The following is a 144,179-nucleotide window of genomic DNA, read 5'->3' on the forward strand; positions in this document are numbered from 1 at the left end:
AGGAAAAACTTAACTTAAGGTGTTTTGTGCAACCCATTTTATCTTGGTGTATTGTGCAACCTTTGTTATCTTGAGGAAACCTTAACTAGGACTCTAAGGGAACTCTTAACTTAAGGATATTTTTGTGCAACCAATTTTCTAGTCCTAAACTAGGCCTTTAAGGAAAAACTTAACTTAAGGTGTTTTGTGCAACCCATTTTATCTTGGTGTATTGTGCAACCTTTGTTATCTTGAGGAAACCTTAACTAGGACTTTAAGTAAAATCTTAACTTAAGGTCTTTTGTGCTACTATGTTGTCTTGAGGAAACCTTAACCAGGACTTTGAGGAAAAGCTTTACTCAAGTAGACTTTAAGGAAAATCTTACCTTAAGGTGTTTTGTGCAACCGATGTTATCTTGAGGAAATCTTAACAATGACTTTAAAGAAAACCTTAACTCAAGGTGTTTTGTTCTTAAGTAAGACTTTAAGAAAAATCTTAACTTAAGGTGTTGTGTCCAACAATGTTATCTTGAGGAAACCTTAACTAGGACTTTAAGGGAAAGCTTAACTTAAAGATATTTTGTGCAACCAATTTTCTAGCCCTAAACTAGGGCTTTAAGGAAAATCTTAACCTAAATTGTTTTGTGCAACTGATTGTATCTTGGTCTTTTGTGCTACTGTTGTTATCTTGAGGAAACCCAAACTAGGACTTTAAGGAAAAATCTTAACTTAAGGTCTTTTGTGCAACCGATTTTCTCTCAGTGTCTTGTGCAACTGATTTTATCTCTTTTGTGCTACCGATGTTATCTTGAGGAAACATTAACCTGGACTTTAAGGAAAATCTTAACGTAAGGCGTTTTTGCAACCAATTATATCTTGGTGTTTTGTGCAACCTTTGTTATCTTGAGGAAACTTTAACCAGGACTTTAAGAAAAATCTTCACTTGAGGTCTTTTGGGCAACTGATTTTATTTCGGTGTTTTGTGCAACCTTTATCTTGAGGAAACCTTAACTTCGACTTTAAGAAAAATCTTAACGTAAGGTGTTTTGTGCAAGCAATTTTATTTTGGTATTTTGTGCAGCTTATTTTATCTCGGTGTTTTGCGCAACCTTTGTTATCTTGAGGAAACCTTAACCAGGACTATAAGAAAAATCTTAACATAAGGTGTTTTTTTGCAACCAATTATATCTTAGTATTTTGTGCAACCTTTGTTATCTTGAGGAAACTTTAACCAGGACTTTAAGGAAAGTCTTAACTTAAGTGTTTTGTGCAAACGGCCCCTGTTCATGAGCAGCTGATGAAATATTTCACTTTACCAACTGACTTGTTCCTTCTTATTGAGATACCTCGCGCGCTCGTGCACGCATAACTTATGAGGGCTTCCCCGCGCTGCACGTGCGTGTACAAACTGGAGAGCACGAGAGAGAGAGAGAGAGAGAGAGAGAGAGAGAGAGAGAGAGGAGGCAGTCTTCTTCTTCTTCTTGGTGTCGCTTCCGGCTTCAGACTCACAGACAAACAGCGCTTTACTACGAGCTGAGAGGAGTCGAGCAGCAGCAGCGGCATGACAACACAAACTAACTCTGTGGACTGAGAGCTCACTGTCACAGGAGGAATTCACCGCTCGGTACCAAACCCTCTGAAGTCTCCCTCAAATATCCACAGACAAAACATCTGTAGAGGAGAAAGACATTTTGAAATCTTCTTCTGTGGAGGAGGATTTTTTTGGGGTGAAAAGGTGAAGACCGGCGGCAGCGTCGAATAAGCTCGTCTGTGGAGGAAACCAAAAACACAACACAGGAGGAGTAGAGAAGTTTTGACTGCTGCTGCACAGAGAGCCGTGTCTTTGTGTGAAGAAGAAGAAGGAGAAGAAGAAGAGTCATTCTCGGTTTATAGCTGCTGGGATCTGTCTGTAGTATCAGCCAGACCAATAAAAGTGTCCCGGAGCAGTCTTGGAGAGGACGGTAAGATAACACAGGGCCTGCTGCTGTCAGCTCTCAGCACATTATTCAGGTTATTACACTTTAATAGCAACACCTGTGGTGCAGATGGAGAGGGTACAGTGAAAGCTGACACAATTATAGGCCTAGTAATGTATTCAGTGAGTGGGGAGAGGAGAAAATCAAACTATTTGAGTAGTTTTAAAACAATTTTATGCTTATTCTTAATTAAAATTATATAATTAGAGCTTAAAAGAGTATTTAGTCTTACTGGGTCTTGAGTTTTGTGATTACAGATGCACTCTTTTCAAATTACAGCTGCTTTTCCAGTGATATACAACACTAAATAATACTGTATACTACTTTTTAGCCACATTACATAGAAAAAGGTGGAGTTGGACAGGATTTAATGGCATCTGAATCCTTAATTGAAGCCACTTGTCAAAGCCGGATCACTGAAACACCTTACAGTAAATCAGTTTAGCTTTCAACAACTGTATGTTACAATAGTTACTAACAGTTATTATAAAATATCAACATCCAATTTTTTTTTTTTTTTTTTTTTTACTTATGAAAAGACAGCTGCAGCACACATTTGTCAGACTCTTGTTTGATTTATTAGTTATTTTACCAGCTTGCAACCACATCCAAAATGGGTCCTGCCATAGGAACCAACTGCATGCATCAAATTTGACTGTGGTTTATTTCTGGGGCTGCAACTATTGATTATTTTGCATTAATCGATGCAGTATTTGGCTTATAAAATGTCAGATAATAATGACACATGGTCAGCACATTTTTTAAAATATCTTACACAGAGATATTCAATTAAAGTTGACATCAAATCCTCCAACTGAAAAAGCTGCAACTGTCAATTCAAAAATAAATAAATGAAAAATAATATTTCAATGAATAATTTCTGTCAGTTGACTAATTGTTGATGCTCTAGTTTAATTTTCTACAGGCCCCCCTCAAGTAGAGCTGCAATGATTAAATGATTAGTTGTCAGATATTGAATTAATCACCAATTAATCTGATAACCCATTTAAGCTTCTTAAATGTGAATATTTTGACATTTAAGGACGTCATCTCGGGCTGTGGGAATCACTGATTGACATTTTTCACCATTTTCTGACATTTTATAGACCAAACAACTTGTATATAAAAAATAATTGACAATTAAAGTAATCATTAGTTGCAGCCCACTTGAGGCTCTTTACCTTCTGGGAACCAATAACCTTTAACTGTGGTGTGGTTCTCTGCTTTAAGTATCCCATCTGCTAGTAGTTGGTCTGTGGTGGTATGTTAATTTAACATTGCAGTATTGATTGTGATATAGTAAAGTTTCCAGACATTCCATTGAGCAGATAGGGATTAAATAATACCTACCTGAATGTGTGTTTTTGGCTGGCAACGTTACATCACATTTGTGCAAAAAAATCATTTAAATTTTTAAATTCAATATTATCATAAATTAATCCTGCTCATTGATGTATAACTTTGCCCACAATGATCTAATACACTAATACAGAGATATAAAATGAATGACCGCTCACAAGATAAAGAATATACTGGGGACCCCCTCATAACTGTCCCTTGGAGGAAGTTAACGTTACCTTTTTTTAACACCTCTGCTGTCTGAACAAGGCGAGAGAGATGTATTTGATAGACATTAGACGTGTTGAAATATTCACACCTCCTCAGCACCGAATATTCATAAAACAATGCCATTAACATCAGTTAAGTTACTTGCCAGTAGCGCTGTATCTAAAGAAAATATAAATGGTACGTCAAGAAAAAAAGGGCTAATGTGGAGTGCATTTCAGAACATGACAGCCTGATATAGGTTGGCAGTCTGAAAAGCATCTGAGGCACTTTGATTATAGATAAAAATCCATATCAGTAGAGTTCTTGTGCTTAAAATCAAAGTGCCTCTGATTGTTTTATTCATATATAGGCAAAATAAAACGTATTCAACAATTTGTCAGATTAGAACGTAATCTATGAGCTGCTCAAAATTTAAAAATTGAAATATACCTTGTCAAACTATGAAGCCTTTTGGGGAAATAAAAAATATTTTATATTATGATAATTTAAACTAATATATCTGAAAACTCTTCCCCGACCTCCTTGCAGAGTGTCACTGACCCCACTTTGAGAGTCTCTGTAAACAGTGTGGCAACTTATATGACGGCAGACAAAATAAAAATCATCTCTTTGTGTTATGCTGTCATATTGCCCCGCCATCTGCTTATGTACATGTTAAGAAACAATCAGCATCAGCATCTTTGAAACTTTTTCTCAGCTGAGTTGCTCCGAGCGTACTGTACGTAGGTTTAATGCCCACTTGTGTGGGCGAGTGGACAGTTTGTATACTCATGCAGTCCCACTCAACCTGACATTAGGCTGCGCTCAAACACAGACAGCATTTACATGTGCTGTTATATCAGAAACAACACAACCAGTGTTTGTTGTTTAAATTTTAGATTTATTTATTTTGAATTATCAGTACGGAGTCATGGTCGGAGCTGTGGTTTGCTTCATCATCCTGCTTCATGTCTGTTGTTAATTAGCACTAATGTATCTTAAAGTGTTTGGAGTGTCAACATCATGGATACAGTGCTGACACATGTGTCTGTTTGGACAGTATTATCTGTGAGGGAGATGGAGACATGTGGGTGTCAGAGTGGGATGGAGGAGACAAAATATGCAATGTGGTTCTGCTTTTTGCTGAATGTTTTCTCCCTGCATTTGTTTTTAAGCTGGTTAGAGCACAGTGGACGTCCTCTATGAAAGTATGTTCCTCCTCCTCCTTTTAGCGCATCTGATGGCATTTGCAGATGAGGAAGTTTGTGACCCGACCACCATGTTAAAAACAGTTGAGCTAAAACTAAGCCCACCCACAACTTTCTAATTTTACAGCTAATATTACACAGAAATAGGTTTATGAAAACATTTGAGGAGAGAATGCAGTAACAGAATCTTGTTTCATATTTGAACAGCGCTGCCTGGTTTGACAGTTTGACCACAGGTCACAAGCTGTGATTGACATGATTGACAGCTGCGTTAGAGGCTCCTCTGCATTGATGGGTTGTTTTCCTGAGATGCACTATGAGGTGGAGGAGGCAGAGGAGCATGATTTGTTCACAGACAATCTATCTCATGTATATCAATGGTAGTTTCGGTTAATTTTGCTTTGGATTGACCGACACCCAGAAAGGTGCGGGGATGATGTTTAATTGTTGGCCAGCATGGACGATAGTGTCGCCCTGGTTCCCTCATCGAAAAGCCAACTGGATCTTTCCATTTGATTTTAGGTTATTGCCGAAAATAAGTTCTGTGGCAAACAAACATTTGTCACAGGGCAAGATAATCTTCATAAATGAACACCACTTTTAAGATTTTTGAAGAGTAGATGCAGTCACAATCCAACCACACCACAGTTGTGTGACGTCACCAACGAAACTGTAAATCCGAATTTGGCATGATGACGCTCTGTTGTCTCTTTTAGCCTCTTGTTAGCAACGTTCTTTTTTAGGAAACGTAAAAGCTTCAAAATTCATGAGTGGGGTATTTACTGACATATTTTATGTCATAGAACAAAACGTGAAAATCTCTTAAGGCACCTAACCAAAAATCCATTGACCTCGAGACAAGGGAACCACAAGCGCAAAAAAAGCAAACTTATTTCTGGGTTTTAGGGCACCTGCACTACTCTATTAAAGCAGCTGTGGGGAACTTTACGTTTTCGTTGATTATTGTGCCCCCCTTGGTCGACGCGGTATGACACCCACAGCCTGGTGTCGTAAAAATCTCGACTGCAACCGGCAATTACAGCATGCATTTGTTTTGGAAAGTGAGAGGAAAATCATAAATGTTCTGGTGTAGCTCTGAATTTCTTATAAACTGAGGACAACTGCCTGCTGTATATTTGTGTTCATGGTCACAGTCACAGATAATTTTGTGGCGTTTGTTGTAACGTTACTAGACAAAAGCGGTTCACATCAGCTAACGTTACATTTAGCTTGCTTATAACTTCCATGTCGTCATATATTGAAGTGAAACAACGTCTAACAAGTTGCGGTATATTCTCTAAATAAAAACAAAAATGACATACCTGTCGATTAGGAAAAGGGCCAACTCGGGATCAGTTTTAAAACCGTTCAAATCTCTCAGCTCTCTCCACTTGCTGAATGCCCGACCGAGGTTTACACGTGTTTGGGCTCGAGCTCTATCACTGTTCTGTTTAACCTTCTTCTGTTCTTTTTCTTTTAGATGGTGCTCCTTCTTTATCCGCCATGACATCGAAAGTACAACCAAGTTCTTATAGATACATCTGGTAAAACTGTTATGTGTTCAGCAATGCCCGTTGCGTACCGCTTACTCAAAGAACACTCTCTGTAAACACGGCTCTTCTTCTTCTCTCAATTTATTGGCGTATCGCAACTTCCAGGTGCATACCACCACCTACTGTACAAGAATGTGCAACATCATGTCATTTAGCCTGTTTCTTAAATCCTACTCGTAAACACGGCTCCTTCTTCTTCTGTGGTTTAATGGCTGCGGGCTGCTGCGGGCGTGCAGACTTACTTCCGCCTCCGGGTGCCGTATTCTGGTTTGCTGACTTCCGCTGTGTCTGACCCAAGCGAGGCTACGCTAAATAGCCATATAGAGAAAGGCTTTTTTGTCGCTGTTTGGTTCAAATAAATATGCGGATCTTCAAGGGGGGGGTGATATGAACTAGGGACAGTTTTATAAATGGTAAAAAGTTCCACACAGCTGCTTTAACCAGTAACTAACTGGTTAATTTTAAATCAAAAAACATAAAATGATGTGAAATGCAAGAGGCCTTTCCTTCTATCCTGGTGCTCCACTGACATAGTTAGCTTTAGCGCCACATTTCAAAGCGCCAACCATTTAGAGATAGTGAAAATTTAATGTTCTGTGATGAAACGTCTTGCCTGTTATTTTACTTTCTGTTGGCTTTCCTTACAAAAGGCCTGCTATTTGTGTTGACGTGTGAAAAAGTAGTGCCCACTACCCATCCTTTGGTCTCCACTGGGTAGCTAACATTACTCTATATACAGACTCTACATTCAGTGAATGTAGAGTCTGTATGCAAACCCCGGAGATCTTGCCCCCGGAAGAAGAGTGGAAGAGCCCTGGTTTCCGGTTGTAGGCTGTTTGTAGACCGCGTGATATTGACCAATCACGTTTGAGTCGGCTGCAGTTGTTGCCAGGTTAAACGGTCCGTGCGGTGAACTAACGAGGTGGAACATAATTGGCGTCACTGCAAACTCTGAATCCATCGCAATGGTTCAGCATATTTACTTATATATAAACGGAAGTCGGAAACAGAAATTCGCCTCCTTCGCCCAAATCAGACCGGAATGCCAAAAAATCGGGGGTCTGCCCCCAGAGGCTGTATCGCCGTCTGTCAGAAGTCAGACGCCAAATACAGCCAATGGGTTCCAAGAATGTCTAACATTAGCCTTGGCTGCTCTGCGCATCTCTCAGCAGCTCAGCTTTGCAGCAAGTTTTCCTAGTGGCCACTTGCAGTATTGCAGCAAAAAAAAAAAAAAAATCCCCTGCTGCCCTAAAAACCACTTTCCCTATAGACCACCGTTATAAAAGAGACGTCTATAAAACTGTTGACAGGAAACCTCAAAGTGCAAACAAGGTTAAATATAACTTTCTATTCTGAATTTGAGCTATGGTGGTTTATTCACACATATTCAGTGGGCCGCGCACCACGGAAGTAAACCTGGAAGGTAGAAACTTTTTTGGCGTATGTATAGGTGCCATCTTGGTGTCCCGAATCTAATTATTATTTAATCTATGGATAGTTAGCTGCAACACACATTCAGAGGTTACTGCTGCTGGTAACGCCATCCCGCCACCTGGACACTGTTGCCATCCTCCAATCTCCATCAAGCATTACCACCAGTAGCCGTGCTGACACTGCTAACAGTGCTAAAGGGGGTTTGCTGCTCAAAATGGAATTGCTTACTCATCGGTGTGACATGGGGAAAACCAGATGGTGGGCACACATTAATCAGTTAGCAGATTGACAGAAAATTTTTTGACAATTACTTTTGAAGAACATTTAATTATTTTTTTCTGGTTTTAGGGTGTTTTGGCTGCTTGTTTTATCAAGTTACTTTTACTTTTAATACTTAAAGTCGATATTCCTGATCATACTTCTTACTTACTTTTACTTAAGTGACATTTTCAGTGCAGGATTTTTAGTTGTAATAGTGTTTTCACAGTGTTGCATATGTACTTTTACTTAAGAAGAAGATCTGAATACTTCCTCGAGCTTTGCTACTGTTTCAGGTTTTTACCAACTGTAGCTTCAAGGCCTTTTCTCTTTGTGAAGATATTTAAATGCTCCATCAATGACAGCTAAGAGTCGAATCAGCCGAGGCTTTAAAATGTTCTTTGTTGTACTTTTTCATACTTTCATATGTGATGAAACTTTGATGGTCCCTGTGGGGGAACTGGACATTTTGGCGAGCTCTAAATTCAGACAAGTCGAGCCGGAGCTGTTGTCTAGTGCAGTGAGAGAAGAAAAAAAAAGTCTTTGGATGCAGTTAACCATGCTCAACGGTGTGAAAATGTTTCCCGCTGCCCAGTGCTGCTTCATTACAACAACTGAGCCGTTTCACTGAAAGTAAATCCACTACTTCTGCATGAAGGATTCAGAACAGACCGCTAAACCAAAATAGCCTGTAAACACCTCTCTTTCCCTCCTCGTTCCTCTGTCTCTCACACAGCTCCCTTGGTCCCTGTCCTGTGCTATGTCTCCTTCCTCCCTCTTTATCTGCTCTTGGGGTGAATCGTGCTGTTTTCACTGAAGCTTAGAGAACATTAGCGGATAGATAGAAGTGATTACACAGTGTGAAAAAAAAGCTGCACTGGTGGTTAGTAAACTACCCGAGAGACAAGCCATTAAGTTTGTTTCCTGCCTCACTCGAACTGCGTCACTCCCCAACAAGGAAACCCCATGTTTACCCCGTAGTTCACGACCTGATGTCTTAACTTATCTGGAATCAAAACACATCCCAGGGCAGTTTTGGCAGCTCAGCACATGATAAGAATGCCGGTATGCTTGAATGAGCCCCAGAACTGAACCGAAAAGGATTTGTTTTCTAGATGTTGGAGCTTGAGTTTAGTTTTGCTGGCATCTCTGTGTGACAGAAGTGATAACATGGTGTGAAACAATATACAAAGTGTGTCTGTACTCTGCAGCACACGTCTCAGTGCACTGCCATCGTACTGGCATGTTTTACTGAGAGGAAAAATGACTCGATGTGTACTCTAATTTTTCATTCATTCCTGTGTGAGATGATCACTTGGCATTTTAAATTTCATGAGGATGATTTGCCTGCAGTCCAGACTTGTTATTCACAGCTCTGCACACCAGTAATGACTGTCTTGCTGGTGCTTATCTCACATGCTATACAAAGCAGCCAGCCAACTCCGGATCATCACTCATCTGTCTGAATCAAATACAAGGAGCTGGACATCACTGCTGTTTTCAAAGCTGAAAAACATTTTTGGTCTGTCTAAGCTGAAACTCAATCCAGCATTGGGAAACTGGACGTTTCTGCAAATGTTGCGCAGTTTGACCGCTAAACGTCAAGCACCAGTTGGCATCTCACGCACAGTGAAGCTTATTTGCATAGCTTATTTCAGTTGTCACTGACAGGACTCGATACTACAACCTGTTGCTCTTGTTTAGAGCGTGAACCTAACCACATAAAGCACTTAAACTATTATCGATAAATATCTTCGGCTGTGCTGTGAAGGGAGTGCTGGAAGTCTTAAACGTGTACTCGTGAAAGAACAGTTCCTCCCATAAAAATACTCAAGTAAAAGTGAAAATTAGCATTCGAGAAACCTGCTCAAGTAAAAGCAAAAAAGTACATGGTCAGTAAATTACTCAGAGAACAAGTCGCTTTCTGTTTCAATATTTATAGGTGGTGCAGGCCTGTACAAAATAATGCAAAAAAACTGCACTTGATAAAAATTGATGACACTTTTTATTTAATGGAGCAGGTAGGTCAATCAAACAAATTGGGATAACCTATACAATAGAAATATCTCCCACTCTGCATCTCTTCCTCTCCATGTTTCTCCTCTTTATCATAACATTACATTACACTTTCACCTACAGTGTTTGCAATGACAGTGTGTTTCTGGACATTAGAAGAGGGACTTTCAGGAGGCATAGCGATCACTTCAGAATGAAACTGTTGTCTTTTTTAGATTTTAGTACATAGGGTTGCGGCATGGTGGTGAAGTGGTTAGCATTGGTGCCTCACAGCAAGAGGGTTCCTGATTTTAACCCAGGGTGGGGGAGCCCTTGTGTGTGGAGTTTGCATGTTCTCCCCATGTCAGTGTAGGTTTCCTCCAGGTGCTCCAGCTTCCTCCCACAGTCCAAAGACATGCAGGTTAATTGGTGACTCTAAATTGTTCGTAGGTGTGAATGTGAGCGTGAATGGTTGTCTGCCTCTATGTGTCAGCCCTGTGATAGTCTGGTGACCTGTCCAGGGTGAACCCCGCCTCTCACCCAGTGTCAGCTGGAATAGGCTCCCTAACAGGATAAGTGTTTACAGCTGAAACCCTCTGCAGTGGAGGTGCTCCTCATACACTCTTTTCCCTCAATCTGAAGGTACAAATGGCACATGCAGTGAAATAACAAGTAGATCACAAATTATACTTTTGTGAAGAGCAGAAGTGCAATTTTAAAAAAGGAGTATGCCTCGAACATGACCTTTTTACTCATGTGTGTTGCTTGAAATGAGGTTCTATCCACCGGTGGTAGTGAATGGAGCCCATGTGCGTCCATCTAATGCACCTAAAGAATGGATCAGTTTGCCTTCTGATTGTGAACACTGTGTTCTCTTAAAGCCAACCTAAAGAACCTTTTTACTCAAGCATTCTCTTCAGTGACCACACCGTTCTTGAACATTATGTTTGTTTTTCTATGTCTGTATGTGTGCTGGATGTCTCTGTTTATTTGCACATTTTTGCTGTTTTGTTTATATGTAAAGCACTCTGAGCTGCTTGGTGCTGCACAGATGATTTTGAATTGAATTTCACTGTGCAAATATCTGATTTTAGACTATTTCACCTTGCAGCAGTCTTGATTCAAGAGCTGAAATGAAATGTTTCTAACAAGAGCACCAGATCATTGTAGTATTGTAGTGCTTGAGACGAGTCTCAAGACCACTTTTTGAAGGTCATTTTTACTCGGCCTTCTCTTGGACTCAGACAAAGTGCACTCTGGATTATATCTGAAAACCGATCAAGGCTGAAACTGCATTTATATAACTAAACTGCCTGTGCATCATTGATTCATGTAACATCATTTGATTTGATTTATAATCAACTTGTTAAGTTTGATTTCAGGAAAAGCAGCGCAAGTCCATACTGCAGGACACACTACAGTTACAAGTGTGGAACATGCAGACCATAAGCTCTCCTCAAATTGATCTAAAAGATCCACATTCCCTTAAAAACATCCGCAGAAAACAAATGAAGATTCCTCTTTCTTCTTCTCTTCAGTGGCCATATGCTGTATATATGACCACCTTTAATAGTAACTAAAATTTCCAAATAGAAATGAGTCATGTTATTGGTTACATTTGTAACACTGATGTAAAACATCAACTGGACTTGCGCTGCTTTTCCTGAAATCAGACTTAACAAGTTGATTATAAATCAAATGCACCTAAGAAACAGTCACATTATTTTGACTGCTCTTTTACCTCTCCTTAGTGGCATTTAGTAGAGCGGATCACAGATTGCGACAAGCTGACACCTCTCCCAAGTGTGCCAAGTGTGAACTCCCGGTTAGAATTCCTTCGGTGTTTATTCTTCAGGAGGTTTTTACCAGGAGACGAATTATCCTTGGAGGTCTCTTTCTCTCCAAATAAACTGATTAGGTGATTTAAACCAGTAGAAACACTGACGAAAGCAGTTTCATGTTACGAAATCAGTGATTCTCTGATGCCGTTCAGCTCGTCGTAAATGTGCCGCTAGCCCAGAACCTGCTAATATGCGCTCACCTTTTTTCTTCGATAACTTAAGATCGAGACGTTTGGAAGTAGTCTCTTCCTCTCCAAAACAAATAGACCTGGGCTCTGATTTATAAAACACTGTAGGATCCATACTAGAAATGTACGTACGGACAAATGCCAAAAATAGCGTGTGCCAAAAAATATTCAACAATTTCTACAATCAAGTTTCCACCTTACCGTCTGTGTCGCCAATTTCCTGTCTAAGCAAGTTTTGCGTGGGAAGTGGCCTGCGCTTCTTTTAGGCCTCGTTTTGTGCGTACACAATAGTTATAAATGAGAACCCAGACTGCTCATCATATTGGGACTGCTAGCTGTGGTGACCAAATTGAAAGTGTGAAAATGCAAATGGCCCTGTCCAGAGCCAGTGTTTGGTTTGTCCATTCTGGGCTACTGTAGATAGAAACGGCTCATTGTAAGGTTATGAAAACACGATGATTCTTATTTTCAGGTGATTAAGACATCTGCCTAATTTACAAAATAAAGATATTCAAACATATGAGCATAGCTCTCCTGTGGTTACATTTCTTGAACCAATCTTTATAAATCGTACCACAACACCAAAAAAATAGTAAACAAGCTGCCTGTCTTTGGAGTAAAAGGAGAAGTGCTTATTCAGTGACTCTGCACATCTTTATCTGCTTCGAGGGGCCGTTGTCTTTTCTCCATGTTTTGCCCCAATCTCTACCTTTCCCTCTCCATCTGTGTTTCACTCTGCTGCCGCTTTTTATCTGTATTTGCCTCTCTCTTTATGTACCTCCTGCCCTTTGTCATTCTCCCTCTCGGCATGCTTCTCTGTATCTCCATCTTTTTTGCCCTTTTCCATGTGCCTCCCTCATTTTCTCTTCGAAAGAATGTTACCTTCAAGTTACTTTATTTTTAGACTGAAGCAGATTTCAAACAAACAGTGGGGCGCTGCAGCAGGATCGAGTGGAGCAAAAGTGTTGTCACAGTTTGGTTGGCCTGAACTTTATGTTTCGGGCTCCTTTTAGAACAAAGATGAGGAAAGCAAGAGCATGAAAAGGTTCATACGGTTAAATATGTAAAAGAGGTTTACTGGTGCGGCTTAGTTGGAGAGGAGGGTTGTACTAATGTAGTAAAACAGCTGTTTGATTCAAATAAGCATTGTAAAAATCTCGGCTTCTATGAAACATTATCAGGAGAAAAGGCAAATTATTTCCAGTGAGTGAAACACGTCCCTTCCTAATTTACTTCCAATATTAATCTCCATCTCTTTGTCTGTCTGTCTGTCCTCCTTTCACTTTCTCTTTTTTAATCCCAGTAGGAACAATGATATCTTTTATTTTGAGTTAACCACAGGACTACATGAATAATCTTCTTTGTCCATGACGCAGTTAGGGATGGCTTTCCAGGAACGGAAAATTGATTTTCCAGTGTCTGTCCTTTTTGAAAAAGGGCTGTTATTTAGTTTTCTCTTTGAAAAGAATGTTTCTCATTTTGATAGTCACCCGTGTTAGCACGTAGAGAGGTTAGACACAGCAAAATGAATTTTCTCGACTTTCTTATTTTGTAGTGGCCGAGGCAGATTCTCCAGCAGAGTGGAGCTGCTGACTGAATGCAAAGGAAACACTGAAAGCCGTTCTCCAGACCTCCCTGCAGCTTCAGGGGAGATTGTCAGATGTGTACCCAGCACTCAAAGCCCCTGGCCTGGCCGCGGCGGGGATGGCAGCCTCTGCCCTGAACCTGAACGGCCTTGGAGTCATGAACAGGTGTGTTCTGTTTTTTTACAGTGTGTACCTTACTTTGGCTTTTATTTGTAAAGACTGCACCACTTTCTTGGAGAGTTGTAGAGGAAATGCATACTTCAAACATGTTTGGTCAGCTGAGAACATGTTAGACCGGACGGGGGAGATAACTTTTTATTTAAATCACATTACAGAACAATTTTTAAGCTGCCCTGCTGCCCAACATGTTAACGATTCACATGAAAATATTGTATATATAATCACTTTCCAATCCTAATGCTTAGACGTTGTTTTATTGGGTGATACTAACATTATTTAAAGTTTTTAACATATAACCAACTAACATTATGATATTTTTGTGTGTATTTGTTTCTGTAAAGAGGAAACAAAATGTTGTATTACTGTGAAAGCCTGGAAACACACAAACCAACCTCTCCTCTCCTCTCGTCTTATCTCCTCTCCTCTCCTCTCCTTGCAGCAGTAACCAGTTTCACACCCAGCAAGGCTCCTCTAGTACCACCTCTCGAACTAGAACCAGTCCAGTTGGTCGACCCGTGCTGCCGGTTCCAGATCGGAGCACCTACTGTCAGTTACTTGGTGGGGGAGCACCAGGTGGAGGTCTCTACAGCCCAACCAGCCCTAAGGTAAAAACACTCAAATAACTTGATAAAATAAGAAAAAAAAAAAACCCCGGCAGTATTAAAGGAATAGTTCACCCAAGAAATGATAATTTGTATATCAGTTACTCATTCGGTGTTATGCCGAACTTGTGAAGAAAACTTTGTTTTTCTCGCATGCCTGCGCGGTGAATGAAGAATCCAAAAACAGAGAACATTCTTGATGAATTCAAGTCATTGGGGTCCATGTTAAATAACAGCAAAACTGTATCAAAACGAACTCTCACACAACTCATGCAGTATAATCGAAGTCTCATTTATCCAGTCATATGCTCAGTACTTCCCAAGCAGACAACTCTTTCTGACGGGGAACTGACTAAAAGTGAAACTTATCTATCCTCTCTTCAAAGCCAGACTCCATTGACAAAAACAATAATTCTACCTCACTGAACACAGGGGAGCTGCTGGCCTACCACTGCCTGGATCAGTTTTTTTGTTTGTGTTATTGTGTGACTTCGGTGAATCTGAATGAACCCTTTACAGCACCAAAGTCACACAATGACACAAACAAACTATAGATCAAGGCAGCGATAGACCAGCTCCTGTGTTCAGTGAGGTAGAATTTACTGTTTTCTCAATGGAGTCTGGCTTTGAAGAGAGCGTAGATTAAGTTTCACTTTTAGTTCAGGGCTGTCTGTTTGGAAAGTACTGAGCATACAACTGGATAAATGAGACTTGGATTATAATACGTGTATATGATTCAACTGTTGTTAAACGCGGTTGACCAGGACTTCAGTTCTTGGTTCGTCGTGGAGGAATGCTGTTTTCTTTATGAATTCAACATGCAACACAAAGTGAGTGACTGATTTACAAATGGCTATTTGGGGGGTTAGGTTTTCCTTGAACATAAATTGATACTAATGAGTCCCTTCTGGAGCACCCCTAATCCCGTCTTGTGTGTCTCCCCTCCTAGACGAGCCCCCGAGCCCTGGGTCGGACCTTTGTCTTCCCCTCTTCGTCCTCGCTCTCCCCCAGCCCCACCCCTCGTGCTCGCTCCCCCTCCCCACGAAGCCCGGAGCTCTTGGGAGTCAATGTGGGCCAGCGGGTCCGACGACTGAGCTCTCCCGGCTGTGAGGAGAGAGGGGAAGGAGAAGGGCAGGAGGAGAGGGGAGGAGAGACGGGAGGAGGAGAGAGGCGAGAGGACAGGAGACGCCAGGCGCAGCTGCTGCAGATACACAGAGAGCTGCAGAACGTTGAGGTGATGTTACATGTGTCTCTCTTATTTTTCTATTTAACTTTATCTGTGTCTTCCTCTGTGTCATTTCTGTCTTCTTCGCTACATCTTCCCATCTCTGTCTTTATCTAGGAATGCAGTAGTTGAGCAATATAGAGCCATGTATTCCAACTTAATTTGCTGAGCAAGTCAGAAAAATTTGGGTAAGAACTTCTTTCAGCCTGCTTCAGTAATCCAAAAATACTACATTTACTCAAGCTTTGAAAGCTCAGCAGAACAAAAGAAAAGAGCATCAATCACATGAGTGTTTGGACTAAGGTCTCCACATGATTGGATTTCATTTTGAACGAGGAAATTAGCTATAGAGACCAAAACTTTTTTTTGTACCAGGCTGCAAACATGTTTATTTCTGCTGATAATTTGGGCATTTTAACAAGCCGCAACCTCCCAGGCTGAGTAATGAAGCCCACGCTCAAGTGCCAAAAACTGCAATTCCTCTAATGGCCACTAGAGGCTGGCTCAAAAATAAGCTCAGTCCACATAGACCTGCCGGAGTTGTTTACAGCCTGGTACTAAAAAATGGTTTTGGTCTTTTAAGCTAATTTAAGCATTCATAGCAACTAACAAACCAAGATAGCCGTAATTCCAAACTTGAGGAATTAGAACAAGTGTCCACAAACCAATGGGTGATGTCATGGAAGGTACGTCCATAATATTATACAATCTATGCATTAGCTTCATTGTTCAGCATCGGAGGTTACTGCTTTGATTTTATATTTTGTCTTAAAGAATGTTTCATACTTCCTCCAATTCATTTCCAGTTGGATTTTCCTACTATCATCATCCATCATGCCTTAACTTTTGTTTTTCCCTTGGACTGAATCTTAAGTGGTATATCGTAGGCAGCTAGATTTGCTTGAGAACTCCAGTATGAGTCGAAGGGCATTCTTCCCAAATTGTTTAGCAACATGTTGGTGAAGACTGTCAGTCATCCAGGTCATGGTAATCTTAAGTGCTATATCGTAGGCAACTGGACTCGCTTGAAGCAAGTAAGCAAGTCCAGTTGCCTATGATATAGCACTTAAGATTACCATGACCTGGATGACTGACAGTCTTCACCCTTGGTCTGAGTATGCATTCGTTAAACTAATGATAGATCCAAATGTAATCTTCAGGGTTTAGTATCAATACAAACTGCTTAGAATGTAAATCTGGTGATCGATATATAGTATAGTGTAATGCAATGCTGTGCTATCTCCATAAATTTGAGTAAGATTTTACATAAGCAGTTTATTTGTTTAATTTTAGCTCCATGTTTGTATTCTTTATTGTATTTAGTTGAGAGTCAACCCACATTTGTACTGCAGACTGCAGACAGTCACACATTAAATGTGTAGCCTGCCAACTCATTTTTCAGTTTAGTCTGTTTAATGCCAAATATGGGAAAACTCTAGGAGCTCATTTCTTTTTCATTTTCTTAGTATTGGTTGTACACTATGATGATGAGTTGCTCTTTTTTTGTCTTGTCGGTTAATCTGTCAATAGTGCACCTGTGAAATGATAAGCACCTAACCCAAATAAGAACAAATGCACCCAACGTGTTTTCAGTTAGACCAAGGAAACCAAACTGTAGCTGCATTTAGACTCTCATTTTCTCTGTCTCTTCCAGGTCAGGGGAAAAGTGGGAATTTTCGAGGCCCACATATCCGGAATTCGTGCCCAAGTGCTTAACACTGAGCTCCAACGCAGCCCTCGGTCTCCAAGACGAGCAACTAGCCAAACCCCGTCCTCTCCCAGCCAACAAAACGCAGGCCTTGAATGCCCAATGACCCACCCGCAAGAAAGTAAAGTTCCCTGTGTTGTCCAAAATGGAAGAGAAAGGGAGGAGGACACAATGGAAGAAGAAAGGAGAGAAAGAGGAAAGAAAGACGATGAGGACAGTGATACTAAAACAAACACAGACAAGACACTCATTGGTCAAAATGGTCGGCATACGGAAATAATGCAAACTCCCTGTTTAGATGGACCGTTTGTTGCTCAGGGTTCCCTTGAGACATTAAACCCAGATGCAACAACAGATGGAGAGAAAAAAGAGGGAGAAAGACTGAGAGAAAAAGACAGAGGGGAGGTAGAAAACAAACAAATGTTGGAAGATGAAAGACAACGGACACAGAGGGATGTGAGAGATGAGACAGCAGACTGGTCTTGTCCTGAGATGCTGACAGAGGCAAACAGGTCAGAGGTTAACCCAGAGACCGATGCTTTACCTCGGGCACAAAACAGTGAGAGCACCCTGTGCTTACAGGACATCACCGATCACACCTCCAACCACTCGCCCTCCATCCCTCCCTCCATCCCTGCAGTCATAATAACTGACCACGGTTTGGAAAGCCAGCCTCAAACTTCTGAAGTTCCCGGCTCAGACCAGGGACTAGGCTGCCACCCTAGCCCCAGTTCTAGCCCTATCCCGGGGCCAAACTCCAACCGCTCCCTCAGGAAGCTGTCATCCTCCTCTGCCTCCTCGGCTGGGTTCTCCTCATCTTGGGAAGAGTCGGAGGAGGATATTTCCAGTGACACAGAGAAAGGAGATCAGCTTCTCAACCCTGCAGTCCTCACGTCTCAACAGAGAGCGGTAAGTAGAGTCAAGTGAGGGTGTATCTGCTTGTGTGTGCATGTATCCACAACCTACTTGTAATTCTGTAGACCTTTTGTAGTTTCGAGTGGTGATGACCTTGGAAACTGCATGGGATTGCCAAATATTACTCACATGGGGAAAGTCAGAGAAATAGATTATCCAGCAAAGGAATATCTGAGAATGTTACAAATTTTCAATTTACACGAATACACCAAATGTCTTTGCCATGTGCAATGGCATTGTTGGTCTTTTGGATGGCCCACCACTTTTTTCTAGACTGAATTATCTCAACAACTATCTGATGGATTGCCATAAAGTTTTCTGTAGACATTCATGTTCTCCTGAGGAGGAATTGACTGACTTAAGTGATTCTCTGACTTTTCCTCTTGCGCCACCAGCTGGGCAAACATTTTACTTAACTTTTGAAATACCTCAACATCTACTACATAGATTGGATTGTTGGAGATGATCACAAAAATGGGCACAGTACTAATTAGCCAACGTTAGCATGCTAACATGCTAAACTAAAGCAGGATTTATAGTTATGCAGCAGACCTTACGCCGTAGCCTATGCCGTTGTGAGCATTTATACTTGTGCGGCGGTGTGTCTGTGTCACTCTGCAGTTACACCTCCAAAACACTAGTGGGCGGTGGGTTTTCTGTGAAGTGCTGTAAAGTTTAGTTGATTCAAAACACACATTAAACACACATTAAACATGGCTTAATAGAGACAATTTCAAACACAAGTACACAAGCCAGCTTCACTATATCTCACAGCAGTCACAGACAGACACTTGTCTTTATCTGGACACATTTTCCCCACAAATACAACATGCTAATGTTATTAGCACAAGCCTATGGTATTTTACATTGTATAAATTAGCCTAGCGGCTAATGATCTTTTCCTCTTTTTATTTAAAACCAGGGACAACAGCAACATTTAACAAAGGTAACGGTACATGATTACAAAAGATGATAAACATGGTACTTCATGAACATCAGCATATTGTCACTGTAGGCATGTTAGCATGCTGGTGCTAGCATTTAGCTCAAAGAATAATTTGGCCTAAGTGCAGGCTCACAGCGAAGCTAGCATCTCTATAGAATCTTATGCTGCGTGTCCACCGCGTGGTATGACACAGTTCTGCTCAACTCGACTTGTCCTTTTTTGGTTTTTCATTGGCAAATGTTGTGGATGGTACCTGCTACTTTTTTGGAATAACCTCCGCTGAGGTTCCTAGCGCGCTGAGCCGATTCTAGAAGGTGGAGTTAAAACACTGCAGACCAGTGGTTGGTCAGAGAGAACTGTCACTAGTGCGATACTAGACATAAGCCAAGCTACCATCAATAGAGACTTTACAACAAAGTGCAGATGTTCCTCTGTTTAGTTGCAGATGAAAAGATCTAGCAAGTGTAGAGTTAAAGATGATGTCACGGCAGTTTTATGTGATGTCACTATTTTTAAATTTTATTCAATTATTCTCAGGGATAGTTCACATTGATCATCATCCCTGTGTGTGCCAGTAGTCAAAAAGCAAATTTTCAACTGTTGTCTCTCTGCCTAATGTTGATGGACGATGTTGAATTGGCAGTTGACTGTGACAGTCAGCTAAGAATTCCGCCTACATAGAGCTGGAGCCTATCCCAGCTGACTGTGAGTGAGAGGCAGGGTACACCCCGTACAGGTTGCCAGACTATCACAGGGCTGACACATAGAGACAGACAAGCGCTCACGCTCACATTCACACCTACGGACAATTGAAAGTCATCTATTAGCTAACCTGCATGTCTTTGGACTGTGGGAGGAAGCTGGAGAACCTGGAGAGCATATAAACACCGCACAGATTCTGCAGTAGAAAACAAAATCAAGTACTGGTGCTAAAAATGAGTTGAGTCAAGCTGAACCATGCAGTGGAAATTATGCATCATTCTTGTTTCCTATTGACTGCATCAATTAATTTTATTAGATCATAGTTTTCAGTTGGTGCAATGTGTAGTTTGGTTTTGACCATTTTTCTCGGCAGGATATGGTTGGATAGTTTTCAATAATCTGAGAAGTTTGACAAAGGTCATGTATACTGAAAACCTAACTGGTGCAGAACTGGTGATTTTGCAACTAATCTGGCCAGATCTGGGAAAGAGTTTGTCTCGATGTGGGTCTCTGTTGTGCCTCAGAGTGTGTGTGTGTCAGTGTGTGTTTGAATGTGCCTGTGCATGTTGCTGGGTGCTCCTCTGTCAAATTGGCTGGAGCTCTCTGCCTGAGTAATGGTTGACATTCACAGTAACAAAGCTAGCTCTGTGCCCCGACCTGTGTTTGTGTGTGTGTGTGTGTGTGTGTGTGTGTGTGTGTGTGTTTGTATGTGTGTGTGTAGGGGTGTATTTAGTGTGGGTAATGTGAGGGTGTGTGTGTGTGTGTGTGTGAGAGAGAGAGAGAGAGAGAGAAAGAGCACGGGTGATAGAAAAAGGAAAAGCAAGAGAATTTGCCAGTCACACACACTTAGGCTTTGCCTGCATTTTGGATGCCGCTCAAAGAGGAGGCTGAGGCCTGTTTGGGTCTGTGTGTGTGCGTAGGTGGGTGGGTGGATGTGTTTTTATTTGTAGCCAGGATGAGTTCACGGGGCCATTTCACTTCTGCTTTGAAACACGATTTAAACAAGGATTGTATAACTGATTTTACCAGGGTTTCTTAAACAATGTGCCACTGCCAGTCCCTTAAGTTTCCCTTTTTAGGAGCTCTTTTTGACTTTGTGGCTTGAAGGTCCCATCTAATGCTCATTCCAGCTTCATAGTTGTATTCTGGGTTTCTACTAGTACATGTTTAAACACTTTAATGTTCAAAAACCACCTTATTTTTCTCATGCGGTCTGTCTGAATACACCTGTTATCTGTCTGAAACCCTCAGTTCTTCTCTTTATCGGCTGTTTCACTGTAATTACATTGCAAGGCAACAGCTTGGGTCCATGTTTACTTCCTATTAGCTGATGTCATTCACATACACTGCAAAACATACCAACAAGAAATACAAAAACACCCTTTTATGTTCATGTTTCAAATGGTTTGTGTAGACCAAGTCACCGTGACGTCAAGCTAACAACAGCAATTACTGCCGGGTAGAAAAGTGGGAGATGATTACATTTGCAGAGATATGTAAAATTGGCAAACTTCTTGATTCCTGTTTTTAATTTTTAGCCGGAAAGATAAAGATAAATAGTTAAATACTGTGGTCCGACCTATCTGACGTTTATGCTGTGACTATTTTATGTACTTGTTGCTATGCTATCATCCTTGATAAACCAAATCTACTGGCCCGGAAGCAAAGCCATGTACTAATGTGGACAGAGGCCACAGCAAAGTGTGTTTTAGCCACTTAAAAATCAATATTAGTGTAAGGGTACGCTACATTTCAATATTTGCTTTGCTGTACCTGACACACGAACCAATGGATGCCGCCGTAGATGCAGCAGAACACTGAGTAAATGTGTCTGGTGGTCTGAATATAACAGCTTCAATTCCCTAGGTAAAACAGTGATAATACTCTAAATAAAGTGTACACTTCAGCTGATAGTGATTTTATTTTGGTAGGCCTTTTAGGTGACTATAAACTAACTAAATGAGGCAGCGTCTGCTCAGCAGCATTTGATTTTATGTACATGATGCAAGGACTTTCTACCTAGCTACAAGTTATTAATGATATTAATAATGATAATGCATTTTATTTATAGGCGCCTTTAAAACAGCGATATATCGATAGATCATGAAATTAAACAATTCCGTAATATACAGTAAAATTAATTTAATAAAATGACAGAAATCGTAAATCATTGCAAGTCTCAATATGTGTGTCAGACCAGATATGCTAACTTGAAAAGGTGTTTTTCCAGCCAGGATTTGAAAGTGGAAAGGGAGTCAATATAGTAAATATTATAAATAAATATTGTGATTCTATCTATAGTATAGTTGTGACATCACAAAGTCACAGAAATCCGAACAGCTCGTTTAAAGGCACAGTTTCTACATACGAACTTTGTGCATTTCTCTGTGGACTGAGCATTTTGATACTTTTCCAGTATTTATATAGCACCTATACCTGTTTTATTTTTTAAGAAGATGTGGAAATCTGACATAATATATAATATGGGATCTTTAAGCAGTTGTATATGATGTTGTATATTATCTTTAGCACAAAGCGGTGTCCCTCATGTGAGTGTACAAGACTAATCATACAAGCATTTGAATACTTATCACCCTGCAATCAATACATCTACATGTTTCCATACAAGTTTTTTCCATGTTTGCTTTCATTATGAGAGGCAGCAGCAACAGATTTTTTTTAATATTCTTCTTCTTATGCAGTTTTCTTGCATATTTAATCAAATGACCCCTCCCTAAACCAATGTCCTTGTTGTCCCAGGTGACACGGATTACAAAGCATTTGTTTAAATGGATTTGGCTGATGGATTTGAATACTGTTTGTATTGCTCTTTGCATATTTCCGGTCATTGTTTTTTGCTTAATCCAGTCAAAGAAAGAGACAGAAGCCCCAGCTGGAGGTTAGCAGGCAGCTGACTCAAGGACGACGCTTCATAGCTGCTAGTAAAAGTCTGGGTTTCCCCCCAGCAGCACAGAGATGTCAAACATGCGGGTTATTCTTGTTCTTGTCTGCAGCCTGTCGCAGCTCCTGATCCGTAGTTTTAAGGATGTACGTATGTATGCAGGAGTGCGAATGTGCAGAAACACTTAAAGCGTGTGTGGGAGGTGTGTAGGAAAGAGGAGAGGGACAGAGAGAAGAGGAGTGATACCGAGAGAGGAAGAACAGAGTGAGACTGGCAGAGATAAAAGAAAGAGAGCGTGAGAGGAAAAGTTGTACAATATTTACTGCATATTAGCCATGTCGTCTTGACATGAAGGGAAACATGTCTCTTTTTCTCATGGCTATTTATTGCAGGAGTGAGTTGACTTTATTTGGCATTTAACATTGAGCACAACACTTTGAGGACATTATTCAAACTCTGGGACAGTTAAACATGTTCTGGGAAATGCAAAGATGTATAGCTCTGGTGTATACACGCCAAGGGTGCAGAGAAAGATGGATGCATGCTTGGTGAAAAATATAAAGATAAGACTAGTGCTCTGTGCTGAAGACATTCATCACAGTTATAGGTTTACATCTTGGATTAAAGAGCTCTGCGTTTTTACCCTGACAACTGAGTTCACCCTCCATTCAGTGGTTTTAATTATTGAATGCCCCTTCATGTGATTCTCCCAAGTAAGCATGACATCTTTATTTTTTGTGTAAACATATCTATTAAGCTTCGGTCATCAGCTTTGGATACATCAATTCATTTTCTGAAGAGAGTGCACGCTTAACTGGTAGAGGCTGGAATCTGAACAGAGCCTTATATAGACGCTGCTTGGCTGATCTTTTGACTGTCGGGCATCTCTCCAAGGTTAGAAGGCACATACTGCCAGTGTGTTTTCCTAGTTTGAGTAAATTGGCAGTGAAAGGACACCTGCAAAAGATTGGCATCTGTGGGTTTTGTACAAAATTTCAGTTGAGTTCTGGGGAATGAAAGGAGACGGATCTGCCAGCAGCATCTTGTTTTTTACCTTTAAGCATCAGCTGCACACCCATCAGAGTAGTTTTAAACAAAATGGCCACAGATGAAACCTCAGAGAGATACATGGAAATGCAAAACACTTGGAAATTGGCTTTGGTAATAAGATATTCAATATTTGATTACAAAATGATCATATCCTCAAAACAGCTGGTCAGATGGCATTACAACTGAAGGTTATGTGCGTAAACAGAAGCTGGCCCGACTTAATGTACAAGTGTACTTCCTAATAAAACTGAAATACCTATTTCATTAGTTCAACAATTAGTCAATGAGTCAATCATTATCGACAGATTAAGATTAAAGGGGAACACATCCTAAATTAGGAACTTCAATATGTTATTTCCATGGTCAGGAAAAGTTAAATCAGTATTTGGGAACAAAAGTACTCTCTTTTAAAGCCAGAAACCAGAAAAGTCTCAAATTTGTGATGTCTGGAAGTCTGGAGCTGCTCTATAGACAATGAATGGAGAGAGTGAATGATTTTGTTGACCTATAGATGGTTTGTTTTCTTTATTATATCCAAATGAGCTTTAAGAATTCTCAGTTCTGAAACAGAAAATGTACCCATATACTCGGAACATTTCCCTGGGTGCTCTCAGTATCATCTATAACATCTTTTACCATTCATTGCCTGTGGAGCAGCTCCAGACTTTATACAATATTACATCACAAATTTGAGTTTTAGCACTCTTGTTCTTGGGTTTGGGAGAGTTTCTTATGATTGTTAATATTTTTGGACCGTCTTAGACCATAGGAATAACATCTATAACTTTTGAAAATGGGTGTAGTTCTCCTTCAATCTCCAACTATTTTTTTTTTCATTACCTTAATGATCAACATTTCCAGGCTCCTGCCTCTCAAACAGTGTTGAGTAACTTTACTTTTAATTGTAATTACAAGATTACTGCCATTACAAAGTAACTTGTTAGGTTACAGCTTTACCTAATTAGAGAAGTAACACGTTAGAGTTCTTTTGCAATACCCAAAATGAAACCCTATTTGCAGTACCTAGCAGTTGTTGGTTATATTGTCCAGAGGGCACAAAGCTTAATGAACCTGTGAATGTACTGAAATGTCAAAAAAGGAAATATCTTTACACGTAGTTTCTTTATTAATCAGAAACAAAATAAAACTGAAAAAAAAGTGACTAAGCAAACTTGGTTAGACACCGTTCCAGCAATCATCAACTTTGGTTCGGTTAAAATAAACCTTTAATTCACTGAGTTAGATGTAAAAAATATGTTGGCTCTACTGCTGTTTTCCCGTCTCTGCCTGCTGCGTTCGTTCTTCAGACGTAGACCATTGATTCAGCAAAATAAAATGACAAAATTTGCCTCTGTCTGACAGCAGACATATAGGCACAGCTGACCTCTAAATAACAGATGTATTATTTTTAAATGTAAATAAGTGATAACTTTAAATGCAAAATTAACGTGTTACATTACTTGTTGGAGCAAAGAAGTAATCTGAGTACTCGAACATGTTTCTTTTTAACACATAACTTCTAACACTGCTTTTAAGTATGACGGTTTACAGCTAGTTTCTGCTTTATGTCAAAATAATAAAGTTTTAGTTTTGAAGTCTTCAGCTTTGGCCTTGAGTCATTGTTATTGGCTCCTTGTTTTTTTACATTCTATAGCCGTTAAAAGGGGTGTCAAACAAACAGCCTGTTGGCCAGAACTGGCCCGCCAGTGGGTCCAGTCTGGCGCACTAGATGACTAAGAGGTGCCAGGTTTCAGGAGCAAATTAAACAAGTAGTAATAGTGTTGCCTTCTTCGTGCTTCAGTTCAGAAGAATCTTTATCAGGAAATGTCTGGATAAATGCACGTGTAATGACAGTGAGAAGTCAACTGACTGAAAGTGGATAAACAGAGACATACTGTTGAAGTTGCACTTATTTTTCTTAAGACATCTCAGGCTGTTTGTCTGTTTTGTAAAAGGATGAACATCTACAGAATGTACTTGTAATTCTTTACACAAAAAACGGGAAGATATTGGAGCTGATGGTTATTGTGTGATGGTTTTATTGGTCCGGCCCATCTGAGATCGAATTGGGTTGTATGTGGCCCATGAACTAAAATGAGTTTGACACCACTGGCGATCAGTAGATTAATTGATTGTTGCAAGATCATTTTCTTTACTCCACAACGACAGCTTTGATTGGTAGTTATATATAAATTTGTGGTCAAAACTGAGTGGGAGCTGCACTTAAACCTAAACAGAAAACCCCACAATCATGTTTCAACTTTTCAGAGAGATTGATGACTGAAAGCTAGCGGAGCAGAAGCTACAGTAGAACGGAAGTGGGGCAGGACTCACTATAAATGATGCAGAAGGTGTGGTGTTCCTCGTGCTGTCTGCACTGTAACTAAAGCTTGAGATGCATCACAGTTTTTGACACATCTCGATGCACCTATGGTCCTTCAGAATAAGCATCCATTGTATAAACAGATTTGTCTTTTGGAATGCAGACTGCACCCTTACCATGAATGACATGCTCCCTTACTGTACGCTAACAGCGACACACCCTCTTCACACACTGCATAGTTGAATTCTTAAGAACAACACAACACTGTATACACACAGATACACACTTTCTCTACTGTAACTAATGTCACACTGACTCACATCCCTTTTTTCATGACCGTTTGAAACGCGGCCACACACTGACCCGAACGTTAATCTTCACCTGCACTTGTTTACCCAGCCGTGAGTCTGAGCTCATCTCTAATACCAAAAAAAGAGTTTCTGCGGTGGACTCAACGAAAACTCATTTTTATGTCCTGAACTGTAACTCAAGTGGGTCGGCACAAAATATCAGCACACACACACACACACACACACACACACACTGTGTTTGCACTGCAGTGGAAAATCTTCTCTACCACGGCGGCTGGTCGCCTAGCAACCCTGTGACGTCAAACCGAGTTTCCCTCTCACAGCTGTGTGTGTGTGTGTGGCAGAGAGTCTGTAAGTTTATGGGTGTGTGTCCAACTCTTGTGTGTGCGTGTGTGTGTTGCAGAGTGCCTATTTGGTTTACTGTGAGAGGGGAAACACCGGTCAATTCTCTATTTGGTGTTTCTGTGTGAGAGGGCATGCATGTGTGTGTGTTCATGCCCCCCTAACCCCTCCTTGTCCACGGAGGAGTCGGGTCGGCCTGCAGTTAGTGAATCTGACATTTTGGGTGAAAGAGTATTGAGTCTGGGATCCAGTGCAGAAGTGAAGTGTGGTTTCACATGGTTTCAGGGCTGTCAGAGACGCACTGGGGAAACCCTGCTGAATATATGAATACAAGTGTTTGTGCAGAAAAAGGGATGTAAAGTACGCCTTGCAGACCGAGTGTCATGGCTTTATTAATAGAACTTGTTGAGACTTTTTGGCTAATGTCTGTGCCTTTTTTAAGTATGATTTAAAAGTTGGATATTAAAGCACTCATATTGCTTTAACCTACCATTATGAAGTAAAAGCTGATTGCACGGTGTAATAGCTTTACAGTAATGACACCAGCAGGTTTCAGATTGGTTCCCTGTAAGGTTTGCTTTGACTCTGCAGTTCTGCCTGCTCCAGGCACTGAGTACGATCTCCCATTTTTCCGCCGTTCACCTATCTTTGTTTATTGCTATATATATATATATATATATATATGTATAATTGAAACAGGGGCTGGACCAGACTCAGATTTATGACTGTTAAATCAGATTTGGCTATTCAATATTTGACTAATCGTTCCATCTTTGCATATAGAGTTTGAGAGTTAAGCCCCTTTTACACAGCCTCCCCAAGGTGTGAATGTCACGCTATTACTCTGTTTCACCGCTCTGTATAAAAGGTCGAGTTGTGGAATGGGGGGACAGAGTTGTCTTGCCTTTAAGCCAGCATCGGATGTAGTAACCGTGCTAAAGGGATGTCTGTATAAACAGGACAGCCAGTTGGACGGAATCATGGGTGGCACAGATGTGACGTTTTCATGACGTGTTATGTGTGCGATCCACTGCGGGAGATTTTTAAAGTAGCTGATAGCAGTTAGCAGCTAACTCAAAGAAGAAGGACGAGATCAACCACCATATAATAGAGGCGATAAATGATTGTTAGCATGTTATGCCATTGTTATTGTTTACAAAATGCTGCTGAGGCGTATGTTATATGTCAAACTTGTGTTGCATTCTGTTTATATGAAAAGTGCTATATGAATAAAATTTGATGATTCAGGGTGTCAGCATAAAAAAAGTTAGCCCTCCAGGCTAATGCGTGCTACCTACACTAAGGATGGATCAGAAATGTGCAGCAACAGTTTTTGCCGACGCTAGATATCAAACAAAAGCAAGAGACTGTGCCGTATTAAGTTGATGTGAGCTATAAATACAACGCTTCTAGGCAGAAGGAGGAAGACAATGTTATTCCAGAGCCTGAACAGTCGAAGCCTCTCTTCCTCCAAACAGCTGCCTCAGACTCACCCTGTGTCTGAGTCTACAGCTACCTGTACAGGAGAGCAGCATGAAAGTGAAGAGCGTTCACTCTGCAGCTAAATCTGGGGACCAAAACGTCCCTGGAGGTACACTGTTCACTGACTGACACCCCCCCCTCAAAACAAACAAAAACAAACAAACAAACAAAAAAGACTGCCCAACTTGAATTTCACTTGACTGAGGGGTCCCTGATTGATGGTTTGAATCTTCGACTTCCAGGGGACAACCTTTGTTGAAACCCAGATATTAATGTGATTGTTTGCTGGGCTCTAACGGAAAAAAGAGGGCGATCCCTTTGTCTTGTGAAAGCGGCGACGCCAAAAAAAAAAAAAAAACATTTTGCAGAGTTGAAAAGTTCTTTGTTTCCACTTCAACATGACCATGTTTATGTAGCCAGATCCTGCTTGTTAGTGAGCAAGAGAAGAAACCCCCAAAACAATTCAGTTAATTTAATTTAGAGTGCTCTCAGAGTTGCGGCGAGATCTAAACTCTGATATGCTCTTTAATGTTCCATAGCGACCTCAATTTGGAAACAACTCTCGCTTATCAGACTACAGTATTTAGTTACAACATAACTGAATGGCCACATCACAAACATCTAACCCCTTTTTTCCTTTAGCTGTCCCTTTTCTCGCCTTTAGCCGACGTTTTTGCAAAGCTGTTTTTCCACTGGCCGGCCTTGTTGCTAAGAAATTTATCATGCACTCTCCAAGCATCTTTTGCACGTTGTTTAGACTGCGTCGCGCTCCCTGCAGTGTAATTTTGTCTGCATGTGAATGTGTGTGTGTGTGTGTGCCTCACAAGTCTAAACTTTGCAGACTCAGACAGTTGCAATATTTGTATCTGCAAGGGGACTTTGTGGTGAGCGATATCAGGCTTGTTGTTTCCTCAGCGCTCCTCTGTTGAAAACATCAGCACGCATCAGTGTTTCCCCTGCTTCTTTTACACATTTGTAACCCAGAGTCACCCTTTGCCCCAAGTTTTTTTTAAACCATTCTCACCACTCTGCCTCGTGTCGTTCCTCCGTGCATGCAAATGAGTGGTATCTGGTTGCCCTATTTTACCATTAGTGGAAAGAAAAACATCTTTATCTGTGCATATTGATTGCGGCAACACCCCTTTTCACTACTCCAAGTGATAGTTTCTGAAATAACTTGTCTTGTGCAAAGTGCACGATAAAATGTATCTGCAGATGTTGAAAACCATGATGCACATTTAGAGAAGATAATAATCAAGGGGGCCAAAAGAAACTCTTTGCCTCAGTGCTTCTTTTTTCCTCCGTGCTCTTTCTGTTGTTTACAGAGGGCAAGGCCTTCTTTTTTTTTTTTCTTTCTTTCTTTTGTTTGTAGTCAGCGGCGGATGTGGAAAATACTGTCGCTGAGGCAAGCGGCAACCCCCCCACTTCCTGTCTGCAAGAAGTTCCTTCTCTTACTGTTTCCTCTCTCTCTCTCTCTCTCTCTCTCTCTCTCTCTCTCTCTCTCTCTCTCTCTTTCTCTCTCTCTGTGTCTCTCCTCTCTCAATGGAAACTTTACTGTTTTCCTGCTCCCCTCCTGTCATCCAGCTGGTCTGGGGACAGAGATAGGAGAGACATGGAGACTGCCGGACACCAGTGAGTCAGAAAAAAAAGACTTTGAGGGAGGTCTTGAATTGTTGTTGTTTGCTCATTTAAGCAAAGCAAGCAAAAGGTTATACATCTGCCACATTTCATTCCATGTGGAAACACAATGTGCCGCAAAACGCATTAGCTACCATGGAAGTTGCAGCTATGAACGCTGTGTAGATAGTGTGAAGATAAAAAAAATTAGATGCAAGTAAGCACAGCTGAAACAGACACATGAAATAAATAATGAATGTGAAGAAGTGGGAAAAGAGGTCCCGCACTGTTAATAGCATTGTGAATGACATTGTTAAAATCTGCTTTAAGGTTAAGATTTAAGACAGGACGGGACCGGTTTTTGCAATCAACATATTCTCCAGAAAGTCACAACTATTTTAGCTTCTACTGGACAATTTCTTGCAGGCGAATTTTCTCTGTTGCAGTTGTAACCGGTATTCAAAATCTTTTATTCCTTCTGCTATTCGTCTTTTTAAATTCTCTGTAAATTTTTGTTTTTATAGTTTTTATTTCTTTTTTTTATTTCTTTATTTTATTTTTAAATTTTATTTATTGTATTCTTTTTGTTTTTTATTTTAATTTTTTATTGTTTTTTATCTCTTCTATGATAATCTGTCCATTAACGTTTATTATTTATAGATTCCTTTTTTCCACTGAACTCCCTGGCATATTTTTTTATTCTGTTTTTTTATTTTATTACTCATTTATATTTGTGTTATGTTATAGTAAAAGGCACATACTGTTCAAACAAATTGCCCCTGGTGGGATTTATAAAGTTGTTTGAATCTGAATCTAAATGTCTCATTTATTGCTGAAATTTTTATTTTCATTTTGATCCTTATGCCTGATGGTATGAAGGACTGAAATGTTATGTTAAATAAAATAAATTCAGCAATAGGTGGGGCAGTGTGAGTGAGCTCTTCTCTTTGTCTTAAACATTGCACCTCCTCCGACGCACCTGTCACATGTTCAGGTGTGCAGAGATTTTTTCAAAATAAAAAGAAGACGGAATAAAACTGGATGATAGTGGGGACGATAGTGTTGGAGCACACTTAACCTAATTGGGTTGGTTGGAATAAATCCGTACTTCACACAGTTAGATGTAAAATTAAGCTGGCTTTATACATGCTAAAATTACTGTTAATTTCAATGGGGTCTGGCAGTGGCAGAACAGGCTGTGATATAACCACTCAGGGCATTTGTGCAATGTCAGTATATGTCCACTAACAAGCTTAAAGTGTTTGACAACATTATGGAAAGGATCCCTACAGAGACAGACCTTTTTGTTAAAGAGTAAGATTTAAATAAATAGTAATTTAATCATTGTAAAATACACTTTATTCAAAGTCAACAGAAATGAAATAAAACTCACAGAGGCCATCTTGGTACATCTTTCCACTGTTCCAACAATCAGCTCTGGTTTGGTTGAAATAAACCCTTAATTCACACAGTTAGATGTTAAAATATGCTGGCTCTATACATGCTAAAATTACTGTGTATTTAAATGGAGTCTGGTGGGTATTGTGAAAGCACTTTTGGGGTGGTTTCTAATTAAACACTCTTGAACAGAAAGGTCGACGTGTGTAGGGATCCTTCCTACAAGATTGTCAGATACTTATAATAACAATTTGAGCTTGTTAGTGGCAAAAAAACCCCACTTGTAGTGGACGCACTAATGCCAAAGTGGTTACGATGCAGCCTGTTTTGCAGCTGCTGGATCAGTTCTAAAAAACTGTTTCTCTCATCAGTCACTTAGACACATAAACATGAGGAAATAGGGTCCAGGTTCAAAACACTGAAGTTACCCTTTGACATGCTCTCATTTGTCTTGTTGGATTCGGCTCTAAAGGCAGGGTCAAAAGTTCTTGATTGCTGATATGCGCACATGATTTCCTGCTTTGAATCTGTCCTTGGATATTTATCAATTGCTTTTTTGTCTTCAATATTTTGTGTATCCTGACCTCACTGCTGAAATAATTTGTGCCAAAATAAACCAACTAATTTATGCATCCTTTAAAAGTTTCTACAACTGCAAAATCTTCCCTGTGAACAAACTTTAGAAACTTGACTTTTCACAAGCATTTGTTATCTACATGTCACACATTTAGACACATTCATGCAAATTTTATTTTCACAGGCTCACAAAAGGTGATCTGGCAGCTGCGAAATTATTGTTCCACAAGCCGAGAGTCTCTCTAGAGAAAGTTGAGCCATAGTCGTGTGCATGGCTCGTCTTCACTTTATGAAAAGTCAGATGTCAGAGGCTGACGGTGCATCGTAGTAGCTTTATCAGCTCAGTTTCCTTTTATCTATTTCAGCTCGCGTTGTAACTTCTGTCACAATCATTCTGTTTCTCACACACGCACACACACCGACACGGAGTCCTACTCAAGACAAAAACACACAGGTTTACACACAAACATACGTGCACACTCAAACATATATAAGCAGAAAAACATGTACAAACAATAAATCTTAGTTTGCTTTTGTTCTCGCAGCCTCTACATTTACCCAACACTTAGTGTGCATTCACACTCACACACCCACTCACACACACTTAGCTCCGTCTGTGTCTTTCAAATGCTGTGACCTGTGTGGAGATTTGCATGCCCAGATTATGCTTGTCCTCTGTTTTGCCAATCAAATGATGCACAATTGTTTATCCCTGCACACACACACGCGCGTAAATCTTGTGGGGCGTAGAATGAGGAGTCCGAGGTGCTTGGTTTTTAAAGGCAGAGTTTGGGCATGCTGCAGGAGAGCTGGACACATCATCAGTCTTGTCAGTAGCCATGATGTGGTCTGCATGGCTGTGTTCAGTGTGGAGTGTTGTTGTGTCAGTCGGAGCCATCTTTCTCATTACCATCATCCACCTCCGCACCAGCCATCGTCAGGTACTGTCACCCATACAGCCAGTGTTTGATTCCAGGTTCACAGAATGCTTTTTATCCCAGGATTTAGTCTTTGTTTAGGGATGTTTGACAGCTCTAATGTTGGATTTTATTGAGTGATAATAATCCTGTTAATAGTCGCAGTGATTTTAATTTTTTTTATTGCACACAAACAAAACTCTCCTCCCTCTGATTGCATTTTAGTGTCTCGAGCTCCTAAATCTACATACTGTGACAACGTCTGTTATTACTCACACTTGAGACAGTCCAGACTTTCTCTTTTCTCCCTCTCTGTTGCCCTGCACAGCTCACACACACACACACACACACACACACACACACACACACACACACACACCAGCTGTAAGTGGGCAACATGGGAGATAGATGACAGTCTGAGTTGACAGAGAAAGTGCAGAGCCTGGCTACTTACCAAGCTGTAGCCTGATACTCCTGCGCTCTTGTTAACTGGCTAAAGATGGTGGGAAAAAATGAAAAAGGGAAATACCGTTCACTTTGACTTATCTGTGCCTTTTGGATGGCCTGAAAAGCCTGATCAGTTTTGTATTTTCTGTAACTAGAAGCTAGAAAAAGTGGCTGAAATCTGTCCACTGATGATAATGTGGATCTGTTGACAGTGAGGAGGGCAAACTGTACTCATGACAATTTTGGCCTTTTGTTTCATTTTAACTTACTTATTCAGGGAAAGCTTACAATGCTCATTTCAAGACATACCTACACATTAGGTGCGTTTACGTCGACCCTAAAATTGCACTAATAATCACAACAATTGCCCAATCAGAATATAAATTCCTCTTGTAGCAGAAGAAACCGGTCACATCCAGCCCAATCTAAAGGAAAAAAAAAAAGTTGAGTTGGGTTGAGAATGTGTAAACCCAGGATAGTCCATTCAGCAGGAAAATATTGGCACAAAAAACATCAGCCAAACATTTACTTTAGTCTGGCATTTTTCTGTGTAATATGAACTTAACTGGGCAAGTTGTGTACCAGCATTTTTGCTGAATTTGAGTTAGACTGGCCTTATGTGAATTTTTCCAGTGGAGAGCTATTTTTTCTGATTATTGCAACACCACATAAATGCAGGTTTATTTTTAAAATGTAGGGGGTTCGTGCACTGCAAAAGACAGGCTGCAACAATTGTTACTACGCACCTGCCTAGCTGATTTCGATGGAGAATGGTTCATGAATCTTTTTTTTTAAAGATATTTTTTAGGGCATTTTGCCTTTATTGGACAGGACAGGTAAGCGTGAAGGAGGGACAGAGAGAGGGGATGACATGCAGCAAAGGGCCACGGGCTGGATTCGAACCCGGGCCACTGCGACAACAGCCTTGTACATGGGGCGCCTGCTCTACCACTAAGCCACCGATGCCCCAAGGTTCATGAATCTTTTTAAAGTAGGGATGCACTGAATATTCGGTAACCGAATATATTCGGCAAATATTGCAAAAAAACACACATTCGGTGGAATAAGTGAAAAGCAAGGCCGACTAATAGCGGCGTGTTTTGATAACGCAATCAAACAGCGTGCATTGACGGACGGATTAAAATGTCGGCAGTGTGGCGATATTTTACTCCGTTCGTCAACGCACTCGCATTTGCGACTTTTTGCAGGCAAAATAAATCATTCAGCACGCTGTGTGAGTACAGATTTCAACCAGCAGCAGAAACGAAATGGCGAATCCCGTCGGTTGTGGGTTGAATGGGGGTCACAGACACAGACAGGAATACATATTCCTGTCAAATACGGCGGCGCATTATAACGGCTTACCGGCGATGGAGAAGTCTGGCTTCAGGTGAATAACTTGTTGTCATGACTGCCCAAAGGTACCTGAACAGCCGAGCCGTGGTGGCACACAGGTATGTGACGTGTCAGAGGAGAAAGGAGATGTTCACATTTCTCTCTTTGTGGCAGGTAATGGTCCACAGGCCTCACTGCACTTTAGGGACTGTTCATTACTTATGAAGGGACTTGTCAGGGGAGGAGGGTGGCTGGTTGATTCTTATTTCATTTATTTATTTTATTTTGATCCCCCCTATGTTCATCACTTATTGATGCTGTTTTTGAAGTATGAATAAGTCAATAAGTAATTTATTCCATTGAAATATCATTGATGTATTATCGAAAAGTGATTTATCTTTTTATGAATGACAAAAGGCACATCTGCCTAATTTTCGCTGTGGTATCGTGATACTACTCAGAACCGTGATACTTTCACTAGTATTGTACAGTGGGTCCCAATTTTGGTACCGTGACAACACTAATCTGGAGGGGGTTCATCTGCAAAAACTAATGAAAAACTAAACAACGGCATTCGGTATTCGGTACTTGGTATTCGGTCAAGCGTTTAATATTATTCGGCTTCGGCTTCGGCCACAAATTTTCATTTCGGTGCATCCCTATTTTAAAGATATTTTTGGGGGCATTTTGCCTGTATTTGATAGGACAACTTAGCGTGAAAGGGGGAGCGAGAGGGGGAATGACAGGCAGCAAAGGGCTGTGGGTTGGAACCAAACCCGCAGCAAGGACACAGCCTTTGTACACGGGGTGCTTGCTCTACCAGGTGAACTGGTGGGTGTCGCAAATGGTTCATTAAATAAAAAAAAATATTTAGTGCTCTGATAGTGCTACGTTCGTATGTGAGTGCTTTTTGATTTTGAAACAGTAGCCCTATGCAGCATTGTTGCTACAGGCTGATTTGTAGAGTCCCTGTGCATAATAATTATTTATCGGGAACATTGGTAAATTGTTGAATCTGCTAATAGTCTGCATGTGAGATGTGTACAGGACATCTGTAATTTGTAGCAACATAAAATAAGATGGGTTACACTTGCGTTACGTATTTTTATCAATTAAATGACCAGGTGGAACCACTTCTTCCCCTTCTTACTTTATGTATTGAATGAATTTAATTTTGTCAATAAAGTTGGGGAAAAAACCTTCTTCTGTTATATTTCTGGCAGGTTAGATGCTTCACAGTGGACTAAACCACTTACACAAGTCAAGAAGTTCTATTCTGAATAAATGCTTTAGGGTATATAGAGGCACATCTTATTGGATTGGTTTATTTAGCATCCATGTAGGGTCGCAGGGGCAGCAGGCCAAGCAAAGCACCCCAGACGTCCCTCTCCCCAGCAACACTTTCCAGCTCCTCCTGGGGGACTCCAAGGTGTTCCCAGGCCAGATGAGATATGTAATCCCTCCAGCATGTTGTGGGTCTGCCCCGGGGCCTCCTTCCAGAGGGATGTGTCCGGAACACCTCTAACAGGAGGTGCCCAGGAGGATCCTGATCAGATGCTCAAACCACCTCAACTGACCCCTTTCGACGCGAAGGAGCAGCGGCTCTCCTCCGAGCTCCATCCAGATGTCCGAGCTCCTCACCGTATCTCTAAGGCTGAGCCCAGCCACCCCACGGAGGAAACTCATTTCGACCGCTTGTATCTGCGATACCGCAGTTATTGACACGGGAAGATTCCCAGTACGGCTTCTGCTGGATGACCCCTTTCACCTCCAGGCCACCCTCATCTTATTTTAAACCGTACTGAATCAGCATTCTGTTCTAAAATAAGATTAAGCAAGTAACATCATTTCAAATGATATGTACCCAAGAGATCCTTTCAAGAGACTTCTAGAAATACTGAAGTTTTCAAAGGGCACATACCGAAATCCTCATGACGTCCCAGGTTCAAGCTCCCTCTGAGACCCATCTCAGCTGCCCTGCCCTGCAGTCAGTTTCCACCATGTGATCTGTACACGTGTGTGTGTGTTATACTCTCCGTCAGTGGTGCAGAGAAAAACCCTTCATGTGACTCTTCACTCCCTCGGACAGAGACAGAGTGCGAGGGAGAGTGATGAGAAAGTATGTGTCTGAAAGGTGTGTGTTTGTGTGTGTGTGTGCCTCTAACCATAGATAGTCATGCTATCAGATGATGGATTTTCATCAGGTCCAGATTATGTGACATGGGTTATATATCGCCTTCTATGGTCCTCTCCTCTCTTATCTTATCCGTCCTCTCCTCCTCCTCCTCTTTTTTCTTCTCCTCCCATCGCTCTTCTTCTCTTGGTTATTTGTAGACATAATATTATTTCTCCTGGTATTTGCAGACCAGAGGAAATTGTCTGTGTGTGAGATCACACCATTAACAGATAATTTGCACCTGTGTAGGACAGGGGATTTCAGTATAAATATTATATTACTGAAGATGCACTCACTGACCAGATGTGATCATTTAAAGGTGGATTTTACGTCTGTGATAATGTCAACTTAATTCACACATATAAAAATCTGTTATGAAAGTGTTTGTTGCGTCTTTAAGTAGAAACTCCTCAGAACATTTCAGTTTCCCTCATTTTTAGTGCTGCTGCATCCAGCCGTAGCTCACAACGCTGCACAGCCAAGCATTGTTTAAACCCACAGAACAAGACATCTGGAGTTTTTCCATCTGATGTAATGCAGCAGGCATAAAAACTGTGTCTTTGGTTTGAATATTTCACTCAAAAAGAGTGATAAACTGTAGCTTATCGGAGGTGTTGCAACATGCAGCAAGATAATAAATTCAAATCTACTAACAGGAGAATTTAGGAGAATAAAGAAAAGAAAGTTTTGGCTGGTGTTTTTGCTCATCTCGATATTTCACACTGTATTTTTTAAGACTTGTCACGCACTTGTCCAGTAAACATAACAGGGAACAGACAGTACTTTTAGTTTAACAGTCAATTATTAATATTTCTGTGTGGAAGGAAAAGTCTCTCCATCACAGAGACAGAGAACTGGACTGCAGAGCTGGAGGGAGTGAGAACAGGACTCGAATCAGTCTGAAGTCACTGAGATGAAAACTGTTGATATTGAAAACAACTTGCTGTGTGTGTGTGTGTGTGTGTGTGTGTGTGTGTGTGTGTGTGTGTGCGCGCGCCTGTGTCAGAGACAGCATGTGTCCCTGTTTGTCAGTGAGTTTGTGTGTGCTTGTTTGTGTGTGTGGCAGGAGTCCCGCAGTTCAGTGTTTCCCTGCCAGGGACAGGGAGAACCCTTGGAGAGACTGTGTGTGTGTGTGTGTGTGTGTGTGTGTGTGTTACCAGGGGAAACCCCGACTTGATCCTCCAGAGTTTAGTTAAAATGTTCGAAAACAGTGAAAGAAAATAAAAAGAGAGTGTGGGAGAAGCAGACTGAGAGAGACTGAAGAGAGCTCCCCCCGGGGTCAGGGATGCCCCTCAGTGTGTGTGTGTGTGTGTGTGCGTGCGCATATTTTAAAGACGGTTTTTGCTTATGGCCGTTAAATGAAACAGTGATGAAGTACTGGATAAGCCGAAAGTATTAAAAGAGAATTTAAACTGTCGGAGCTCTATTTCCTGGAGGATTTTAAGCTGACTGCTCACTGTCAGCTGAGGGATTCAGCATTAAGTAGACTGACCTTGAATCCATATTTTAAGGAAGTTTGCATGGAGTTGGTGAACTCATACCATCATCATATATCATGTCTTCAAAAGGGTCGAGAGACAGCTTGCATACCCAGAAAACACATGAGGGTTGGCTGTCGGTACTTGAAGATATCAGCTGAAATAACCCGGTACCAAGTAGTATTGAAACTTCTCCAGTGAAACAATACCTGCATTCGATCCTTTCTGTACCCAGGTCTTGAAAAAATGACAATAGGTATTGGTATGACTTTGCTCGCAGCTATTCACTGCAAGCATTACTGGCACGTGTTACTGGCTCACTACCACAGCAGCCACAACCCACACCCTCTATTGTGTGGTGAAGTCAAGTACCGTATAAGTACTGGTGAAGTTTGTATGGTTATTTAATAAATATTTTAATAATGTAGATACTTTGAAAATGCATTCATGTAAAATGGAGGCAGCATTTTATACAAATGAATGCTTCTATCACATGATGGGCATCGGATGAAGCAGAAGAACAGAGTACTCTGTATTAGTATCACTTTAAGGGCACTGGTATTTGTACTGGTATCATAGTTTTTAACACCCAGCCCTACTGACATCAATTTTAATGGACTTTGGTTGAAACATGTTTATGGATGGTGAATCTTTGACCAGTGGTCATAAATATTTTAACTGAAATAAACAAGGCAGCCTTTTGTGGGATTTATATTTCTGTGTCTAACCGAAGTTGAGCCTTCGCTGTAGCCTAACGTGCACCTCCCCAGAAATGTAACTACACATCATGGCGGCGCAGACCTCCTGTCTATTTTTGTAAGCTGAAAACATTTCCCTCAGTGGAAACAAAGCTTTTATTAACTTTAATTTCACAGATAAGAAGAAGAAGCCTCCACAAAAATAGCATTTTAAGTCTTGTGTGTGATTTATCCTGGCTTCATATGAGCAAAGGAAATCTCTGCTCGTCGCTAGGCTAATTTATGCGATGTAAAATGCCATAGGCTTGTGCTAATAACGTTACCATTTTATATTGGTTTGGAAAATGTGTTCAGAATAAGGTGTTTTGTCAGTGAATGTTGTGAGTTGTAATGAAGTTGAATTTTTTAACATTGCCTTTTTTAAATGTTGCTGTTGTCCCTGGTTTCATATGAGCAGAGGAAAAGTCTGCTAGCCACTAGGCTAATTTATACAATGTAAAATGCCATAGGCTTGTGCTAATAACATTAGCATGTTGTATTTGTGGGGGAAATGTGTCCAGATAAAGACAAGTGCTTGTCTGTGAATGCTGCAAGTTATAGTGAAGCTGATTTGTGTACTTGTGTTTGATATTGTCTCTATTAAGCCATGTTTAATGTGTGTTTAATGTGTGTTTTGAATCAACTAAACTTTGCAGCACTTCACAGAAACCTCCATAGCTGACTAGGGTTTTGGAGGTGTAACTGCAGAGTAACACAGCATACACTTATTAATTTCCTGCTACAAAACTACACTGTAAATGAAACATCACTCTGAATAATCACTGATGTTGTGTTTGTAGCACAAGTCTTGGAAGAAGATCAAAAACATGGTCCACTGGTCACCGTTTGTCATGTCCTTTAAGAAGAAATATCCCTGGATACAACTGGCTGGACATGCAGGTATGTGCACACAAACAGCATCGTTCATAAGACTAACGTGTCCAGGCAAGTTGTTGTGTTGTTTTTTGTTTTTTTTTTAAGAAAATGTGAGTTGCCACATTAGTCTGTCTTTGTTGCAGCTAGTTCTTAAAGGTCAGGGCCCTGAGGGAAAGTGTGTGTGAGGATGGTTAGCAACAGGATTTGGAAACATCAGGTGGTGCCTCTTTTGAATAGGTGTCTTTGGGGTTGGAGGCTCAGCCGCATAAAATTAAGAGCCTGCAGCTCTTCCTTGCTTAAAGGCTAACTTCGAGAGAGCGTCTGTCAACATTATGAGAAGGATCCTACAGACACAGACCTCTTTGTTGGAAAGTGGGAGCTTTTTTGTTGAACCAGAAACAGCCCCCAAATCTCTATCGCCAAACCCTCCAGACTCCATTTAAATAAAAAATAATTTTATCATCATAAAACACGTTTCATTCAAAGTTGACAGAAACAAAATAAAACTCTGAAAACATGTCTTGGTTTGTCTTTCCATTGTTCCGAGTCATTACACTGCAGCCTGTTCAACTGCACTTAGTGGTCTCGGTCAATACAGGACCAGTTTAAAAACATTGGTCACTTAAACACAAACAGGGGAAAATAGGGTCCAGGTTGAATAAAACACAGAATTTACCATTAAACCAGTTCACTTGTGTGAAGATGATTTACTGACAAACAAATGTGACAAACCACAATTGTTGGTTTAAACTTCTCACGTCAGTTTAACTCTGACGAACTGAAGCGAAGCTATTCCTAGTTACTGCATCTAAAGGTTTCCTGCAACTGCTTCACAGTAAAATTGTGTCTTTTTACAGGAAGCTTCAAGGCAGGAGCCAACGGCCGTATATTAAAAGTAAGACACTTTTTCACACCAATCACACCTTCTTTGTTACTGCAGGGAAAGTTGCTGTGGTTTACAGAGTGTTTACACTGAGTCAGTGTGTAAGAGTATAGACTGACAATAACTTATTGATATCCTTTAGAAACACTGTGATTGTGAGCAGCGCTGTTTGTCCCTCCTGATGAGGGATGTACTACGTCCGTATGTCCCTGGTTACCATGGAGACGTAGAGAAGGACGGCCAGAAATATAACCAGATGGAGGATCTGCTGGCTGAGTTTGATTTCCCGTGTGTGATGGACTGCAAGATGGGAGTGAGGTGAGCAGACACGTGACATGGCATTAATCTAAATTTCTGTGTTTCTTTAATCTGCAAGGAGATGGAAAGTTAAAGGTGTATTTAAAGGAGCAGTGCGCAGGATTTAGTGGCACCTAGTGGTGAGGATTGCAGATTACAACGAGCTGAAACTTCTCCTGTGTGCTGAGTGTGAACTCCTGGTTAGAATTCCTTGAGTGTTCATTATTCAGGAGGTTTCTACCAGGAGCCGAATTATTCGTAGAGATCTCTTCCTCTACAAAACTAACAGACCAGGTGATTAAAAGTGGTGAAAACACCAAATGAAGCAGTTTCATGTGACAAATCAGTGTTTCTCCGACGCTGTTTGGCTGCTTGCCCAGCCGTGAAGCCTTGTTAACTGTCATGGCTTCGTATGAGTCTGGACAGACATGGATATAAACTGTAGCTGCAGCTTGACTGGTTACACCGTAAGGCATTAATTCGAGTTTCTCTGATTTAAGATCCAGACATTCAGGAGGTTTGTAGCAGGAGTCGAATTATCCGCAGAGGTCTCTTCTTCTCCTAAACAAACTAGCCTGGTGATTTAAACCAGTAAATCTCTATCAGGAGTTAAAGGCCAAAGTGTGAGCACGGCTAATGTCTGTAATAATTTCTCAATGCACGCAAAAACTGTGACAAGTCCTTTAAGTCAACGTTGAACCAGGAAGTTGCATTTCAGACTGTGACGGGTGTTTTTGTGAAATGATTTTATCATTTCTCCTCCAAAAGAGTCTGGCTTCTTAAAACCCGTCTCACTGCTCACGTTTCTCACCCGGCCAGACTTCTTTTCATCGATGTCGCCTTTTCCTAGATGTTAACACATAACAGCTGTGTCATACTGTTTGGAAAGGGACGTCTTCTTCACACCTTCGCTTTCACCCTCTCTTCTCGTCCTCCTACCTCTCTGTGCTCATGTCTGTCACCCACCCTTTCTTCCTCTCTGTCTTCTTCACCGCCCACCACCTGTTCTTTTTTTTCTCACCCTTTAGGACCTACCTGGAGGAAGAGCTGACCAAGGCTCGTAAGAAACCCTCCCCAAGACCCGACATGTATCAGAAAATGATCGAGGTCGATCCTGACGCGCCGACGCCAGAGGAAAACCTCCAGAAAGCAGTGACCAAACCCAGATACATGCAGTGGAGGGAGACCATCAGCTCAACAGCCACCCTGGGGTTTAGGATAGAAGGAGTCAAGGTAAGAGTCACAGAGAGGAAGGTGTGTGTATGTGTGAGTGTGTGTGTGTATGTGTGTGTGTGTGTGTGCCCTTCCTTCCCTCCTTTCTTCCAGTATTCTGTGTAAGGGGGTGTGTGTGTGTGTCCTTCAAGGGCATGATCTAACTTCCTGTTTTGAAAGGAAACTTCCTCTGAAGTATATGTTTGTGCATGAGATCTTTTGTCGCACACGAGGCCTGTCCGTGGCAGCTCTATATGCCCTGGCATCTGGCACTGACATTGTACACACACATGCACACACACACACACAAATCTCTCTGCTGTCTTTATTTGAGGGTTGTGGCTATATAAGGACATTCACGGCCTCCCGGTGGTCTGTTGCCATGACACTAAGGGTTATCCCCAGGAACACAGATGTGTGTGTGTGTGTGTGTGTGTTTGTGTGTTAATATAAAGTATGGATGTGCAGTTCATGCGGTTCATGTGCAGTTCACCCACTGTTCTTGTACATGTGCATGTGTCTAACTGTGTATTATATAGATTGTATAAGCTCTTATGTATGTGGAAAGCATGTGGTAATTAGGTATGTTGTCTGTGTGTGTGTGTGTGTGTGTGAGAGAAAGCATGAGAGAGAGCTGTAGTCAGACCTGAACCATAAAGGGAAAAATAGTTTTGTCTCCAAACAGTATCTTGTTGCCTGGCAGCCAGCAGAATAAAAACAGCTCATTTATTTCTATTATTCTGAACCAACTGACCAGTTGGCTCTCCCTGCTGGTACTGCGTCTGATGCTAATCTACTGTACTGTTCCCACTACTGTATGTGCACGGCTGATATTAATGCTGCAGCTCCAGTACTGCTACTACTACCACTACTGTTCCTCTGCTTCATTGTGCTTCCACTTTGCTATAACCAGAGGTGGAGAGTAAAATTAATGTTGAAAGGAATACTTCACCCCCAAAATAATCATTTGTATATCAGTTACTGACCCTGTGTTACTTTGAATTCATGAAGAACACTTTGTTTTTCTCACATGCCTCCACAGTGAATGAAGAATACAAACGCTGAGGAAAATTTTTTTAATGAATTGAAGCCGTAACGGTCCACATTTAACAACAGCAAACTCTCACACAACTCGTGCAGTATAATCCAAGTCTCATTTATCCAGTTGTATGTTCAATACTTCCCAAACAGACAGCCCTATCCGTGACAGGGAACTGACTGAAAGTAAAACTTATTCAGCTTTCTTCAAAGCCAGACTCCATTGACAAAAACAGTTTAGGTTTACATGACATCAGAGAAAATCGATTTATTTTAATAGTCCAAATAAAACCAGACTTTTCAAATACAGGTAAACATGTTGCTACGACTGATATCGTACCAAAACGAAATTCTCAAAGTGGGACAACACACCCAGATAATGCAATTTGGAGTCGAATTATTCTGCATGTATACAATGAATTGGACCAGTGCATGTTCCACAGTGTCCGCCCCGGGCTTTGACCTGGAAGTCGAAAGCATTAAATGCGTAACAGAAGAAGAAGAAGAAGCTGACAACATGGTGAAATCTACATCCAGAGCCGTGCATTTTTGGACGTACCAAATGTACAGAGCTGTAAAGTTGTCCACCATGGTACCAGTTAGCTGCTAGCTAACTGTAGCTAACTTGTTTGTTGATTGTTTGGTCTGTGACGTAATAGGTCAGCTGGAAAAAGGTCCGATACTAACTAGCCTAAAGGGCATGTCACCACCTATCGTAGCAGAGTCAGACATACTTCGGTCAATAAATCAATTCCCCTCCTGTGCGTCTATGCTAGGACAAGGACAGTAGTCCAATTAAACGGCCTAGTCGAGCTTGATGTGTTGGCAGAGTCAGAACTGCAGGTCACTTCATGCCCTGAGACCTATGATTAATCATCAGTCGCTCAATAAAAAGTTAATCACCAACTCTTTTGATTAATTAGTTGATAAAGTCATTTTTAAAACTGAATATCAAGACAAAATAAGCAACTCTGGGGAACCATTTTTCAATATTTCCTGAAAATGTCCAGATTAAACGATGAATAAATGAACTGACAATAATTGCTGATTGTTAGTTCCCATATCAGAATTCAGGAAGTGGCCACAGGAATGACGAGTTAGTGCGATTAGACAAAGTGTTCCTGTGTGTGACTCAGGTCAGTAAAACAGTCAGAGACCCTACCCTGCTTTAATTCCCGGCTAAATCTCTAAAAATAACGCTGGCTCCGTCCTTCCTTTCCTCCCCTCATTGTTTGTTCTGCTTTTCTCATCCATCCTCTCCTTTGCTCCCTCTCCTTCCTCCCTTCCCGTCCTTTGCCATGCTCCCGTCCCTCCCATGTCTAAAAGGAGTCTGGAAGTTGTAGTTTATGAGGATGGAGAAAGGAAACAGTTATTTACATCCTAATTATTCCTGAAATTAAAATTTGTGTTACGCTGCCAGGAGAAATAAACCCAAGGGTGAACTCTAATGTAAAGTTAGTTCTCATGCTGATGTTTTTGACTCCTCTCCTCTCCTCTCCTCTCGCAGAAGGAAGACGGGACGGTGAACAGGGATTTTAAGAAAACAAAGACGAGAGAACAAGTCACTGCAGCCTTCAACGACTTTGTCAAAGGAAATAAGGACATACTGGTGAGTGTGTTTGCGGTTTGTGTGTGTTTGCAGCTTATGTGTGTGTGTGTGTGTGTGTGTGTCAACGGCCTTGACCTCTGTATGGGACAAAAAAAACACGAGGAATTTCAAGTTGAACTGTTCTGCACTGTTTTAAGAACACTCACACATATGTACAAGCAGATGCACACATAAACAGTGCGACCTTAAGCTTCCTCGGCCAGAAGAAAAGGGAAGTCCTTGGGAACTCCCTGGGCCTCTTAACACACACAAACACACACACACACACACACACACACACTATTAGTATCTTACAGCACTGACGCATGTATTTTGTCACATGTACACGTGCATGCTTGTGAATGTGTTCATTGTTTGATTTTTTTTTTATTAAAATGCATCAAGACAGGCATTTCATTTTGAAATTAATCCAACACACGTTTTGATTGTAAAAAATATAAAAGCAACATTGTGTAACAGACTCTGCTGAGGATACATCACATGGCTCTGTCAGCAGCCCAGCTCTGATACAGACAACAGAATTTGGTGAATAGAAAATAAAAGCTTATGTTTTATTTTATTCCAGAACGGTTATCTAAACAGGCTGAAGGAAGTCAGAGACACTCTGGAGATCTCCCCGTTCTTCAAAACCCACGAGGTAACGACGGACTGCTGCTCATGCGGTGCAACTCACAGACTGTCATGTATACATTTACCCAAAAAGGCAAAAATGAAACCTTATTCACAAAGAAATTATGTGAAAAATGTGTGTGTATGTATGTAATATCATGTACAGTGGAACTCAACTTCACACTGGTTATTTTTTGTACTTTTAAAGTTAATAAGGTGTCAAAGTGCATAAAAACATCTAAACAGAGCTTGTTTATCAAAGAAAAAAAAGCATAGGGATGTATCTGACTCAGATTTATGTCAGTCGACTTGGATTTGACCATTCAATATGAATATTTGACCATTTTGAGTTTGAAAGTTTGAACTGGGTTCATTGACAGCAACGTTCACCGAAACAAGCCAAGTTGGCGGGGGCTGATTATTTATATCCATCCATTTTTATCCGCTTATCCGGGGCTGGGTCGTGGGGGCAGCAGGCCAAGCAAAGCACCCCAGACATCCCTTTCCCCAGCAATGCTTTCCAGCTCCTCCTGGGGGACCCTGAGGCGTTCCCAGGTCAGATGAGATATGTAATCCCTCCAACGTGTTTTGTGTCTGTCCCGGGGCCTCCTAACTGTTGGACGTGCCCGGTACACAGTGTTTGTTTATTAAAGGTTCTGTATACGACGTTGAGAGCATTAATATAGCGGTGTATATAATGGCGTCCTGATGGAGAATGAAGTCACGCTCCCTCTGGGCGTGTTGTATTTCAAGCTTCTCTCTGTGGTTGTGTTAGACAGTAGACTTGAGTGAATGTTAGTGCATGTCTTTATCCACTGGCGAGCTAATTTCCGCCCCTTTGTACTGCACCTATACGGTGGTTATGGGCAGTTACTGCTGATAATGGCAAGTGCACCCTATGGGCCTCTCTTAGGTGAGCACCTTTAGCTCTGTTAGCACTGTTGCTGCTGTTAGCACCATTAGCTGCTTGTTGCTGGCTCAGCCATCTCCATGTTGAGAATCATGTGCAGACAGCCCTGATTCAGAATCATAGATATGGTCTGTATGTTGTATACAGCTTCTTTAACAGGCCTCATGTCATTTTGCAAGAGTTGAGAGCAAGTTGAGTATCCCCGATGTAGTGTGTGTGTGTGGGTGGGTGGGTGTTTGAGTTATGGCGGATGCAAGATTATTTTCAGCTTTGTTTGTGAGTACACAAAATGCTAGGAAACATGTTTAGGCCTCATAATGTCTGCGTAAAGTCAAACTGTTCAAGTTTCCCATAAATTACTGCCAAATCTCCAATGTGGGAGGATTTTCACAATATTTTTAAAAAATACAGATGTATATTTGGACCTGATAGAGTTTACATGTTTGTGCATTACTGCAAATGCTTTATGACGTCAGACTGGTCTCAGTTCAGGAGGTGTGAATCTCCATCCGCTGTCAGCTGTCTTGAGACATATTCACTGAACAGCGTGTTGCAAATCCTTTAAACTGGTAAATTAGTTTCAGTCCTGGTAAACATGTGTTTTGCGTCACCGTAGGTTCAAATAGTTATATATTGATTTTGTAATTAAGTGTAATCTAGTGGCACTAAATCACTTGAGCAGACACACCAGTGCACACACACAAACACAACAGCTCTCATCATGGAAACTGGACAGCAGCTGCGCTGACCACACATGAACACATTTAGTTTCACACTTACACACACAAACACACCAGCAGACGTAAATGTAAGAAGTTGGTGTAACAAAACAGGAAGTGAGATCATATTTTTGAGAGACACAAACTAACACGTAATGTTGAGTAAAAAGCAAAGAAAGAAAACTATTTTAGTTGTTCCTTTCCTGTTTTCTTATTCATCCCATTGTCTCGCTGTGTCTCTGCAGGTGATTGGCAGCTCCTTGTTATTTGTTCACGACAGTAAGGGACGGGCCAAGGTCTGGATGATCGACTTTGGGAAAACCACACCTCTTCCTGAAGGACAAGAGCTAACCCACCGAGCAGCGTGGGTGGAGGGCAACAGAGAAGACGGTTACCTTTCTGGACTTGATAGTTTGGTGGACATCATTTTATCCATGGTGAATTCTGAGACTTGAAGTCTGAGGGTTTGAAAAAAAATCCAAGTGAACATTTGGACACACAACAACCACTTCCATTCATTCTTCCTTTCTCTCGGGAACACTTTGGACTTCCTCAAGGATTCCTTCACAGACGTTTGTCGTCATGTTAGAAACCACATCATCCTGTAACAATGCGTGGTCAAATCCATTCATAGATGCAACCTTCCTGTTCATGTCCAGTGGATTTCAGGATCTTGCTCTTTCCCATCCATAGAACTTTTGATGTGATCCTTAAACCCTGAAAACCAACAGGCCTTTTCACAGCAGACATTTTAACTTTAAACATTAAAGATGGCTTAGTTCCATTAAGTGTCTCAGTAAGCCATCCCTGTAAACCAGCATTAACAGAACCTTTAATGTTATTTGTTACAACCGTGTTTTTTCTGCGAGGATGTCGAAATGTCTGCTGTGAAAAAGGTTCTTTTTTTAAAATGCATTTTACCTGCAAGACAACATTTTCACTAAAGGAATTCTCTTTAAAAGCAAAAAAAAATGTAATTCAAATTGAAGGCTAAGGCTGGTGATATTTTTATACTTTATTTATTGTAAACAAATCCCACAAAAAGACCGAAAACAATGTGTTTGTCTTCCAATACCTGTCTGTGGCTCTCAGCCCCAAGCCCATCAGATCCTGCTGAAGACATAATATTTTTGAATTTTATTATTTTTTTAAAACTAAAATGGTACTCAGAGAGCGCAATCCTCTGTCAAGACCAAATGCCCTATCTCACAATGTTGAAGGTGCAATATACAACATTCAGAACATTAACTAAGCAGCAAACTACTATTAGATTCTAGATTCGAGAAGTTTATTGTCATATGAACAGTAACACCATACTATGAAATTCTTAATAATGCTTCTTAATGATAATTTCAATTAATACATTTAGGATTAAAGTTAGATTTTAAGAAAAAAATGAAATAATTAATAAGCCTCAATGGCCAGCTTATTGGCCAGCATGCACGGGAGAACAGTGCTCAGTCCGCCATATGATAAGAGTATTAGCTCTGTCAGCACTGTTGCTGCTGTTAGCACTGCTGATAACAAGGCCATCCCACCACCATACATTGGGATGGCCTCATCTTTGAAGCATAACGCCCACCCTCCATTCCATCCCCTTCTGTGTTGTCCTGGCGACTGTAAGCAAACCCTCATTAACACAGATAGCTCTGTTAGCACTGTTGCCGTTGTTAGCACTGCTCTACCAGACGCCACCATTTCAGCTCAGCCACCTCCATGTTTGCCTGTGATGTCCAAGATGAGAGCCATGTGCACTCCTGGCTCAGACTGTGAATGTTGTATATTGCAAAGTGAAAAGTAGTTTGGGTATCTGCCCTGTGATTTGGATCCACTTCAAATTTCAGTGACTTCTTCATCACCCTTCCAACATGTTTAATGAAAATTGAGCCAGTGATTTTTCCAAAATCTTGCTGCCAAACAGACAAGCGCACAAACCGAGCCAAATATGTAACCTCCTTGTCGGATGTAAAAATGGATCGCAAAAATATATGTTTTAATGTTTTTTAAAAGATAAAATAATTCTCTGAAACTGCTGTACACTGCAGTTTTAGCAAACGTATCCCAAACAGGGAGAAATAGTGCATTTGTTGGGAACTATTTTCAGCTGCGGATTAATACACATTTTGGTGTGCTAGTGAATGTGAGGGATCAGCTAAAATAAAAAGCCCAACAGTGCCCATGTTCATTGTAATGAATGAATATGTCACCCAGTGCAACAGTAGGTGCATTTCCATCCATGCATTACATTTGAATGGAAACCAAACTACAGTGTGGCTCATTAATGTGTCCCTTATTTGTGTTTTTGGACAAAGATGGAGCACTATGGCACAGAGGAATAAGCTTCACCAGCCTTTTGATACACAGATAAAAGTTAAAGGACCGGTTGATTGTTGCTTTTGGTCTTTTTGTGGGATTTGTTGATAGTAAAAAAGATTCAGGAAGAAAATGTCACCAGAATCAGAATTTAAAGCCACTATGTGTGGAATTTGAACATGTCTGACTTTGCTGCCCCCTGGTGGTTGTAGCAAAAAAGACTGATTTTTCTAAATTCTAATTTCTAAACTTCCATATTTGACCTTAATGCTCCTCAGCTCTCATGACTTTTATACAACGTAACTTAGATTAATCTCCATTCAGTCAGAGGTAGATTTTATTTTTCCTCAGCATATCTGAAATCAATTTTATTAGATTCTTTTTTCACCACAACTTCAGCACACTGCCTGTTTCTTTTAAAAAACAATCTGCACTTGATTACATTTCAGCCTGTTAGAGATTGTACAGTTGAGTGTGTTTTACAGTGAAAAACAAAACTAGTCTTTTAAGCTGTTTTTAACTTCTGTTTTTAACCCGTCACACTTAGACTTTAGATACTGCAGGTTGGTCAGTGAGGTTTTCAGTGGCAGCCATGTTTGCTCCACAATAATCTGGCAGTAACTGGCAATTATGTGGAGCTAAATGATACATCTCACAGTAGATTCAGTATGTTATGGAGGGCATTGTTTTTACATGTAACATATTTGCAGCCAACATGGCGTCTGGAGGACTTCCCTGGCCAAACACGTCTCACCCTTCTCACACTTTTTGTTGGGATTGTTCACAGTGTACAATAGAGTTTATTATGTTTGATGTAGTTTTTGTAACGTTATTTTTAGTGTACTCAAATCCTGTGGAACACTTACAGCCATGAACAATCTTATTTAAGCTATACGGTGCCTTGACATTACAAAGCCAAGTCAGACAACTGAAAATATGTTCTTACTTTAAATGTTACGATGAACTCTTCTCCTAGTCTTAACTGTCGGTTTCTGTGCGTAGTCTTGGGTGCATGTTTATTATCCTCTTGAAGTTTGGGCTTAATTTGTATTTCAGTCTGTTTTTATTTATAACATTATATTATGTTTTTGTTTTTTAGCTCATGGGATACTGTGACATTTTGAATTTTGGGCTGTTGTTTTGTTTTCAAGCATGTGTTACAGTATGAGAGAAAGTCCAATTGTGAGGCGAGACATTGTTCTAAACATTTGCTATAGAAAAGATTGATGAAGTTAAGATAATGATACCCATTTATTTCAATGTGGAATGCAAACATTAATTTAGAAACTGGTCGGGCAGATAAGGGAGAAAAAAATGTCTCATAATGTAACAGGTTCTTGATGAATTAAAGGTAAATGGTATGTAGGTCCCACTCTACCATATATTTAAAATGCCATGGTTTTCAGTTGATGTTTGCAGTGACAGTAGACGCAGAAAGAGACTGATTATAATTCCATGCAGTGCCTTCTTAAAGAAGTAGTTCCTCATTTTGGGAAACGCTCGTTTGCTTTTTTGCCGAGAGTTGCATGAGAAGATTGATACTCCTTTCATGTGTGCTTAGCTTAGCTTAGCATAACGACTGGAAATGGGGAAAAACAAGTTCCTTAATTAAACACTCAAGATATGATGTGTTAAACTGGGAATAGACATCTTGCCTTATCATTATGAAGTAAATGCTGATGGCACAATGTAATGGCGACAGAATAATGACATCATCAGCATTTAGATTGGTTCCCTGTGAGCCTTGCTTTCACTATGCAATTCTGTGAAGCTGCATCCACATTCGTTTGAAGCCTACACACAGTGTTGCCGACTCTTTTCAAATGAAGGTAGCTAGCATCAGCTCCGAAAGTTGCCAGAAAATGTCACACTCTCATTTGGGTATTGGTGACATCTTCGTGCATTAATGGAATTATTAAAACTTTGCTGAATCTGATTCAATAGAAGAATCCCCAACATAACATTTGAATCCATGATAGCTAGGGTGCTTGTACTGTAGTGCACCACTCCGTGCTTCCAATCATAAGAGCGAGAATGTCAGTATACCCATAAAAACTCACTACAGCTAAACTCCCACTTTGAGTGGTGTCTCCTCTCTCCTCCGATGAGTAGAGCAGGGGAGACACCTCGTGCTGATGGTGGAAGAGCCATAGACTGCAATTACTCTGATCAGCATACATGGGAGTTAACTACAATATAATAATATATATTAAACAATATAGTAATGTCAAATTTACCTGTCAGTTTTTAGAAATATAGTCGATAAGAAGGTCTGAGAAGTTGCTAAATCTTGCAACAAGTTGCCATGTTGGCAACACTGGCCGACATGACATACCCCTACAAACCACTCCCACCACCAGTACAAGATGAACCCACCAACGTGACGGCTATTTAAACCTTGCTACAATGCGAAGTTGCAGTGAACAAATATGAGGCCAAATGTAGCAGTATTTGACTTGAGAATTTGTTATACATGAAGATGCGATTCATCTTATAGGTAGTGAGATATATTCCTTTCCGTAACCCTAACTACCTCTCTTATAACCCTAAAACTTAATTTTTTTTTTAGCAAACTAAATGCTAGCTTAGCATTTTCTTCAGGGCTGCCACTTCTGGACCAAGAGACGAATGAGGCTCATCGTGGTCTGTCATGTAGGTATAGCCGGTGGATCATGTATCTGGTGGGTAGGTCACATAGCTGTCATAGATGAATAAAGGGAACTGGACATGGCGTTTGAGGAAGTTGTTGCTCAGGGGCGCAAGTCCACCTGCTGTGTATAAAATTACCCAAATGATCGGCATCGCTTTCACCCTGTGCGGCCAATAGAGCAGGCGCACTGGAGACTTCTGCCAGTCAAGCCGGCTGCTTCCTGTTAGGGGCTCTGCCAACTTGAATGTGGGTAAAAGGATTCAATCGTGCAGCTCATCTCATCTTTCCAAATGTTATTGCACCGAAAATGAGGGTTTGATTTACAGCACAAAGGAAGTATGTAAACCATTGTGCAACCAAAACAGAAAGAGAATAGTGGTTTTGTGTTCTTCAATATTTGTCAGTAGCTATCCTGGATTATAAAAGAGTATCAGTGTAAGTTCTTTGCAGTTACTATTCTCAGCTGTGGAAACGGTGGACACTGGAACAACCGAAGTAACTTTTAAGTTAGCGGGTTGTCGGTAGTTGCCAAGTACTGAGGAAAATGAAAAGCAATCCGCTAACGGGGAAAAAGGATGCCTGTTTCCACTTTTATTTATAATTTTATGTAGTTATGGGTAGGCAGATTTCACTACCCTTGGACAGAGGCTAACTGTTTTCCTGTTTCCAGTCTTTATGCTAAGCTAAGCTAACCAGCTCTTGGCTGCAGCTTCATTTTGAACAGACAGGTATGAATGTGCTATCACCTTTCCCAAAATGTTAAACTATTCCTTTAAGACCAACCATCTTAGCTCTTGCTTATGCTCCCCAGTGTGCACTTAGGGTTGTTTGTTAGTAGGTATTATATTGTTCTGGTTTTGCCGGCTTGTGTATTTATTTGGATTGTTCCTTTAAAGAAGTGTGTATTTGGTGAAAATCCAGCCTCCATGTGTGACTGTGAATTCCTGGGATCTTATCATTGAGCTCTGAGCATCTGTCAAATGTCCAAGAAATATCAAACTATTAGTCAAGTGAGCAATCACTACGAAAACTATGTAGGAAAATGTCTTGAGCGACACGGCTCAGTGTTTAGTCCACAAGGACACAACATCTCGTCCTGACCTGAGAGCCCACACTGACCCCACACTGCTTCTTGTCCACATTAATTGCTTATTTGCATGGGGGTCATTTGCCATTCAAATCACTCCTGGCCACAACAGCAGCAGCATCCGGAGCTGGTGGGAAAGAAAGGACATGATTTAGGAGAGGTTGTGACTGAGGGAAACACAGCAGAGATGTGATTTATTTCATGGAGGGTGGCAGGGAAGGTGAACCCATAAGGGTCTTTTTTAACATGCAGCTCCTAATTTAGAAATTTAAAGTGATGTTAGCATTTTTTAAATACATGTTGTGACTAAAATATTCTACACACAATACTTTTTGCATTTGGTATGACCCCACATGACAATGTCTGGTGGTATCTTGGAGCCTCACAGTGTGGGATCATTATTTATTCCCTCTAGTGTGGATCCATTATGTGAAAATTTAACATTGTCCACGCTCCAGGCAGTTTGGCAAGAGCTGTGTGTGGATTTGTGGCGCACTCTGCTGTCACTTTAATGACACTGCAGAGAGACAGTCAGGAACAAAATTTTCTGGGTAAATGAATTTTGACTATTTATACATTTTATTACAGTTGTTATTATAATTGCATACATATTACTGCTTAATTTTAAAGCACAGTAATGATTTATCTCAATTTCATTGTCAAATTTTTATGTTATTATTTTATCTATAATTTTTTAACCCAGTTTCCCATGTATTGACTTATTTATTTATTTCACTGTACAGTGGCACACAGTGCATCCACTCAGCCCCTCTTTGGTTCCTGGTTCAAACCCAGGGTGTGGGAGCCCTCCTTTGTGGAGTTTGCATGTTCTCCTCGTGTCAGCATCGGTTTCCTCCAGGTGCTCCAGCTTCCTCCCGCAGTCCAAAGACATGCAGGTTAACTGGTGACTCTAAATTGTCCGTAGGTGTGAATGTGAGCGTGAATGGTTGTCTGTCTCTATGTGTCAGCCCTGTGATAGTCTGGTGACCTGTCCAGGGTGAACCCTGCCTCTCGCCCAGTGTCAGCTGGGATAGGCTCCAGCCTTCCCATGACCCCTAACAGGATAAGCAGTTATAGAACATGAATGAATGTGCATGTGCATCTGCATTTGTAAAACAGCCAATAGCAACACCCTCTCATTGAAATATAGGCTTTTCATGCTGCACTCTCTTAGCTCAGGTCTATGAGTTGACCCTGGGCTAACTTAGCCCCTTTTTCATACAAACATTTTTAATGCATGGTTAACATAAGTCCAGGGCAATACAATTCACATTGCACTTCTACTAGCCCTGGGTTAGATATCTGATATTTGATTTAGATACTATTTTTCACATTTTAAGATTCTCTTGTATACAAACTCCAGGCTAAACCTGCAGGCAGGACCAGCAAGCCCTAGGCTATAGTCAAAGTTAGGTTAGCACACTCGGAATATGTCAGGATTGATCAAGTGTGAAGGCTTTCTTAGCGCCAGGGTAGCAGCTCCCTCATCCTGGAGCGAACATCAGTCTCCCATCACAAGCTTTATTTCAGGGGTGTCAAATATACAGCCTGCCAAAGGGTCCAATCCGGCCCACTAGATGACTTTGCACACCGAATGTTGATGCACTTGTGAAGGCTGAGAGGTTTCAGGAGCAGTTTAAACAGTGAGTAGATACTTCCACCCTGACTAGAATACAGCTTTCTGAGATAATAATAAACACTTCCTGTGGTCAGATTTAAAGATATCAAACATTGTAAAACATATTGTCATCTTCAGTGCAAAAGAATCTGTATCAGACTTCTCTCTTAAAACAACATTAGTAAACCCCTGCTGCTGACCCACTGACAAAACTTCAGATTGTAAAAGGTCTGTAAGGCAGCGGACGACTTATCCTGCTTCTTCAATAGCTTCACCCTGGAGTACCAAGAGAGGGCGTGGCCGACTGGGAGCACACAGATTTCCACCATGCTGTTGCTGGCTCCTCTTTGGCTCGAATAAAAGTACATTATTTTGGGAACTTTTTTAAAACTTATCTTTATTTTTGCAGCTGCGAGAGACAAGTTCCCACAGTCATCACCCAAGGGTCTAATAATGTAAAAATAGACCTCTACACCCCTGCTTTATTTTATGAAGCCTGAAAGCTAAGCCAAGAGAAGATGCAGGTGTCTCATGTTAGTTTTCTCTCTTTACACTTAAATTACAATATGCTAAAAGTTTATTCTGGGATTCTGGGAACATAAACCTGCCTCTAACTGTCCAGCAATAACAAACAGGGCAGTGTTAGGCTGTTGCATTACTTCAACAGCAGATGGCAGCAGAGGCCAATGTCAAAGCAGAGGTACAGTTACTTTCAAGGTTGCCACGTGTGTTTTGTTTGTGTTTAAATCTCTGTTTTCACGTCTTTTTTTTGGCAGTGTGTCCAATATAAAACTGGATTTTCCTCTTAATAACATGGTGTCAGGCTCTGGGGGTGCAGCAGTTTGTTTTTCTTGTGCGATGAACCAATGAGAAGCCGAGTTTCAGTCCCCACCTCCTGTCAACAGGCAGCACGGACCAATAGGAGCTCAGGATAAGAAAGGAGGGAGGAGACAGAGCAGAGCCATGTAGAGATAAAGTTAAGTAGGGCATGTCTGCTTGGAGAGATAAAGTGTGCTGCCTGCTTGTGCTGGTTAAATGACGTCAGATTTGATTTGAAGTAGATTTAATGACCTCAGAGGGCAAACAGACAGGTATCAGACAGTATTTATGATACACGCACATCTGCATTGTCTGAACCTGCACTTGAGGCCCCGTGTGTGCAGGTCAGTTGTGTTTGGGTTGCGTCTTTGCAGGGCTCTGGCTGCTCAGTGTGAAGTAAATAAGGTTTGACCTCGTGGTGGAGAGAGAGAGACAGACTGGATTAGACTCTGCCAGCAGCAGAAACAGCAGCAGGAGGAAGAGGAGGAGGAGGGTACATGCAACACACAACCTACGACTCCTGCTGCTCTCAAACCACATACACGCGCTTTTACATGCATTTATACTGAACACAGAGCGACGCGACTACCGTTGACCTCGCTGCAGAGGCAAGAGACGACAGCAGCTGGTGAGTATCTGAAATGCAGCCATACATGAGCACGCATGTGCTTATTGAAGTATGTTTTTGCAGCTAGTATGATATGATCTCTTCCACCGTTACTTCGACCTGTCTTCCATGACTGCTCTGCCACTTCTGCAAACTTTACCGACCACATTTACTCGATTAAATGCCTGAAACATGTTCAACCCTGCTCTCCTTTGCAATCTCAGTATGCAATCTCAGTAGTTTAAAGCAGCTCTAATGTTTGCTATAATAACTCCCAGCTAAGAGCATGGCGTTTGTTTTTGCAGTCTCGTGCAACACACCCACGAGGAAGTCTATGATCACAGATTTGAAATGAGGCTCCATTGTTAGTTTGGAGAAAGTATGTGGCTCAGCTTTCATAAAGTGAAGTGAAACTGGAGGACATGAAGGTGTTTTAAAGAAGTTACAGAAGTCGAGTAGTTGTTTTTGAACCACTAAACTAACTCCATGTACAAGTGGAAACTGAATATTCAATTTAATATTTTGATTTACCTTCAGGTAGTCACTTAAAACATTGTTAACATGATCAAATATTAATAAAATGTTTACAAACAGTGTATGTTTACATAGTGTATACACATGCACAGTCTTCTAGGGTGTGTATAATCCATCCAGGGACTGCTATGAGGCAAAAAACAAACTGGCACATTTATAATGTTCTTTTTTTATGTAAATTAAACATATAGTAATTAAACACGTGTGCATGAGTTTAAACTGCACTGAAAAGTTTGATTTTTAACTATAAAATGTCAGTTTAACAGCTCACAAACAACCACGTTTATTGGCCCCCCTATCAAAAAGGTATGTCTGTTATTATTATGTGATGGTTACAAAAGTAATGTGAGATAAGATATTGTTATTGGATTATTGGATTGCTCTCAAATATTAATATTACCCTCATAAATCCAGTATTGATCAAGCAATTTACTTATAATAGCCACTATGTTGTGGCTGATACTGATGTGATAACTGTCAAAATAGTCATAAAATAATCAGCTATTAAGGCTTCACATCATCAGACACAGTTATCAAAATGAATTCTATTATTGGAACTATAAGGGCTGCACGGTATGAGGAGTATATGTGATATCTTAGGGCTGCTGTAACACTGCGGCAACAAAAAAGTTTACTTGGGTGTGTCGGTGAAATGGACAACCAAGAAAGGAGGACAGAGGAGACACCCGCACAGCAATGCAACTGGGGTGGACAGCCACAACAAGGTTCACCTGGCTTTTTGTGCATGGATATCCTAAATAAAATTACTTTTTTATTGCATTGATGTCAGCCGGTGAAACTTTTGTGGCTGTCCAGCCCAGTTGCATTGGTTTGGGTGTGTCTTGTCTGCCGACCTGTCTTGAATATATATGATATGTTATAACTTTGTTTAATATCGATAATGATATTACTTGATAAATAATAGTTTTACTTAGTCACTGAAGGCCACTGATGTATCCTGTATCCCTCACTTACATGTATAAGTACACATTTTAATCACAAGAATTTTTTACCTGGGTTTTTTATTCAAATAAGACACACTGTTGGTCATTTATTCAGGGAATGGTAATTCTAAGTGCAATATTGTAGGCAACTGGTAGAGTTTCTTGAAGACGTTTCACCTCTCATCCTGAGGTAGGATCCTCCAAGTTCATTTTCCCATGATACAGCATAAGACACACTCATTCTCCACTGAATTACAGTCTCGCAGGAAACATGGTTTTCCTCACGTTTACCCTGTTAGTGGCGGTAAAGCTGACGCTGTGATGGTTCACCGCTGCACAGTAATGGGAGAAATATTTCCCCACTTTTGGCTCAGAGGATCAGCGGTGAAGGGCACTGACGGGAGGCTGTCAGTAAGTCCATGAGGTGTTCTCAGATATAGACGCACGCTCAGGCTTCCTGGCTATTTTCATAGCAGTGAGTCAACAGCTTGCGGAGGGACAACAAGGAGCCCAGACAACAACTGAGGCTTAGGTGCATGTGTGTAATAGCCACACAATACGGTGTGTGTTTTATTTGAAGTGAGCTCTCACCCCTGGTCAAAACTGACCTTTAGTTTTCCTCTCCTCTCTGTGCTTTGATTTGATTCAGGTTTTGATATGTATAAAGTGTCCTTCTCTCTGTTTCTGATAGTTAATCTTGTTAGTATTAATGCAGAGGAAGAAAGCAGATTGTAAACACCCAGAGTGGTGACACACCCACGTTGACAAATGGGAAGTTGCTCAATCGATCACATTTAGCAATAAACAGTAACTTCTTCCCAATAGTATGCGATTTGCAAGTTTGACTGATGTAACAGTGTTTACAGTTCTGAATCCCGCAGAAATCAACACTGATTAAAGTATGTATTACATTTTAAGTATGTTGTTGTTGTAGCCGTGCCTGCAGCACAAGATTAAATATTTTCCATGAACATTGGCCTTTGCATACTGCGGCTCTGTGTGCAGCTTTGTGTCAGTACAAACTTCCTACTTACATTCCCGGCCCACTAGAAGATCATGCAGGATCATGCTGCAGTGCATGGTTGACTCAGCTTAGTGCTGTGAACATTGTTATGACAGTAAAGTACAAAGTACAGTCTGTTTACTATGGGTTATTATTATTATTATTATTGTATTTCAAACGTGCCGATGCCTGCTGTTAGTCTGTGTGTTTGCAAAGTAGTCGTTCCTCTTTAGGTCCAAAAATAATAATGTCTGATTAACTGGAGAAACAAATGGCTCATACAGTCATTAAAGGAATACTTAAGTTACCTCATTAAATTCATGAGGAAAGCTTTGTTTTTCATGCTTGCCTCCACAATGAACGAAGAATCCAAAAACTTCTTGAAGAATTGAAGTGAAAGGGGGGGCTGTGTTTAACAACTGTACAACCATGACAACGATATCAAAACACCCGTTTATGAACTCTGTCACAACTTGTGCAGTATAAACCAAGTCTTATTTAGTAGCCCCGGGCAAGTGCATGTGTTTGAACTCCACTCGTGTATTCCATTAAGGAGTTCAAGTGCATGTTCATGCCCAGGCATGCTGCTTGTGTGCAGAAGGGTTTTGAATGCAAAGTTTTCTGTGAAAATGCATGTGTTTGAGAAGTACTGAACATACTGCTGGATAATTGAGACTTGGATTCCACTGCATGAGTTGTGTGAGACTTTGTAAACAGATGTTTTGATTAGGGCTGCAACTAACGATTATTTTCATTGTTGACTAATCTGTCGATTATTTCTTCGATTAGTCGACTAATCATTTTATCGAAAAATGTTGAAAAATGTCGGTCCGTCTCTCCCAAACCTCAAAATTATGTCATCTAATGTCTTGTTTCGTACTCACGCCAAAGGGTTTTAGTTCACCGTCATGGGAGAGTGTGTAAAGCTGCCAATATTTCAACATAAGAAGCTGCAAAGCTGTAAAGCTGCAGTATTTTGGGGTACATTTATAATACTTTTCTATGAAAAATGACTCAAATCGATTAGTCGATTACTAAAATAGTCACCGATTATTTTAATAGTCGATTAGTCATTGATTAGTCGACTAATCGTTGCAGCCCTAGTTTTGATACAGTATTGCTTTTATTAAAGAAATTCATCAAGAATTTTCTCTGTTTTTGGATTCTTCGCTCACTGTGGAGGCATGCGTTTTCTTCACAAATTTAACTTAACACAGGGTGAAAAATTGATAGATACATGACTATTTTGTGGGTGAAGTATTCCTTTAATTAGTTAGATGCACTTGTCCAGTGTTTTAATGGGACTTTAGTCACCTAATGATCTTGTTAATAAATTTGGGTGTAGATGTTAAACAAGGGAGGTCTGAGAATTGAGCCATAAAATCAGGTTAAAGCAAAATCAGTGATTTCTTTCTAAATGTTACACATTTATTTTTGCTTTACCTGGACTTTAAGACCCTTGGAGGTTAATAAGTCAGGAATACAACAGTTCTTTATTGCTGCTTTCCTGCGTTGTTGTCAACATGAATGTTAAAATAACCAACACTAACTTCAGACAGCAGTTTGGCAACTTCATCAAAAATGTTTGCAAAATATTCAGATGGCCTGGGGATGTTTAAGAGTACTGTTCGACTTGAGAAATTGAGCGCAACATGTTCAAAAGAAGCACATTTAAATACAGTTAAATATCATTTGACGGCCTGCAGTTTCTCATTGTGCAAAGCTGAAGTGCTTCTTCTTTATTTGGTAATAATTGTAATCATCATAGGGAAAATTAATGTTAAAAGAAACACTTAGAATACACATGAATAGGACAGTAATAAACATAAGAAATGCAAATCATCGTCCAAATATACAAATCTATGCTTGTAATCGCATTTCTGTTTCTATTTCTTGGCTTTTGTATCATTAAGTATGCCCACCCCTGGTCTTCAGTCCACTGTCTAAAAAACACAGAGCAGCCCTGAAGCAGGAAGGCTGACCCACTTACTGACTCAGAGTGTGTATAGTGCCACACACACTCACATACTGCTCCGACGCTCTCTGCAACAGCTTTTTCCATTGGCCCAAATCCCAGCTGAGCTGTGTTGAAGCATGCCGTCACACCCTCAGAAAAGCACCTGTAACACTCTGACAAACACACTCGGGAATACCGCAGATTGCGACAGAGACAGGAATGCAGTGGGAGCTCTGTTGTTTGGATAGCAGTGAATTGTACTTTTACTTGTGTCCTGTATGGACCCTGACATATGTTCACAAGTGTTATCGCACCACAGTTTAAGCTTAATGTGTAAATGCGTCAACTGTTTTACTTATTAAAAGACATACCGGATTAATTCCTGGAAAGAAATGGTGGAATATTTGAGATGGGTCTTTTAATAGAGTTCAATCTCACAGGCCTATCAGTTGCAGAGAGAAACGGGAAGAGGTGACGGCAAACCTTGTACATGAACCAAACGTGCCCCCACATTCACTCATGCACAGAAATAGCTGGAACAGGCAACAGCTAGCGACTCCGCAGCTCCTCCCTCCTAGTTTCCAGTGACATTTTCATATCCAGTCCTGGAACCACGTGCACATATCTGCACAGCACACTTGCATACACAGCATGCTTCTTTCCTTTTCTTGTGTGAGTGTGTGTGTGTGTGTGTGTGTGTGTGGCGCTCACACAGAGATTGGAGGTCACAAGTATTTTTAGACAAAGTATTAAAGTTGATGTGACAGCTGTGTGTGTGTTTGTGAGTGTGTCTGTTTGGCAGCTGAATGTGTTTTGACGACAGGTTTTATTTACGTCTCCATCTGCCTTGTTGTCTATCGGCATGTCTTTGTCTCTCACCTTTACTGGCAAGTTGTTATTTCTGTCTCTATTGTTGATGGACAGTATGTACCTGTTCTTGTTACTGTGCTCTCTGTGTTTGGGAGGAGATGTACAGTAGCATAACTAACGGTTCTTATCCTCCTGTCCTCCTTTCTGTCTCTGTCTCTAGTCCATCATGGCAGGCGATATGATGTTACTGATGCGAGGCTTGGCCAAGTTGAGCCAGGCCGTTGCAGAGACTCAGGGCAGCACCCTGCGCAGTGGAGCAGGTAAGATCAACATACCTGTTTAGTTTCCGACACATTGTCAAACCATAGGCTATATATAAAGATGGACGATATGACAGCTTCCCAAAAGTGAAGCCGAAACATCTCAATCACTCCCTGGCAGCAGCCATATCAGGGATATTTTAGCTTCACCTATGTATGGTGGGGGTGAGTGGAGACATGTCGTCCATCTTAGACACGTCATCCATCTTTATACACAGTCTGCGTGTCAAAGAAAGAAAGAGTTTCAGCATTTGTCTTTGAACCACTCTTTACTGCCTTGTTAGCATCCATTATGTTCTGCATTAAAACCTTTAGCTAACTTGCTCATTAGCTAACATGATGACAGGCTAGCTTGTGATTAGCTTCACACATTGGTTGAAAAGTAACAAGCAGAATGATTTGATAATACATTCTTTTTACATTTTTTGTTAAACAAATAAAAGGTTTAATTAAAATAAGTTTAGTGTTTAGTTCTTGAGAAGGTTAGCTAACCTGCTAACTCCAATACAGTACACTAACCTTTGGCTAGCATTACCTTTATACATTAGTGGAACATTAATTTTAACGCAAATGCTAACAAGCAGAACGATTTGCTAATACATTTTTCTGTACTGTTGAGTATTAAATAATAGGCTTATTTAAAAAAAAAAAGTTTAATGTGTAGTTACGAGTTTCTAAAAAGGTTAGCTAACATGCTAACTCCAACACAATACACTAACCTGTGGCTAGCATTACCGAAAGACGTCGGTTGAAAAGTAGTGTTAGCAAAAATGCTAATAAGCAGAACGATTTGATAATACATTTTTGTTCTATATCTTTGAGTGTTTAACAAATAAAAGGTTTAATATTAAAAAGTTTAGTGTTTAGTTTTTGAAAAATTATCTAACCTGCTAACTCCAATACAGTACATTAACCTGTGGCTAGCATTACTGTTATACATTGGTTGAAAAGTAATGTTAGCAAAAATGCTAACAAGCAGAAAGATTTGATGGTACATTTTTTTATATTTTTTACTATATAATAAAAGGTTTCATTAAAAAAAGTTTAATGTTTAGTTTTTAAAAGGTTAGCTAACCTGCTAACTTCAAGACAGTACACTAACCTGTGGCTAGCATTACTGTTAGACTTTGGTTGAAAATTAATGTTAGGAAAATGCTAAAAAGCAGAAAGATTTGATAAAACATTTTTGTTCTATATTGTTGAGTGTTAAACAAATATAAGGTTTAATATTAAAAAGTTTAGTGTTTAGTTTTTGTAAAATTAGCTAATCTGCTAACTCCAATACAATACATTAACCTGTGGCTAGCATTACCGTTATACATTGGTTGAAAAGTAATGTTAGCAAAAATGCTAATGGGCAGAAAGATTTGATAATACATTTTTTTATATTTTTGACTATATAATAAAAAGTTTAATTAAAAAAAGTTTAATGTTTAGTTTCTGAAAAGGTTAGTTAACCTGCTAATGCCAGTACAATACACTAACCTGTGGCTAGCATTACCGTTATACATTGGTTGAAAAGTAATGTTAGCAAAAATGCTAATGGGCAGAAAGATTTGATAATACATTTTTTTATATTTTTGACTATATAATAAAAAGTTTAATTAAAAAAAGTTTAATGTTTAGTTTCTGAAAAGGTTAGTTAACCTGCTAATGCCAGTACAATACACTAACCTGTGGCTAGCATTACTGTTAGACTTTGGTTGGAAAGTAGTGTTTGCAAAAATGCTAACAGACAGAAAGAAATGATGCTACATTTTTATCCACTTAAAGGGTTTAAAAAGGTTATTGCTACAGTACATTAAAGGGTCAGTGTGTGACATTTAGGGAGATTTAGTGGCATCTAGAGAGGAGAATTTCAGATTGAAACCAGCTGAAACTTCTACTGGTTAGAATTTCTTCAGTGTTCATTATTTGGGAGGTTTTTACTGGTAGCCGAATTATCTGCAGTGCTGTTACGCAGTATCTGTATGCTGTTTCGCACGTCACAGACAGACTGTTCACCCCGTGCCTTCTGATGTGTGCTCATCTACCTTCTCTGATAACTCAATGTTTGCACAGCTTATTTCTGATCCAGACGTTCAGGAGGTTTTGACCATGAGCCAAATGATCTGCAAAGGTCTCCCTTTCTCCAAAACAAACAGACCCAGCGATTAAAACCGGTAAAAACACTGAATAAAGCTGGCGTAGCACCTGCTAATGTGTAACCACCTTTTTTCTCTTGACACTTTAAGATCCAGATGTTCAGGAGGTTTTTAGCATGAGCTGAATTATCTGCAGAGGTCTCCTCCTCTCCCAAACAAATGGACCCAGTGATGAAAATGCTAAGAAGTGGAAAGAATTGATAATAAAGTATTTTTTGTTATTTATAACCTAGGTGTCCAAGGAGTTGGTGCTGCAGTCCAAAGTGTCCAATCAGCTGCCGAGCAAGGCCTGTCTGCGGCCATAATGAAAATGCAGGTCTGTATGTCTGTGTTTTACTTCTGTGAAAATTGGCTGCGTAGCTTAGCATTGATAAAGAACTGTATGTCGCATTTAATATCAAAACAACACTATGAGTATGATTTACTTTTGTCTCCATGTATGTGTTTGTCCAGGAGCTGTCCGGCCAGCAGCAGACCTCTTCCTCCGAATTTGATTTTCCACAGGATGACAGCGCATTCACAGCTTCAGAGTTCAGGAAGGAAGATGTGGACTTTACAGCCAATCACACAGGAGGTAGTGATGATGCCGCAGCCCATCACAGCGCAGCAGCTGGAGAAAGCCATGCCAGTGGAAAACAGTCATTGTTTGAGGGATACAACGATCCCAGCAAACAGTTTAGTGGACAGACTAGATCTTTCCACCAAGATGCCAGGTATAAATAGTCTGTCACTCAATTGCAGTCTACCGTGTACATGTTTATACTGCTGTTAAGAGGATAAAAGTAATCACTTTTGTTTTGGGTGTGGCAGACATTTCTACAACCACAGATTGAACAGGCATTTGTGGGGACAGCTATACTGTCAGCATCAGGTCAGTCAGCTCAGGAGCTACCATCAGGACCCGTCATCAGTCGGAGGGCTGACGGCTGAAGACATCGAGAAGGCAAGGCAGGAAAAGAAGGCTCAGTTCAAGTCACACAAACAGATGGTAATTCCTCTTTCTCACTTTAAATTCCTAACACAAACACACATGGACATTAATGTAAACATTAGGCAGTCCTTCACCGCAGCTTGACCGTAAATTTGACCATTTTAAATGAGTAAAATCTCAGTTAATTGTAGAGCTGCATGCAGCGTATTGATTTTCTCAGCCCCTCCTTGCCCTGCTCTCTCTGTGTTTATCATGAGACTACTGCTGCAGGAGTGTGAGCTCTGTGCCTGGGACAGAGTCAAACACATACACCGACAGGGCTGAGTGTTACCATCACACAGCTAACATTACCCAGTGGTTATTAACGGGTTTAACGACAGAATCGAGCCATTTCGGTGTCAGTGTGAGAATGTTGGGACAGTTTAGCAGCTCAGTGTTGAATGTTTGCTGCTGCTGCTTTGTTAGCTCGTACTAACTGGGCAGAGAGAGCAAGAAAAGAGCAGCTCATGGAGACATACCTTCAGCGCTGCTTTGAATGCCCGCCCTTGAATTACACTCACCCACACACACGTGCACCATTAAAAATAGATTCTGTAGTTAACACTGAATGCTCACAGGAATAGGCTCAGAATCCGAGGCAGCGGGGCGACCTCTGGCTCACCTGGCAGAGTATGCACCTAATGTAGGCTGAGTTATTTGCAGTGGCCTGGGTTCAATGCCGACCTGTAGCCTCTTGTTGTGTGTCGTCCCCCCCTCTCTCCAACCTTTCTGGACTATCTATCCTATTAACAAAGGCAGAAAAGCCCAAAAATTGATTGACACAAAACAAATCAGAGACAGCATTGCAACTGTTATTGCAGTTTTCATTTGGTTCCTGAATTCCTCTGCGAAAAACCCTATAAATATTGTTGGTGAAGATTCTCAGTCATATAGGTCATGGTGAGCTTAAGTGCTCTATTGTAAGTCCAGTTGTTTATAATATATATTTTTAAATAAATTTTTTAATGGCTGAATCAAAATAATTTAAATTCACAGGGTTCCCACGAGACCTAGAAATCCTTGAAAGTTTGCAAATTTTAGGGAGAAAAAAGTTTTGAAAATACCAGTAGACATAAATAGACTTGGGTCATTGAAAGTGCTTGAATTTGTTTATTTTGTGAAAGAATGGAAATGATCGGTCTCTAACCCTCAGTTTACACATTATATTGTCTTGCCGTGCTGTGTTTGAGAAGGCATGGGATGGCATATTTTTGCCTTCACTGTATCACACATTCACACATTCAAGCTTCTCTCTCTTTTTCTGTCAGCTTCTGTAAAGCCTGCTACTTCTATTATTTATTTATTTATTTATTTATTTATTTATTTATTTATTTGTTTATTTAACAGGGACATTGCACAGCTCTCAGCCATACCAGAGTTAGCTACTAGCTAATTTTCATCTGTAGTCCCTGAGCAGGAACAGATCTAACACTATAGTATAAAACAAACAAGCACACATGAATACAAACAAATATAAAAACGTTGTCACAGAACAACATCTTCAGACAACAACAATAACAAAAATTTCACACTATTAAGACACAATGACAATAACAACAAGATTACGAACCACCTCATTATAAATCCTCTTTGTTGTAACAGTAATTAACTTTGATCCTTGTCTCAAACTATGCTGTGTTGGGTCCTTGATTTTTGGGGAATTTGGCCTGGGAAGTCCATGAAAAGTCCTTGAATTTCATGTTTACGAAGGTGTGGGAACCCTGAATTACATTGCTTCAATTTAGTCCATGCGAGGTGGAAAGAAGTTATCGCTTTTATTGTGGTAGTCTGTGAGTAAGGTGACATCATATCTGTTTTAAGAAAAACAAGCGAGAAAATCAGAAAGTCCAAAGACAAGGACCTTAAATCTGCAGCAACTCGAATTCAGCAAGTACAAACCCCAGTGCTGGGCTTCTGATCCTGGCCTGCCCTTCCTTACAGATCAGCAAACTTTCTGTTGCTGCTGTTACACAACCCACTGTGACACCTGGTGCTGGGATTTGCTTTAGCTGAATTTGAGTTGCTACAGCTGACTGCTAACAGGAGCTGCTGCCTCCTAGTAGCAGGGAGCGAAGGGGAGGAACCACAGAGTGCGTGGGCTAATCCATGTCTCATTTTTGGTCTGATAAACTGAGAGTGAAAGCAGGTCGAGGAGGGGCTGAGCTAATCAATGAACTACACATAGCTCTACAATGAAATAATATGTTATAGATTTTATGTGGTTAAAAAAAAAAAAAGTAAAATCTTTATGTGGTGGTCAGTGTTGATATTGGGGCAGCCGCCACAAATAAATCAATGTATGGGAAACACTGCATGGACAGCTAAATTCAAAAAGTATGTATTTTATTTGTTCTATTGTACATGTGCATTTTATTGTCCACTTATTTGTTGCGGTATGATAGAATTGTCTCAGCCTCAGTAAACATGTACCTTTCAATACAAACTGACATTTTGATAACAAGTTTTCTTTACTGGTCTGTCTGTCTTTAGTTGAGTGAGAGAGCCAGAGAGAGGAAAGTGCCGGTGACTCGGCTCGGCAGACTGGCCAACTTTGGAGGTACAGTAATACAGCTCTTTGTTACGCTGTATCAGTGTTGGCTGATTCATTGGCTGTTTGTTTGACTGTGTCTGTAGGTATGTGTGTGTGCGTGCAAATCTGCAAGTTCCAACTGTCTGACTTTATCTGCAGATATATAGTTTAGTCTGTGCAGTTTCTCAATAGAAGTTGGTAAAACAATCATTCTAGTATACTGAGCAGAAGAGACCTCATGGGGCCGACTCTGAAATCAATACACAACGCAAGAGAAAATCAAACATCATGTAGTTTCCCTCAGGTTAGTTAGCTGCAAGATGTTCTCACAGTTTGAAAAAATAGGTCATGCTTGTCACGTGACATTAAATTGTTGGTGAAGTTCTGGAAACCTAACCGTGTAATCTAGTCAAACTATACCCTACCACCCCCTCAGTAAGCTGGGGTCACAGGGTTTAGGGCAGTGGGTGTTGTGTCAGCAGCACATGCCTGTCTCAAAGTCTATATTGATACTAATGTCAAGAGAGCACCACTGAATGTATACGCAGTAGGCACAGACATATTTACATGCCAATAATCACAAAACAGCACAGCGTTAGAAGGAAAAAGAAACACAACATAGAGGAATGTAACCACAATGTGTGTTTTGTCAAGTGCCCAAGCCCTGGACCTGTTCTTAAACAAGCACCTCTTGAAATTAGGCCAACCATATCATGCCCTTATTATTGGACATGTGTTGCTTTCAAAATAAAAACACTTCCTGATAATCATCTACAGACTGAGAGAGCGCAGCAGCAGTTGTAACGAAGTCTGTGTGAGTGTGCGCTGCAGATTGTGTGTTGGTTAATCTTCTGTTTGACCATGTTGCCCATTCTCTAAGCCTATTAGCCGGGACATACTGAAACACAAAAATGACTGCAGCCAGCTCGGTATATCCAAAAACGAGTGAGAGAAAAACGAGAACAACAAAATCCAAAATTGTAGCAGTTGTAAGCAAAGTGAAAGGCTGGTCTCACTGTACATGGCGTGCATTTTGTGCTTATTTTTGGTTTAAGTTATACGCCAGCCACTGCTGATAAATATTGAATCTAATATTGACATGTTGGCAGGTGCAGAGATGTGAGTGTTAAAGTCATATCTAAACAGGATGTGCTCTCAGCGATAAGCTTATTCAAAGGCTAAAACACACATATGCACACAGGCACACTGAAAATCTCCCAACTAGCTCGAGACATGGTTTAACATGACACGTCAGAGCTTGCAAGTCAGCAGCTCGTAGCTTCATTTCAGATGGATGATGGATAAGTTAACAGGTGGTGTAAAGATGTGCAGAGAAGCTAAAAGCTCAGAGTGAGGGTAAACATGAACTGTGTACAAGAGTGAACCTCGAGCAGAGACTCAGATGGGTCAGACAGGACTGCCAACACAAATAATACACCAGCAGAGTTCAGCCGCAGCTCATACCAAACAAATGGGAGTTACATAAGCCACATACAATGAGACCCTGTTTACGCCTGGTACGAATGTATAAAAGGAGGCCCCCACATGCTTGAGCTTTACACTGCTGACTTGTATAATCAGAACAGACATGCCCTGTGATTTTCAGCCTTCTATGATTATATTTACCCGTTACAGCAGGCACATCCTGACAGCTGAGAATATTACTGTCAGGTATTGTCCCCCCTCTATTAGATATGAAAGGAGGCTGAAAATCACAGGATATGTCTGTTCTGATGATACAAGTCAGCAGTCCTGAAATGTGTGTTTCTCTTCTATAATACACATTCTATGTCTCGGAGGCGACGTCTTTCCACATACGGGCTTCCTTCGCCTTTCAAATGGGGCAGAGCTCCATGGGAAACAGGAGGAGAGACACAGCTCGAGGGGTAACCGGGATCTGACACAACACTGGAGGGAGAAGCAGGTCCGTGGAGCTGTGCGCCGGACAAAAAAACAAGCGCGTCGCACCGAATGCACGCCGCTACGGCATCGCTTTGGGTTGTGAGCAAGCATGACGAGCATCTACATTGAAAGTAATGGGTTTGTGCGCGCAAAAGACGCTACATCTCAACACCCCCCATGCACAACCACATGCTTTAACCAAGGCGGCGGCCAAAATCACCCAGGCGACCCGCCTTTGTCTTAGATATGCAGGGAAAACCCTGGAATGCACCCAAAACACATTTTGAGGTGGTCTGGGCCGCATATGGCCATATTCTGTTAGCAGTGCATACGCGCATGTGTCCTAGGCTACATTAAAGGGCCGCCTACTGAGCTGACATACTCTGTGTCAGTACGTACTCATTTAGGTATGAACAGCATCATTTTAAAGTGTGAAAAAACAAAAAGAAGCCACAAAAATTAAAGAGCATGATCCCACCTATATCGATTTGATTTTGCCTGTGTGCTAATTTCTTTGCAAACTTCTTCCTCCTCTTCTTCTTGGCTGGATCCAAACATCCACCCTTGTGGACTGAGCCCTGGCTGACTTCAGTTGTTTGTAGTGTGACGTATCACATCATCACGTAAGGTCTGCGAGGGCAGAATCCCATATATAGCCTTTTTTTGTGACTGAACAAAAATGTATTAATACATCTCTGTGTAACTGTTTTACCCATTCATAAGATATTTTATTTGGCAGTTGAAAACAATGTCATGTGAGTATGGCAATGAATTATTGTGGGTTATAAAATCAGTGAAGTCTGATAAGTCTGCACCCCAAGTGGACTCTCTGGAAGTCTGCAGAAAGTCCACTTGAGGCCCCGTAAGGACTTGATGAATTGTGGATTTGGACAGCCCTCAGCACTCCCAGACTTGCTGGGAACATGCCCGCAAAATCCGCCAGCCTGCAAGTGGGGTGAAGTCTGGACATTTGGATTCAGCCCTTCTTTCTTCCCTTTCTTCTTGTTCTTGTTCTTCGTCTTTCTGTTCTTCATGGGAAATGCAATTCTTCTTCCTCTTCCTTTAATTTCCAGCAGACTAGGCATGGGAAGTGCACAGGAGGTTGTTGTCATCTTGTTCTTGTTCGTTGTCTTCTTCTCCTTTTTCTTCTTTTTCTTCTTCCTCTTAATTTTCAGTAGACTATTCACAGGAAGCCTTCTGCTTTTTCTTCTTTCGCACACTAGGCACAGGAAGTGCATTCCTGCCTCCCACCTGTTAAAAACAGCAACACATCTGGTCTTTGCAAAGGAAAATGATGCATGTGTTTATTTGCATGTAGAGCAGGGACATAAGATCTAATCACAAGTGGTCACTTAGGACATGTGTAGAGATGTGTTCTAATAGCAGGTGTGAACTGATGTACTTACAGCTTTCCACTTGTGATCCGATCACCCAGGACGCATGTCAGGACCAGGTGTAAACAAGGCCTGAGACGCAGAGGGCAGAGCAGAGTTGATTCAGCATGTTGACAGTGGTAACATTTAGAAGGTGTCAGATACGGAGGGGAGGGGCGGAGGAACGTGGCCTCTGTCTGTCCTTCACCTTCCTGCAGCAGTTGTTGACAAAGTTACACATGTTTTATCTCGGCTGATCTTGTGTTATTCACAGCCTTGTGTGGAGATAATGAATGCAGGTCTAGGTGAGAGAAAAAGCAGAAAAGTACTATAAATATGTCGACATGTTTCCTGGCAACAGCAATTTTAGCAACCTTGCTTTGATGTCTCGCTGTTGGCACGCATAGAAATACTTTCTGTGAGGAACAAGGACTGTTTATTTGAGCTTTTCTTGTCTTTGTTCTCCTGAAATCAAATGAAAGAGCAGGAAATCATGTTTCAGAGCTTGCAAGTGGTGTACAGAGGTCAGTCTGTACACACACAGAAAGAATCAGATAATACTGTATGAGGTTACACAAGGTAACACACACTCTTATGTAGTAAAAAACTCAACACGTTTTCTCACAAAGTGTGACGCACATCCTCATTCCCACTGGTCAGAACCGTCTCCAACAATAGAGGTGCTGACACATAGTTGACCCATGAAGAAACGCTCAGCCAGCTTGGACACAAGACACTGGAGCACGCTGTGTCCTGATTTGTCCATCTACCGTTGGATCTCAGATTTGTCGCTTCAGAGACCGCTGACTAACTGATTATGTAATGCTGAGTTATGTAAGCGAGAGACCAGGTTGGGGAGAACTCGTGCACAAACAGCCCCGAACGCACTCGCTCTTTATTCTTGTCATTATCTGCCAAACTTGCCATCTAACCTTTACAGAGGATTAAGTATTTTTAAGAGCTTAATTGTTGATAAGATTAAATGATGGATGTTATTTCCATGTGCTCCGTTGAATTAGCAGTGCAGCTGTTAGAGTTCTGTCATTGCACACTGCCGAGGTAATGAATGTGTTTATCTGCTTATGTTTTATTTGGCTCGGTGTCATGTTATTTTTAATTGGAAAAGCATTCATTCCCACTGAGACACCTGACTGTTTATACACGGGTAAACTCACCAAAGGATGTTTTTACAGAGTCACTGTATGACTGTGCTTTTATGTCTTGTTTTACAACCTTTTTATGCTCTCTGACATATGAGATTGTTATTGTTTGTCTGGAGTCGGAGGTAAAAAAGTGTAGTCTACATATTGTTTTAGGTCAGTAGAATCATTTCATTGCTCCAGGGCTCTATTTCCACTGTTTTAAAACAGAGCTTCTAACAAACGGAGAGATTGTTTACACACTAAATACATGATTTTAGCACTATTTGAACTTACACAAAGTTCGCATTGATCATTGAAAGTGCTGCTACTTTTACACCTGATTTCATCACTGCAGCTCAAAATAACACGAGACACCTATGTGATGAGAACTAGGATAAATTTATCAGTAAAACTAATAATCCACACACAGTTAATCAGCTCCCGTTATTCTAAAGCCTACACTACGGTCAGATAGACCTCATCAGTCTTTCTCTAGGCTACCTTTCCAGCCATGACTTCAGCAGCAGAAACATTCTGGTGTTACTTTAAAGTGTTTTATATGACATATTCAGAGTAGTTTCATCATCATCCATCTAAACAGCAAGAAATAACTCTTTATTGATGTCACATAGCATTATAACTCACTGATACCTGCACGTAATTAAGTCTTGGCTGATGGTAAACTTTTACATAGCATCTACATTTCTACATTTCCATATTTTCTGTTATAAGTCACAGTCAGTTGCAGACACTGTCAGTACCCATGGAGAGAGACTCTCACTGCAGCCTGTTCTAGTTTGTTCTGGTAATGTTGGCGCACAGCCTCGTTCTGTGGATGATAAATGAGGTGCAGACTGATAAAGGAAGAAATACAGTGAGTGCTGGATGGAGCAGCGAGTGACAACAACCCCGCCCACATTTAAGAGGACTGTTTGCAGTGGAAACGCTAGGGTCTAGCTACCATGTCTGAAGGGTTACTGTTGGTTCCAAAGGTACCATACTGAAAGTGTTTGGTGGGAACGGGGCTTATACTGTAATGGGAAAATGCACAGCCCATCAGCGTTGTTAATATATTGTTTTTTTCAAAAGCCATGGACCTCTACTTAATGAGTGCATTATGACTGTTTTACAGTTTTTTAAAAGCAATGACCACACCTGGAGTAAAAAAAAACTGCCATTTGCTTGTATTTGACGGCAGTTTTTGATGCCTTTGGAAATTCACCATAATCAGATTTTTTTTTGGTGAAATCTGTCAGCCTGTGCCCACATACAGGACCTACATTTCTGTCCAGTTTAGACAAAAACAGGACAAAAGGTTTAACAAAAAGGTTGATCTCTGTAGGGATCCTTTCCATAATGTTGTCAGACACTTATAATAACAATCTGAGCCTGCCAGTGGCAAAAACAAACAATTTTAGTGGGTGTAAATCGACAGTGTGAGCATGCCAAGTTGTTATTTTGCAGGCTGCAGCACTCTCCCTCAACACTGGATCAGTTTCAAAAGTTACTGTTCCCATTAGTCCTCCAGGTTGAAAAGTACCGAAGTTACCCTTTGTGCCACTCCACATTAATTGTGTTGTTGTTGCTGTCTTTGTATTTCCGCCAGGTCTAGCTGTAGGTTTGGGGATCGGAGCACTTGCAGAAGTTGCCAAGAAGACCATGAGACATAATGGTGCGGCAGGTAACGAGACTAACACACCCACGCTTGCACAGCTTCCACGGCTAACATTTTCTTAACCACACAGCTGCACATAAAAAGGCTGTGATTGCATTTGCATCGATGTTCAGGTATTTATGAGATTCAAATGTTTGAATTCTGTGTTTAAATTGTGAAATTTTGAAGTCTTACAGCAGGTTAATCCTGTCTAGGACTGTACAAGGCCAGTTTCACCGTTGTCATGCTGCATGGTTCAGAATGTGTTGTGCCATGGCTTTGTGTAGGCAGAAAAATGAGCAAAGTAAATAAAGTAGGCCGCGTCTTGGCCGAGTTTTTTGCCTGCAAGGACCGGTTTTTCTGTTTCTGTTTATTATTAGACTTTGCAGCTGCCTTCCTGATGAATAGCGCCACTGTAAAAGCTAGCATCATTCACTGCCCATCCTTCTTGCATGTTGGTACACGCTGCACACGTTGTGTATGTCAACCGAACGCAGTTAGCAATCAGGCTGCCTCCCACACCAACCTGCCAGCTAAACAGACATTCTTGCTCTGCACAGCGAGCCTGCTAATCCCAAAACAGAGCTAAGCTGAAGCAGCGTACGGGCGTAAATCTGTGGCATTTGTGCGTCTGTTTCTGAGCATTTGTCTGAGTGTGCGTTAATCCCAGCAGGGACGAACTCAACACACTCGTAAGTGTGTGTGTGTGTGTGGTAAATCTCTGCTAAAGCCTCTGAAGGCAGCTTCAGACACACTAAAACACACTACCTGACGACCTACTGACACATATACACACAGACACACACATCTACTAAGGCAAGGCCGTATACACATGCACATATTTTATATAACCTTGAACCTTAAGCTAGTGATATTGAGATTGATCATTCCAAATCACCTGTTCATAAAACAAAAAACAGTTGCATAGCTACAGATGTAGATAAAACTTTAGCTCTCAAGTATGACTTCAGTGTTGAGACAGGTTGTCAGAGGAGGCATTGTACGCAACAGGAACCAACATCCTCTCTGTTTTGTTCTTTTGCAGCTGACTCTAAAAAAGCTGTTCTGGACTCCAGCCCCTTCCTGAACGAGGCCAACGCCGAACGCATTGTCAGAACCCTGTGTAAAGTGAGAGGAGCTGCATTAAAACTGGGACAAATGCTCAGCATTCAAGGTGTGTGACAAACACATACTGTACATACATCAAGCATGCCGTAGAAGTTGGTGTTACCAGTGTTACATGCAAGCGGCACCCTCCAGGGCTGAATAATGAAGCCCATACGGAAGTGACAAGGCTGGCTCCAGAAGCCAATCAATCCTCATAGACCCCAACTTTATAGTAGATATAAACATGTTTACAGCCTGGTACAAAAACAGTTTTGGTGTCTAAAGCTAATATCCCCAAGTCATGACAACTGTACAAAGGTGAATTTTTCTATAACTCACCCGCTTACATTTTATTAAGGCTTAAAGTTACTCAAAATGAAGGACGTGGTGGCATTGAGTGACAGGCTGTCTGATAGTGTATTTGGCTTCTCAGTCAGATCCACCCCCGCTCCTTCACAGCTCCAGCCTCTCGCCCAGATATAGTCACGTCTTGCCCCAAAAAAGCAAGATGGCGATGGCCAAAATGCCAAACTTGAGACTTTAAAACACGAGTCCACAAATCAGTGGGGCCAACACAGCAGCTACAGCCATTATTTTTAGAGTCTGTGGTTGCAAGGTGTTTGGGTACACTCTGATTACATTATGCCCACCACCCCCACCATCATTTTGACTGAGTAGCAGAAGTCAGATTTCACTCATATGGTTGAGTTGACTGACAGGAGAATTTGGTGTAAAAAAAACAAAAAACAAATTCACCTATTTGGAAATATTTTGGATTTAAACCCGGTGCTCATAGGGAACCTGAATATGCTAATAAAGGGAAAGGAGTTGGTTACATCGCTAAGAAGTTGGAGGTGTGCAGCTTGTCGCCTGCAGCTTCTCTTCTTCCATTACTCCCTGCAATATTTCAAACTGATCTGTTGTCAACAAATGCCAAAAATGAGCATTGTCTTGTTTTATAGGTGCACTTTTGTTGAACAGTAGAGGTAGTGCTAATCTCACTGACACATGCATTGCATTTCCTGTGAATACTACATAATACAAGTCAACTCGTGTTTCGCCAGTTAAATGCTTTTGAAGTGAAGCTGCAGCAGGAGGAAATGTTTGGTTTGTATCAGCAGTGATGTACTACAGCACTATTTTTGTGTAAAATTAAGTAAAAGCTGTAATTAGGGATGCATTGATGTTTAAAATAACAATTCTGGCCAATACTGATTCCGATGTTGTTTTGTTGTTGTTTATTTTGTTTTTGTTGTTATTTATTCCCCCTTTTCTGCCAGGGAAACAAAAAATCTTTCTCATACATTAGAAAACATTACACTAACTTTGGATGAGCACAATTTCTCTTTCAAACAACCATATTTATTAAAGTTTCTCACCAAAAACTACATTTTACAGGATTACATTAGAACACATCATGGGAGTGTTGTTATAACTTACCTTCGACCAATGCTCATTTTACAGAGGAGAGCTTAAATGCACCATAATTTAACTCGGCACAACCTGCGTTAGCTGTTAATTCTGGCCATCAGCTGCTAATAGCTAACGTTAACCAGCTCTCCTCCTGCTGATGTCAACATGGATATGATGTTCACAATGCAGCTTTATCAGGGAAACACTAGAGTGCGTCCCCTGGTGCACAGAAAGTGAGTGTACTGCATCTTGTCTTCCTGGGAAGATCTCTCCCTGTCCCAAACATGTTTTCTATTGTCTCCAGGACGACCAGACACCGAGAGTTCGGAGCCCTGCTTTTAGCCTGGGCAAAATTGATGTGACACAACGGAGAAACATTGGCCGCTGCCGTTAGTGAATGTAATCTTATTTGCTGATAGGTTGATGGCAGTCAACAAGGCGAATACTGGCTGATAGTAAAGTGTGACCAATGATACAGTGTTCCCCTAATAAGACGATCAACTGTGGGGAAAATGTCCCCACTGTGCATCTCTATCAGACATCTGACTCAGTACAGATGAAGTGGTGTTTTGGTGAGCTGTAGATGCCTTCCTGTATGCTTTGTCAGTGCTTTGATATCGACCCTTTCCCACACACAAACACGCAGGTAGCAGCAGCTGAGAATCAGCCGTAATGTAGGTTAATATTAGCTTGTGTTTGGCACACATTCACCAGACAAAGTTCAAGAGCGGCAGGCCGGTGGCCGTAAACATTCTGGCACAGAGTTCGCCTGGATCACGTAACAGCACTAAACACATCATTAATTTTGTTTATCTCTGTTGTCCCTGCTGCCTGACCTTGGCTGCTGACCCTTGCTCTTTGGCATTCACATACTGAGCTTATAACATATTAGTGTACACTTTACACAGACAGTTAAGCGGAGTGAGTGCGATAAATCCCCAAAATTGTAATAGGTGAGAAAAGGACACTGGCAGCCCAGTGTGTGCTAACCAGGACTCAGCACACTGGACTGACCTTGTGTACATGAGTGCGGTTATTTGCAGAACTGGCACAGCTTTACTCTGTCGCCAAGGTGGCAACAAGTTGATTCTCAAATCTAAAATGGATAAAAAGGTCACAGTAATCTACCGTGGCTAGACACACACACTCAAGTCCCAGCTCTACTTACAGAGAGTGAACAAGGTTGAAAGACTTAGAGAATCTTACAGAATAATAGAGAACACTAAAACATGGCTGGAGTCAAGTATATCTGGATGATGAAAGTCACCACAGTGGCCTTTGTGCACTGCTGACATTTATCTGTCAGGGCAGGAATTCAGTTGTGGCCGGATGATTGTGCGTCCAACCATTGTGCCCTTTAGCCCCGCTCCAAAATAGTGTCAACCTTGAGGGGACTGAAGCTATTTTAAAACTGATAATTGAGTTTAAAGTGCTGATTATTTATATCATCAGCACTATCAGCCAAGATAATATTTGTAGCTGCCAAAATAAGCTTTTAATGGAATAAAGTATTATTGACTGTAATTAAACCTGGAATCTTTAGCCCCGTTTCACCGAGCAGTTCAGTTCAGTTCAGTTCAGTTCAGTGCAGTTCAGTTCAGTTGATTTCTGTTTCGGCTGTGAAAAGTTGTGGATGGTACCAGTGGAATCGTTCCAAACATCCCCATTTTTGGTCCCCCCTCTGTTGGGGTACCTAGCACACAGATCTGGTACTAAAAGGTGGAGCTGTGAACACTGCAGTCTGTTGATTGATCAATAGAGGACGGTCACTCTGCTCAGGACTGAGTTAGTTTTGAGGCTCATGTAACCACTGTTCATACTTTCGAGAGTTTTATTAGTAAACTGTAACTTTAAAATGAAAGGATGTTTTGCTGAGGTGAAGACATAAATCAATCAACACACCTTAAATTTCACTGTGACAACTTTGACCATCACTTTAGTTTTTATATGACACACTTTTATTAATGAGTGGATCTTCAAGCGTTACTATATATTAATTTCGACTGGATTATGTGAACTGCATATATTCTAATCCTCACTCTGAGGAAGAAGAAGCATTGTGGAGTGTTGTTCCTGTGGGCTGCAGCAACACTAAACCCCTGAGCTTGCCTGAGAAGGACTAAATGCACAAACTTGCTATTTTTAAATATCCCATGGAGAGAGACTCTCACTGCAGCCTGTTTGATTTTGTTCTGAACATGTCAGCATGCAGCCTCGTTCTGTGGATGATAAACCAGGTGCAGACTGATACAGGAGGAAATACAGTGAGTGCTGGACGGAGCAGTGAGTGACAACAACCCCGTCCACATTAAATGGTACTGTTTGTGGTGGAAACACTAGGGTCTAGGTACCATGTCTGAAGGGTTACTGTTGGTTCCAAAGGTACCATACTGAAAGTGTTTGGTGGAAACGGGGCTTTTGTGATTTCACTTGACCACATACAATTTTCTGGCTTACACTGTCATGTTTGACAAAGCTCGGCTGAATAACGACATTTTAGCCCATCAGTTTTGTTGATTATATTGTTTTTTTGAAAGCTATGAACCTATTTAAGGAGTGCATTGTGTCATGTATAAGAGTTTTAGAGGCATCTAAAAGCAATGACCACACCTGGATTAAAAAATTGCAATCTGCCAGCCTGCACCTACATACCAGACCTGTATTTCTGTCCAGTTTAGACAAACGCACGTGTGTTTCTGTATTTCAGATGACGCATTCATCAACCCGCAACTCGCCAAGATCTTTGAGCGTGTAAGACAGAGCGCTGACTTCATGCCAATCAAACAAATGACAGTAAGGGTCTTTTCTTTTTCTTTAACTGGGGAATATAATTGGATAAGGTATATTTTAACTGATGATGTAATTATCAACTACTTGTGTCCCTCTGTAGAAAGCACTCAACAGTGACTTGGGTCCTAACTGGAGAGACAAGCTGGAGTCGTTTGAGGACCGTCCGTTTGCAGCCGCGTCCATCGGCCAAGTTCACCTGGCGAGGATGAAGGATGGCAGGGAGGTGGCCATGAAAATACAGGTACACTGTGAACGTGTGTGTACACTACAGTCTCATGTTATTAAGAGAAACACTGTAACTGGAGAGTGTGTCACATTTGTTTATCCTCTTTGTTTTTCTCAAACATGCGGTCAGAGAGAAACCACACATAATCTGACCTCTCTGGTCTGTTACTGACTTTGTTTACAGAACACAGATGAGTGTAGAAATCAGAGGCATTAAAAAACAGTAAATAGATTATGTGTAAAATGTGATTACGATTAAGGAGACTACAGAAGAGTTAATAACATGTCAACATGGTGTACTTCCCCTCCACATTTTATGAGCAAATTAAAGTAATAAATGTGTCTTCCTCTGTTTGTACCCAGTACCCCGGTGTGGCTCAGAGTATCAACAGTGACGTCAACAACTTGATGACGGTGCTGAATATGAGCAATGCCCTGCCCGAAGGTACACATTCAAACACAAACACAATCACGCTCACCTTCTCATTAATACACGAGCAGCACACACATGCACAGCTGCCCTCATTGTCTTTGTCTCTCTTTAGGTCTGTTTCCAGAGCACCTGATAGACGTGATGAGTAGAGAGCTGGCACTGGAGTGTGATTATGTTAGAGAAGCCCAGTGTGCAAAGAAGTTCAGGTGAGTGTTATGTAGCATATGTCTAACATGTGGCGTGGAAGCTACGTGGCACATAAGTGGAGCAGAGTTGGTTTTCACCTGCTTCACAGACTGTTTCTTTAGTGTGTGGTTGCTGCCAGCTTCACTGTCTGTGTATTGAGTTTTGCCAAGTGATCATGCAGTTGGTTATGGAGGGTTTGGAAGCCACTGCATCTGTGTCCCCTGTGCTTTGGCTGTTAGGGCCCTGACACACCAAGCTGACGGTTGGTCCTTAGTCAGTGCCAGGCTGTTGTCCCTCATTGGCCCCTGTCAGCTTTTCTTTTGGCCGATTCAGCATGTTGAATCAGCTTTGGTGACGGCAGAGCCCGTTGTTAAATAAAATGACTCTGATTGGCAGTTCAGCTCAGCTCATGAGAAGAGAAATGGGGGTGAGGAAAGTAAACAAACAGCTTAAGTTAAGAGGGAGTGAGACCAAACAAACTTGTTACATCAGTTAAGATTATCTATCTTTAGCCATTGAGCTTCTGAGCAGAATGTTTCGTGATGGTTTGTGTTGTTCACTTGCGCACGTAAATGCGTTGTTGTTTCAACACTGGGTTGTGTTGTTAATGTGCTAACTGGCTAACTAGCATCAAAGACGGTCATCCAGTTTCCCTGTTTGAGTGACGATTACAATCTGGTGGTTTGGAGAATTACTTCCTTTCATGCAGGGCCAGAACGTACATGCTGGTTGGCCGTCAAAAGACGCAGCAGCGGGCCTTTGTCGCCGCTAGTTTTCTGAAGACAGTTTGGTGTGTCTGGGCCGTAGATTCCAGCAGCCCTCTCTCTCAATACCGGGCCAATTTCATAAATTGTTGTCCCCATTAGTCACTCAAAAACATGGGAAAAAAGCCTACTCCTAAAGCATCACTTGTTATTTTCTAACAGTGTTATACGTTGTACATATGTTTATATTTCATCAGTGCTCAGGAATTAAACACAAAAACATGTAAAAATAGGATCCAGGTTGAAAGGTGCTGGAGTTACCCTTTAATTCTAGGGCTAACTGCACCCTGACCCACATTGGAGTTTAATTTATGGCTTGATATAACTCTTAACACCATCGCTGTGGTGCGTAATGTGCTGTCTCTATGTTATGGAACACATAGCAGTACAGAGATTCATATTACACTCTTTGGTTTCAGGTCACAATATAGATATAGATTTACAGACTCTGGATGGACTACCTGCCTACCTAACCTGGATTTATGTCTTTGTATTTGTTCATCTGTCTGACCCAGAGAGCTACTGAAGGACCATCCGTTCTTCTACGTGCCAGAGGTGATAGACGAGCTGTCCGGTGGCCATGTCCTGACTACAGAGCTTGTCTCAGGGTTTCCCCTCGACCAGGCTGAGAACCTCACACAGGAGCTGAAGAACGAGGTACAGCTGACAAAGCAGACAGATGAAGGCATCATTAGATGTTTAGCAGACTAATGTGTGTGTTCATCTTGAGTGGAAAGCTAATTCAATGTGTTCAGGGGGTGTATGTGTGTATGTATGTGTGTTTGTGGTAGACAGAACTAGTTTCTTTCTGATCAGTAAATACAAAGGTGGATGCATCTCTGGTGGCAGAACTGGGAACTCTTTCTGCCGCCACCTGTCTCTGTTTTTACCCCCTCCCCTCTCCTTTCATTTCCTCCCATAAATCCCAGCTTTTCTTACATCCTGGTGTTTGTGTCTGTTTCAGATCTGTGAGAACATCTTGATGTTGTGCCTCAGAGAGCTGTTTGAGTTCAGGTACATGCAGACTGACCCGAACTGGTCCAACTTCTTCTATGATCCACAGACACACAGGGTGAGTCTGCCTACAGCCTGAATACCACTGTTACTATAGTTACTTCTACTATGATTAATGATAAATACATCAATACGGCATTAACAGAGAGATTTGAGAGTAATGAAAATTAAAGGTGATCACTGGATTGTGTCTCTCCAGGTGGCGTTGCTGGACTTTGGAGCCACGAGAGGATTCGATCAGAGTTTCACAGATGTCTACATAGAGGTAAAATCAGTGAACCTCATTCTTACTTTTTTTTTTAACTTAGATTTCCAACAGTGCCGTATTTTTGATCACCAGAAACAACGCCCTCTGTTAACACACCTGTCACATCCCTATTGTTCTTGTTTATGTTTTGATTTGTTGCAGAAAAGACAATTTGAAACCTGAAGTGGAAACAAAACCAAAATTGTACTGTTTTTTTTTTAATTCCAACAGTGTCTTTATTGATTTTAACAACAATAAACAAAGACATACACATTCACGTGTACCAGTATGTGTATATATACATCCACAAACACGCAAAAAAGACACCTAAACAAAATCTCGTTATAGCCGCTGAAGATTTAACACATATGTAATCCAACCCCACCACTAAATATATATATATATGTATATGTATGTATGTGTGTGTGTGTATATATATATATATATATATATATATATATATATATATATATTTAAATTTGAAAATGAATAAAATTTAATTGTATTAATTTAATTTAATTTAATTTAATTTAATTTAATTAAAAATTAAAAAATAAAATAAAAATATAAAATGAAATAAAAGGAGTCATAAATTACAGGTTGAGGATCATGTTAGTGCAATACAATACACCTCAGTTTAAGTACACATTACAGTAACGTACAAATTTTGATAACAATTAAAGAAAAAACTTTGACAGATTTGGACATTGCAGAGGTTCACTTACAGCATATCCTCTGGTGCTTCCATCATGAACGGACCCCAGATGTTGTAGAAATGAGTGATTGATTACCCCTGATAGCTTATATAATTTTTTCCAGGGGCAGAGTTGTCGATAGTTCAGAAATCCATTTCCCCATACCCGGCCTACTGACTTTCTTCCAAGAAAGAGTAATAACTCTTTCAGACAATAACAGGCCCATTTCATTAAAAAAATATGTTTTCTCCTTCTACTGTTGTGATTGGCTGGATATAAACCAAGTATAAAAAGCTTTGAGTCTAGAGGTATTTTTATGGATAATATGATGGATTCTGTCTCACTGCTTCCCAGAACTCTTTTATTTGAGCACACTGCCAAAAACAGTGGAAGAGTGTACTTACTGTGGTTTATTTGTAAGTGAATGCTTGAAAAATTGAAACACACCTCAGTTATAAGATTTTTTTGCCATGCATGAGATATTGAAACATGCCTGAGAGATGGAGACAGAGACATTGAAGTGATGGTGGTAACAGTCATCACCTGTTTGTGATTGTAGATAATCCATTCAGCTGCCGAAGGAGACAGAGAGGGAGTGCTGAAAAAATCTATCGAGATGAAGTTCCTGACTGGGTATGAGTCCAAGGTAAATATCTCTTTATTTGTCTGTGTACTCCACACATACAATGGCTGTAAATGTTGGCATTGGTACAGCTGTACCAAGAGAAACAGGACGTAGTGGTGACAGAAACTGAAAACAAAAACATCAGTGGTTGTAGTGAAACTGACATAAGCATCCAACGAGAGATGTGGATTTGGAGATTGTTTCATCTGTCATGAAAGAATAGTTTCACCAATTGAAGTGGGTTGCATGAGGTACTTATCCATAGTCAGTGTATTAGTAGATGTTGGTCAGCACACCCCCAGTACTGCCATGGAAGCTAAGCAATACACTGCTGTGGATGGGGGCAGCAACAAAATATATTTTAACCATCTAAAAAAGTCCTACCTATAAAATTAAGTAACAGTACACGTTATATTGAGAATATTTTCACTGCTTTACCTTGCTGCGACAGCGATTTCTAAAGAGGAACTGAAACAATTTTGTCGCCAGACTCCATTGAGAAAAAGAGTAATTTTAGCTTGCTGAACACAGGAGCTGCTGGTCTACAGCTGCCTCAGTTAGTTAGTTTTTTTTGTGTTATTGCGTGACTTATGTGTTTAAAACGGTTAGTTCAGACTCCCCAAAAGTCACATAATAACACAAACAAACTAAGTGTTTGAGGCAGCGGTAGACCAGCAGCTCCTGTATTCAGCAAGCTAAAATTGCTGTTTTTCTCAATGGAGTCTGGTGGCTTTGACGAGAGCATAAATAGGGAACTGATTAAGTTAATTCAGCGAAGTAAAGCAGTGAAAATATTCTCCTTTACTCCTTTTTTAAACCAGACCTATTTGACTGTGTAGACTGGTCATTGGCTGAGACGAAACATGCAATGTGTTTTTCTCTCCCTGTATCCAGGCAATGATAAATGCCCATGTGGACGCGGTGATGATCCTCGGCGAGGCCTTTGCCTCCACAGAGGAATTTGAATTTGGCTCCCAGTCCACCACAGAGAGAATCCACAACCTCATCCCTGTGATGCTCAAACACCGACTCACTCCACCTCCTGAGGAGACGTACTCACTCCACCGTAAGATGGGAGGCTCATTTCTCATCTGCTCTCGGCTGGATGCAAAGCTGCGGTGTAAGGACATGTTCCAAGCAGCATATCAGAAGTACTGGGAAGGACGCACGCCGCCCTCTCAGTCAGCCTAAGCTCATCCCAAGTGTCAGGCGATTTGATGGACGGATCCTGGGGCCAACGGACGGCAAGTGCAAGTCGGCAGCGAGATCGTGGTGTGGGGACGCACAACTGCAAAGCAGAGGCCGTGTTACCAGCTAGTAACTGGTTATCGAGCACCAGCATATGTTTCCCATTTTAGGTACCCGGCTACAATTGAGAGGTGCTTATTTACAGCCATCATGTCTTTGTTTGAGAGGCAGCAGCAACATCTGGAGTGCTTTTTATATTTATATATATATATATATATATATATATTTTTATATATATATATATATATATATATTTTTATATATATATATATATATATATATATATATATTTTTTTTTTTATATATATATATATATATATATATATATATATATATATGTATGGCCCTGAGAGGACAGACTGAAAAGACTGAGGAGGATGGAGGGAGAGAGACAAACAGCCTTGCGTTAGTAGTTAATGTGTAAAATGAATGTAAAAAAAGTTGGAATTTCATTGCTTTCAAGATGATTCTTGCATTTTCATGTGTTTTGCTTTGCTGTGTTTTGAAAAATCAGTTTGCAATCTGCCAGAAACATCACAGGTGAAAACATCAAACAATGACTGTATTAAAGAAGAGGACTAAACTCTTTATGTAAACCCACAGTCACATAATAGAAGGGGTCAGTACAATACAGAGGCAGTATGAGTCACAGAATTGGCCAGGACCAACATGTCTGGGAAGTTTGATTAGCTTGTCTGGATATGAATAATAAGGCTTGGTCTAAATATAGACAGCAGAATACATGTTGAAGTTTTGATATGAACAAAATTGTTTTTTGAGATGTTGCCAAGCGATCAAGTTCGGGATGATTTACCCATTTATAGAAAATGTGACAAACTGGAATTTGTCAGCATTCACACACAAGGAGGGCTAAGTTTGAACTCATGTATGTGTAGTTCTCTGTCAGTGTAGCCATAAAGATTTCAGTTGCTGTTAATAGCTTTAAGCTTTTAAGGGAGGCTTTCTGTAGGCAGAACATTGATTCAAACTGTCGGTCTGTTTCAAATGAACATTAACATGACATTCAGGATCTATATGTGTCAGTGAACCTCGGGTTAAAGGTACAGTGTGTAGGATTTAGGGGGATATACTAGTAGAAATGGAATATAGGTTTTGTTTAATGTATAAGCACTATTTTTTTTTTTTTTTTACGTTGAACTGCTTTATTCAGTGTTTTTACCGGTGTAAATCACTGTGTCTGTTTGTTTCGGAGAGGAAGAGACCGCTGCGGAAAATTTGGCTCCCAGTGAAAACCTCCTGAACGTCTGGATCTTTAGTTATCCGGGAAAAAAGGACACATTTGCAAGTGCTGGGCTTGCGGCCTGTCTTCGACATGCCAAACAGTGTTTGGCTCCCGGTAAAACCCTCCTGAATATCTAGATCTTGAGTTGTCGAAGAAAAAATGTGAGCGCCAATTTGCTGGTGCAGGGCTAGCGGCCCGTCGTTGACATGCCGAACAGTGTCAGAAAAACAGATTTTTTTTAAAATGTAAAACTGCTTTATTCAGTATTTTTACCTGTTTAAAACACCGTGTCTGTTTGTTCTGGAGAGGAGGAAACCTCTGCGGATAATTTAGCTCCTGGTAAAAACCTTTCCAATATCTAGATGTTCCGTTACCTATGAAAAAAGCTGACCATACATTTGCGGACGCTGGGCTAGCGGCCCATCTTCAACTTGCACGACTGTTGGAAAAACACAGGTTTTTAAATGTAAAGCTGATTTATTCAGTGTTTTTACCTGTTTAAATCACTGCGTCTGTTTATTTGGGAGAGGAAGAGACCACTGTGGATAATTTGGCTCCTGGGACAAACCTCCTGAACAATGCACACCAAAGGAATACTAACCTGGAGAGGTTTAAGTTGTTTGTAATCTGCAGTCCTTTACTGCTGGGTACCACTAAATCCCCCTAAGTCTTGCACACTGTTTCTTTAAATGATGGTTTTACTCAGTCTTTTGGGATGAAATCTTTATATCTGTTCTTGCAGATTTTTTGTGTCCTATCTGATAATTTGTCTTCAGCAGATTTAGCTCATGAATTCCAGTTGATTACATGTGTTATCTCTTGAACTGTTGCAACGTATAGAAATGAAACCATATAGATCCATGTTGCTTACTGTAAGAGGTCTGACAGAACGACAGAGCACAGCCCACGTCTACCTGTGTTTAGTCATGAATGTTAATGAGCTGCCGGGATGGATGGAGCTCATCCTGATAGTGCACAAGCTCAGCTCGTGGGCTCACCTAGTTTTCCACAAGTCTGTAATCTCTCCAAGCCTCCGTGGGTGTGAAATCCTCCGTCACCTGGCTGGTGTGCAACTGTGAAACTTCTCTCAACTCTGCTGTGCGAATACAGTTATTATGGTCTCTGGTGTGAAGCAGAAAAACTGATGAAAAGAAAAAAAAAACAAGGTGCCTGTAGTTTCCAGATGATGGCTTTTAGCTTCTCGACTTTATATTTCATATCAAGACTTGGCGAAAAGATGGTTGAAGATTTCTAATCAAACTGAAAGTTGTGTATGGAAAGAGTAAATGTTTGATCTATACTTGTCATGTGGCTCTGTGTGGTTTTGTGTATGTGATCTGAACCTCTGTATTTTTCAGCTTGGACCCTTTTTTCACACTTCTTTCTTTGTTTCAGTGACTAATGGGAACAACAATTTAAAATGTCACTAGTGTCACATGATAAACAAAGACCCTTGGTTTTCTGTCCCTAAAAGCGATGCAGCTTTGACGTTTTGCGAAGTACGCGTATGTGCCGGACTCATCCATCAACATTTACAGCTAGTTGGTGGTGGGAATGTCTGACAAGGAAGTAAAGATAGCAGTTTTCTTATCTGTGGCTGTATCGCTATATAGACCCACCTATTTTAAACTACTTCAATAAAGTGGAAATGGAAATGAAAATTAAGTAAAATATGGAAAAGTTATGGAATTGTTTTGAAAATCCATTGGTAAAAATGTGTGGTAACCCTGTTTTTAAAAAGAATTGACCTAATTCCTCTCGTTTTAGCATCATGCAGATCTGGATAGTGGAACCAACAACACTCACATTTTGTTTTTGGCCAAGACGCTCAGAGCAGCAGATCCACTGTCTGCCAGCTAGCTGTCACTGTACCCTGGACGACATGGGGAAGTGACTATTTATCTAAGATTTGGAGGCATGGCTGAAACTGGCACAAGGGAACACATATGTAACCTAGGTCAATAGAGTGTTGCAGGGATGACTTTTTTTTGCAGGCTCACATGGAAGTTAGTGTCACCCTGGTTCCCTTATCAAAAAGCCAATGGGATTTTTGGATTATTGCAAAAATTAAACTGTGTGCAACCAAAAATTCATGATACTTATTATGTTAAGCAAGATTATCTTCATAAATGAACACTGATGTCATGAAGCATAAATGCAATTGCCATGAGTAAAAAGCTAACGTTAGGCTATAAACAAACTACATGACCTAATTTTGTCACCACAGCAAGACTGGAACAGCTGTGTACAAGACTGTAAAGCCGTGTTTGGAGTGACGTTCTGTAGTCTCATTTAGCTCACTTGTTAACTGCCTTTTTTAAGACACCTAGTTTCAAAATTCATGATTGGGGTATTTACTGACAAATTTTATGTCCCAGAACAAAATGTGAAAGTCTCTTAAGCTTGTGTTAACCACAGACCTAATTCAAGGCATCCAACAAAAAAAAGACCCATTCAAAACATCCACTGACTTTGAGACGAGGGAACTGATAGTGCTAAAATGCTAACTTATTTACGGGTGTTAGGACTCATTCCTGGGGCACTCCATATAGACCATTATTGAGTGGATGTTACAGTTGCATCACAGGAGTTGCTAGTGCATCTTGGCAGCAGAAGAAACAGTGGAAACCAGTAAGGAAACAGTTGAGAAACCTGGAATAAAAATGTCTGCTGCTGCTGCTGCTGCTGGGTTTCAGAACAATACAAAAAATAGAAAACTGTTGCAGAGGAAGCCGTTTGAAGCTGAAAGAATACCTTCACAGTAGCTATTATTTTATGGAAACAAAAAAAAATTACATAATGTTGCAATTTGTAGCTCTCCACTATTACAGCATGAAATAATATTAAGGCCTATATTTACATACACATTGTTCTAAAATGCATAAAACAATGAAATATAAGCTTTCACAAATGAAATATTAAACAAATAATAAATATATTGTAGACAAATAAATGACGTTTTTTTATATTAATTAGTATTGACAGTAACAGTATACATAATGCAACTGTTATTTTACTCTGTGTACTGTCCCTTTAAGAAATGCTGTCAGTGTGCCTGTCTGTAGCGCCGCGTGCTGGTGACAAACAGGAGACGCACGAGCAAGTTGCAAACAAAGGATGAGAGAAGGAAAATAGGAGCAAAGAAGCAAGGTAAAGTTTTTTTTTTCATTGTTTGAGGATTTTGTGTTCACCTGCTGTCTATATGCTGGATTCTGTTCTTTGTTCAAGCTTCTAACGAGGATTCGGTGAGTTAAAAACTATTTTCCCTGTATTAACTTAATTAGCATGCTATTTCTTTGTTTTACAAGCTGAATGTGTAACGTTAGCCGAAAATGCCCGTTGCTAAACTACGACAGTGCAAATTCGATTATATTGCGTATTTTGACTTTTTTTGTCTTCGTGTAAAGCATATTTAGAAGCTACGTGCAACAGACACGGTCAAGTTTAGCTTTGTTAGTAAATTGAGGTGAGCGGCGCCGCCATTTTAGAATGCGGTTCAGATATATGCTGCATTCAGGTGTTTCTGGGATTGTCCGATTTTCCGTGTCCGGAAGTTGTGCTTCCGACTTTGTTGTTTTCATGAGCTTCAAGTTGAAATTGAAACACTTTAACGCTTAATTTCACAAAGTGATTTTTTCTGAGACTTGTTACCGTACCAGTCTCTCTCTCTGAAAAAGTTCTAAAATATTGCTTTACTTGACTAATGCCAATAAATAACCCACTAAAACTAATCAAGGTCACTCTACGTGAACATCAACTAACAGTTACAAACTAATACCACATTACAAATTATATGTGAGCAAAAAACTGACATGCTGAATGTGAATTAATAAAAAGTTTATTACCATCTACGGAACACTTATTTTATTTGTTTTTTTATTTATTTATTTATTTATTTTTTTGTAAAGTCATCTTTATTGCAAAAAGTGGTTTACAGTTCAGATGTGACTTAAAAAGATAGATATAGGCCTATATAATAGTGAATGCACATATAGAATACGAATAAGCACAAATGAAACTTTACCAGGGGAGGTTTATAAGTTATTAAAAGGAGAAAGAGGACCATATGTTGACAGTTTTAACTGCCTTTCTGTTGTTGGAGCCAGAAATCAAATTAATATAATGTACAACTTCATGGAGAAAATATATAAAATTAGGTTTTTTACTGGTGAATTTACATTTATGAATGTGGAACTCTTCCAATAAAATTAAAACATTTATAATGAAGTACATATTTTCTTTACTTTGACTTCTATAAAAGCAAAATACCACATTCTCCCACAATAAGGTAAAGTCTTTATAAATATGGTCAATGACAAATCTGCTGAAGTTTTGCCAATATGTTCTGGTGTGTAAGCAATACCAAAAGAGGTGCAAAACAGTTTCTGGGTGGTCTTCACAAAAAGAACAGTTTGTATTGATGTCTCTTTTAAATTTAACCATGTAATGATTAGCAGGGTAATATCTGTGAATTATTCACTTCTTTCACCTTGTTCACTATCAGGTGTCTGTGAGGAATCATCCAAACTTTTTTCCAGTCAATGTTGTCTACAAATCGGTTCCAGTAAAACATGACATTTGGAATAGATACAATTTCTTTCTGAAACAAGGCACGAATATTCTTAATATTTCGAGGAAGTTTAGAAAAACAGATTTTTCCAACAGGTGATTCAGCCACAGCAGGGAGGGAGACAGAAGTGGGTGGAGATCTGCCAGTATTTCTAAAAAGCATTATTGAGCCTGATGGAATGGCGTCAAATACAATTGCAAATTCTCGTGGCGTAACTGGAATATTATATGTTGATAGAAACTTTCTATAAGAGAAAAGTCGCCCCTCTCCGTTGAATAGCTGGCCCACCAGCAGAATCTGATTCTGTACCCAACTCTCAAAAAAGAGTGACTTGTTTTTATATATAAAAAATATCTCTGTTATTCCAAATTAGATACCTGTGAGGTGAGAAATTGTGCTTATAAATGAGAGACCATGCTAAAAGGACCTGCTTATGGAAAGTGGACAGTTTTACAGGGAGTTTCGGAACACTTATTTTAGTTCACCATGTTTATGCACATATGAAGTCAACTCCATGGATGTATGAGGTGGGGCCTCGTTCATTTCTATGAAAGTTGCTCAGTGGCACATAAAGCCAGAAAAGCTCAATTTACGCAGCATGAAATTACCTTAGGAGTATGATAATACCAAAATGGTGCCAAAAAAGATTCTTGCTTCCGGTCTTTACTGAATAGGCTATGTGCAGTATTGTTTATCCCACTGGCCCCGCCTGCAAGTTTCCGCTTGCTCATAGACTTTATATTGTGATGATGTCACAGACTTTTAGAATGCTTTTTCTTGGCTCCAGGAAGGTTTTACAAATACACACCCTCCATGGATCAAAATTTCATAATAGAGAGTTATACTTGACCTTCTTTGCAGTTCAAGGTGTCCCGTCAACAGTTTTACAGGTGTGTCTTTTATAATGGTGGCCTACGGAGAAGGTGATTTTTGGGCTGCAGGAGATTTATCTCGGCAACACTGCGAGTGGCTGCTGAGAATAATTGGCTGCAAGGTTGAGCAGGGTTCCTGGGGGCCTGGAAATGACCCAGATACATTGTGGGGCCCATAGAGCAAGTGCACTAAGGACTTAACGCCTGCTGAGCGCTGCCAAGTGTGACGGAGTGGTTAACTTAGGTCGGCCGAACGACTAATTTCAGGTTTAGCACTCCTTTAAGTTGAATGGTGATAAAATGATTAAATTGTGTGGCTTTTCTAGACCTCCGAAAAGTTACAGGACTGAATGGATAAAACCCTGATAGTAAAACGAGTCATTTTGCGGGGTTTGTGATCCTCAGAAAAAATGTATCCACTGATTTACAGATGCCTCTCTCACAATGTAAGTCTATAGGAAAAAGTCTTTTTGGGCCCCATGGCATCATGTTATGGACCCAGATGTGTAATTCCATTTTTGGCTGCTCTGTAAGAATAGCTTCAAACCCCAGTGCTGTTCCTTGGGGCTGGGTCAACTCTGCAACTCATGTACCACTTTCTGGGTTGTTGTTCCGACTTGGAGGGCGTTAATATGAATTTTCCGGTTGGGAACTCATTTTCCTGATTATTCTGACATTACATGAATGCAGGGTTGATTTACTGTTTACATGTATTTAGATGCTACTCCTCCTCAGGCACTTTATTCATCACGGAATCTTTAAGACTAAAACATATGTATGTATAATGCCCTGTTACATACCAGGTCAGGATTTAGCTTTGAGGATCCTTTGGTGTTTTCACACCTGAAGATGGAGCCAGTAGGAGAAAACATGTTGGATAGACGTCTACTTCCGCAGGACCAACCTACACTACAAGGATAAGGACACTGATTCATACACCTGAATCATGGTAGGACTAAACTTTAAATATTTTGCTGCAGTGTGCAGTGGAACTCATTTGGGTTTGTAAAGGACGTAACAAAAAAGACTGATTCCACACAGAGTTGTGAAATTTGAGTTTCTTGATCATATCTGTAAAAATTGGAGGGTTTTGTATCTTGATTCTGTTAAAGAGTTTATTATTTTCCATTTATTCTGTGTGGAATTGGTAATGCAAATAGGCTGTGTTCAGTTCAAATCTCGTGTACTCATTAAGTAAACCAAAGAGAAGGTAGGCCTAACTAAGATAAAATGTCAACTTAGAACTGATTGAACTCAAGAAAAACGAGAAACTAAAAAACAACTTAAAAGATGCAAAGTTGAAATTATCTCTCGAACTCAAATAGGTTTAAATCAAACCAAAATGAGATGAAATAGGGAAATGTTATGTTTTTCTGTGATTTGAGTTTTATCCTGGATGGTTTTAAGTAGAGCTTGACAGATTTATCGGTCGGCCAATAATATTGGCTGATATGGGCCAATCACAGATATATTGGTATCGATGTATGTGTTTTTCAGTATGTGCCGATATGAAAATAATTTTTTTACAGAACATATAATGCTTGAGGTGATTTAATAAGGGCCTCTTCATAGTTTCCACATCTGTGTGTCTCAAAGGTTCAATTTGTTATGTGTGACGTAAATGTCATTGTTCATCCATGTCCGCCAGGGTCTGCACTACTCTAAATGGACGTCGGTGTGCAGCCCATTTTTGTGACCACACAGATTGTATGCATAGCAAGCGCACCTACTGCGCATGCTCTGATTTCTTGTTCGACACTCCACTCTTCTTAGTGTCATTTTCACCCAATGTTCGCAGCCTTCCCATTTAGTGCTGGGGGCTGACGCAACCCTCATTTGTTGTATGAATACAACCGCATGTGCGTCCGTGTGACTGCCGCTGTCTGCGTACGTTCAATTCCGAAAGTATGTCTGAGCCTTAATAGTATAATTGCATAGTTTGTCCAGCAGAGGGCACTCAGACTTCATTGTGTACAACACTCTCAGTCTGCTAATGTGAGGTTAGCAGAGTGCATCAGCTGATCAGTCGGTGGGTGTGGAGTCTCGCGGTCTGCTCACAGTAAGCTAAAACAGACAGTTAAAGTAATCTGAAACTGTCAGTGGCTAAGGCAAGCACTTTTAGTGGAAGTAAATTGATGGTGCACAATTGCCTGTTGTTCTCGCACAGTACTGGACCAACAAAAAAATGTTGTTATCATCAGTCACTTAGACACAAGAATATGTGAAAATAGGGTCCTGGTTAAGAATACCAGTTACCCTTTAATGCTTTCAGTCTATTTAAAAGGACTGCAGCTTTCCAAATAAACATACAGTTAAAAAAAACATAGATCTCAATCTAAAATATAGTCCAGATTTTGCTCATGTACGCTGCACTGTGGGTCAAGAGGTTGTAATGTGTATTTAGAAGAGATAAAAACAGAGAGTAAGTCCAGTAGGGAGAGGCAGAGAGAGAGTATGTCTTCCTTATTTAGCAATGCCTTGGCCAGCTATGGGGAAACTGGCAGAGAGCCTGGGAAATGATAACACACACACACACACACACACACAGACACAGAAACATTCGCAAAATATGTGCATGAAAATATTTTGGCAAATGAATCATGCTCACAGGAAAGTGAGTTGCATGTAGATTGACACGTAGACACACACTGTCCCTTTTCCTCTCCGAGTCACCTTCTCTGCTATGATCTGTCCTGTTTTCACACTTTGAGCAATTACTCTGAACTGCTGGTTTTAAGTGTTGAACTTGCAGCCTGTTTGTGATTCATCTCAGTGTCCAGCATGTGGCGCTGTTGTGTTTCCACACAGTGACTTCACAGGTCATGTGGAATAAAGCTCCATCAGTTGCTGAAATACAGACATCATCCCAATTAAAGAACAAACCCTAACCAGCCTAAAGCCAGTCAGATAATGATGTGAAGCCGGCTGTAAGAGTGTAATTTCTGCTTTATTAGACAATATCCTGTGAGAGGTTGGAGAAATTAGAGTGAGGAATTATTGCACAAAGCAACAGTGGTCATTAGGTGCACGTACACTTACAATATTGATAGCAGTGTGTCGAGGCCGCTAGAGCCCAATGACGTCACGTGTGCTTGAAACACTTCAGGGTAGAACTACGTATTTGAGGCTGAAGAAGCTAATCAAACATATTGCTCTCATTTTGCTGCTGCCAGTATCATAATCTAGAGCATTAATTAAGTATATTTTTCACTGCAAGGATTTAATATTCTCATGGAAACATAGGCGCGCCGAGAGATTGATTCCAGTCAAATGCCATCTGCTGTTTTCCCAGAATACATGTTCTAAAACTGTTTTCTAGAAACCACATTTGACTCCCAGCCAGATTTCTGAGAAACACTGACTGCCCTCAGAGTATCTAAACCACGAGCTCAGGACCTAAGAACAATTTATTTTACATATATTGTCATTAGAATTCTCTAAGGAGGCCGGGATGTTGAGCAGAGTTTTGGTCCCTGGTGGAAAAGGCTTTCTACCCAGCGTTGTCGCTGTGTTACATCTTGATGACCTGAATGTGTTATGACATTGCGACTTGCTGAGCTGAGATGGAAACAACTCAACTCTGGTCGTGTTTACGCTACAGAGAGGTTGGTGGGAGTGTTAAGGGGGATGCTGTGCTCCTAGTTGTCTGTCTGGTCAGAGAGAGCACGCAGTGAGAAACCTTATTTGGCGAGAGAGGACAGTCAGCAAGTCTGGGCACAAACCTTAAAGGCAGACACGCTCACATCACTCACTTTAGCAGTTTTCCTCAGTGTGATTTACATCTTTTTTATCCACATCACCAGCATCCCTGTGCAGATGGTTAATGAGACTATTTTCATAATTGCCATGGAAACTGATTTTATATGGTTTAGTGTGGAGTACTCAAGAAGCGCTCCTCTGAGCCTTTAAGCTAAATCTGATAAACTCACCTCCTAACTGTGAGAAACGTGAAGAAGGTGGAACTCAGCTGAACTGTGATATTGTGTAGATATGCCAGTTTCACTTGAAAGGTTAAATGCAATTTTTTCCCACATTCATCTGTTTCTACTTGAGTGGTGATCACTGGGGTGTCCTCTTTACCACTGCTCTCTATTTTTGATACATCCTTTCCTCATGACCAACCTTTCTCACAAAATCTCATGGAAATAAATACCCTTTATAGGAGTGAGTGAACAAAGACAGAGTGAATAAGACAGTATACCATATGGACTCCTCTTTAGTGGTGTAGGGTCAACTGAAGAGATACTTTAAATATGTAGGGGAGAGCGGGGTCAGTTTGGACAGTTTTGAAATGACATGAAATAACCCTCCACCACTCACAGACTACTTGAACAATGCATAAAAAATGCAACACCGAACAGATACAGGTGTCTGTTTAATGTACAAGAAGTGCATCTTCCCAAAATTAGGCCTTCCCTGGTTGGTTGGGACACCTTGTTCTAGACTTTAAGAAATCTAATTTAAAAAAGTATTGCTAAAATTGCAGCCTGAACTTGAACACTTGACACACTAAACTGACGTCGGAGAGCTGTTGGCAACAAAGGCCCCCTGCTCTCATTGCCGTGTCTCGGCCAACTAGCGCGTGTATTCTATGCCAGTGTGAGAGGACGTACTCCTCCATATCAGCAGATGGCAGTCATCTGTAATTGTCATTCAAAAAGGGAAACCAGAAGACCATCTTGATGCTAATTAGCCAATTAGCATATTAACAACACAATCCAATGTTGAAAGAACAAACCATATTTATTGTGTGCCTGTGAACAATAATGCAAACCATCACAAAACATTTCTGTTTTTTATAATAATAATCTTACCTCACACAACAAGTTTGTTGTGACCTCACTCCCTCTCAACTTCAGCTCTTTGTTTACATTTCTTAAGCTTGCGCCAATTCAACATGCTAAATTGGAGGAAAAGAGGCTAACTAGCACCAATGAAGGCCAACTGTATGGGACACACCGCATCAATGAGGACGGCAAACACTCACCAATGGCCCAATTTTGACCAACTGCCAACTGTCAGCTTGGTGTGTCAGGGCCTTTATATTTACAACATGACTTGTTCCCACATTTTTTTTGAGAAAAAGTAAACATTTCCAAAATGATTATATTTTCATAGATTAATTAAAACATGGAATTTGGCTGTCTTCCATGTAGGAATGTCAGCTTTAGTTAATATTGCTTTCAGTAACCCAACACACAAAAAGAAAATGCAAAATGACGTGAAATACAAGAGGCAGTTCCTTTTAATACCACACTAGTACCCCATTTCAAAGCACTATACATTTTAGCTTATGTTTGCTCCCATCAGAACCCTCTGGCGTGCAGTGCAGCAAAGTGAAAAGTAGAAAAATAAACTTTTTGACTGACTGCATATCTGGCCAAAAATATTCTCTGCAGTTAACAGTTGACTGTTGACATCCCTACTTACAAGTCTTCATTTTAGTGGCACCTATCAGCTCAGTGTGGTTACCACAGGCTACATGTAACCCATTCTCGGAACCCATCGGCTGTATTCGGCCTCTGACTTCCGGCAGACGGCGATACAGCCTCTGGGGGCAGACCCCCGATTTTTTGGCATTCCGGTCTGATTTGGACGGAGGAAGCGAATTTCCGTTTCCGACTTCCGTTTATATATAAGTAAATATGCTGAACCATTGCGATGGATTCAGAGTTTGCAGTGACGCCAATTATGTTCCGCCTCATTAGTTCACCGCACGGACCGTTTAACCTGGCAACAACTGCAGCCGGCTCAGACGTGATTGGTCAATATCACGAGGACTACAAACAGCCTACAACTGGAAACCAGGGCTCTTCCGCTCTTCTTCTGGAGGCAAGATCTCCGGGGTTTGCATACAGACTCTACATTCACTGAATGTAGAGTCTGTATATAGAGACTACATGTAACCAAGAGGTTTATGTAAACTATTGGATTTGTTTCATTTTGGTAAAAAAGTCAGTAACAACAACTTGAGTGTTTTAAAAAAAGTTGAACTTGGCACATTTAAAATATTGGCAAGGGTTGAAATGTAGGCCTTAAAGTTTAAAGTTTTTTAACATGGCCTAATAATTCAGTTTAGTAGCCTAAATCTCTTTATAGGCTGAACAAGCTAAACTAAGAAATCACCAAAGTTCTTACAGTTCATCCTGAGGTGGACATGAATGTCTGAACCAAATGTCAGTGGTTATTGAGACACAGATGTCAACATCATGGTGATGCTAGATTAGAAATAAAGGAATCACCAAAGTTATTATGACTTTTAGCTTCAACCAGCAGCTCTATAGTTTGCTCTGCCGGTCTGTTGGTTGGTTGATCGGTCCACGTAACTTTCACTATCCTTTGGCAGCCACAGTTTTTCTCTAGGAGGCTGAAGTTGGCATGGAGGTCAAGTGTATATGTGTTTGTGTTCATACTAATTGGCTAAAAGAGGACATGGCAATAGAGGGGTGCATGTGTGTACATGGTTGCAGCTATTGTGAATTTGTGCTTTGCTTTGGGGACCACAGCAGTCCATTCAGTAGTTGTTAAGATATTTCAATGTTAAACCAAACTGGTGGACAGACTGATTGACATTTTCTATCCCTCCTTTTTAACATGGCAAAAAAAGATATTTAAATAGATGAGTGCGTCAATGATGTTGTGAAGCAATTAAATGCTCTCCATACTCACTGACACACAGTCTGTATATTTTGAATGAGAAATTAATTAAAGGGACATACTGCCAAAAAGTGAATTCAGAGCAAATTTTGTAGCAAAATGAAACATGGTAAATGTCAAAGATACCACAGCTTTGGCAGCTTTGATGTCATGGGCTGTAGTGAGCTCAGTAGCCACATTCAGAAGGGAATGTTTATTCATGAGTCTGATGTGAATTGACACATCATATATTTACAAAATTTGCACATATTAATCCCACAAAGATACGGGCGAGTCCAAGACTTTGCTTTGAAAAACAGTGACTCCACAATTTCTCAGTTTCACAAGGTGAACAGTCTGCTCATGAATCCCTCAAAATGCTGATTTACGTTAAATTAAAAATGCACAATTCAGTCACAAGCACTGAGCCATTTGAACCAAAACTTTTTTAATTGTTTTTTTTTATCAGTCACCTCAAACAACTTAAAATAAAACCAATGTTGCAAAGTCACAGAATGAAGCTACAATCTTAAAATAGCAAAAGTTAGCCTGTGTTTGTGTTAATCTATACAGTGACTCAACACCAAAGCGTTGCATGCAAAAAACTGTACATGGCAGTATGTTTATCCTACAATCAAAAAGCTAGCACGACACCACCATCATTATAATAAAGTGTCCAAATAACAGTTATTTCAGATCTATAAATTGCACCCAAACCTCAACAAAGCAAAAAACTCCAGCATCACTGCTACAGAAACACTTCTGGGAGAACACTTTTCATTGGTAAGGGATAAAATATTGTCACAGTTACAGACATCATCCTCATCATCTGTCTCACACACACACAGTGTACAACACATACACAGTCAAAAACAATGTTGTCATCGAAAATACAGCAATACTCTTAAAAAAGGCATTTGGCAAAGATAATGAGGATAAATAAAACCTACAGGGATATTTAAAACAAAACAGAGAAACAGAACAGGTAGAAAATCAAATGAACATTGTGAGTTATGCACATGGAGTTTGATTTCTGTAGAGGCACAACCACTATCATGATTTCACCATAATTTATCTCCACTTTTCTCCAGAAATGCTGCATGGCATTTGCTCAGTCTATCCCTTATTACACAAGAGGTAAAAATCTGCATTTCTGTTTTTTAAGGTGTACTGTATGTATTTTGTCTAACAGTGCCATTTTGGGCCCGTTCCATTTGTTCAGCAGTAACTGAATTTATCACCCACCACTTCCTGCAAACACACCTGCAGTGATTTCGAAGTGCACCACTTTCTATCAGTGTTGCATCTGAGGCTAAGCTGGTTTAATTCTCTTTGTTTAAAGCTCTTTGACTTTTGAAACTCTTGGAAAACTTTCAGGGAAGTGAGCCAGTAGTACAGCGCGTGAGAAAGCCAGTGCGGCATCATGGGAAAGGCTTTGTTTGGATCGACAGTTCCAAGGCAAGCTGTGATAAATTATACAACCTTTCGATTGAGTCTTGTACGCGATAGAATTGTTCATATTTACTTACAACCTGCACACCTTCCCACATAGTTATATTCTCCAGTCCCCACTTCCAATATTGCACACTACCAATCACACACAAACACCCACATGTTAATATATACACAATGTACACAAAAAACAGTGAATTCAACAACCTAAAATCTTTATGGTTTTTATATTCATCTAGTCTCTTATGTGAATGATGCATGATCCTTACTGAACAAGTCAAAAAAGGCTGTTCAAAAAAAGTCACAAACCTAAATGACATCATTGTAACTGTGTCTTTGTCATGATGTGACAGACAGGGTGCTAACTATGGTTTTCCAGAGTGGCATATTGTTAATTAGATACCATGTTCTAATAAGGTTTAATATCCCTCTGCTGATACTGTTTTACATGTTTAAGAGGTATGAAAATTCAAATCAAACAATTATCAGGAGGCATGAGTCATTTTTCCACACAGCAGTGCAATTTTAGGATAACACACATCTTGTGACCAGCAGTGAGACTCATTGTGTTAAAGATGTGTTTGCTATTACACTAAAACATTGCCTGGAAAGTAAAATTCTGTAGCTGCAATAACTATAGGCTGATGGCAAATTATTCCTCCAACATAATCAAGTTAGCATTCAAACTCACTAACCTGAATATTAGGTATCAGAGCCATTTATAGTTTGATCCAGGCCAGTCGCAAGAATAAAATCTCGGTATTGTACATTTCTGCAAACCACAGATATGTTAGATGTGTACTTTTCATACGTATCATATCAACATTTCAAAAGTGATGTAGTTCAGATTATATGTATATGGCTGAGTTTCTCATCAGGAGGAGGAGGAGCAGGAGGTGGTGGATGGAGCAACACCTGGGCGAGACAGCTGTCAAGCTGCAGACCACTGTTCAAGACCAACAAACAAAACCAGCTATTTTAGAATGACATGTAGCGACATTTCCAGCTGTGTTTGTTGCGACAAAACTGGGTATTTTTTAAGAACACATCAGAACATTTCCAGCTGTGTTTGTTGGAAAGCTGGATATTTTTTAAACGACATGTTGGGACATTTTCCAGGCGTGTTTTTTGCGACAAAAGTGGGTATTTTTCTTCGACGCGTTGGGATATTTCCAGCTGTGTTTGTCGTGACAAAGCTGGAGATCTTTTAAACGACACATCAGGACATTTTCAGCTGTGTTTGTTGCGACAAAACTTGAGATCTTTTAAAAGATACGTTTGGATATTTCCAGCCATGTTTTTTGCAACAAAAGTGGGTATTTTTCTTCGACACGTTGGGATATTTCCAGCTGTGTTTGTTGCGACAAAGCTTGAGATCTTTTAAACGACACGTTTGGATATTTCCAGTTGTGTTTGTCGCGACAAAACGGGCTATTTTAAAATGATACACTGGGACATTTCTAGCGTGTTTAATGCAACAAAACCAACTATTTTTTAACAACACATCAGGACATTTCCAGCTGTGTTTGTTGGAAAGCTGGATATTTTTTGAATGACACTTGCCTGGACATTTTTCCAGGCATGTTTGATGCTACAAAAGTGGGTATTTTTCAACGACATGTTGGGATATTTAGGGACCTCGGCCGAAGGACGATGTCCCTCTTGTTCTAGCTGTGTTTGTCGCAACAGAACTGGGTATTTTTTTAACAACACATCGAGACATTTTCTGCTGTGTCTGTTGCGACAAAGCTGGATATTTTTTTCAATGACACATTGGGACATTTTCCAGGCATGTTTAATGCGACAAAAGTGGGTATTTTTTAACACCATGTTGGGATATTTCCAGCTGTGTTTGTCGCGACAAAACCGGGTATTTTTTTAAATGGCATGTCAGTATATTTCCAGGCGTATTTGTTGTGGTTTAAGTGGATATTTTTTTTTAGTTAGTACATTTTCCAGGCATGTTTGATGCGACAAAAATGAACGACACATTTCCAGCAGTGTTTGTGATGACCAAACTGGACATTTTAAGCAAAAACACAATTAATTGCTAACCCTAACAAAGTGTTTTTTGTACTTCAACCTAACCACACAGTAAGCGCATTATTGTCACAGCATATAATTTGAAAACTGAAACATAAAGTTTCAACATATCTGCTACATATGAAAAATACAAATTTGGTCTATTTAGGCTGCAAATTCTTCTCAGCTCTCCCTTTGCATTGTCTGTGCAGCTGCTGCCCTGCATCGGTACTGCTGCTCCCTCTTTCAGCCCCACCTCCACCCCAACATCCACCTGCAGGCTCCGGCTAAAGGGGAAAGTATTTAATCATCACTTTCCAATATCTCATGTAAACATCTGCAGGGAGTGATGAGGCAGGAGTCTAGACGCCAAACTCTTACTATGTTCTGCTGTTGAAATTAACATTTAAACGTGAGTTATCTGACTGAACTGTGGTTAGCAGAAATGTACAATGCAAACTTTTTTTCTGTCAACTGGGTTGTTGGATGACATGTTCCAGTGGAAGACATGTTTGCTCTACATTCATCACTTTAGTAATTTTTGATTTTGTGCTCAGCGATTGTCAGATTAAGTGGCAAATAAGTATGATTTTGTACTGGCTGTAAACACAATATTACTGAACAGTTAGAGATGGAACCACACAATGGAAATGCCACTAAATCCCACTGGAGGCTAATGCTAAAGTCAGTCTTTGACACAGGCCATGGGACGATAAACCCAGTGACACCTAACACTGAAATTAACTTCTTTAAGCAGATTGGCTGCTGCACAGGGCAGCCAGTTGAGAGGCAGTGAAAACTCTGGTTACGCTGGTTCTGGAAAAACTGTTATGCGCCACATAACGTCAGTGTTTTTGTTTGATTTTTTTCCTTCATTTTTTCATCTGTCAAAATTCACAAGCCAAAAATACGGAAAAAAAGCTTGCAACTCAGCATCTAAATTTCCTCAGTCATGCCAACACATTGTCCTTCCTTCATTTCCTTCATCCTGTCATGTAGATAACATGTAGTCTGCTCTACAAGTTTTTACATATTAACTTTTTTTTTCAAATACATGAAATAATATCAAAAGACAGAATTCAAAAATCACTGTTACTCACTCAACAAAATACAAACACATTGTTTCCTTGTGACTGTACAGTTTTAGTCTCTCTTTCCTTGTCTTGTTCCTTTTAAATTAAATGTAGAAGTGGGCTCAGCCAATCAGCAGCGTGCAATCAGAAGCAGTCAGCTGATTCTTTCCTTCCTTCGTTTCCCATGTGCCAAATTTATTTTCACGTCTCTGCTTCTCTCTGTGGGCCGGCATTTGAAATATAGGCAACGGCAGGTCATCACAAAGCTAAAGGTCACCATCAGGCATCAGAGAGGGTAAAGAGGTCAAACTGTCCGTGTGATCCATCAAACAGGAGAGCGACCTCTCTCAGACGTCCTGAGGAAGCCCCTGGTCTCTGTAGCCTGGGGAAGAGAAGAGAGAGAGACTTCTGAATGCTTGAAATAGAAATAATTGTGAAACCTATTATCTGGCTTTTATGGCCCCAGTTAAGGGGGTTTAAAGTGCTACATGTAATTACTAAACATTTATTTTGAACTTTTGACAATAATTGCCTTTCTCCATTTCATTTAATTGAGAGAAATGAAAGCAACAACCAAAAAGGAGCTCAGCTGGACCATTAAGACCTAATGATTTATCAAGTATCGTCTGGCAAGCCATTAACCCAGCTTCTCCAATACCAGGGAAATAATACCAGCCTGCCTTTTATTATGCTTTTAAATAGACTGAAAACTTTGAGCCTGAGTCTTAGCTAATTTGATCAGAAGTGGACAGCTCTACACCCACATCATTTCTGTTCCCAAGACCAATTGCATTTTTAAAGGTACCCTGTTGAGTTTTTGACTACTAGTTGTACAATGGAGCAATGTTTTTTAAGACTGGATCCCTGTTTTGTTAGTATCACATTCACTCGCATGAGGGCATGCATGCTTTCATGCTTAGTGATACACCATCCCGCTGATTGTTTCACACTGTGCCACTGAATAACAGTTGTTCAGTTGTTGGCGGACGCACACCAAGAAACTGAGAGATGTGGCAACAAAGGGGGGAAGAAGAATAATGCTACCAAGCAAACATGTAACAGGTAAACTCTTTAAGTTTGAAATTGTTCCAGAATCAGTTTTTGCAAACATTTTGTGAGGAGGAAATTTTATTGAACATGTCTTTTAGGCCTCTTTATTATACATGTTTTAAAAACAACCAAACATTACTTTATTTACAAAAAATCCTCAGGGCAGCTTTAAATTAGTTTTGGCTGTTCAGGAAACATAACATTTCTTATCAATAGTTGTTGTTGTTGTTATCATTAGTATTATTATTATCTGTTTGAATACTTGCTTAAAAATTTAAATCAGCAGCTTTCAACTGGTCACATCACATCACATGGTCTTCATCATTAGACAGAGCAATTAAACAAATATCAACTGCTGATCAAGACTGTCGTTGTCTGCGGAAATTAGATGCTAATATACTACATACTTAGGCCGCAATCACACCAGGATAGTCTGGGGGACTCGGTTTGATTGGGTGGAGAATGCCGAAAAAATTTCACACCTTCATTTGATTCGGTTCACTTTCACACTGCACTTTTTAAAGCTGACCAAACCACCTGGACAGTGTCATGCAGTTACAACAGCTGCTATTTTGGGGGCGGTATTGCCCGAAACGACCACTGACCAGGAAGGAAAAAAGCATGAGGAAGAAGAAAACCCGGCTCATCGATTGGCCAGTACCGAAAGCGAAAATCCATTCCCTTAAGCCGTCACCACAAAAACAATGGAGCAACACCAAATTTATATCAGTGACGGCCTGCACCTCCTCACTACTCCACGTCTGCTCAGGAGACATTTTCTAACTTTTTCTTTTTTTACCTCTGCTTCTCCCAGTTTGCGCTGTTGGCTTTTCTTTTTTTTTTCTGCCCAAAATGCACTGCGCTCTACATCACTCTTTGGTTCATTTTCTCTCTATGGTTTGTTGGATAGTCCGTTTGCATTTCCCACTGTAAGCGAACCGCACCAGAGTTCATTTGCAAGTGAACCGAGACCCCCAGTTTTCAAGCGGACCAGGGTTTGCTCGTTTGGTCTGCACCAGAGTTTGAATGAGCATTCACACGACTCCAAACGAACTGTACTATCCGGGGAAGCTGACCAGGGTTCATTTAAAGCGGACCAAACAGAGCCAGTTTGAATGCGTCCTTAATTTGTATGTTCTGTATCCTCCCGAGACCAGAACTTTTGTTTGGTAAGCATTTTTAATTTCTCCTAGCTATTTGGGATCAGTAGGACCTGATGAAGATAAAAAACTAAACATTGTCAATAGAGATGTACCGATACCGATACCAGTATCAGAAATGCCTCAGATACTATCTAAAATGCGGTATCGGGTATTGGCGAGTACAGCCTATGACCAATCCGATACCATGTAATGCCTCACGTCATTAAGCATACGCACGCTACAGGCAAACTAAACGGAAATGGAGCGGAGTTTAAAAAGCATTCTACCGTAGCCTTTAAAATGTCTTTTTTACCAAACTGTGTGGCTGCACTGAATAATAATAATTAAAAAAAAGTTTTATGGCATTCATTCTACTATTATGTATTTATTTCTTAATATTTTACATAGAGTTTAGGAGTTGAGACATACAACAATTCATATCCCATCCATTTTTTTTAATGTGCTGGTATCGGAACGGTTCTCGGTATCGGCAGATACCTAAGGTTCAGGGGTCGGTATCGGGAAGGAAAAAGTGGTATCGGTACATCTCTAATTGTCAATAATAATTAAGTCCCAATGTCCTCAAACAAGAATGACAATAAAGTCCCAATGTCCTCAAAGAAGAACTTCCTAATTAACAGTGTCTTATCTTATTACTGTTGCTAACATTGGTCAAATTTGTTGCCATATCAAACTACAAGCATCAGGTTTTGGACCTTGTCTACCTTTGTGTCAGGATCGGCTGCAGACTGACTTGGCAGAGATGGCTGCCATCTTGTTTTTACATGGATTAGTGTATTGTGCTTTTATCGCCACTAGATGGCACAAAAAAGTGTCCACAAACGAGGACAACATGTCTAAGTTAAGCAGAATGTAGTATAAGGTCAGGAAAACCCAAAATGTGGATTCATAAGGACAGAGGGTCTCAGGAGGGTATACTGCCTACTCAGTGATGCCGTTGCCAATATTCCATTACCAACAAAACACGTATTGGTTATCTAAAAAGTACTGTCTTGCAGGAAAAAAATATCAAAACTTAATTTACCTTTCACTAAGCCCCGCCCCTTTGTGATGGTTTGTCAAGCTGTCGGTGCGAGCATGGAGTGCACACTCTAACCAACTACACTCCTTAAAAAAAATTACCAAATATTTGCGCATCTTACGTACATAAAATCCACATACTCTGTAGAGTAGGCGCTATACATACTAGGGATGGGCAGCACAAGCAAAAACACTATTCGAAAATCATGGCAACTATTCGACAATTTTTCGAATAATTGCTTGTGAAGCAAACACACATGAGAAGTCTTTAAAGTGCTAATGTGTCATGAGAGCCACCTCCATGACAATTCAGCAACACTGTCCACTGACAAAAACTATTTCAAAGGTCAAGAATGAACTTTAATGCTTAAGCTCCTGAGATTTTTGTGAAGATACCAAACATAATTAAATGATGACCAAGATCAAAGATCATGAGAAAGTTCTGAATCAATGTTTTTGTAAGTATTTTCAAGCCTGGGAAATGTGATTTATTTGTTTTGGCTTATTTGTTAGCGATGTTAAATTTAGTAAAGCTGACTCTTCGTATTTTCTGAGACGTGCTTCTGTACACATAACTCTATGATTTTATCATCTCGCTGCGGGATTGTTTGTGAGCATGGGCAAATTATGAGATAATGGACCCCTGGGAACCGATATCAGTATGCAAAGGACCACACCACCTCTCCATCATAACAGCAAGTCACACAGACGTTGTGGTGGTTTTGTGTCTCTTTGTAGTCATTACGCATCTGTTTGTCGTTTTGTGTCTCCTCGTTTCTCCAGGTGGTTTTGTGTCTTTTTGTAGTAGTTTTGGTTTCTTTCAGGAAATTTTTGTCTTACTGAGGTAGTTTTGTGTCTCTTTGAGGTAATTTTGTCTTTTTTGTGGTCGGTTTGTGTTTCTCTAGTCAGTTTGTGTCTCCTCTCGGTTGAATTGTTTCTTTCTGTAATAGTGTGGGTCTTTGAGGTATTTTTTTTGTCTTACTGAGGTACTTTTGTGTCTCTTTGAGGTAATTTTGGCTTTTTTGGAGTCAATTTGTGTCTCTTTGTGTCTCATTGTGGTTGTTTTGTGCCTCTTTGTGGTAGTGTGGGTCTCGTTAAAGGTATATTTCTGTCTAATTGAGGTACCTTTGTGTCTCTGAGGTAATTTTGTCTTTTTGGGGTTGTTTTATGTCTCTTTGTAGTCAATTTGTGTCTTTTGGTTGTAGTTTGGGTCTCTAAGGTAATTTTCTGTCTTATTGAGGGACTTTTATGTCTCTTCGAGTTTTTTTGTTTGCTTGTTTGTTTTGGTGTCTTTGGAATCAATTTGTGTCTCTTTGTGTCTCCTCGTTGGTTGTTTTGTCTCCTTTTGAAGTAGTTTAGGTCTTTTTAAGGTCATTTTCTATCTTATTGAGGTACTTTTGTGTTTCTTTGAGATAATTTTGTCTTTTTTTGTCATCATATGTCTCTGTAGTCAATTTGTGTCTCTTTGTGTCTCTTTGTGTCTCCTCATGGTTGTTTTGTTTCCTTTTGAAGTAGTTTAGGTCTTTTTAAGGTAATTTTCTGTCTTATTTAGGTACTTTTGTGTTTCTTTAGAGGTAATTTTGTCTTTTTTTGGTTGTTTTATGTCTCTTTGTGTCTCCTCGTGGTTCTTCTGTTTCTTTTTGTTGTAGTTTGGGTCTCTTTGAGATAAATATCTGTTATTGAGGTACTTTTGAGTCTCTTTGAGGTCATTTTGTGTCTTTTTTTGGTAGCCTTGTGTTGCTTTGTAGTCATTTTGTGTCTCCTTGTGGTTGTTATGCCAATTATTGTATTTATTTTGTTCTCCTTGCAGTTCTTTGCGTCTCTTTTGTGGTCATTTTGTGTCTCCTTGTAGTAGTCTTGTGTCTCTTCATGGTTGTTTTGCTGTTTTTTGTAGTTATTTTGTGTCTCTTTGCAGTACCTTTGCATCTCTTAATGTCTTTTTGAGTCTCTTCCTAGTTAATTTGAGTGACATTTTGCAAATGAAGGCCACGGGGCCCCCTGACACTTTGGGCTCCGGGGTCTGTGCCTGGTAGTTGAGTAATCCATTGAGTAATCCATGCATGTTGGTGTGTAAGGAAAAATAGAAACACTTACCATCAGAAACTTCAGTTCGTGAGGAAGGAGAACAGAGGGAGGAGAGACGAGACAAGAGAGACAGTTAGTGAGCTGTTTAATACTTTTCAAGTATTATCACACAGAAGTTGACTCTATTGAAGCAACACAAAAGAGGCTTTTTGGACAAAATGAGAAATCCCTGCAGAGCAGTCTTGTTACTTTCAAGAGAAACAGAAAACCTTTGAACAGGAGCTGACCTCGCTTTAACTCAGATACATTACATGATCAAATGAACACACATACAGTAACATAACCCTGGTTTACTGGATCGATGAGCAGAAATATGGAGACGGGGACGCAAAAACAAAAAAACTGAGGCGAGAGGGACACGGGGAGGTGGGCAGAGAGTGGGAGGAATAATGTGAGAAAGAGAAGAAGAGGGAGCAAGATCAAATAGGAACAATCATTAGATAGAGAGAGGCAGAAGTAAGGCGATCAGTGGGAGGAAGATAATACCATGATCATTATATAGATAGGAGCAAGAAAAGAGAGGGAGTGGGGTTCAAGAAAGACAGAGTGGAGATGGAGGTATGGAAAGAGTGATGATCACACAGGCTCATCAGAGAGCGAAGGAGAAGCAAATAAATATGCCGCATTATCAGAGTGATTCATTGCACAGAGGAGAAAAGAGGGAATGGCTGAATAAGAGCATCCCAAAACTACAAAAACGTGTATTGTGGTGATGAATAGTTGAATAATAATTGATCTTAGAGGCAAACAACATGCATGAATTGAGCCAGGCCTTCAGTGCTAACTGGGAAATCGTTTTCATATTCACTATAAATATTCAATATGCGGCTAGCTGCGAGCGCTAACAGGGGTATGGATTTTGAGCAGCAACAATTGAATAAGGAGACGTGTGCCTGGGGGCCTGAAAAACAGTGGGGCGCAGTGAACAAAAACGCACCGTGGGGGGGCTGCTCACTCCCACACACACAATTACTGTACCTCACACACATAAACACACAGAATCTCGCAGGCATGTATGTACCAACACGCATTGGGTTGCACGAGCAGGTAGCAATTACCTCACAAATGCACACTCGTACACACAAAGGGGAGAGCGCTGTGGTAATTCAAAGGCTGCTTCGGCGCAGAGGGAGAATGGTGACTCCTGTGTGTGTGTGTGTGTGTGTGTGTGTGTGTGTGCACTTGTTCATGCATCAATGCCTGAGGAGAACACACTACACCCAACCTCTCCCATCTCTGCTCTTTGTATCTACCTGTTTTTTCTGTCTTTATTTCTTAAATTCTTGCTTTCCTTTTTCTTTCTTTCTTTCTTTCTTTCTTTCTTTCTTTCTTTCTGTCTGACATTTCAGCGAGAAAAATATAAAACCATTAATGTCGTGCAGAGGTGCTACGACAAGGCTGGCATTATATTATTTTTTCGTCTCGAGTGTTTTCAAGGACAGACTGTCCCAAAATGAATGGTGTCTGGCTTTTAGCTCGGTCACTGAGTGTGACCATTTATAAAGGATTCTAAACATTTTAGATATTTGGACAACACATTATATAAACTAGTTTTAAATGAGGGAGAAATAAAAGTACTCATAGTCTCTCATTGCTTTCTAACCTGTCTGTGGCACTCAGACTCAAGCCTGTTGGTTCCCACCGAAGACATAAATCTTTAAAGTACCTCTCTGGGCATTGATTGCACTCCCAAAACCTCATCTCTGTTCAGCAGAATTACATATTTAGAAGTGCTTTTACATGAAAAAAATCCCTTCATGCCTTAAAATGTCTCTACTCTTGTAAATGGTAATATAAAACATGACCCTTCGGCTTGACTATGTTATCAAACAGCTGATAATTGGTTTCTAATGTCAGATAAACCTTGTTCTGGATCACCGGCTCTGACAGCCATTGGGAGACGCTTGCTTTCAGAAAGCCCTGTTTCGGTTAGGTTAAGGAAAAAAATACTGGACATTTTCCGGAACCTCACCCATTGGTTTGTGGACTGCCATTTTGAAGCCTCGATTTTGGCATTTCATCTGTTGCCATCTGTTTTTTTTTTTTTTTTTGTAGCCAGAAGTGACCAACTTTGGACGAGAGGTTGGAGTGTTGGAGGAGTGAGGGTTGGATCTGACTCACAGACTGTAGCGACGCCCTGCAGACAGCCTGTCACTGAGAGCATTCCCACCATGAGCTGACCTCGCTTTAAGTCAGATATATTACATGATCAAATGAACACACAGTAACATAACCCTGGTTTACTGAACCAATGAGCAGAAATATCGAGACAGGGCCTCGAGTTGTGCATTTCGGCCCCGCCCTTAATTATGCCCTGCACAGTTGTCATGATTGTTGAAATTAGCTAAAGAGACCAAAACCATTTTTTGTACCAGGCTGTAAAGATGTTTATTTCTGTTGGGCATTTGAACATGGGGTTCTATGGGGATTGACTCTGTTTTGGAGCCAGCCTCAAGGGGTCATTTGATTAACTGTTTTTGGCATTTCCGCATTAGATTTCTACCAGAAATCTAATGCGGAAATGCCAAAAACAGGCTTCCTGCCTGAGGGTTAACTTCTCCCATGTGTGCTCTGATAAGTTGAGGTTAAGAAGAATAATGTTTATCAATGACCTTTTTCCTAAGACTAAGATAAGATGTTGATGAGCTAAAAATAGATTTTTAAAAGTATGCCAGGATGAATGTTTGTTTTTCATTGGCGTGACGAGACATGACTAGTGGTGGGCTATCAGACCGTATGCAGTGTGAGATTGGAGCACCAACAGGTTGGCAAAAGCCAGTTAATAGTTGGTGCCAGGATATTTCCCCTGCAAAGCATTTACACTGAAGCAGTATCAGCTGTCGTGAGTTTTGAGCTGTAATTTGACAGTAAATAAGCAGTCGTGTGTGTCCGACTGTGGATGGTGGGACTGTTGAATGGATTTTGTTGGTCTGTTTGTTGGTTGCAGCGGAGGCTGTTAGCCACTAGCTCTGCTTGTTAGCCGCTGAACCGCAGCAGCATCATACAGGCAGAGCGAGCATCGGTTGATTCCTGCAGGACTCCACTCAGATCCAGGCTGTCTCGAGAAAGTTTATGGTTTGTTTGCTGTTTGACAGGCAGGTAGTAGGCTCGGTTATCCGTGAGTGAAGCTGTGTTGTAAACAGTCTGAACCCAGCAGAGTTTTCTCTGTAAGAGCTGAAAATCCAGTTTTAATCACTGACTGAGACAACACGAGTTTAAACCTCCAGACTAACATGCAGCACATTATAAAGAACTCTGACAAAGTTATTTTTCTGCTTTTAACTCAAGTCAGAGTTTACAGTGACACATGGGACTCAGTCCTTAATCGTATACACTCCTCTTCCATGTGCGCTTGTCATGCACTCTTGCAGTTTTTATATTGCACGGATGAACTCCTACCTCTACATGTCACATGTGCGAGACAGACAAACAAAAGAAAAGGAGGCAAGACTAAAAATAAAAAAAGAACTGGAGAGAAGACTGTCAGACGGAAAGGTAAACACAGCGAGACAAGTACTGACTTGCCAGGATGACCATGTCCATTCCCCAGAAGATGCTCATGATCCATCCAACCATGATAACAGCTGTCAGTATCTGAATGAGGGCTGCTGCCACGTTGAGCCAGAACACACAACAAACACCTCGCTCTGAGATCAGCTCGCTGCGAGCTCCACACAGCACCGTGAACGCTGAGATGAAAGTACCTGTGGGACACAAACAGCAAAAACATCCCGTTACCAAAAACGACACGGTTCATTAAAAGGTTTGTTTTTTAACAGTCCCGATGTGGTGCTTTGGTGTCAGTGCATTTGGCTCTGGTGATGTGTTTAGCTCAACATGATGCAAAGCCTTGGAAGGAGTTTTCCAGTCTGGTTTATTTCCCAATGAAGTTTACCAGACACCAGACTTTCCAATGAAATAAACCAGAAGAGATGTGTGCTTGCCTCTAATGAAAAACACAGCTCAGTCGCCAGAAGAAGGCATTGTACATTTCATACATGTCAGTGTTACTAAAGTGAGGTAGTATATGAGTTGAGTTTGTCATTGGGAGGATGGGATGTGCCATATCATCTCATTCACGATGATACTGGTATAATTTTTAATAACATATGGAAAATTCATATCGTGACACTCACAGTATTTATACTTGTTGACATTGACGCCATACTGTTACCCACGGCAACAACAAGCATGGCTGAAAGCGTAACTGTCACCGACTCTGCAGTGGTTCTAAAAAGAGGAGCAGCTTCAGTAGTGTGGAATAAACTGTGGCGTCCTCAGTGTTTTATGAACAGCCCCGGACTTCTTAGACTCTTGTAGTGACTTGCCGCTCAGAGGGAACTCATTCAGCGGCTCCTCTGGCAGCAGCACAGAGTCTCAACAAAAACTACACATATGTGAGTGTGCAATACTTATGGTATCATAACAGCCTGTTACAGGCTACAATGTGATGATTAGAGGAGAAATGGCAGAGCATAAAGGTCCAGAATATCAAGAATATCATCATCACAATAATACCCTGAAATATCATGATATTATTTTAGGGCCATATCGCCCACCCCTATTGGGAGGTGGAGGGGATGGCGGACAGCGCAACATCTAGGCGAGGCAACTGCCAAACTGCAGACCACAGTTTAAGACAAACAAACAACACAGATTGTTTTTTAGTGACCCTTCACTGCAGCTCCACCAGTGTGACTGATTAGAACGTCATTAGCTTTGGAGGCATTTGCATATAAAACCAAGTATTTATTGACCAGAGTTTTGTTGCTTTAAAACCATGAATATCTGGACCAGATGTCATTACAGTCTGTTCAATAGCTGTCAAGATATTTTACTAAAAAAATGTATTGTGAAAAGTCAGGGGTGACAACAGCAAAGTTCCATTAGCCAAAATAAAAGCATTGGAAACAGAAAAACACTCTCCACTGCCCAGAAGAAATAACAGGTTCACATTGTGGAGTGAAGCCATTTGACACAGCGATATCTCACACCGTCCACTCAGTGTCCCCGAGTAAATGTGTCAGTATTTAAGTGGCCGCCGTCGTGAGTATCTGGCCACGGCAGTAGTGGATCTATTCCTTGGGAAAGAGCACAGAAAAGTACACACGCACACATATCGCTGCTCACATCCACTTGGCTGAAAATGGGATTGTCTCTGTGGACAATCCTCGTATGCCTGATGAAATCCAATATTATTCCTTATCTTGTTATCTGGAGACCTGGACCTTCCCAGGCCCCGCTCATTGTGGAGTAAATGCATTGTGTATGTGTGTGTGTGTGTGTGTGTGTGTGTGTGTGTGTTGTGTCACACAGAGACGTTTGTGTATCTCAGTTCACACCAATCAAATTATTTCATTACAGGATGTTTCCATGACAACCATGAATTTTACTCTGTGTATCACGGGTCTACCTCATGTTGACAGTGAAATATCAAGATTTACCTACTTAACTATCATTGTACCAGCCGGCAGCGTTTCGTTGGCGTCATTTCACATTGATTCTAGCAGTGTCTATTTATTTTTTTGTGAATGGGGCGACTGTGATGCAGTTGATGGGTGTGGTGCAGTGAGCACCACAAGCAGCCATTTAGTTCTGTTATGCTAGAGAGAAGGCAGATGTCTTTATGGCTGGTATCTCCAGCACTCTCCAATTAACACCAAAACAACCTAGATTGATAAATAGCATTACAAATGAAACCAGTCTTTCAGTGATTACAGGAACACAGATAATACTGCAAAAATATAAAGTTTTGGACACAATACAAACTGCACATTTAACAGTGAATCACCATCCAAAAATGATGGATTTTGGGAAATGTTCGCATTGCATGAAGTAGCATACCCTCGACTACTCTACATTTCCAATGTGCTACAGAATGTTTTAGATTTTGTCTCATTTATCATCAAAATGAACCCAGATCTGATTCCCAAAACGAAAAACACAGACGAGGACGAAGCTGAAGCTGAAACGTTACAGAAAAAAAGACAGTTTTGTGAGAAATGGAGGTTTGGTGATAACGGCTTTAAGGAGGCAGGCTACACTATGATGCTGAGGGTGCAGTAATGAGCTGTAATGTATGTCGGCAATATGCTAAAGAAAAAAAAAAAGTAACTTGTTTGTCATCGGTAAACGATGAAGCTGGAGAACATCCATGACTATGAACGCAGCAAGTGTCACATAGCCTGCTACGTTACTGTAAATTATTGTTATGTTTGCAGTACAAATGTTTGAAGTACAAAATGCAAATGGAATTTTGAGCTCAAAACTTGACAATATTAAACTAATTTTACTTCAAATTTCACTCTGGCCTCTCCTTTAAGCTTGTATTCAACACAATGCTGTATTATCTCAATGAAAAGTACTGAAACAAATGTATATGTGACAGAAAAAGGCAATTCATTATTTTAACTGGTAAAAAATATGCTTGGCCGGTGGATTTTTTTCATCTACCAGTCCTCTTGGCAGGCGAGCCAAAAAGTTAATTTTCAGCCCTGTTCCCACCCAATTGAGAGAATAAATATTGACATTGTATGTTTATGCAAACTACAGGTATGTAGCTTTTGTACATTATTACAGTATGTTGAAACTACATTTAAATAACACTGCAGGTAATGTGTGGTTAGGTTAAGGCACAGAACCATCATGTTTTGGCTCAAAACACCTGGTTTTGGTGGCACAATCATGGCTGGAAATGCGGCCAATGTCCTAAAAAACAACCGGTTTTGTTCTTTGTTGGTCTTAAACACTGGTCTGCAGCATGACATCTGTTGGGTATAGCTGTGACGCCCTCCACCATCCCCTCCTTCTCCCGACGAGGAAGTCAGCTCATAAACATGTAGTCTGAACTAAGTTGCTTTAGAAATGTTGATGTGATAAGTATGAAATGTACAAATGTCACAATTTGTTGTTTGCAGAAATGTACAATGCCACATTTACCTCTGGTGACTGGACTGCATTTACCAACAGCATTCTTAAATAACTTTACATCCATGGGGTTTGTATAATTGAGCATGTTTTTAACTCAAAGGGGGTGATCACACAGAAATGAGACGCGGATGCTTCAAAGACGCTTGAAACGCTGGTAGCGCTTATTCAATGCGCGCTAGCTACTGGCATCTGACGCTCAAAAAGTTGAAAATATTTTAACTTTTCAGCGTCTATGCGCGTCTAAAAAAAAGGCGTCTACAAAAACGTGCGTCTAAAAAGACGCCAGAAAAACGCCTGTCTAAAAAGACGCTTCAATGCTGGTCAGACGCGCCGTATCATAGGAAAACAATGGTTTTACTGGCGTCTCGTTTCTAGCATTTCATCTCGGTGTGATCGCTCCCTAACTCTGATTTGTGAGACATGCCAGTCATTGAATTCAGACTGAGTAAACAGCCTTGATGGAATTCTGCATTACAGAATTGTTATTGTTGATAAAGTGTCCCTTAACTGGCTTGTTAAGATAAGCTGAATCAAATAAAATATTAGAATGTCTTTTGGTTCCACTCAGAATATTACAGAACCTTTTTTTAGATTGTGTTTATTCACAAAGTCTCATTGAGTATAAACAGTCTTTTGCAGAACTGTCTGAATGTGAGGTGTTTTCTTAATGTTTGAGTCATAAAGGCAAAGGAATGTTTTGATTTATGCAAAAATCATAAATTATACACAGAGTCAGCTGATGTTTAGACCTGCTCTTGGCAGGCTTTTTGTACCCTTTTGCAAATACTGAATTGACTGCTGCGAACACTGAATGCCACACAAGAAATGCCTGGTGGGCGTTGTGTGCCTCATGGCCTTGGTCCCTCTCTTTCAGCTAGCTCCATTTCTTGTCACATTGGAGGAATTCAAATAACGGAACAAGCCGAGCAGGTGGGGGGAGGGAGGGACGAGAACGGCCCAGCTGCCAGCTGCATCTTGTTTCTCGGGAGCGAGTAAAGGCCAAAGTCGACTCATGTAGAAGTTTCTTATCACTTTTTTCTCTCTCAGTCTGTTTCTCTGGTTTTCTCTCTGTCTCCGTCTCTATTTATATCGCTCTCTTTCTCATTAATTGTAATCATACATTTTATTTGTATAGCGCTTTTACAGCTCTCAAAGACTATAAGTTATCAGGCAAGCTAAAACTGAGAGCTCTGTCAAAACAATTCTTTCTATAGAAACACAAACATACCAGATATACCCAGTTGGTCCCGTAATATCTGACAAATCTTTATGTGCACCATAATATTTACTTTCACATGCCCTACACTGGCCTTTTTTGGAATGGTCTCCAAAAAGTCAACTGTGGTACAAGCACAATCCCAGAATAGTAAGCAGCCCAGTAAAAAAGGAAGTGCAATGTTTACATGTGGACAAGGAAAGATGAATTGGACATTTACTTTTCCTTTCAGGCTTTTAACCGATGCTCATTTCAAAGCATCTCACAGAAAGAGCAACAGTGGGCTAAAATGAGATTCCACCCAACGCCGTTATGGTCTGATCAGACAGAAACATTTTCAGGGCGCAGAGGCCACGCCCACCAGCAGATGCTCTGGCTGCTGGTGGAGCTGCCCACCTCCACACATGGGCCATGATTGACAGCAAGCTGGTGGCTGAATGGTTACACATCACTTCCATCTTTGGCAGGATTTACACATTCTGGTATGTTTTTCAGATACCAGTCATGTGCACTGCGTTCACTCAACAGTAGTTTTCTCATCATAAATGTTGGAAGAAATTGGTATTTGCTGTACCTACAAACATGATCAACGTTTACATCAATTAGGGCTGCGACTAACGATTATTTCCATTATTACATGTAAAATGTCAGGCATAGGAAAATCAATTTGCCACAGCCCAAAGTACCATTTTCAAATTGCTTGGTTTGTTTGAGAGTTCATTCAAGAAAATGAGCAAATAATCACATCAGAGAGATTAGAACCAGTAAATATTTTAGCTTTAAAAATGCCTTACACCTGCAGTAACCAATTATTTGGCCACATGAGGGCATAGCCACACGAATGTAGTCTGAACAGGGGTGCTATAAGAGAAGGCAGAACACTGTGGCAACACAGTAATAAGATGTGTCACAGTGGCCCTATACTTTTTGGATGTTCGTATATCCTGTCTAGGTTGGAAATGAGCAAATAAAACTCTGCCCAAATTTGTTTTTGTATAAACCCGAAGTTGCGCATTTAATCTTTTCGGCCCCTTTATGGCATTTAAGACTGTTCTAGAGATTATTTTTTTGTGTGAAATGGGATGATGGAAATAGGATGACATGCAGCAAATGGCCGCAAGCTGGAATCGAACCCATGGCAGCTGCGACAATGCCTTTGTGCATGGGAAGCCCGACCTAACCACTGAGCTACTCGGAGGTCATGGAAAATACATAAAAAAATGCAACTTTTTAGGTTGTAATCGCGCTCATTGCCAATCTAGATATGAAAACGATTATTCAGATCTACAGACCAGACTCAAAATCACAAGAACAGGAACATAACACATAGCCAAAGCCCAATCTCCAAAGACATATGCAAGCTGGCCAGCGGCAGCAAAAAATTACATTACAGAAAGGCCCTCATTAGGGCATCAGTGTCCAGACTGTCCAAAATATCGCCATGAACATGAAGGAGAGCAAGGTGTTTCAGTCATTTTTGAGTCATCAGATGGCACAGAGTGGAAAATATTAAATTTATTTAATTGTATTTATAGGAGGTAGGAGGCCCCCGGGCAGACCCAGAACACGCTGGAGAGACTACATATCTCATCTGGTCTGGAAATCCCTTGGGGTCCCGTAGGAGGAGCTGGAAAGTGTTGCTGGGGTTAGGGATGCGACCTGGCCCCGGATAACTGGAGGAAAATGGATGGATGGATGAGCTGACATATCATCCATCAACTTTAAGTTCATATGGTGAACCTGTTAGCAAACTGTTGTCTATCTACACCCAGCATTAGCATTCACCTGCAGTCGTGGTACTGGCCATCTGTTGAATATAGGTCCAAAATTCACTCCAGTTTTAGCTCCGTTTTTGGTCTCTACCAACTTCTGATGGAAATATCTGTCCCTTTAGCTTCCAAATGCTCCACTTTGTTCGCCAGCTTGTTGTTAAATCTCTGTGTTAAGATATAAAGTGTGCGAGGGAAGACAGATTGCATCAACATGGAGCCATGTTGCTTTGATGCCACATACGGATGCCTATACAAGTTGCACAGTCTGGATCGACAATAACAAAACATGACACTGCTGTTTTCCCACTTGCCTCCTGCTAGTGACTCCTGTCGCAGTGCACGTAGTCATTTGATCCCTTGTTGGTACACAAATATTGATTAAAGCATCTTTAATTCACTGTAAACCAAACCTTTTAGCTCTAATGTCCAGGGAAAATTCACCTGATATGTGTTTGATCAGTGATGCTTTTGCAGAGCAATGCTGGTCTGGTGTTGTTCCAGTTACTGGCATCCAAGAGATCAGCATCAGAGTTCTGTGCTTTCTCATTATCCTACCAGTGTCTCCTTTGTTTTATGATTGGAGGTTAATGAAACAGAAATAATTCATGGCTTTGAACATGGTAGCTGTTGGATGTTACGGGAAATATGCCATATCATTTGAAGGAAATGTTTTCTTAATGAAGATGAAGTCTAACACCGCAGGCAAATTATCAAAGCAGTAAAAAAAAAAAGCCTCTCACTGTTCCTCACTTTGTGGCTGCTGACCTCATATGGCACCTTTTAAACTGCACTTTAGTTGATCTGAACAAAGCAAACCATGAAGGAAATAGCTTTCTGTGAACGCAAATGTGCAGTTAGATAAAGAATAGAATATACATGTGCTCAATAATCCTCCGCTGCAACAATAAAGGTTCATTAAATCTTTAATCTTCTCGGTTTGAAAAGTCTACTCCAACAATTCTGCGTGTGTGAAAAGCTCTTGGATCCCCTGTGTGTCACATGTGGGAGATGTGTGTGTGTGTGTGTGTGTGTGTGGGCATGTGTGTGTGTGTCTATGTCTGTGTGCCTAGATATTACCCAGACTAATGACTATAATTACACAGAGAACTCCACAAAGCACCCACTGGTAGTGTGGGAGGTTAATGATGGAGTCTAAGAGTGTGAAAGACAGAAAGACGGAAAGAGAAGGAGACATATATGGAGAGAAAAATAAAGGGAGAGTGGACGGAAAGAGAGAAATTCAAGGAAAAAGACAGGTGCACTGTATATCGTTGTTGGGCAAGGTACTTTAACACATAATTTTTCAAATTACATTGGACCAGAATTATCAGATTCTGATAACACAATAATTTAATTTAAAGTATCATTGTTGTTTTATTCTGTAAAAATTGTGTACTTGTATTTGTGTTTTTGGCCAGCGTACATCACATGTCCTTCAGTAACAACTGTTTTATCCACAAAATTTTCAGCAAATCTGCAAAAGGCAAATGTATGCACTTTTCCTTCCACTATTGTTGCGTGAATATTGGGAGTTGGTCCATTGAGATAAGCAGTAGAAGAAGAGGGTGTAACAAGATCATTTAATTCAAAAAGTGCCAGTCAAACCTCAAAGAATGGAAAACAGTGGATGTTTACAACAACACAACATCATATGGTTCCTATGATATCTTACAAATTAGCACCCTACTAATGGTGTCGTCACATACATAACGTAACATTGCATCCTTAAAGTCACATAGGTTAGGTTTGGGATCAGTGGGATCAATAAGTTGATCAATATGTTGATTAAGATGGCTGGATCAATTGGCCTGACTCCAGATTCTCTGGAGACCGTAACAGAGCTGATAACCAGACGGAAGCTCCATAGTATTTTGTCATGTCATGGGACGACCATCCCATGCACAGTATCATTAAAAGGAGCAGCAGGAGCAGTCGACTCCTATTGCCAAAATGCTCCATTGAAAGGTTCATGATTAATTTGGTCCTACAAGCAGTTAGGCTTTGTAACGAATAATGCTGTCTTTTCTTACCATCTATTTATTCATTGTGTCTATTAATTTAGTACACACAGAAATGAATGACGCTGTTATTATCTGCAAACTGTTTGCATGGTGGTACTTTGGCATATTGCACTTTTGTGTTGGTATTGGTTTTTGACTGTCGTGCTAATTGTTGCAATGGAACTATGTTAGCTATGCCTTGTGTTAGCTCATGTGTGGATTCTGTCTATGTCTTTTTGTTTATGGTGCCCAACTAGTTTCCCCCTCAGGGATTAATTAAGTCAATCCTATCCTATCCTATCCTATCCTATCCTATTCCATCCCATGACATCCCATCCTAGCCTATCCTACCCTACCCTGCACAGGTCTCATAGGGGGAAGTCCTGTGTTTGTTTGACCCATCCACCACTTCAACCTGTCTCCTTCTGCAGACTTTCGCTTTTTATACAGCTTCCCTCTTCACCCCCATCAGCGTATTGGTCACGTGATCACAGACCTTCACATTACATGGCTTATAAACAAATGCTGGTGCATTACTTTTTGTAAGTAAACTCATAAAACATTGCATGAGAACAGCCTGATGTATACTAGAAAGACTTGACAATGCAAAAAGAGAGTTTTAAACCAGTGGTTCCCAACTGGTAGGTCGTGGTCCAAAAGTGGATCATGGGTCCATTCTGAAAGGATTGTTAGTGACTTGCACATGTGTCAAGTTTGTTAAATACATGCTTTATTTTGAAGCATAGTGAATTTCTGGCACAAAGCTTTTATTTTGAAGTCCCATTCCCAGAGTAAGTGAATAACAGACAGCTACTTAACAGAGGCAGCAAACTAGCATGACGACATGGCCAAACACAGTTATGACAGTTGGGAATCACTGTTTTAAACAAATAATATCACAGCTATTAGCTCTTGGAGGAGTTCTGGCAACAGCCCAATGGACATACATAAGTGCAGTAAAAGCCATCCAAGGATGACGGACAGATCTGACAGAGGCGTATGCAATCATGGTTCATCATCATTCATTCGCTCAGTCTCTTTCCATTGCACTTAGCTGCATTTACCCTTTATTGATATACCAATTTTTCCACCTCCCTCAAATGTATATTTCTAATCGTCATATTTCGAAATGTTTTTTAATTTTGGGCATTTCTGCTCAGCTTCTCTCATACACAAGTGAAAATGCAAATAAAGCAGGTGGATGGGCAACTTGTGACGGCCTGACAGCTTAGCACTGCTCCCAGTGCTTGCTCTACAACCATGCATCTTCTGTAATTACCACGTGTGGAAATAGAAAACAAGACATTCTGGTTTAACGAGCAGCCTGTCTTTGATTTAGAGGAAACAACTGACTTCCTTGGCCCTAATCTACAAAAACAACATCAGGAGCATTGGAGATGAGACGGAACAGGTCACAAGAGACATCAAACCATCCTGCTGTCACATGGGAATGTTTGTACATCGTCGCATCTCTGATAACACCTCAGCAGCTGCAATTAAATCAGCAGTACGTTATGTTGTGCAGTATAGAGCCTCTTTTAAGCCTTGCAACCATTCACAACTCCGTATAAGTGACTGATTCTTGGTGCTGATTAGAGTCAGACTACACTATGTGGGTGGTGAGGTCAGGCATACCTTGCAGCAAGTTCAAAGTTAGACTTACTAATAAGTCGTAATTAATTTTGTTGAAATGAGGACGAACAATAATGTCCTCAGTTTTTTCTTATATTCACCGAGAACTTATTCGGTCCTCGTAAAGACAGAAGTCCTGAACTGCACACACAGACACACACACACTCCACACATCCAGAAGCAAGATTTCAACATGACGGCGTACACTGATGCAGTGTCTCCACAATCACATACCATCAATCACACACACATGACCTCTGCGACCCACGCACTCACATCCAGGGTCAAATCGTATATTCACTGTAGCTGTTGGTGTCAAGCCTCACACTTTCCAAACCTCTTATGGCAAAAATTGTAACACATCTCAAGTGGTGAGCTGTGGTGCCCTTCACAATAAGTATGTGTAATTATTTACAAGCCAACAGCTCGTTAATCTGTTTACACTACAATGACTAACAGCTTCTCTGGTACTCAATAGATATTTGTTTAGTCTTCATTACATTGCAGGGGCAATCTGAGGTGATGGCAACATGACGTCAGGCAGGATTAATGTAAAGTTAAAACAGGCGGACCAGAGAGAAGTGGGTTGTCAGATTGAATCTACTGCCAGCTGTAAAGCTCTGAGTGTAGAATAGACTCCTGAAACAACAGCCTATATGGCACTGGTTCCCAACCTGGGGGTCCTGTGGTGTGTCTTCCTCAAGCTTGGGTCCTGTACCAGAGTCCTGGGAGTTTGAGGGTTCTGCACAGTATCTTAACTGTTCCTAGGACTGCACTCTTCTGGACAGAGACCTCAGATGTTGTACCTGGAATCTGCTGGAGCCACTCTCTCAGTTTGGGCGTCACAGCCCTCAGTGCACCGATCACTACTGGCACCACTGTTGCCTTTACTCCCCACATCTTTTCTAGCTCCTCTTTCAGCCCTTGGTATTATTTGAGCTTCTCGTGTTCCTTCTTACTGATGTTGCCGTTGCTCGGATTGCTACATCTATCACCACTGCCGCCATCTTCTTCTTCGCCATCTTGTCGATTAACATGACGTCTGGTGGGTAAGCCATCACCAGTTTGTCAGTCTGGATCTGGAAGTCCCTCAGGATCTTAGCTCGGTCATCTCAACCACCTTAGGAGGTGTCTTCCATTCTGACCTTGGGACTTCCAGCCCATACTCAGTGCAGATGTTTCTGTACGCTATGCCAGCCCCTTGGGTATGGCGTTCCATGTACTCTGTGCCTGCTTCTTACACCCTGATATTATGTACTGAACTGTCTCAGGAGCATCTCCGCACAGCCTACACCTTGAGTCCTGTCTGGTGTGGTAGACCCCTGCTTCTATTGATCTTGTGCTAAGTGCCTGTTCCTGTGCTGCCATGATTAGTGCTTCTGTGCTCTCTTTCAGTCCAGCCTTTTCCAGCCACTGGTAGGATTTCTTGATGTCGTCCTCCTCTTCTGCATTCTCGGGTTTCTGCTGCCTGAGGTATTCACTTAGCAGCTCATTTTTTGGGGCCATGTTCCTGATGTATTCCTGGATCTTGGTTGTTTATGTGTGTATATATATACAGTACAGGCCAAAAGTTTGGACACACCTTCTCATTCAATGCGTTTTCTTTATTTTCATGACTATTTACATTGTAGATTCTTACTGAAGGCATCAAAACTATGAATGAACACGTGGAGTTATGTACTTAACAAAAAAAGGTGAAATAACTGAAAACATGTTTTATATTCTAGTTTCTTCAAAATAGCCACCCTTTGCTCTGATTACTGCTTTGCACACTCTTGGCATTCTCTCCATGAGCTTCAAGAGGTAGTCACCTGAAATGGTTTTCCAACAGTCTTGAAGGAGTTCCCAGAGGTGTTTAGCACTTGTTGGCCCCTTTGCCTTCACTCTGCGGTCCAGCTCACCCCAAACCATCTCGATTGGGTTCAGGTCTGGTGACTGTGGAGGCCAGGTCATCTGCCGCAGCACTCCATCACTCTCCTTCTTGGTCAAATAGCCCTTACACAGCCTGGAGGTGTGTTTGGGGTCATTATCCTGTTGAAAAATAAATGATGGTCCAACTAAACGCAAACCGGATGGGATGGCATGTCGCTGCAGGATGCTGTGGTAGCCATGCTGGTTCAGTGTGCCTTCAATTTTGAATAAATCCCCAACAGTGTCACCAGCAAAACACCCCCACACCATCACACCTCCTCCTCCATGCTTCACAGTGGGAACCAGGCATGTGGAATCCATCCGTTCACCTTTTCTGCGTCTCACAAAGACACGGCGGTTGGAACCAAAGATCTCAAATTTGGACTCATCAGACCAAAGCACAGATTTCCACTGGTCTAATGTCCATTCCTTGTGTTTCTTGGCCCAAACGAATCTCTTCTGCTTGTTGCCTCTCCTTAGCAGTGGTTTCCTAGCAGCTATTTGACCATGAAGGCCTGATTCGCGCAGTCTCCTCTTAACAGTTGTTCTAGAGATGGGTCTGCTGCTAGAACTCTGTGTGGCATTCATCTGGTCTCTGATCTGAGCTGCTGTTAACTTGCCATTTCTGAGGCTGGTGACTCGGATGAACTTATCCTCAGAAGCAGAGGTGACTCTTGGTCTTCCTTTCCTGGGTCGGTCCTCATGTGTGCCAGTTTCGTTGTAGCGCTTGATGGTTTTTGCGACTCCACTTGGGGACACATTTAAAGTTTTTGCAATTTTCCGGACTGACTGACCTTCATTTCTTTAAAGTAATGATGGCGACTCGTTTTTCTTTAGTTAGCTGATTGGTTCTTGCCATAATATGAATTTTAACAGTTGTCCAATAGGGCTGTCGGCTGTGTATTAACCTGACTTCTGCACAACACAACTGATGGTCCCAACCCCATTGATAAAGCAAGAAATTCCACTAATTAACCCTGATAAGGCACACCTGTGAAGTGGAAACCATTTCAGGTGACTACCTCTTGAAGCTCATGGAGAGAATGCCAAGAGTGTGCAAAGCAGTAATCAGAGCAAAGGGTGGCTATTTTGAAGAAACTAGAATATAAAACATGTTTTCAGTTATTTCACCTTTTTTTGTTAAGTACATAACTCCACATGTGTTCATTCATAGTTTTGATGCCTTCAGTGAGAATCTACAATGTAAATAGTCATGAAAATAAAGAAAACGCATTGAATGAGAAGGTGTGTCCAAACTTTTGGCCTGTACTGTATATATATATATATATATATATATATATATATATATATATATATATATATATATATATACATATATATATAGTGAGAGTAGGCTTATATCTCAACATTGCATTCATTTCTGTAAAGAAAACTAAATGAAATTACTTTTAAAGTTTAGATGATTATTCAAGACATTAGACCTGAACACAAGCTATATTCACAGAGCCTTCACTTTGTGTGCAAAAGCCTCGTCCTGCATTAGAGAAGTACGCAGTTGAAGAAGCCAAAGAGCTAAGAGAGCAAAAGTATGTATGATGGTTAAAAATTTAAAATGAAAATAAAAATAACACATAATACAGAGAATCCATTAAAAAGTTCCTACAGATATCAAGAAAACTAATCTCTGATGCAGTATTCTCAGGAGATAATCTGCAGTTAGGTGTCTTGGTTAATTGTACAGTGTATCTGTTGCTCTGTGCTGTTATTGTTATGCATTGAATGTAATATAGAATATCCACAAAATATGTCACTTAGTCAGGAGTCAGCAGTTTACTGAAAAAAGAACAGGGGTCATTAAAGGAAAAAGGTTGTTAACCACTGCTATATTGTGTTAAAACACACCTTTTCTTTCTCACATTTAATAGTCACTGAGAAAAAAAATGCTCTTTAATTATATAATTTATATTTGTAGACACAGTTATTTTATTTTGAACTGTCAGAAAACAACACCTCTATTTGGCTCCATCACACTGTATATAAAATACTGTTTTACTTGAGTCTGATTTTGACACCAGTAATTGCTGTTTGCATCCTCGCTGTCTCATACAGCACCAACACTCAGTGTTTGTTTCTTTTAATCAGGACGATTGTTTTCTAACCATGATCAAATAATTTTTGCTGTGTAATCTCAAAGGAATATTTCAACATTTTATTTCTTGGGAAAGAATAATACCACTCTCAGACATGAGAGCAGAATTAATCTTCTCATCTAACTTTTGAGGAAAAAGTGTGTAAGGTTTGTAGAACATAGAACTGCTACTTAGAAATTGATGTTGACTGTTGTGGGAGACAAAAATGTGTTGCTCATTTAATTTCTTGCTGAGATTTAGATGAGAATATTGATACATCACTTTATTTCCACCATGTCGTCTCTGCTGTATATTGACTTTAATCCGTGTTGTGTGGGGGTGTGTGTGTTGAGGAGCTCAGCCCACAGAGCGCAGGTGAGAGTCTGCAGGATGACAATGAATTAAAACAAAATGTTAAAAAGTACTGATAAAATAATGGGTAACGACGGAGCCTATCAATACTGCGGTCTTTAAAAAATTTAGCCCTGGGGCTGTTTAATACCGGGTTTTGGTACCCATCCCTAGTAACAGAATTCCGAACTAAAAATGAAGACAAACTAATAAAGAACAAAGGCACTGAGCAGGTAAAGGTATGGAGACACTAACTAGGGACGTGAGAACAGGTGAGTAGACTGCAGAACTAGTGAGGGACAGGTGAAACTAACTATGGCGGGGCAGACAATCATTCAGTGGGAAAGCACAAGGGCAGGAAGTGAAATAATATAAAACAAGAGGAGAATTGAAAAAATGAAACAGAAAACACTAAGTATGACTGTGGGGCAGAATTAAACAAAGGAGAAAACATGGCTTCAAGATGAGATCAGGGCAGATCATGACAGCAGGTAATTACAGTGGCTTAGCATAATGAGTGGAAGCAGGGGAAACAACTAGCCTGGCTCTGTCCAAAGTCAAAATGTATTCCTACCTGCACCTCCACAGCCCTGTAACCACATATCTTGTTTGTTTAATCCATATAGGCCAACAAACAGAAATGTAAAAATTACAGGCTGCGGTTGTGGGAGTGAGATGCTGTAAATGTTCCTTTGGTGAACTGCCCGGAGCAGCTGAGAGACCAGGGGAAAGGTACAGTACAGAGTTGCATGGGCGGACAGATAAACAGTTGTTTGTCCAGGAGTAGTTGCTTGTAGGCTCGGCATATTTATTTAAACTTTGGACAGAGCCACACTATCTGTTTCCCGATTCCAGTGTTAATACTAGGGTAAATCAATGCTTAGCTCCAGCAACATACTTAGCACATAGTCTGTAGGGCCTTAAGCTTCAGCTGTCAGCCAGTTAGCCTTGAGTAAAGACTGAAACAAGAGGGAAACAGCTTGCCTTGCCCCAACTGGCAAGAAATAGCTTGTTAAATTGTTAATTTAAGACCACCTCTGAAATTAATTTGGCAAGTTTTGTCATCTTTTGAAAGAGCTAAGCTAGCTAAACTGTTTTGCTATTAGCAGTGTTAGGGAGTTTCTCTTTTATTCACATTTTAAGAAATGATATGTAGTAGTAATGGAGTTACAAATCATAAAAGGAGAAGGAACAGTAAGTAAAGGTAATACAGTATGATAAAAATAATGGAAAAACAAATAAATAAATAAAATAAACACATAACAGAAAAAAAACATGTTTTGGGAGTTTTAATATTCTTTATACCGTCATACCCAGAAAAAAAAGTAAAAGCTGAGCTGCTGGTGATAGAAGTTATAAGAGCATATATGTCATTGTCTAGCCTAAAATGCTGTGTTTCCAGTATGCAATTAGCCTACTCAGACAAGTCTTAATGGCTTTAAACACTTAACGGCCCATAGAATAATGACTAGATGGGAAATAAGTGCCCTGCTTGCTGATGACACTTGTTGCCGTGGCAGATACCAACGCATCTATGGGCTACATGGAGATGATGTGTTGAACAAAATCATGTGGTTGTAGTTTGAAGAAGTCAGCTCAAGATAAAGTTTTATGAGACAGTACTCCCAAACAGGGGCAGAGGCATCTTTCTTTAAGACTAGTTTTGTAACGTTTTCCCCACCACTTGCAGTCGCCATCTTTCTCAGCTCATCTTTCTGTTCCACTAGTTAAGCTGACCTCTGGTGGTGTGTGCTGTGCATTACATCGCTTCAGTACAGCATCTCCGTATCAGATTAAAAGACACAGGAGCATCGGTATTTTTGGCGGTATTGAATATCACACCTTCTGGATTTCTGAATAACTCAATATACCTTGGTACCACCAGTAGTGATGCACGTGTCGACCCATACCCCACGTTGCCTGCAGGTTGACCTGCAGTTTAGGTAAGCTTGTTGGAAAATAATGTGGGTTTCAGACAAAGCAGTGCTCTGAGTAAGTTGTTAATAATATAAAGAAACACTGTGCTATCGCTCACCTTCCACCTTCCCTTCCCTCTTTCTCTGTCTCCATCTCTCTCACTCACACAGCAAGCAGCTTTATAATCAGTGCTCCTGCGCTCAGGCTTTCTGTCATGCGTAGGCCTGTCACAATAACAAATTTTGCTGGACGATAAATTGTCCCAGAAATTATTGCGATAAACGATAATATTGGTGTTTTGATACCATTTTTCAACTAATATAATAATAATGGTATAATAATGCAAGTACACCCTTTTAAAGATAAATAAACTTTTATTTCTTAAGAATATTTAAAATTGGAATTGTATTATGAAAAAAGACATTGTAAATATCCAAAATAAATAATCAAAACAACCAAAAACAATAAATAAAATGGACTGTCAGTCTCTGTTAACAAAAAATGCACTTGAATAAAAACCACACACAACTGAAACAATAAATAAAGTATAAAGTCTCTGTAAACAAAATTGCACTTCAATATACAGTACAGGCCAAAAGTTTGGACACACCTTCTCATTCAATGCGTTTTCTTTATTTTCATGACTATTTACATTGTAGATTCTCACTGAAGGCATCAAAACTATGAATGAACACGTGGAGTTATGTACTTAACAAAAAAAGGTGAAATAACTGTAAACATGTTTTATATTCTAGTTTCTTCAAAATAGCCACCCTTTGCTCTGATTACTGCTTTGCACACTCTTGGAATTCTCTCGATGAGCTTCAAGAGGTAGTCACCTGAAATGGTTTTCCAACAGTCTTGAAGGAGTTCCCAGAGGTGTTTAGCACTTGTTGGCCCCTTTGCCTTCACTCTGCGGTCCAGCTCACCCCAAACCATCTCGATTGGGTTCAGGTCCGGTGGCTGTGGAGGCCAGGTCATCTGCCGCAGCACTCCATCACTCTCCTTCTTGGTCAAATAGCCCTTACACAGCCTGGAGGTGTGTTTGGGGTCATTGTCCTGTTGAAAAATAAATGATGGTCCAACTAAACGCAAACCGGATGGGATGGCATGTCGCTGCAGGATGCTGTGGTAGCCATGAAAATAAAGAAAACGCATTGAATGAGAAGGTGTGTCCAAACTTTTGGCCTGTACTGTATATTAAACATTAAGCTCAGACATTAAGATATTTAACAGGCAAAACTGTCAATCCAGTTAGGACCTTTGTAAACAAAACATGCACTTGAATAAAAACCACACACAACTGAAACAATAAATAAAGTATAAAGTCTCTGTAAACAAAATTGCACTTCAATATATATTAAACATTAGGCTCAGACATTAAGATATTTAACAGGCAAAACTGCCAATCCAGTTAGGACCTTTGTAAACAAAAAATGCACTTGAATAAAAACCACACACAACTGAAACAATAAATAAAGTATAAAGTCTCTGTAAACAAAATTGCACTTCAATATATATTAAACATTAGGCTCAGACATTAAGATATTTAACAGGCAAAACTGCCAATCCAGTTAGGACCTTTGTAAACAAAAAATGCACTTGAATAAAAACCACACACAACCAAAAGCAATATATAAAATAGACCCTGTTGCTGATAAGAAAAAAAAAACCTCAAATAAAAACCACACACAACTGAAACAATAAATAGGCTAAAGTATAAAGTCTCTGTAAACAAAATTGCACTTCAATATATATTAAACATTAGGCTCAGACATTAAGATATTTAACAGGCAAAACTTCCAATCCAGTTAGGACCTTTGTAAACAAAAAGTGCAAACTAACAACAAAAACACTCCATATGAATAAAAGCAGGTGCCTCAACAGGCCATATGCAAATCTGTAGCTACTTTAGTTTGGCAGATTTCAAGCAAGAAAGACCAACATGTTGACCTTCTGTGGCTTAAGGCAGGATCTCTCAGGAGTAGCAATGTTGCCAGCTGTGCTAAACATTATTTCTGAGCTGGTGCTTGTTGCACAAATGCACATGTATTTTTGGGCCAACTTAGCCATCAAAGGATATCTTCTTTGATTGTCACGCCACCACATCAAGGGATCACAAGATGCATCAAGTGCATCTTCTTGGAGGAACTTGGTCAGCTCTGCAATAGCATGCACTCTTTTTGGAACTGCAGCCTGGGCCTGACCTGTGAGATGAGCTCTTCTGTTTTGAAGAAGATCACTCAGCCTCTTCTTCTTGGTGGGCACGGCAGCAGGAGGTTCATCTTCGTTTCCTCCAGCAGCTTTGCTGCAGCTCTCACCACTGGCACCTTCTCCACTTCCTTCTGGCTCTTTTAAGTCCAGTAGCTCTTGCACAAGCTGATGTTTGACATCATCCAATGCATCTGCCTTCTCCATGCTGCCACAATACCTTGGATCCAAGATGGTGGCCTTTCTCAGGAGGACTTGGATTGCAGGTGAGCTGTATTTTTCAGTCAGTACCCTGCAAATGTTTTGTTTAATACTGGCTGTCAGTGCAGTGTCGTCAGGGCCTGGAGAGAGAAGGTCGCCTTTAATCAGTTCCAGCACAGGCTTAACTGAGGACACTGTGACGTACTTTTGCCCTGAGAGCACATCTGTGAAGTCAGCCAGTGGTTTCATTGCTGCGTTGATGGACTCCAACACAGAAACATCCTGCCAGGTTGGGTTGAGGTGGCTATGTTTTCTGTCTTGAACCAGGACATGTCTTATGGCTGGGAGTTGCTCCAGCACCCTCTCTACCATCTTCTGCTTAGTGCCCCATCGTGTGGCAACATCCTGTGGGAAAGATAATATTGTTCTTGTTCATTACTTAGTCTATATCAACATTCTTAAATACAACTTTTTACATTTCCGTTATTTATCATTATTAATTTGAATATTTGTATGTTATTTTATATATGCTAGGGCATATATGCATACTAAAATACTACAGTCTCAATTAGATTCTGATTATATATAAATACAAACATGCTCATGAAAGTACAGACATTACAGGCTGCTATAAAATAAAAATAACAACTCTTAATATTTTGTTAAATGAAACTATCAATGATGAATTAAACACGAACTACTCACCAGTATTAGACTGTGTTGGGGAAGATTAGCCTCACTCTGTGCCTTCCTCAGGTCTCTCCTCTTAATCCAGCTCAGGTTGAATGTGTTGACCAAACTTTTACAGAGTCCTATGGCACGCGCTGTCCGATCTTTGTCACTGTCCAGACCATGGGACACAGCAAGATGGAGGTTGTGGCCAAAGCAATTGAGCCATGGCCAGCCAAGATTCCTTACTGCAGCAACAATGTTAGCACCATTGTCTGTAGTGATGCAGACTAGTTTGTGCACATCCAGTCCCCAGTCTGCTAAAGCAGACTTCAAGTTTTCTCCAAGGGTGTCAGCAGTATGGTTATCTGGAACATATCTGGTGTCTAAACACTTGGAGTGCAGGGTCCAGTCAGCAGTTATGTAGTGTATGGTCAAGCTCATATAGGGGGTCATGTTTGAGCTTGACCACATGTCCGTAGTGGCAGAGTAAAATGGAATTGATGTCCTTCAGTATGTCGTCTTTCACGTTGTTGTACAGTTGTGGAATTGCTATTTGTGACACGTATCTTTTCCCTGGCAATTCGTACTGCCGGTCAAATGTTTGTAACATTTGTCGAAATGCCGGCTTTTCGACGGTGTTAAAGGGCTGCATCTCTTTGGCGATGTAGCGAACTACACCGTCTGTGAGTACGCACCATTTGGCTCTGTCACGTTTATATTTCGTTTGCTTCATAAACGCCCCAGTGACGCCCCCCTCTGCCTCTTTGGTAGACGTTTTTTTTCCCAGCTGGGAAAACTGCAACGGGTGGGTGTGTTTGAGGTGAAGGTGCATGTTTGTTGTGTTGCTGCTTTTAGCATAAACTGTTTTGAAACAAATGCGACATACCGGCTCATTTATGTTCTGCGGTTCACTGCGGTCATTTGGCTTAAATCCAAAGTGTTCCCACATGTCAGCTGTTGCTTTCAGCTTAGAAACCAATTCCATTGTTATTTATTCCTCCAAATCTCTCCCTCTACTCCTCACGGGCCTCTCATGCTGCACTCTGTGGTGCGCCAGGTGCCCCGCCTCCCTACACAGAGACAGAGTGACTAACAGGAGGGTTCACTCCTCATTACGCTAAGGAGCCGAGAGGAGTCGGTCGAGACGGATGCAGCGAAGTTAACTCATTGTCCAGTGTCTTTGGTAAATGAAAAATTATCGAGCCCGGCAAACTTATCGAGCTCATTTTTAATTATCGTGCAATTAATTGATTTATTGATTATCGCGACAGGCCTAGTCATACGTCTGCTAAATTCTGACATATTTGAATCTCTGGACATAAGGTCTGGTAAAAATATTTCTAGCTGAGAATATGTAGCCCTAACAGCATGTCCTAACAGCAAGCGAGCAAGTGTCGCTCCACGCTGAATCCTTAGAGTATGCATATCTGAAACATCATGTTAACAAACCACTGTACCTATCAGCTGTGCGCTCATTTAAACAAACCATGAAGGATATCAGCTGTGTGCTCAACATCATACTTGGATGAGTATTTGCTGTCTTCCTACATTTGTCCTTTTTAAAACAGAAAACACATTTAATATTGTGATATTTACTGGAAATGACACACACTAGAGCCAACAGTAGGAGGGTCAATAGCTATGGTCAGGAGTATGGGTCAGTTTTGGGTCATTGATTAACACATATGATTACGGGTCAGGCAGGGCAAATTGACTCTCATGACGGGCTGGGTTGACGCGGTTTTTAAAATCCCTGACTTGTGCATCACTATCACACAACCCCAATTGTAATCCATTATAGATATATAGATACAGGAGAAAAATATGTCAGTAAATTACAGGTACTAATCAAAATGTTGGCGATTATAAAGGGATTAGTCTACATCCGAATATTCTTTTTTGTATAAAGACTCATATGTTGAATATAACATTAATTCTGTTGCTCTGAAACACAGATGAAGCAATCGGGGTAAACTTGAGTGTAACTTTCATACACTGTTTTTAGGACTTTTCAACTTTACTTTCCAGTTTAAAACATTTGCTAGAAAAATAATCAAATGTAATAAGTACATTGATGAGTTATTACGGTTGTTACATTACCTATTAAATATTTAACAGGGTAACTAATCTGTAACCTGTTAAATTTTTAAAAGTAACCTTCCCAACACTGGCTATTAGATATTAAGTATCTCAGCGCAGCCACGTATGATAAATGAGTACTTTCAAACACACAACATGTTTACCATTTTATCAATGTTAGCCTCAGAAAATGTGACTTGAGTTTTCAAGTTTCAGCCATCCAGTTAATGCTTCTCAGCAAACAGATTCTTCTTCACGGCAGTGTTACAGCAGCAAACATAAAGCACAAAATGCCCGGAATTGACTTTATACGTCTGTTGTGCTACACATTATTTGTCATTTTACAGCACTGCAGTCGGTTGAATAGAACAAGCCACTGTTTTCAGTCAGTTAGATCCAAACGGCATTGAGACACACTCTCACAAACACATGCGTGCATTGTGTTCATTTCAGTCAGCGTCGTCATGGCAACTAGCCGCAGCTATTCAACGAAATGTCAAGGCATTCAGGCCAACCTACATACACACTCGCACACCTAGACGAGGCGCTGCCTTGATGCTTTTCATACATGTTGGGGACAATCGAGGCAACTTGTCAGGAAAACGTTCCCGCTAAAAGGGGGGAAAAACTGAAGATGTGGGTCACGGTGTTTTTTTTCTGACCTTGTTTTCTTACATATGTGTTTGTGACATTTTCAAGCAGTCAGTGATTGGACGCTTACTAAAGACAGGTTGCAGCAAAGTAGACTGTTAAATGTGTGTAAAAGTGAGAGGAAAAGAGTGAATGAATCAGAGGAGAGATTCAGACCTTGGTATCTAAAGCCTCCTTCAGCAGATAGAGAAGATAAAAGAGATGACAAACCCACACATAATAAGTCTCCAGAAAGCTGTGACCAATATATCAGAGGCGAGGGGTGGAGAGAACACATCATAGGTTATTTGGTGATAGACTCAGATCTGAGTGATTGCTATGGAGACACCGGTCTTACAATTCTCTTAGAGAACAACATCTGAAGTACCTCTGTTGATTTTGTTTCTTCTTTTCTTTATCTCCGTCTTCTCTTTACCCGTTTGATCATTCACACAATGTGATTTTTACTTAACTGGGACACAATTATATTCTACTCTTAAAATAAGTTATTCTTCATTATCATTTTAAGTGCTGCAGCTTTTGAACTGAACCACTGAGCTAATCTAGATTAGTGAATGACTCTGTGTGTGTGTGTGTGTGTGTGTGTGTGTGTGTGTGTGTGTGTGTGTGTGTGTGTGTGCGCGCGCATGTGTGTGTAAGTCAGTCTAGCTCCACAGGCTTTGTCATGTAGGCTACAAAGTAAGGATCAACATATCGATTAGTCTGATGCTGGGTGCTGTGCTTTGCTCTGTGTGTGTGTGTATCTCAAGTTTTACGGCTCATTTATACTCAGTGTCAGATACACAGACAGACAGTGCCTTCTGTCCATAATCTGTGATCATGTTTTAGGGATGCACGATGTTGGATGTTTTGCCAATATCCGCTATGCTGATATATTACAACTTATTTGGCCGATAACCGATACCGATATCGATATATCTACTTTTTTCTCCACCTAACTTTAGTGATCATCAAGTGTCTTCAGTAGTGGAATTAACATCATACTATTCATGAATACTCTTATCGTGATGGCCCACCAGCAGATGGAGACAAGAAAAGGCATATTGGCCGATTCTAAAGACGATATCTGCCAATACCAATGATGTGCCGATATTATTGTGTATCCCTACACTTTGTCCGTATGTGTATGTTTTCTGAAAGCTTATGGATACGGTAAAATTAAACAGAGCCATTGGAGATAGTGGAGGCAGTGTAGTGTAGTTCAGGCGAGATAGGAGATGATGAAAACATTTAAACAATGGCAGAATGGTACGAATTGGTAATATATAATCATATGTAGTAATATACAGTAAAAATAGGGAAAGTATCCTCCTTCCGGGTGTTGGGATGTACATAGACCCTTTTACTGTTAGTGAACAGTGACCTTTTTTGGTGGGCATGGCTTAGCTGGACACAACACAATTCTCCAGACATTAGCCAGCGCTAGCCAGCAAGTTCTGTTGGTTTGTTTTAGACAATGGAGGAAGATCATGCGAGTCATATAGAAATACTCATTCCTAGCAGAGTCCTGCACTGGGTCGGGTACCCGACGGGTACCCGCAAAAACAGCTGATTTGCGGGTGTTTTTTAAAAAATTTTTTTTTTCCTGGGTTCGGATCTGGGTGGAAAAAATAACATGCGGGCTGGATCGTGGGTTTTAGATAAACACATCAAAATTAATATAAAATACTAAACTACAGATGACTATCTTGGTCATTTTTTACTCTCTGAGGATCGCTTCCGCTATTTCGCAACGGTCATTGGTTCAGCTGTTTACACGCGTTTCACCATCTAATAACACAATTTGTGATTGGACGAGAGAATCAACATGGCTGCCACCGTCTAACAAGCGGCGCTTCCAAAACAGTAAATAATTATTTAGGTATTTGAGAAATAAGTGGATAAAACGTACAACTATCACTTTATAATGTTTCTGAAGTGTTTCCCTGATGGATTACTTCTCTTCTCGATGGATTCTAAAAACACGTGAGGGCTCGTAACTGCTGAACGTCGCTCTGGACAGAAAGTAAGTCTATTATTACACATGTAAAGTTCCTTTATATAGATTAAAAGTTTAAAAGCATTAAACGTAACAAACGAGTGCTTTTACACTCGTATGGGAGAAGAACACAGAGGGTTGATGATGGAGCTAAAGTCAGGTTTTTATTGTGAGAGCTGCTTCATTTAGGTCGTTGGCGATATGCTGTTCAATATTCAGCCAATATGACCCAAAATGATTACTTTAAATCCAGGTTACGGGTCGGGCTGTGGGTCCCTGTTTCAACGGGTCGGACCGGGTTGCGGCACTGATGTGCGGGTTTGCGGTTCGGGTGCAGTTTTGTATGTCTGCGGGTCGGGGTGGATCTTGAAAATTGGACCCGTGCAGGACTCTGATTCCTAGTGCCGGAGTGACTCTGGCACAAGTTGAACTGTTCATAAATTCAGAGCGCTGCCTGAATGTAAAGTTCGATTATCTAAAGCACCGCAATCTCAGAGTGGCAGAATGTACTCTCGGCACTCTGTCTGAGGACACAGAAGCAGAACGCTGAGAGTGAATGTGTGATTAACTTAACCGTCTCCGTCCAGTCCTTTTTACTTAACACATTTAACCATAGTTGTCTTTGTTTTTATTGACGGGCAATGGCAGCTGGTATGTGATAAAATTTAAGTTTTGAGCCATGACTCCTTCTATTCTGGCTCCCAGTAACACAACAAGATGACATTTTAAGACTCCTACGTAGCCTACAGCCCTGTGGTGGAGAGGCAGGTTTTGCCTCCAGCTAATAAAATTACGTCATTGTGTCTGGCCCTAAAAGGGTCTGTAATTGTTTCTCAAACTGTCTGCAATGCTGCATTTGTTTAAAGGTACAATATTACGACCTCTACCCCCGTTATCTCGTTTGTTGTTGTGTTTAACTTTTGACTCTGCCCTCTCTATGCAACCAAAAACGACACATGGACATCTGAGGGCAATGACATTTTCAATGCTTGAAACAGACCTATCTATTTTTGTATGTGAAGGGAGTATAAATGGGCCCTTAGGCTACATTTGGGGACATATTTCAGACTTAAGACCAGTTAATTGAGTACGGCTTGTCCAACTGGGGACAAGGCAGTTTCCCCAAGCAGAAAAAAGCAGATTTTTGGGTCAGTAGTTAAGGTTGGCATTAGGGTTAGGGGGGATGAGGTTAGTCTCCAGGGAATTAAGGAAATTAATGTGAGTGTATGCAAATTCCCCAGAAATGACCCAAGTAAATATGAGTTTGTGTATATAAAATTGATCAAACCAGAGTGAGTGTTTGTGTGTGTCTTCACCAGATGTTGTTACATAATCTTGCTATACACAGACATTCAACCAAGTGAGGGATTAACTGGAAATTAGATGAGGGGAGGACAGAGGCATCCTAACAATAGACAATAATCTGGATCTGCATCAAATAGCCTTCACAAAGTTAAGAGAATAAGACTGACCCACTTAGAAGATGAAAATCTTAAGATTATTAGGGTTTTATAAATACAACAGCAAAACATTAGAAAGGTTCTCAATATAATGCAGTCCACTGCAAACTACAATCTCAGTAGTAAGCATAGAGATTATCACCTCTCTGACAATCAAAACTTAACATTGAATTGGCCACTGAGTTTATGTCAAGAATAAATATTGTATGTATGAAAACCCAAAGGGTAGACATACTGTTTTATAATAGGTCACATGATGGCATGGTGCCTTCAGCACAAGGGGTTATCTCAGGCCCCAGGAACGCTGCTCAGCCCTGCTTTCATTTTTCACAGTGGCCACTCTCTGTATTGCAGCAGAAAATCTCCTGTGGCCTAAAAAGCACTTTCTCCATTGACCACCATTATAAAAGGGACGTTTGATAAGCAGCTGACAGGACATATTGAACTGCAAACATGGTCAAAATGACTCTTTCTATTGCAGATTTTTTTCATCCATGAAGGTTTTATATTTTTAAATCTTTCCTTGGGCCAGGAAAAGCAATTTAAAAATCCCATTGAGAGTAAAATAGACAGTAAAGCAGAGTATGCTTCAGAGCGAGTTAACCTTGTGATTGACAAGTCACTACCATAGCAGTGTCCTCAGATTCTCAGTCAGGTCCATCCATAGATATGTAATGATAAGTAGATACCAGACCCCAAGATGGCACCTATTCAGAGCAATGAATAGGTGGCATCTTGCCATCACATACGGCAAAAAAAGTAAAGTGGTATTTCTTCCTTTGGCCCTGCCCATGAGTTCCCGCTTGCTTCGTAGACCTTACACTGTGATGATGTTAAGGATTTTTAAATCACTTTTCACGGCTCAAAGAAAGTTTTACGGGGGCGCTGGTGGCTTAGTGGATAGAGCAGGCGCCCCATCTACAAGGCTGTTGCTGCAGCAGCCCGGGTTCGACTCCAGCCTGGGGCCCTTTGCTGCATGTCACTCCCTCTCTCTCTCTCCCCCTTTCACGCTTCATCAATTAAAGGCTAAAATGCCCCCAAAAAAAACTTTAAAAAGAAAGTTTTACAAAATAAAAACCTCTATTCATAGAACTAAGACTCTTAATTGTTTGCAGTTTGAGGGGCCCAGTCGACAGTTTTATGGACATCTTTTTTACAGTGTTTGTCTATGGAGAAACTGCTTTTTGGGCCGCAGGAGATTTTTCACTGCAATAGTGTGAGTGGCTACTGGGAAAAATCAGACACAAGGCTTAGCTCCTTTCCTTGGGGCATGGATCTACCCCTTGCTCCCCTTCAGCTCCATCCTCTCATTTCATCACTTCTTGCTCCAAAAAAACAAGATGGTGACGGCCAAAATGCCAAGTTCCAGGTAGGGTTGGGTCGGTTCTCGGTAATACCAATTCGGTTCGGTACTCCGTCTTGGACCGTTTTTTTTTTTTTTTTTGAGACTGACCGGACCGCATACTCGGGCGGAACGTACATGGAGCAGACTCTGCGGAGGTCCGCCCAGTAAAAGCGAACGTCCGCAAGCCCTGTGCGCACAAAACACAACCGCGCGGACTCCGCTCCGCGCACTAGTGTCACACTAAAGACTGCTCGGCATGTATTTTTCACATCGCGGGGATTTTTCGCGGACATTTTTACAGGAAACTACAACGCGGAAGTGTGCTCGACTATGGAAACCCGAATGACTGCGGACATTCCTGGCGGAGACGGGTGAGTGCGCATGCGCCAAGGCCTCTACTGTAGCCTGGGGAGTCGATAATGGCGGACAATTTAGTCTCAAAGAAATCAAAGAATGCGCCACTAAGGACACTTTGGCTTTGAGCCAGACGAAGGAGGCAACCCTTGTTTGTACTGATTGAGTAAGCTGCAAAATTTATTTGTAAGGAATAAAAGAAACAACTTGTTACTGTCACTCTGTTGTCCTATGGTCGTTTTTTATTTTAAATGAGTCAATTGCGCCCCCAAGTGGCGAAAATCTGGTATTACCGACTTGATGCGGTTTTTCACAAAAACCGGACCGTTTTTTTTTCTCATACCGACCCAACCCTAGTTCCAGGCTTTAAAATGGTCGTCTACAAACCAGTGGATGATGTCATGGTGGTTATGTCCACCTTTAGTCCAGTCAGTGCTTCCATATTGTGATCTTGAGTGCAAAAACCACAGTAAATGTGGTGATTAGATGGCTGAGCAAATGCCCAATGAACCTGTGTCTTGGCCGCAGAGTGGATTATGTTCTATGATCTCAAGGAGGCAACTTGAGTTTATCACTGCGGGCTGATGAAGAGCTTATTTTGCTTGCTTTGAAATCGTGACCTTACTCCCAAAAAGGAAAGGCTTAATTCAACTTAGAATTATGAGCAGAATCAACATTATTTCACAGCTTGAATAGGTGGAAAAACATGCCAGAATTCACGATGTATGTAATTATATTTTCCTGACACTGTCTAAATGTCTTCTAAAATTAGAACATCAGTGTCAAGATTTCTACCCATGATAATTGCACAAATGTTGAGTCTACCCACACTGATGCTGTCTCTACCTGCTGTGGTGATGTATCCGCCCACATCGATGATGACACTGCTCATAATTATAACACCTGTGATGAATTTTTATACCCGGTGTCATGCGATTTCACCCCACCACACTCACTGTGTGTATTAACACCTGGCAGACTGAAGCTGTGCATATTTACACCCTGACACTCTTATTATAACACAAGGTGTGAACGGGGTCTCTAGCTTTCTTGCCCTTTTTCCTCACATGTATGCATGCACACAGGAAAATACACACACATATACGCATAGGCAGATAGAGCTTTGAGTTATGTGTAAAAACAGAAGAGCAATGGAGAGACTTGTAAGTTGGACATAGTTCGTTTCCCAACTAAATTGTGGCACTGCGTGAGACTTTCCTTGCTACGTTTATGGTCACTCTACATTCCCCTCAGATTGCCCCTTGTGTTTGTTTATCTTGTTATTGGCTGAAAGTCAGTGTTGGTCCTCCAGTTTCACAATTGCTCGGTCTCTTGTTTTACTGTTTTCTCTCTATTTTCTTCTTAAAGAAATACTTCACTCCCAAATGACGATTTTTATATCAATTACTCATCTCGTGTTATGTTGATTTTGTAAAGAAATCTTTGTTTTTCTCACATGCCTTCACGGTGAATGAAGAACCCAAAAGCAGAGGAAATTTTTAAGGACTTGAGCAACACTATATCAAAACATCCGTTCACAAACTGGGTCACGACTCATGCAGTATAATAAGTCTCATTCATCCAGTCATATGCTCAGTACTACTTCACTGTCACTAAAATCTGACTATTTATGACTGTACTATTTAAAAGTGACTGTAAGCATACCAATATTTAGAATATTTTCACCACTTGCCATTAGGCCACTTACCTTGCCTTTCAAAAGGAGAACTTAATCGAAAGAGAAACTTATCCATGCTCTTGTTAAAGCCAGACCCCATTGCAAAAACTGTAATTTTACCTTGCTGAACACAGGAGCTGCTGATCTACCACTGCCTCGATTCGTTAGTTAGTTTGTGTATTGTGTGACTTTTGTGTTTTAACACTTTCCCCGCCATTGACAATCTGTGTTTTCACTGTTATAAGATAGGGGGCGCTGTTACACGTCTTGTGAAATAGACCAGCACTGCAGTGTCCAAAAACAAACAACGAAGAAGCTGATGGAAAATGTTGATACACTCAGACTCCGACAATTCCTTTTTGATCAACATTCTGAACCCAATTTGGACGAAGAAGCAAACAAGTTCGGTGGGACGAAACGGGATCGTCATGACGGTGACAGCTACACACGGACAAGACAAGCACAGAGGAGACGGAGACAACAGAGGACTGAACGATCACTGAACGTGGCAATGTGTCCCACTATACTTCGAAGAGAATATTATTCTCACTTTCATTTTCATTATCATTATTATTATTTTCATTTATACAGTCTAAACTGATGTAAGGAAATTAGAAAAAGCAAAAAATGTAAATGTGAAACTGATTTTCTCTCTTCTTTACTTTTATGTATATACTGTTTACATATTCATAGAACAAATTATTCTGTGGGTCTTAAAAGATAAGTGAATTTGATCATCAATGCTGGCAGTGGCTGGCAACTTAAAAATAAAACTGGCGGGGAAAGTGTTAAAGGGTTAACTCGGATTCACTAAAGTCACATAATGACACAGACAGACAAACTGATGGAGGCAGTGATACATCAGCAACTCCTGTGTTCAGAGAGGTAAAATTACTGTTTGTCTCAGTGGAGTCTGGCTTTGAAGAGAGCGTAGATAAGTTTTACTTTATGTTCCGTTTTAAATACTGAGGTTTTAGCATGTGTTTGGGAAGTACTGAGCATACGACTGGATAAATGAGACTTGGATTAGAGTTTTTTGCTGTGTTGAAATTGGATCCCTATAACTTAAATTCATGAAGAATTTTCTGTTTTTGGGTTCTGCGTTCACGGGTGATGCTTGCAAGAAAAACGTTTCACAAATTCAAGGTTAACATACAAATGATAATTTTTGTGGGTGAAGTATTCCTTCAACTTCACTGAGTTTCTGTCTGTTTCTCAGTTCTGACTTTTATAAGCACATGAACACTGAATACAGAGTACATTACAGATGGGAAGAGGAGGGAAGTGTGATTCACAGCTTACCGAGTCCAGGTATGAAGGTGTTCAGAAACAGACAGATGACAGCCAGAGGGAAAGGCATTGTGGGTATCGCAGCCCGCAGAGGTCCCTTCTTCTCCCTGACCTCCACCACCACTCCTCCGCCTGCTGTTGGGCCTCCAACAGCAGCTTTGGCTCCAGGCTGGTCCTGGTCCTTGACACGCCCCTGCTCTTTTCCTCCATCTATCTGTGCCATCTCTGTCTGCCTCTCTTCCTCTTTCTGGTTTATGTATTAATAATGAAAGTGGTTGGTTCTTGAGGTAGGTTTCTGCAAGTGATTTTTCCTCTCAGTCACTGTCCCTCTGGACTAAGTGGAAGAAGGTGAAAATGATCGATGTTGATTGATTGTATCCTTTGAGAATAGATGAAATATTTAGCAGTACATCTCACAGTTGGCTCACCACCTACAGTAAGTCAGATTCACGAGCAAATAAATAATATCAACAAGTTGTCTAAAAGTAGTGTAAAGCTGTTTTAAATTTGCAAAAAAAGTCTTCAAAATAACCAGAATTTGATTCTAATCCCGAGGAATATAATTAAATATCCTTTAATATTTCCCCAAAGTCAACTTTGAAAACCTTCACACTGATCCAGCTGTTGAAGTCCCACCAAGAAACAGTCAGAAGTAAAGCAAGACTTTTTCTTGAAGAAAATCTTTTAAAGACTGTTGACTTATCCTCATTTAAATCCCTTCACGTCCTTAAAAGTTCTCATCAGAGATCAATGATATCGGCCATTTGTTTCCATGTCCAACATGTTGAATCAGTGACAGTTCCTCCAAGAAAAAAAATCCTTGAAAGATGTTCAGCTCTTCAGTAATTCCCTCTGAAGTCACTTTCTGTCTTACGGTCAAATCACGCTCAACCCACACACCTCTCCAGGACAAAGAGAAAGTGCACACAACAACCCCCCTTTTTCTGCTACGGCTCCCCTCTCCCTCTCCTTCTCTTCTTCTCTCTCTCTCTCCCTCTGCTCCTCATCCTCTCCCCCCATTTAAAGGAACAGTGCACCAATCTAACGTTACCGCTCAGTGTGGTCACATTCAACAAGCCGTCCTTCAATGAATAAGTGATTGAAGGCAAAAATTCATTCAACTCTCATTCAGATTGTTAGTGTATAGAATAAGCATGAAGAGAGAAATATTTTCTATAGCTTGATGTGAATAGATTGTAGTTCTGTTTGTTTCATTTATTAAATTCATTTTCACAGATATTGAAGAAAGGGATTAGTCTGTCACAATACTGTAGTAAATATTGTAAAACATGTTTTAAAACCCAGTTCTGCTCATCCATGTGGATATATGACTAGATTTATAGCTGTAAACACAGATAATGACAGAGACATAGACCTTTTTTGCATTGTGCAAAACAAGAAAAAGCATGTTGACCGATTCATTTTAAAGCCAATATCTGCCGATACCGGTGATATGCTGATATTATAGTACATCCCTACATTTAGTCCGTATTTGTGCACGTTTTCTGAAAGCTTACAGACACGGCGAAAGGAAGCAGTACCATCAGCGATTGTGGACGCACTGTAGGGTAGTTCAAGTGAGATAGGAGATGATGAAGACATTTAAACAATGGCAGAACGAAACAAATTAGTAATGTATAATAATATGTTGTAATATGTAGTGAAATTTGTGACAAAAATTCTCCTTCCACGTGTTGGGATGTATACAGACCCTTTTACTATTAGTAAACAGTATGACATTTATTGGTGGGCGGGGCTTAGCTGGAAGCAAAACATTAGCCAGCGTTAGCTAACGAGGTCTTTTGGTTTGTTTTAGACAATGGAGGAAGATGATACGAGTGGTGCGTTCAGAAATACTCATTCCGTGTGTCAGAGCGCACAAACTTCAGAGTGCAGTCAGGATGTTCGGTTACCCAGAGCACCGCACTCTCGGAGTGGCATAGCGCACTGTGAGCAGCAGAGCGCCAAGCTGAGTGAATGTGTGATTAAGTTAATCGTTAATTCATGTAGAAATATAATGCTCCATTTCTTCGATCAACAGGGCTCTCATTTTAGTGTAGAACGTCAGACTGAATTTTCGAACACGCTGTGTCAGGTCACTCACTCTCTGGGACTGCGAGTGTTACTTGAATAAGTAAACACTAGGGCCGTAACGGTACATGTATTTGTGTCGAACCGTTCGGTACGCGACTTTCGGTTCGGCATGACCCTGTACCGAATTATTGGGCGCAGGATATTATTTTATTTTATTTTGTTTTATTTTAATTCCGTTTTTGCAAGCCGAACCATTTAAAATATCTAGTTGAGTAAAATTGTTTAAGCTGCACTTTAGATATAAGCATGTTTTGTTTACTGCACTTTAACAAAGTGGGAAAGCTAAGTAAGTTCCTAGTAAAACTGAATCTGAGCAGGCTTTAAAGCTGACCAGCTGCACTATACTTTTTATTTTAATTGAGTAAAACTGTTTAAGCAGAAATTTATATTTATATTTTTCATTCAAACAATGTGGAAAAAGCAGGATTTTATATATATTTGTTTCATTCAAAAGTTGTGTAAAAAGAGTTAACTGCTGTGGTGGTACGTTTTAATAAGGTTACCAATAAGTAAAAGATATTTAATAGTTGTCTATTTTTTTCATTACTGTACCGAAATAAACTGAACCGTGACTTGTGTACTGAGATACTTACTGAATGGTGATTTTTGTGTACTGTTACACCCCTAGTAAACACTGACCAACGGGACCAGACTGGCCGACCTGTGTGCTCTCACTTAGTGGATGGATGATGTCACAGGAAGCCAATCTTACAAAGGAAGGTGACACTTGAACTGTTTCCTCTTGTTTGTTTTGCTATGGAAGCTAACGTTAGCTAATGTGCTAAAAAGTTAGCGTTTCAGAGAAATCCAATATTCCTCTTAATCCCTCCCCAGTTTCTGATGAGGTGGACATGATAACCCTTAATACACATAACGTTATTCATCCCTACAACAGGAAATACTTTTTCCCAAACCTGATTTTAATGATTGCCTCCGTCCAGTCCTTTCG

General features: G+C 40.6%; 3 protein-coding genes, 1 long non-coding RNA gene and 1 pseudogene across 6 annotated transcripts; 3 read left to right on the forward strand and 2 right to left on the reverse strand.

Moving 5' to 3' along the window:
* Positions 1-1,475: 1,475 nt before the first annotated feature.
* On the forward strand, positions 1,476-50,765 carry LOC117270835 (uncharacterized). Of its 2 annotated transcripts, none has more exons than XM_033648747.2 (12): positions 1,476-1,940; positions 13,536-13,731; positions 14,186-14,351; positions 15,298-15,582; positions 17,228-18,190; positions 39,736-39,835; positions 40,669-40,706; positions 40,837-41,012; positions 42,020-42,224; positions 44,749-44,850; positions 45,416-45,487; positions 47,334-50,765. In XM_033648747.2, the coding sequence occupies exons 2-12, from the start codon at positions 13,685-13,687 to the stop codon at positions 47,541-47,543; spliced, it is 2,364 nt and encodes a 787-aa protein (XP_033504638.2). In that variant the 5' UTR covers positions 1,476-1,940; positions 13,536-13,684; the 3' UTR covers positions 47,544-50,765. The 2 variants fall into 2 exon arrangements, with proteins under 2 accessions (XP_033504638.2, XP_033504639.2); XM_033648748.2 differs by having other exon boundaries at positions 14,189-14,351.
* A 5,034-nt stretch (positions 50,766-55,799) lies between these two features.
* On the forward strand, positions 55,800-86,760 carry LOC117271205 (atypical kinase COQ8A, mitochondrial). 2 transcript variants are annotated; one of them, XM_033649338.2, is made up of 17 exons: positions 55,800-56,203; positions 61,651-61,750; positions 64,128-64,210; positions 64,348-64,607; positions 64,705-64,882; positions 67,355-67,421; positions 73,418-73,483; positions 74,511-74,639; positions 78,693-78,778; positions 78,876-79,016; positions 79,364-79,445; positions 79,546-79,639; positions 80,899-81,040; positions 81,348-81,455; positions 81,597-81,662; positions 82,899-82,985; positions 83,859-86,760. In XM_033649338.2, the coding sequence occupies exons 2-17, from the start codon at positions 61,657-61,659 to the stop codon at positions 84,153-84,155; spliced, it is 1,980 nt and encodes a 659-aa protein (XP_033505229.1). In that variant the 5' UTR covers positions 55,800-56,203; positions 61,651-61,656; the 3' UTR covers positions 84,156-86,760. The 2 variants fall into 2 exon arrangements, with proteins under 2 accessions (XP_033505229.1, XP_033505228.1); XM_033649337.2 differs by having other exon boundaries at positions 55,801-56,203; positions 73,418-73,492.
* Positions 86,761-97,962: 11,202 nt separating this feature from the next.
* stum (stum, mechanosensory transduction mediator homolog) lies at positions 97,963-142,100 on the reverse strand. Its single transcript, XM_078173719.1, has 3 exons — positions 141,149-142,100; positions 110,920-111,102; positions 97,963-102,462 (listed from the first exon to the last, which is right to left on the reverse strand). The coding sequence occupies exons 1-3, from the start codon at positions 141,357-141,359 to the stop codon at positions 102,428-102,430; spliced, it is 429 nt and encodes a 142-aa protein (XP_078029845.1). The 5' UTR covers positions 141,360-142,100; the 3' UTR covers positions 97,963-102,427.
* Positions 105,737-108,607, forward strand: LOC144466520 (uncharacterized). The gene is made up of 2 exons (XR_013493126.1): positions 105,737-106,117; positions 106,179-108,607. It is a non-coding gene; the product is annotated as an uncharacterized LOC144466520 (long non-coding RNA).
* On the reverse strand, positions 129,144-131,133 carry LOC144466578 (E3 SUMO-protein ligase ZBED1-like; annotated as a pseudogene).
* Positions 142,101-144,179: the final 2,079 nt, after the last annotated feature.

Source organism: Epinephelus lanceolatus, chromosome 13 (assembly GCF_041903045.1).
Source record: "Epinephelus lanceolatus isolate andai-2023 chromosome 13, ASM4190304v1, whole genome shotgun sequence".
NCBI lineage: Eukaryota > Metazoa > Chordata > Actinopteri > Perciformes > Serranidae > Epinephelus > Epinephelus lanceolatus.

Excerpts from the sequence above, each read along its gene's own strand:
- LOC117270835 (XM_033648747.2), top strand. The coding sequence starts at position 13,685 with ATGGCAGCCTCTGCCCTGAACCTGAACGGCCTTGGAGTCATGAACAG. Across the intron at positions 14,352-15,297 it reads ACAGCCCAACCAGCCCTAAG|ACGAGCCCCCGAGCCCTGGG; the intron begins GTAAAAACACTC and ends CTCCCCTCCTAG. Across the intron at positions 39,836-40,668 it reads ACAACTGGCTGGACATGCAG|GAAGCTTCAAGGCAGGAGCC; the intron begins GTATGTGCACAC and ends GTCTTTTTACAG.
- stum (XM_078173719.1), bottom strand. The coding sequence starts at position 141,359 with ATGGCACAGATAGATGGAGGAAAAGAGCAGGGGCGTGTCAAGGACCAG. Across the intron at positions 111,103-141,148 it reads CACCTTCATACCTGGACTCG|GTACTTTCATCTCAGCGTTC; the intron begins GTAAGCTGTGAA and ends TGTGTCCCACAG. Across the intron at positions 102,463-110,919 it reads GGACATGGTCATCCTGGCAA|GCTACAGAGACCAGGGGCTT; the intron begins GTCAGTACTTGT and ends TCTCTTCCCCAG.
- LOC117271205 (XM_033649337.2), top strand. The coding sequence starts at position 61,657 with ATGGCAGGCGATATGATGTTACTGATGCGAGGCTTGGCCAAGTTGAGC. Across the intron at positions 78,779-78,875 it reads TGCCAATCAAACAAATGACA|AAAGCACTCAACAGTGACTT; the intron begins GTAAGGGTCTTT and ends GTCCCTCTGTAG. Across the intron at positions 81,041-81,347 it reads CACAGGAGCTGAAGAACGAG|ATCTGTGAGAACATCTTGAT; the intron begins GTACAGCTGACA and ends TGTCTGTTTCAG.